Below are 121,081 nucleotides of genomic sequence, written 5' to 3'. Positions count from 1 at the left end.
GCGGGCTGCCGGCTTGCTGCGGGCCGGTTCTAATAATAAATCAAGATCATCCCAGGGGCCGTAAAAAACCTTCTTGCGGGCCGGATGTGGCCCGCGGGCCTTGACTCTGACATATGTGCTGTAGAGGAAAGGCTGTGCTCACTGAGCCTGTACTTTGTCAAGGTTTTTCTAAGGTTTTGATCAGTAACCATGGTCAAATAGTTAGCCACGGTGTACTGTCGAGCTAGGGCCAGATAGCACTGCATTTTGGGCCAGATATCACTGCAATATCGTTTTGCTTGGTCTGTGTTGTAATTTGGTTTATTCTGATTGATTGGTTGTTCTGGTCCTGATCCTTCAGTGTGTTAGTAGAACAGGTTTGTGAACTCAGCCCCATGAACAGCTGGATAATGGGACTCTTTTATTTATTTTAGATTATTTTTTGGCTCAGCTCTTGTCATTGCAGGGCTTGGTAAATGATATGAGAGGGGGTCACTGTATTTGAGATGTTTCCAAAACTTAATTGCTCTTTTTTGAGTTTTATTATTAGTGCATATTGGCCTAATTCTGCCCTGCATGCATTGTTTGTAGTTTTCCTCTGGACATGTAAGAGAATCTTACATAACTCTTCATGCAAGGTTTCAATGGGGGTGTTTGTCCCATTTGGTGAAATCTTGTCTTGCACTGCCATGAAGTGCAATTGGTTCAGGGCAATTGGTTCAATGACACAATTTTAATAGGTTTTTCAATTTGAATGAGTTTTTTAATGGCGTAGAATGCCCTGCATGCTTTCTCTCTCAGTTCATTCACTGCATCATTAAGGTGTCCAGTTGAACTTATTTTTAAACCTAAATAATTGTAGTGTGTGCAGTACTCCAATGCACCAATTGAAAACTTTGGTTTAATTCCCTGAGATTTGGATCTTCTCTGGAAAATCATTATTTTAGTCTTTTGGGGTTTTACTGCCAGGGCCCCAGGTCTGGCAGTACTGGTCTAGCAGGTCCAGGCTCTGCTGTAGGCCATGTGCTGTGGGTGACAGCAGGCATAGGTAATCTGCAAAGAGCAGGCATTTAACCTCTGAATTCTGGAGACTAACACCAGGGGCTGAGGATTTTCTAGAATAGTGGACAATTCGTTGATGTAAATACTGAAGAGTGCAGGGCTCAGATTGCAACCCTGGCGAAGGCTCCGCCCCTGGTTAAAGAATTCTGTTATTTTCTCTCTCTCTCTGTCTCTCTCATTCTGTTGGTCAGTGTACAGTTTCAGATTTAAAATCTACTTTTAGATTCACCGAACGGATACTGGAGAGAATGCTTTTTCAATAGAGTTGAATCAATATTAACCTTCTATTAAAAATGTATTACTGGAAATGTTAGGAGTTCTCCAAGGTTAAGTGTAATTTGTCAACCCATACCCCAGCGAGCAGGTTGGCCACAGAACTATTAATAAAAAATGATTGGCAGGAAACTCACATTATATTAGACAGGCCTTGAGTTGGAGGCCAGGGTCCACCCCCCCTGTACGGCTATCGGGGAAACACGCCCTGCAGTCGGTCAAGGCTCTGAATGTAATACAAATCTGATACTGACCCTCACAGCACCGCTCGGCAGCTAAAATAACACTGTCCTCGCCTGGTCCGACCTCGATTGGCCTCAGCCCTGTATTTCTATCATACCTGGAACACTGGCGTAGCGCAGTTTCTCTGCATCAATGCCAATAATAGTCAGTGCACCCTCAAAACACCAACTCACAAGGGATTGTTTCATTATGCTGTGTACTATCTGCAATGTATGTGCAATTTATAAACATTTTATGAAAATTACACATCAGCCTAACAATGAGGAAGAAAGTAGTAGGCTTGAGGACACATTCTGCCACTATTGTTGAACTCAGCGGGTTTTGTCTGGCTAGTATACACAAATGTGCTGCAATATTCAAGGTAAAATAATTTAGGCCTAAATCCAAATAAAATTTGGTCTAAATATATTTTTAATTTGGCCTAATTTAAATTAGCTTCACACAATTTAAACTCATTTTGATGCATGCAAAGATACACCAGAGATCAGGGACTGTTGATATTGCAACCACACAACTCAAACACCGGTTCACCAGTATGAACAAAGATCACTAACCTCTTTTTAGTGGTTAGAGCTTGGGGCCACTAACCAGAAGGTTGCTGGATTGAATCTCCGAGCTGACAAGGTGAAAATCTGTTGTTCTGCACCTGAGCAAGGCAGTTAATCCACTGTTCCCCGGGCGCCGAAGACATGGATGTCAATTAAGGCAGCACCCGCACCTCTTTGATTCAGAGGGGTTGGGTTAAATGTGGAAGACACGTTTCAGTTGAAGGCATTCAGTTGTACAACCCCTTTCCCTTTCTGTTCAAGCCCTCAAGAACTGTTGTCCGCTAAATAGTATCATCTGTTAGCATCTGGCAATTTATTGGTTGTCAAGTATCCTGACGACCTGTCCCCAGAGCTTCCTATACAGTTAATCTCTTTCCATAACGTGTTGTAGCCGGAAATGAAGGAGAATGAGAGGCTCAATTAAAGATGCTACAGAACTGCTGTATTTGATGCACCCCTCCCTTCTGCACAGTTTCCCTGACGTTGCTACGGCAACCAAGCTGTTTTTATCATCCCGGTAACTGTCACTTCTGCAAATAGATAGTGTTCTAAACTGAAACTCCAAAAAATAACTACATAAGAACAATTAGGCTCTCGGTCTGATAAGAGCTTTTGAACACCTGAGTAAGTTCCACTCATTCCTCTGGCTCCCTCCTAGCCTTGACCACAGGGTTTGTTAGTCGATATCCCCCTTATACTTTCAATCAGTTGACTTGTTTTATTTTTCAAGACCTGGGGCACTTTTTTTCAGTCACATTCCTGAAGCCCAAGAAACAAACACTTAGCTTTCTAGTGCATATAGAAATGAAAAAGGTTACTTTTTGGAGGGTTACTTTCAAAATGATTTATTACGTAAAAATGTTTTTACATCATGACCTGGAATGTGATCGTGCTGCAAGGCTAAACAAACTGACTCCTATTGCCGGATGCTCTGAAATCCAGGGAAACTTTTCTAGTCCTATCATGATTCCTTGTGGCCTCTCACCTGTGTGTGTAAACATTTTATGAGACATTTATTTATAGTCCTCCAATTATTGCCCTCTTTTGTTTCGTCCTACCCATAAAAACACTATTCTCTTGTTCCTTCCTTCCTCCTATACTAGAGATGAAAACTCCCCTGGAGAATAGTCAAACCCTCAAGGACTTTGTTTGTCTTTTTGTTTCTACTGCTTAATAAATCATCTAATATTTATATCGACTCCTTCTGCAATTTCAGGCCTGGCTTGGCAATTTGAGAGTGAGGCACATAGATGTGTGTCTGCATGGTCAGAGCATCACTGTGGCACGCTATATTGCGCAGTCCCTGGTTCTTATCAAAGCAGCTCAGATAGAAAACTAAGGCTACGTTCCAAATGTCACCCTATTCCCTATATATCGTCAACAGTAGTGCACTATATAGCGATCACAGTAGACCGATGCTGGCAGCAATGGAGAACAGCCACCTCCAACTGCTTGAGTACCTGTACCTGTGTGTCGGTGACTGATATAGTTCTACAGAGGTATTATTCTGAAGGAGTAGGAAGTTAGGAACCTGTCTGTCTGTCCGTCCGTCCGGAGGGCAGTGCGTGGGTGCCCTTGAAACAGTCAAACTCTGCTTCCAGTTTTGTTTTCTTTTTACTGTTACATTCTCCCCGCACATGGTAATTTGTTTAATTCATCAAGCATTATTATGGTTTGATGTTGAGAACGGAGTAAAGTGCTCTACTTGTTATTCACCAGAGAAGCGGGTAGGGTAGCTGACAGAGGAGGGTGGAGGGTTGTTTTGAGAGGGGAATTCAAGGTGAACGTGTCAGGGTCAGATTGCTATCAGACAGGCAGCAGGCCTCTCTCTCCCTCTGAGATATTCACTTATGCAGTACAGCAGACAGACAGGCAGACAGACAGGCTTCTCAAAACTGCAGCTCAGACAAGAATGGGAGAGAGAGACGGGCAGGGAGAAAGACGGCGGCAGTGTGGGAGAGATGGAGGTAGAGAGCGTTTTAAATGCTTAATCTCCTCATCTTTAGTCTGAAGTGAGTTTCTTATTCATTACAAACTCCTCTGTTTCTCTGAACTGTAGTGTGTCTCGCTACCTCCTCTTTCTCAAACACACACACACACACACACACACACACACACACACGCACACGCACACGCAGAGCAGAGTGTGTAAATCCTGTCCGTGACCCAGAAAGCTGTATTCTCAGGGGAACGGTGTCCTGTTTCAGAGACTCGGGGGGGTGAGAGGAGGTCAGGAGAGAAGAGATTAGGGGGGATGCTTATAGGCAGTCTGCTCAGTCTCACCCGGGGACCAGAATGGAATGATTTTGACCATAATAAAGAACTGTGCCTGTAAAGCCCAGGTGAGAACATAACAGGACATTCTGGGCCTGTGTCTGTTCTCCGTAGTCTGTAATGGGCCAAGTTATGTTCGGCCCACCGTGATAAAGATGTGTGTCTGTGTATAGGTTGAGGCTATGCACGGTATCTCAGGTCTCTGTAAGGGACCACCTCTCCTTCATTAGAGTGAATCTGCCCAAGACTACCAATGTGCACCGTCCAGGTCATACATTTTTACCATGTTAACATGCATCTGTGTAGGTTGTAATTCCCCTTCATTAGTTTTGTGTGTGTGTGTGTGTGTGTGTGTGTGTGTGTGTGTGTGTGTGTGTGTGTGTGTGTGTGTGTGCGCGCGCCATGACTCCTGGCACGAACACCACCACGCTGAGTCTCATTTGAGGAACAGGGAAATACAGACCCAGAGTTCAATTCCTTTTGAAATACACTGCTCAAAAAAACACCATGCAATTCCAAGTCAATCACACTTCTGTGAAATTAAACTGTCCACTTAGGAAGCAACACTGATTGACAATACATTTCACATGCTGTTGTGCAAATGGAATAGACAACAGGTGGAAATTATAGGCAATTAGCAAGACACCCCCAATAAAGGAGTGGTTCTGCAGGTGGTGACCACAGACCACTTCTCAGTTCCTATGCTTCCTGGCTGATGTTTTGGTCACTTTTGAATGCTGGCGGTGCTTTCACTCTAGTGGTAGCATGAGGCGGAGTCTACAATCCACACAAGTGGCTCAGGTAGTGCAGTTCATCCAGGATGGCACATCAATGCGAGCTGTGGCAAGAAGGTTTGCTGTGTCTGTCAGCGTAGTGTCCAGAGCATGGAGGCGCTACCAGGAGACAGGCCAGTACATCAGGAGACGTGGAGGAGGCTCTAGGAGGGCAACAACCCAGCAGCAGGACCTCTACCTCCGCCTTTGTGCAAGGAGGAGCACTGCCAGAGCCCTGCAAAATGACCTCCAGCAGGCCACAAATGTGCATGTGTCTGCTCAAACGGTCAGAAACAGACTCCATGAGGGTGGTATGAGGGCCCGACGTCCACAGGTGGGGGTTGTGCTTACAGCCCAACACTGTGCAGGACGTTTGGCATTTGCCAGAGAACACCAAGATTGGCAAATTCGCCACTGGCGCCCTGTGCTCTTCACAGATGAAAGCAGGTTCACACTGAGCACATGTGACAGACGTGACAGAGTCTGGAGACGCCGTGGAGAACGTTCTGCTGCCTGCAACATCCTCCAGCATGACCAGTTTGGCGTTGGGTCAGTCATGGTGTGGGGTGGCATTTCTTTGGGGGGCATTTCTTTGGGGGGGCCGCACAGCCCTCCATGTGCTCGCCAGAGGTAGCCTGACTGCCATTAGGTACCGAGATGAGATTCTCAGACCCCTTTGTGAGACCATATGCTGGTGCGGTTGGCCCTGGGTTCCTCCTAATGCAAGACAATGCTAGACCTCATGTGGCTGGAGTGTGTCAGCAGTTCCTGCAAGAGGAAGGCATTGATGCTATGGACTGGCCAGCCCGTTCCCCAGACCTGAATCCAATTGAGCACATCTGGGACATCATGTCTCGCTCCATCCACCAACACCACGTTGCACCACAGACTGTCCAGGAGTTGGTGGATGCTTTAGTCCAGGTCGGAGATCCCTCAGGAGACCATCCGCCACCTCATCAGGAGCATACCCAGGCGTTGTAGGGAGGTCATACAGGCACGTGGAGGCCACACACACTACTGAGCCTCATTTTGACTTGTTTTAAGGACATTACATCAAAGTTGGATCAGCCTGTAGTGTGGTTTTCCACTTTAGTTTTGAGTGTGACTCCAAATCCAGACCTCCATGGGTTGATAAATTTGATTTCCATTGATAATTTTTGTGTGATTTTGTTGTCAGCACATTCAACTATGTAAAGAAAAAAGTATTTCATAAGAATATTTCATTCATTCAGATCTAGGATGTGTTATTTTAGTGTTCCCTTTATTTTTTTGAGCAGTGTATAACTCCCCCCCACACACACACACACACACACACACACACACACACACACGATTACCTACCTACACTTTTAATAGTGTGTTGTCTAGATCAGAGCCTAATCATACTAGATGCTATTATATAGATGCACTATCGTTCAATCCCCATAGATGTATTATCATTGATTGCCCAGAGAGGCCCACTCACCTGGTGTCCCCAGTGCTGAATCAGGGGCCAGTTGAAAAACAGCAGAGCTGTGGTCCTGGAGGCCCAGTTGAATAGCCCTAATCTAAATCCATTGTGATGTTACTGAAGTGTCGTTGTCTGATGCTACAAATGGCCGTTGACTGTGTATCCCTCCAGCTAAACCTGAAGGAAATCAGTGTCAACTTGTTTCTCTCACTTAGCTCACTCAGAAAATACAACAACTAAAAAGGTGCTATTCTGCTTCTGTTGCCGTGGGTAAAGAATGGGGGGGGAAATAGGTTGGAAGAAGCGTTTATGTTCAGTCACCCCCCCCCCCCCCCTCCCCCAATTCTCTCCCTCATATTATTATGTGTCTATTTTGTTGCCTGTGGCTCAGCGCAGTACTCAACTTATTTATAGCTGTTATATAATCACCAGAAACCGAGAAGATGAAAGCTAGTTTCACGCTGGTTGCACCTTAATTCTGTCTTTCTGCTGTGGTTACACTGGGAACTGGTATGAAACCTCTGTATTAAAAGGCATAAACAAGTACACTGTCAGCACAACAGGAAGAAATGTGCTTGCAGCCCTCTCCCATTGTACCTGTAGACACAGTTTTATCCTCATTGGAGTTCATTAGCACAATCAAGAAATTGACATTTCATGAGCTTCTATCCAAACCCAGAGCCTGTTAATGGTCTAGAATTACAGTCCTGAAATGTCAGGCAGCCATTACCAGCATCATTCCTAGACCTGTCTCTTACTGACCTGAACTCTGAGAGAGAGCAGATGAGAGGATCTGGAGACACAGGAGGAGGACGGAGGGACGATGAGAGGGGAATAGGCGGAGAATTAAAGGATGGAGAGTGGGATAGACGTGATCAGAGGTGACTCGGGAGCAGATGGCCCCTCAGCCTGGGCGTGAGTGTGTGTCTGTGTGAGTCTATCTGACCGCCTGTGTCTGCGTGTGTCATGAGAACCACAGGAGACATGAAGACATGCAGAGAGAGAGTGAGAGAGCAAGGCAGGGAGGGAGGGATAGAAAAGGTGACAGGAACAGACAGAATGTGTGAAAAGGTGCTATTCTACAGCGCATGCTGTCTGTAGTGACAGCAGCTGTCACTACTCTGTGTCTTTCTCCTTTTTATTTTCTCTTCACACACGCTCTCTTGTTCCTTCTCTGCCTCCCTCCCTCTCCATGATCCTCTCCTTCTTTTGCAACCATCTCTCTCTCTCACCTTTCCCCTCTGTCATCTCTGGATGGATAGAGAGATGAACAGGAGAACTGTTATGTGATGGTGCAATCCCAGCTGGGTTTCTATGTTCTCCTCTCTTAATGGCAGCACCCCACTGCTCTGATTGGCCTGCAGCTAGATCAACAGAACACTTACCTAACACCCCGTCCTGCAATCACAACCAGGATATATTCCCGTTTGTGTCATACAGAAGACTGTGTGCAAATAGCAAATGACTGTATTCACTGTATAAGAAGTGGAGCACTGTATTGGAAATAGGGGATCATTTGAGGCGTGGCTTTCGCACACACACACACACACACACACACACACACACACACACACACACACCTATAACCTTTGCTTAACTTTGTCTTCGCTATCCTTCACCAGTTGACAAGTGATCGTCAGACACTTGGCTGAAAGTCTTGTCACCATGCATATACTGTATGCTTTAACATCTCCCTTAAACAGCTAAATGATCCTTCAGTGACGTTTTCTAGGAAATCATTAGCCTACACTGCAGTACCGTAGCCAGAAATTCATTGGTGGGTGGGTCTGCAGAAATGTGGGTAATTAACTTCACAATGTGGGTAATTAACTACACATTTTGCCATAGGGCAAAGAGAAACATTTTGCAGTTGTATAACTAATCTCATGCTATTCTACACATTTTGCCATGAGGCCGGAGAGAAAATGTTCTTTTTAAAGCTAATTACCTGCAACTCTAAACATTTTGTCATGGGGCAGAGAGCAAAATGACCAGTTGTATAGCTAATCTGATGCTATTCAACATTTCCATGATGCTGAGAGAGATGCTTTTATTTTTAAAGCTAATTAGAGCAAAAATATAGGTGTGCTGACTGTGACAACGGCATTGGATTATGAGCTGTCTTGTTTGCTAAATGAACAAACAAAGTAGGCAGTAGCATTGTGTGTGTGTGTGTGTGCGTGTGTGCGTGCGTGCGTGCGTGCGTGCGTGCGTGCGTGCGTGCGTGTAGCCATAGAAGCACAGTGACATATGCCTCTGTGTGGTAATAATGGGGCGTGTGGCTTTTCAGTTAGTCATTTTTGATCTCTCATCCCATGAGAGTGAATGTCATTCCCATGCACTGCTTGCTATTCAGTCCATCTGATGGTGTTTGCATGTTTAGATTAAAAAAAAATACATAGTGTCCCGTTTGGAACACTAACTAAAAAAACGAAAAAACATCCTCAATCTGATTGGGTGCTACACCCAGCTGATTGGTTAAGTAGAGACAGGACTCGAGAGAATGCGCTCACACATCTGTATTAGGCCGACTTGTATTCCTTGAAGGCACAAAGACCACACGAGGGAAAGTTCTGGTCAAAAGTATGGCCTTGTCTTTCAAAAAAGGTCACTGACTGAAACGACAACAAAGAAATCGGGAGTGACGATAATCGTGTGTGGACCGGCATAAACCTTACAACACTTCCTTTGACTGGTTATTTATGGCATGGTAATGACGGTTTCGTTATCATTATTGTGAGCTGACCTTTGAGGCACCATAAAGTAGAGACAGTGTGGTGGTGTATGTGTTTATAACTATTGCCCCAGAAGGACTGATTGGGTACTGTCTTTTTTTTTTATGGAACATTTTGCCAAGGTATTTTACTACCATACTGTGGTCTCTTCGCTAGTTCTCAGAAAGTTGGGGAGTCCGTCCTCCTACCGACATGCTACAGTCCCTTCATGATTTAATTGTTGAGACTTTGGGATTGTTCCTCATACAGACCGAGACAGAGCAGAGCTGTTCAAAGCTCCTAGTGTGGCCTGTCAGTAAATGAGGAGAGATCATCCCGGAATGAGCTCTTTAGCTCACCGTCTTCGCGTGTACATAACACGCATGCACATACGACAGAACACGCACACGCGGCAGAACGCACACATGCTCAAATGCTTGTACGCAACCACACACACACACACACACACACACTCTGTCAGCTACAGGCTATATCTGGCAGCGGGCCAAGTTGTCTGAAACAAAGCGATATTGTTTCCTCAGTGTAATTTGCTTTGATGTTGCTCAGTGTTCTGTGAGGACCAATTTGTCAGGATGTGGAAGCTGCTCCTTCTGTGTACCAGAGGGGAGACAAGTGTTCTGTGAGGACCAATTTGTCAGGATGTGGAAGCTGCTCCTTCTGTGTACCAGAGGGGAGACAAGTGTTCTGTGAGGACCAATTTGTCAGGATGTGGAAGCTGCTCCTTCTGTGTACCAGAGGGGAGACAAGTGTTCTGTGAGGACCAATTTGTCAGGATGTGGAAGCTGCTCCTTCTGTGTACCAGAGGGGAGACAAGTGTTCTGTGCTGGAAAAAACACTTTCACTCTCTGTTTTACATTACTAGGCCCACGAGTTAAAATGTGTTCTAGTTAGAGCTCTGGGTGGAAAGAGAGCAGAACAAGCCATTGTGCTTACCTGGTGATTGTCTCTACGGAGATGTATACTGATCCACAAGAAAAACCACTTTACACTTGTTTTGTGGAAGATGCACCGAGTCGGACACTTCTTCCTTCTATAATACTGTATATGATATATGCGATATAGCAGGTGGTTTTATCCAAAGCAACTTAGTCGTACGTGCGTTCATTTTCACATGGGTGGCCACAGTGGGAATCGACTCACGATCTTGGCATTGCAAGCACCATGCTCTTCCAACTGAGCAGCACAGGACCACTTCCTGTTATTTTGAGTTCTGGTTCATCGAGCAGAAAGACTGGTTGGTGGTAAATGTATGATAATTAATGGGCATCATTTGCTATTGTTACACATCTTGAATATTGAATAGCATTTCAGCATCTATTCAAATGTTGACCTTTTTTAGTTTGAATGTCAAATCAAGGGAAACTAATTGCCAGTGATGTTGGGGGAAACACAAGTTACCTCATGCTCAAGACATTAGCAGAGGGAAAGAGGTTTGTCATCTAACAACAACAGGAAGTTTAAGCTGCCATAAATATGACAGTACTGAGCTATCGTCTCCCCAAAGATTCATTAGTCTCTTTATTTCTCTCTCTCTGTGTGTGTGTGTGTGTGTGTGTGTGTGTGTGTGTGTGTGTGTGTGTGTGTGTGTGTGTGTGTGTGTGTGTGTGTGTGTGTGCGTGCGTGCGTGCGCTTCATGCACATTGATGAAGTCCTCATTTTATATCCATATTTGACGATATTACATCTCTCCCAACCTTGAAGAAATGAGCCAATTACCTACAGTGGGGCAAAAAAGTATTTAGTCAGCCACCAATAGTGCAAGTTCTCCCACTTAAAAAGATGAGAGAGGCCTGTAATTGTCATCATAGGTACACTTCAACTATGACAGACAAAATGAGAATAAAAAAATCCCGAAAATCACATTGTAGGATTTTTAATGAATTTATGTGCAAATTATGGTGGAAAATAAGTATTTGGTCAATAACAAAAGTTTATCTCAATACTTTGTTATATATCCTTTGTTGGCAATGACAGAGGTCAAACGTTTTCTGTAAGTCTTCACAAGGTTTTCACACACTGTTGCTGGTATTTTGGCCCATTCCTCCATGCAGATCCTATGATGTGTACCTATGATGAAAATTACAGGCCTCTCTCATCTTTTTAAGTGGGAGAACTTGCACAATTGGTGGCTGACTAAATACTTTTTTGCCCCACTGTAAAGTCTTCTGAGTGCAGTTTTGAGTCCGTACTGTGATGTCCAAATAGACACTAAATGGGTTGCTTGCCAAGTGATTTTTGTTTCTTACACTTCTCCAACGTGTCCTCTCTCATTGACTCACGTGTGACGCCGCTCTACATGCGACTGTTTGTCACCTTTTCCATTCCTCTGTCGTTTCCCCACCGTCTGTCTCCTTCCCATCCTCCTCTCCTAAAAAGTGTGTTCTTTCTCCTGGTCGTTTTGGGTCTGTCTGTTCAATGTACACAACCAGCCCTAAAAGACTTGAATAGGCCTTCCTGATGTTTGTTGTGGGGTTGCCTTGGTTACGCGGCAGAAGTCAGAATGTATTTCTCCCTTAATTCTGGCTCTGCTGCCCAACAGCCCTCTATTTTCTTCATCTCTCTTTTAGAAGCTCTACTTTCATGCCCTTTTTATTATCTCCTTTCCTCCTGAATGATTTAGTGCATTTAACCCTCTCGTTAACCTTAGTTAAAACAAATGTCCCGCTCAGCAACTTAGAAATACTACTTTGTGAGGAAATCTGACAGCTGTAGAGTCAAGTTAGGTCATAGGCTTGTTATTGTGTTGTTTGATATTGTTACCTCGAAGTAGATTGGACCTGTTGTCATCAAACAGACACACACACACAGACACAAACTTACAGGAACGCAAACATCAGAATGTACATAACCCACCAACGTGTGTGAACAGTCTCACCCATCCTCTTATCAGCGATTGGCTTGTTTGACAAATACACGGCGTGTGTGTGTGCGTGTGCATGCGTGTGTAAATGTCCACTCCGTGGTAAAAGCTATGGTTAGTGGGTAATGGTTCAGGCCAACAGGTGTCTCTAGGAAGGAACCAATGAAGTGGAAAGCAGAGGGTTGTCATATGTGTGACTCTGCCTCAGTCTCTCTGGCAGGTGATGTTACCTGGAAGCTGCTGTAGCTGTAACTACCCCCAGAACACACACACACCCACACACCACACACACACACACACACACACACACACACACACACACACACACACACACACACACACACACACACACACACACACACACACACACACACACAGCTACAGGAAGGAAAACATCAGAGCGTACCTAACCCACCAACATACAGGTAACTGCCAAAATAAAGGAAACACCAACATCGTGTCTTAATAGGGTGTTGGACCACCACAAACCAGAACAGCTTCAGTGCACCTTGGCATAGATTCTACATGTGTCTGGAACTCTATTGGAAGGATGCAACACCATTCTTCCATGAGAAATTCCATAATTTGGTGTTTTGTTGATTGTGATGGAAAATGCTGTGTTAAATTGGCTCGAGATCTGGTAACTGAGACAGCCATGGCAAGTGCTTTACATTGTTTTAATGCTCATCAAACCATTCAGTGACCACTTGTGCACTGTGGATGAAGGCATTGTCATTCTATGGGGACACAGCCATGGTAGGCAAAATAATGGGCAACTGGGCCTGCCCAGCATTTTTATAGATGACCCGAAACATGATGGGATGCTAATTGCTTAATTAACTCAGGAACCACACCTGTTTGGAAGCACCTGCTTTCAATATACTTTGTATCCCTCATTTACTCAAGTGTTCCCTTTATATGTCAAAGGCTTGTACTTGTGTTGTTTGATATTGTTACCTCAAAGCAGATTGGACATTTGTCATGAAACCGTGAGAGAGACAGAGAGACACTCACTCACTCACACACACACACACACACACACACACACACACACACACACACACACACACACACACACACACACACACACACACACACACACACACACACACACACACACACACACACACTTACAGGAAAGCAAACGTCAGAGGGTACATAACCCACCAGCATGTGTGTAAACCATCTCACCCATCCTCTTCTCAGCGATTTGCTTTGTTTGACCAATTTCTTGTCATACCCTTCAAGTGAGTGAGTGAGGTGAGTAAATGTCCACTCTCTGGTAAAAGCTAACAGGGCATATGGACAGTGAGTAGTGGTTCAGGCCAACAGGTCTGTCTGTAGGACGGAACCAATGAAGTAGAAAGCAGAGGGTTGTCACGGAAGCCACTGTAACTACTCCCAGAAGTGCCTTAAACCACTGACCTCAAATCCTCTGGAAAATGAAAGAGATCACTAGAGATGACTTATTCAATTATTCATTCTAGCAGAGGTACATGAAAGAGGAACGTTTCTGAGTTTGAGTCAGTCATGGTCATTGGTATGTATTCTGTATAATGAATTGTGTGTGTGAACGTATGTGTCTGGTTGCAAGGATTAATACTGTTGATGGCTAGGCCCTCTGTTGCTCACATTACTGCTCCTGTAAGCTGCTTTCACTCAAATACCAGTCAAACATTACACTTCCTATCAGGAAGAGACCCCCCAGCCCACCATCACACACACACACACTCACACACACATGCGTGCACACCAAAAAACAAACATTTAAACATGCCCGTAATGTTTTAGAGAGAACAAAACCGCAAACATGAAAACATGCCTCTCTCCGAAACGAAATAGAGACGCAGCATGCGAAGCCTCTTCTCCATGGTTGCCCACCTTCCTCTAGAGAAACACTTCTAATCCTGGAATCACCCAAATAAGCCTTTCTCCCTGCTGTGAATGTGAATATGCCTGCACATATGGCCAGGCCTGCTATCCTCCTCACTTCTAATGAGAAATTGTTGTTTTCTGTGTGATGATGTACCTTTTTTGGAAGTCTTGAATGAGTGTGTGGGATCCAGTTCACACCAAACCTTGTACAGCAGGCATATTTTAGTACTGCGGACCCAGCCCATCTGTAAAGAGGCAGGCACTGCCGGCTGAATATGTAACACTGAGTGAATTTAAATGCCCTTGGCTACACTCATGTGGTCAGAATGAACATCAGAATATTTGATTTAACCGAGATGTCTCTTGAAATTAGAAGTCCAGCAACCATGACAGCAGCCTCACAGTCATTGCATCACTTTCATGTCAAAGTATAGGCCTAGCAGTGAAGGAAGCCAAGAGCCTAGACAGGTGTTTGTGTTACACAGCATTGTGCATATTACATTCCCTTCCTGGTTTAATGAGGTTATCTGACAGGGTGTCCATAAGGATACAGGGTGTATGGGTCATAGTCTTGGCTTAGTGTTGCAGCTGCCTGCCTGACGACAACAATACAGTAATGGTCTGTGAAGGGTGGTTTCTTCCCCTGTACTGTATGGCTGTGTCCCAATTGGCACCCTACTCCCTACATAGAGCACTACTTTTGACCAGGGCCCATGTAGGAAATAAGATGCCATTTGGGACTTAGCCTGTGTATGCTGCCACATGCAGCACATGCTCGTTAAGACTGAGTGGGGGTGTTTTTAGACGGCTCCTCTCACCTCCCCACCGACAGAGAAGGTCTCACTACTCTGTGTGTGTGTGTGTGTGTGCGTGCGTGCGTGCGTGCGTGCGCGTGCCCAATCAAGACAAACCAATTAACCTGATTTTGTTTTGCCGAAAGAGAAAGATCCCCCTCGGTACCTTCTACACTGGGGACAAGTGTGTGTGTGTGCATATATACACTACCGTTCTAAAGTTTGGGATCAGTTAGAAATGTCCTTGTTTTTTAAAGAAAAGCACATTTTATGTCTAATAAAATAACATCAAATTGAAATACAGTGTTGAGATTGTTAATGTTGTAAATGACTATTGTAGCTGGAAACGGCAGATTTTTTTGTGGAATATCTACATAGGTGTACAGAGGCCCATTATCAGCAACCATCACTCCTGTGTTCCATTGGCACGTTGCGTAGCTAATCCAAGTTTATAATTTTAAAAGGCTAATTGATCATTAGAAAACCCTTTTGCAAATATGTTAGCACAGCTGAAAAATGTTGTTCTGATTAAAGAAGCAATAAAACTGGCCTTCTTTAGACTAGTTGAGTATCTGCAGCATCAGCATTTGTGGGTTTTATTACAGGCTCAAAATGGCCAGAAACAAAGACTTTCTTCTGAAACTCGTCAGTCTGTTCTTGTTCTGAGAAATGAAGGCTATTCCATGCGATAAATTGCCTAGAAACTGAAGAGCTCGTACAGCGTGGTGTACTACTCCCTTCACAGAACAGCTCAAACTGGCTCTAACCAGAATAGAAAGAGGAGTGGTAGGCCTCAGTACACAACTGAGCAAGAGGACAAGTACATTAGAGTGTCTAGTTTGAGAAACAGATGCCTCACAAGTCCTCAACTGGCAGCTTCAATAAATAAGACCCGCAAACACCAGTCTCAGCGTCCACAGTGAAGAGGCGACTCCGGGATGCTGGCCTTCTAGGCAAAGTTGCAAAGAAAAAGCCATATCTCAGACTGGCCAACAAAACGAAAAAATGAAGATGGGCCAAAGAACACAGACAGATGAAGAAAGGAAAAAGTGTTATGGACAGCCAATCTAAGTTTGAGGTCTTCAGATCAAAAAGAAGAACATTTGTGAAATGCAGAAAAAATGAAAAGATGCTGGAGGAGTGCTTGACGCCATCTGTCAAGCATGGTGGAGGCAATGTGATGGTCTGGGGGTGCTGGTAAAGTGGGAGATTTGTACAGGGTAAAAGGGATCTTGCTATCACTCCATTTTGCAACACCATGCCATACCCTATGGACGGCGCTTAATTGGAGCCAGTTTCCTCCTACAACAGGGCAATGACCCAAAGCACAGCTCCAAACTATGCAAGAACTATTTAGGGAAGAAGCAGTCAGCTGATATTCTGTTTATAATGGTGGCCAGCACTGTCACCGGATCTCAACCCTATTGAGCTGTTGTGGGAGCAGCTTGACCGTATGGTACGTAAGAAGTGCCCATCGAGCCAACCCAACTTGTGGGAGGTGCTTCAGGAAGCATGGGGGGAAATCTCTTCAGATTACCTCAACAAACAACTTGAATGCCAAAGGTTTGCAGGGCTGTAATTGCTGCAAATGGAGGATTCTTTGACGGAAGCAAAGTTTGAGGGACACAATTATTATTTCAATTAAAAATAATGATTTATCACCTTGTCAACATCTTGACTATATTTCCTATTCATTTTGCAACTCATTCCATGTGTGTTTTCATGGAAAACAAGGACTTTTGAACGGTAGTGTATATGTGTGTGTGTGTGTACATACACACTAACTTAAAGACTGTTGAAAAAGCATTCCAGTTAAAGTTGGTTGAGAGAATTCCAAGCGTGTGCAAAGCTGTCATCAAGGCAACGGGTGGCTATTTGTCAAAATCTCAAATGTAAAATATATTTTGATTTGTTGAACACTGTTTTGGTTACTACATGATTCCATGGGTTATTTAATTGTTTTGATGTCGTCACTATTATTCTACAATGAAGAAAATTGTACAAATAAAGAAAAACTCTTGAATGAGTAGGTGTGTCCAAACTTTTAACCGGTACTGTATATACACTACCGGTCGAAAGTTTTAGAACACCTGCACACCATCACATACTTCACGGTGGGAACCACACATACGGAGATCATCCGTTCACCCACTCTGCAGCTCACAAAGACACAGCTGTGGTTCAAAAGTATGTGGACATGCTTTCAAATGAGTGGATTCAGCTATTTCAGCCACACCCGTTGCTGACAGGTGTGTAAAATCTGACTTTCACGTGGCACCGTCATAGGACGACACCTTTCCAACAGTCAGTTTGTGAAATTTCGGCCCTGCTAGAGCTGGAAAAGTCTAGGAGCAACAACGGCTCAGCCACGAAGTGGTAAGCTACACCAGCTCACAGACCGGGACCATTGAGTGCTGAAGCGCGCAGCGTGTAAAAATCATATATCCTTGGTTGAAACACTCACTACTGAGTTCCAAACTGCCTCTGGAAGCAACGTCAGCACAAGAACTGTTTGTTGTGAGCTTCATGAAATGGGTTTCCATGGCCGAGCAGCCATGGAGTGGTGTAAAGCTCGCCGACATTGGACTCTGGAGCAGTGGAAATGCGTTTTCTGGAGTTATGAATCACTCTTCACCACCTGGCAGTCTGGCGGACAATTCTTTGGTGGATGCCAGGAGAACGCGACCTGCCTCTATGCATAATGCAAACTGTAAAGTTTGGTGGAGGAGGAATAATGGTCTGGGGCTGTTTTTCATGGTTCGGGCTAGGCCACTTAGTACCAGTGAATGGAAATCTTTACACAACCGCATACAATGACGTTCTAGACAACTCTGTGCTTCCAACTTTGGCAACATTTTGGGGAAGGGCCTTTCCTGTTCCCTGTGCACAAAGCGAGGTCCATACAGAAATGGTTTGTCGATCGGTGTGGGACAACTTGACTGGCCTGCAGAGAGCCCTGACCTCAACCCCATCGAACATCTTTGGAATGAATTGGAACGCCCACTGCAAGCCAGGCCTAATGCCCAACTTCAGTGCCTGGCCTCACTAATGCTCTTGTGGCTGAATGGAAGCAGGTCCCTACAGAAATGTTCCAACATCTAGTGGAAAGCCTTTGCAGAAGAGTGGATGGAGGCTGTTATAGCAGCAAAGGGGGGACCAACTCCATATTATTGCCCATGATTTTGGAATGAGATGTTTGACGAGCAGGTGTCCACATACTTTTGGTCATGTAGTGCATGACATACATACATACACACCCACCTGACCCGGAAGGATGCTGCACGCTCAAGCATGCAAAGAACTGATCAAAACTCGCCCCTCGGCAGTGTGTGTTTTTCTGTGTGCGTCATACACGGACGCGTCCTTTTTATCCACAGCAAACTCTGGCGTTAAAAGTACTGCATCATGGCTTTGGACATGAGAGCATCATGGTTAAGTCAACACCTGTGTCACCTCATTTGACTGATCCATGGACTGCAGACACGAGACTTATAGTGTCACGTCTTCCAGGCGGCTGGGGTCGAGGCTCCATGACAGGGTCTTGACAGTATCACATCCACCAGCTGACACTTCACTGGGCCGTGAGCTCTGGCGCTGGCTTCCTGATTATGACCCAGCTGGAGCTGACTTTAGGGGCAGTTTCCTAAATGGCCTTGAGTTAGGAATGGAGAGAGTTGTAACTGTGTTTCCAAGAACTCGTTAGGCCGGAGAAATGAGGTGGAGAGGGAGGGAGCTAGAAGATTGGGGTCTGACCTCAATCTCAGTTTCACGTGTGCAACAGCGAGGAGAGCGGGGAAGGAGAGACGGGGGGGGGGGGTTTGGAGAGAGGGGGGAGGGAAGGTGTGAGCGGTTTCTGGATGATAGTGAACAAAGCTCTGATTAGTCCTGAGTGCCGGTTCCTTAATAAGAGCTGCTATCAAACCCTGTTAGTAATTACTCACACACACACCCACACACATATTCACACTCGGACACACACCCAAAAATGTCAGAGTACTTGCGTATCCTGATCTTTTTTCCGTTAGCTAAGGAGAATTGTTGAAAATGACACATTTTTGGGGACCAGCCCCTCCCTTGCGTATAGTGACGTCAATCGTCTGAGCTTCGAGGTGTGTGTGTGTCAGTCTGTACGTGTGTTTCACTCTGTGCTATTCTAGAGTGTGAGGTACACTCCATTCTGTGTGTCTGTCCGGTTACTAGAACTGTCTGAAGTGTATTTAGTTGGTTGATTGGACTCAACTGTGCTCTGAGGCTGACTGTCTCAGACTAGACAGTGTTGGGGTTGACTGACTGAGACGGTCTCCTCTCTGTCCCCATGTAGAACCCACCCAGGTGGGCACGTCCCTCCAGGTGTTACGTAATCTGGGCAGTCTGAGGGAGACCATCAGTGTTGGTGGTAGAGGGCTACCGGACCACCATACAGGACAAACGTCACCACCGCCTTGGATATCAAGGGACTCACCCAGTCCGCTGACAACAGAGGTAGGTGGTGGGTGAGTGAGAGTTAGGGGTTGAGGAAAGTTGTGTTTCAGTTTAGGTACTCGTGTCTTGTGTAACTTTTTAACCCGTGTAGTTGTGTTTGTGTGTGTCAGGTGCGCCCGGCAGAGCCCCAGGCAACACGGCAGCGTTCCGAGCTGCTCTCTGGACCAACCTAGAGAAACTCATGGACCAGATCAGTGCCGCTTGCGGACAGGTATGCTTTTACCTTTACAGATACTTTACCCAAGCAAAGGTGCACTTTTACCTGCTGAAGTAGAGTAATGTACCTAGTCAGGGAGTACTGAGTTAACCTGTAATCTCTCTGTGTTTAGGTGCAACACCTCCAGAAGTTCTTGACGAAGATGAGAGACCCTGTCACTCACGTCTGCTTCATCAATGAGATCATGAAGGTGAGACGCCCAGTCCTCGTAAAAGGCCTGTGTGTCCTTGCCCCTGGACTGTCATCAGCACACCCTTCCACAACATCTATCCCTCTGCTCTTGGCAATATCTTTCTCTTCTCTTTTGCCTTCCCCTGCCAACCTCTTTCCCATCCCTTCCCTCTCCCTCTTCCATTCCCCTCTCTCCATACTGATCGGTCCATTACCTGGGCCTGTCCTGGACCAGACCTACCCAGGCTTTATTGACTCTGCTGGCATCAGCAGAATGCTGGGCTGTTAAGCAGAACAGCATGCAGGGACTTAAGTTCTCTAATACAAGCTGAAAGAGATTCAGCTGTGCCAATTTTCTTTCCTAGAGGAGCATGGACCTTTTCATTTGCTCCCTCCCTCCCTCTCTTTCTCTCGCTTTCGCTCTGTTTCTGTCCCCCTCTCTTTCCCTCCGTTGTCATGCTCTCTTCATCTGTCTCTCCATCTCTCTTCATTCTCTATAAAAGTCCACAGTCCTATAATTGGCCTTTTCTATTCAGGAGAGCAGTGGACCTATTATCAGCTTGCTCCAATTAAGGTCTAGTTCTGTCTGTGTGTGGTGCGTGCGTGTGTGTGTGTGTGTGTGTGTGGTGCGTGTCCATGCCTGTTTGCGTATGTTCAGAAGGAGGACATGGACATAGTGTGGTCTATTTTGTGTTGGTTTAACGTTATCAGGTTAGCATTGATCGACTGTGTGTGTGTGTCCTTTTTGTGTTAGGCCACAGGACAGTACACTATGTAGAACATGAAGCAGAGTAGGCCTAGTTTACTTTAGTTTCTGTAAGGTAAGCGGAAATCATCCAGTCTTTAGGCTCTGGGGAAGTTTACCTAGAAATGAAGCACATCTCACACAGCTGTCATCATCACCATTAAGATCATCATCATAACCATTAAGATCATCACCATCATCATCATCATCATTAAGATTATCACTATTAAGTTCACCATCAACATCATCACCATTAAGATCAGAACCATCATCATCACCATTAAGATCATCACTATCATCCCCATTAAGATCATCATCACCATTAAGATCATCGCCATCATCACCATTAAGATTATCACTATTAAGATCACCATCAACATCATCACCATTAAGATCATCACCATTAAGATCAGAACCATCATCATCACAATAAAGATCATCATCCCCATTAAGATCATCATCACCATCATCACATTAAGATCCTCATCATAATCATCACCATTAAGATCATAACCAGCAGCATCATCACCATTAAGATCATCACCATCAAGATCATCATCACCATTAAGATACTCACCATTAAGATCATCATCACATTAAGATCATTATCATCACCATTAAGATCATCGCCACCGTCATCATCACCATCTTCATCTCCATTAAGATCATCACCATCTTCATCCTCACCATTACGATCATCACCATCTTCATCATCACAGTCATTATCAGCATCACCATAACAAGCAGCATCATCACCATTAAGATCATCACCATCGCCATTAAGATCATCACCATCAGCATCACCATTAAGGTCATCACCATTAAGATCATCACTATCAAGATCATCATCATCACCACCAGTAAGATCATCACCATCATCATCCCCATTAAGATCATCGCCATTAAGATCATCACCATCATCACATTAAGATAATCACCATTAAGATCATCACCATCATCACATTAAGATCATCGCCATTAAGATCATTATTATCATCACCATTAAGAACATCACCATCATCACCATTAAGATCATCATACCGTTATCATCATCACCATCACCAAGAAGATCATCACCATTAAGATCATCACCATTAAAATCATCACACTGTCATCATCACCATTAAGATCATCACCATCTTCATCAACACAGTCATCATAACCAGCAGCATCATCATCACAATTAAGATCATCACCATCATCATCATTAAGATCATCACCATCATCATTAAGATCCCACCGTCACCACCATCACCACCATTAAGATCATCATCACCATTAATATCATTGTCAATACCATCAACATCAATACCATCATCACCACTATCATCACCACCATTAGAATCATCACACCGTCATCATCAATACAATCACACCATCATTATCAATACCATCACCACCATTAAGATCATCATCATAACCATCATCACCATTAAGATCATCATTACCATTAATATCATCACCATCGTCATCAAGATCCTCACCATCATCATCATCACCATTAAGATCATCACCATCATCATCATCATCATCATCACCGTTGAGAACATCAGCATTAAGATCATCACCATCATCAACATTAAGATCAACGCCATTAAGATCATCATCATCAACATTAAGATCATCACCATTAGGATCATCATCATCATCATCACCATTAAGACCATCACCATTAAGATCATCATCATCACTGTCTTCATCACCGTCATCACCATTAAGATCATAACCATCATCATCACCATTAAGATCATCACCATCACCCCCATTAAGATCATCACCTTTAAGATCATCACCATCATCACATTAAGAACATCACATTAAGATCATCATCATCACCATTAAGATCATCGCCATCACCATTAAGATCATCATCATTATCATCACCATTAAGATCATCACCATTAAGATCATCACCATCATCCCCATTAAGATCATCATCACCATTAAGATCATCACCATTAAGATTATCACTATTAAGATCACCATCAACATCATCACCATTAAGATCATCACCATTAAGATCAGAACCATCATCATCACAATAAAGATCATCATCCCCATTAAGATCATCATCACCATTAAGATCATCACCATCATCACATTAAGATCCTCATCATAATCATCACCATTAAGATCATAACCAGCAGCATCATCACCATTAAGATCATCACCATCACCACCATTAAGATCATCACCATTAAGATACTCACCATTAAGATCATCATCACATTAAGATCATTATCATCACCATTAAGATCATCGCCACCGTCATCATCACCATCTTCATCTCCATTAAGATCATCACCATCTTCATCCTCACCATTACGATCATCACCATCTTCATCATCACAGTCATTATCAGCATCACCATAACAAGCAGCATCATCACCATTAAGATCATCACCATCGCCATTAAGATCATCACCATCAGCATCACCATTAAGGTCATCACCATTAAGATCATCACTATCAAGATCATCATCATCACCACCAGTAAGATCATCACCATCATCATCCCCATTAAGATCATCGCCATTAAGATCATCACCATCATCACATTAAGATAATCACCATTAAGATCATCACCATCATCACATTAAGATCATCGCCATTAAGATCATCATTATCATCGCCATTAAGATCATCATCATCATCACCATTAAGATCATCACTATCATCCCCATTAAGATCATCATCACCATTAAGATCATCGCCATCATCACCATTAAGATTATCACTATTAAGATCACCATCAACATCATCACCATTAAGATCATCACCATTAAGATCAGAACCATCATCATCACAATAAAGATCATCATCCCCATTAAGATCATCATCACCATTAAGATCATCACCATCATCACATTAAGATCCTCATCATAATCATCACCATTAAGATCATAACCAGCAGCATCATCACCATTAAGATCATCACCATCAAGATCATCATCACCATTAAGATACTCACCATTAAGATCATCATCACATTAAGATCATTATCATCACCATTAAGATCATCGCCACCGTCATCATCACCATCTTCATCTCCATTAAGATCATCACCATCTTCATCCTCACCATTACAATCATCACCATCTTCATCATCACAGTCATTATCAGCATCACCATAACAAGCAGCATCATCACCATTAAGATCATCACCATCGCCATTAAGATCATCACCATCAGCATCACCATTAAGGTCATCACCATTAAGATCATCACTATCAAGATCATCATCATCACCACCAGTAAGATCATCACCATCATCATCCCCATTAAGATCATCGCCATTAAGATCATCACCATCATCACATTAAGATAATCACCATTAAGATCATCACCATCATCACATTAAGATCATCGCCATTAAGATCATCATTATCATCACCATTAAGAACATCACCATCATCACCATTAAGATCATCATACCGTTATCATCATCACCATCACCAAGAAGATCATCACCATTAAGATCATCACCATTAAAATCATCACACTGTCATCATCACCATTAAGATCATCACCATCTTCATCAACACAGTCATCATAACCAGCAGCATCATCATCACAATTAAGATCATCACCATCATCATCATTAAGATCATCACCATCATCATTAAGATCCCACCGTCACCACCATCACCACCATTAAGATCATCATCACCATTAATATCATTGTCAATACCATCAACATCAATACCATCATCACCACTATCATCACCACCATTAGAATCATCACACCGTCATCATCAATACAATCACACCATCATTATCAATACCATCACCACCATTAAGATCATCATCATAACCATCATCACCATTAAGATCATCATTACCATTAATATCATCACCATCGTCATCAAGATCCTCACCATCATCATCATCACCATTAAGATCATCACCATCATCATCATCATCATCATCACCGTTGAGAACATCAGCATTAAGATCATCACCATCATCAACATTAAGATCAACGCCATTAAGATCATCATCAACATTAAGATCATCACCATTAGGATCATCATCATCATCATCACCATTAAGACCATCACCATTAAGATCATCATCATCACTGTCTTCATCACCGTCATCACCATTAAGATCATAACCATCATCATCACCATTAAGATCATCACCATCACCCCCATTAAGATCATCACCATCATCACATTAAGAACATCACATTAAGATCATCATCATCACCATTAAGATCATCGCCATCACCATTAAGATCATCATCATTATCATCACCATTAAGATCATCACCATTAAGATCATCACCATCATCCCCATTAAGATCATCATCACCATTAAGATCATCACCATTAAGATTATCACTATTAAGATCACCATCAACATCATCACCATTAAGATCATCACCATTAAGATCAGAACCATCATCATCACAATAAAGATCATCATCCCCATTAAGATCATCATCACCATTAAGATCATCACCATCATCACATTAAGATCCTCATCATAATCATCACCATTAAGATCATAACCAGCAGCATCATCACCATTAAGATCATCACCATCAAGATCATCATCACCATTAAGATACTCACCATTAAGATCATCATCACATTAAGATCATTATCATCACCATTAAGATCATCGCCACCGTCATCATCACCATCTTCATCTCCATTAAGATCATCACCATCTTCATCCTCACCATTACGATCATCACCATCTTCATCATCACAGTCATTATCAGCATCACCATAACAAGCAGCATCATCACCATTAAGATCATCACCATCGCCATTAAGATCATCACCATCAGCATCACCATTAAGGTCATCACCATTAAGATCATCACTATCAAGATCATCATCATCACCACCAGTAAGATCATCACCATCATCATCCCCATTAAGATCATCGCCATTAAGATCATCACCATCATCACATTAAGATAATCACCATTAAGATCATCACCATCATCACATTAAGATCATCGCCATTAAGATCATCATTATCATCACCATTAAGAACATCACCATCATCACCATTAAGATCATCATACCGTTATCATCATCACCATCACCAAGAAGATCATCACCATTAAGATCATCACCATTAAAATCATCACACTGTCATCATCACCATTAAGATCATCACCATCTTCATCAACACAGTCATCATAACCAGCAGCATCATCATCACAATTAAGATCATCACCATCATCATCATTAAGATCATCACCATCATCATTAAGATCCCACCGTCACCACCATCACCACCATTAAGATCATCATCACCATTAATATCATTGTCAATACCATCAACATCAATACCATCATCACCACTATCATCACCACCATTAGAATCATCACACCGTCATCATCAATACAATCACACCATCATTATCAATACCATCACCACCATTAAGATCATCATCATAACCATCATCACCATTAAGATCATCATTACCATTAATATCATCACCATCGTCATCATTAAGATCCTCACCATCATCATCATCACCATTAAGATCATCACCATCATCATCATCATCATCATCACCGTTGAGAACATCAGCATTAAGATCATCACCATCATCAACATTAAGATCAACGCCATTAAGATCATCATCATCAACATTAAGATCATCACCATTAGGATCATCATCATCATCATCACCATTAAGACCATCACCATTAAGATCATCATCATCACTGTCTTCATCACCGTCATCACCATTAAGATCATAACCATCATCATCACCATTAAGATCATCACCATCACCCCCATTAAGATCATCACCTTTAAGATCATCACCATCATCACATTAAGAACATCACATTAAGATCATCATCATCACCATTAAGATCATCGCCATCACCATTAAGATCATCATCATTATCATCACCATTAAGATCATCACCATTAAGATCATCACCATCATCCCCATTAAGATCATCATCACCATTAAGATCATCACCATTAAGATTATCACTATTAAGATCACCATCAACATCATCACCATTAAGATCATCACCATTAAGATCAGAACCATCATCATCACAATAAAGATCATCATCCCCATTAAGATCATCATCACCATTAAGATCATCACCATCATCACATTAAGATCCTCATCATAATCATCACCATTAAGATCATAACCAGCAGCATCATCACCATTAAGATCATCACCATCACCACCATTAAGATCATCACCATTAAGATACTCACCATTAAGATCATCATCACATTAAGATCATTATCATCACCATTAAGATCATCGCCACCGTCATCATCACCATCTTCATCTCCATTAAGATCATCACCATCTTCATCCTCACCATTACGATCATCACCATCTTCATCATCACAGTCATTATCAGCATCACCATAACAAGCAGCATCATCACCATTAAGATCATCACCATCGCCATTAAGATCATCACCATCAGCATCACCATTAAGGTCATCACCATTAAGATCATCACTATCAAGATCATCATCATCACCACCAGTAAGATCATCACCATCATCATCCCCATTAAGATCATTGCCATTAAGATCATCACCATCATCACATTAAGATAATCACCATTAAGATCATCACCATCATCACATTAAGATCATCGCCATTAAGATCATCATTATCATCGCCATTAAGATCATCATCATCATCACCATTAAGATCATCACTATCATCCCCATTAAGATCATCATCACCATTAAGATCATCGCCATCATCACCATTAAGATTATCACTATTAAGATCACCATCAACATCATCACCATTAAGATCATCACCATTAAGATCAGAACCATCATCATCACAATAAAGATCATCATCCCCATTAAGATCATCATCACCATTAAGATCATCACCATCATCACATTAAGATCCTCATCATAATCATCACCATTAAGATCATAACCAGCAGCATCATCACCATTAAGATCATCACCATCAAGATCATCATCACCATTAAGATACTCACCATTAAGATCATCATCACATTAAGATCATTATCATCACCATTAAGATCATCGCCACCGTCATCATCACCATCTTCATCTCCATTAAGATCATCACCATCTTCATCCTCACCATTACGATCATCACCATCTTCATCATCACAGTCATTATCAGCATCACCATAACAAGCAGCATCATCACCATTAAGATCATCACCATCGCCATTAAGATCATCACCATCAGCATCACCATTAAGGTCATCACCATTAAGATCATCACTATCAAGATCATCATCATCACCACCAGTAAGATCATCACCATCATCATCCCCATTAAGATCATCGCCATTAAGATCATCACCATCATCACATTAAGATAATCACCATTAAGATCATCACCATCATCACATTAAGATCATCGCCATTAAGATCATCATTATCATCACCATTAAGAACATCACCATCATCACCATTAAGATCATCATACCGTTATCATCATCACCATCACCAAGAAGATCATCACCATTAAGATCATCACCATTAAAATCATCACACTGTCATCATCACCATTAAGATCATCACCATCTTCATCAACACAGTCATCATAACCAGCAGCATCATCATCACAATTAAGATCATCACCATCATCATCATTAAGATCATCACCATCATCATTAAGATCCCACCGTCACCACCATCACCACCATTAAGATCATCATCACCATTAATATCATTGTCAATACCATCAACATCAATACCATCATCACCACTATCATCACCACCATTAGAATCATCACACCGTCATCATCAATACAATCACACCATCATTATCAATACCATCACCACCATTAAGATCATCATCATAACCATCATCACCATTAAGATCATCATTACCATTAATATCATCACCATCGTCATCATTAAGATCCTCACCATCATCATCATCACCATTAAGATCATCACCATCATCATCATCATCATCATCACCGTTGAGAACATCAGCATTAAGATCATCACCATCATCAACATTAAGATCAACGCCATTAAGATCATCATCATCAACATTAAGATCATCACCATTAGGATCATCATCATCATCATCACCATTAAGACCATCACCATTAAGATCATCATCATCACTGTCTTCATCACCGTCATCACCATTAAGATCATAACCATCATCATCACCATTAAGATCATCACCATCACCCCCATTAAGATCATCACCTTTAAGATCATCACCATCATCACATTAAGAACATCACATTAAGATCATCATCATCACCATTAAGATCATCGCCATCACCATTAAGATCATCATCATTATCATCACCATTAAGATCATCACCATTAAGATCATCACCATCATCCCCATTAAGATCATCATCACCATTAAGATCATCACCATTAAGATTATCACTATTAAGATCACCATCAACATCATCACCATTAAGATCATCACCATTAAGATCAGAACCATCATCATCACAATAAAGATCATCATCCCCATTAAGATCATCATCACCATTAAGATCATCACCATCATCACATTAAGATCCTCATCATAATCATCACCATTAAGATCATAACCAGCAGCATCATCACCATTAAGATCATCACCATCAAGATCATCATCACCATTAAGATACTCACCATTAAGATCATCATCACATTAAGATCATTATCATCACCATTAAGATCATCCCCACCGTCATCATCACCATCTTCATCTCCATTAAGATCATCACCATCTTCATCCTCACCATTACGATCATCACCATCTTCATCATCACAGTCATTATCAGCATCACCATAACAAGCAGCATCATCACCATTAAGATCATCACCATCGCCATTAAGATCATCACCATCAGCATCACCATTAAGGTCATCACCATTAAGATCATCACTATCAAGATCATCATCATCACCACCAGTAAGATCATCACCATCATCATCCCCATTAAGATCATCGCCATTAAGATCATCACCATCATCACATTAAGATAATCACCATTAAGATCATCACCATCATCACATTAAGATCATCGCCATTAAGATCATCATTATCATCACCATTAAGAACATCACCATCATCACCATTAAGATCATCATACCGTTATCATCATCACCATCACCAAGAAGATCATCACCATTAAGATCATCACCATTAAAATCATCACACTGTCATCATCACCATTAAGATCATCACCATCTTCATCAACACAGTCATCATAACCAGCAGCATCATCATCACAATTAAGATCATCACCATCATCATCATTAAGATCATCACCATCATCATTAAGATCCCACCGTCACCACCATCACCACCATTAAGATCATCACCATTAATATCATTGTCAATACCATCAACATCAATACCATCATCACCACTATCATCACCACCATTAGAATCATCACACCGTCATCATCAATACAATCACACCATCATTATCAATACCATCACCACCATTAAGATCATCATCATAACCATCATCACCATTAAGATCATCATTACCATTAATATCATCACCATCGTCATCATTAAGATCCTCACCATCATCATCATCACCATTAAGATCATCACCATCATCATCATCATCATCATCATCACCGTTGAGAACATCAGCATTAAGATCATCACCATCATCAACATTAAGATCAACGCCATTAAGATCATCATCATCAACATTAAGATCATCACCATTAGGATCATCATCATCATCATCACCATTAAGACCATCACCATTAAGATCATCATCATCACTGTCTTCATCACCGTCATCACCATTAAGATCATAACCATCATCATCACCATTAAGATCATCACCATCACCCCCATTAAGATCATCACCTTTAAGATCATCACCATCATCACATTAAGAACATCACATTAAGATCATCATCATCACCATTAAGATCATCGCCATCACCATTAAGATCATCATCATTATCATCACCATTAAGATCATCACCATTAAGATCATCACCATCATCCCCATTAAGATCATCATCACCATTAAGATCATCACCATTAAGATTATCACTATTAAGATCACCATCAACATCATCACCATTAAGATCATCACCATTAAGATCAGAACCATCATCATCACAATAAAGATCATCATCCCCATTAAGATCATCATCACCATTAAGATCATCACCATCATCACATTAAGATCCTCATCATAATCATCACCATTAAGATCATAACCAGCAGCATCATCACCATTAAGATCATCACCATCACCACCATTAAGATCATCACCATTAAGATACTCACCATTAAGATCATCATCACATTAAGATCATTATCATCACCATTAAGATCATCGCCACCGTCATCATCACCATCTTCATCTCCATTAAGATCATCACCATCTTCATCCTCACCATTACGATCATCACCATCTTCATCATCACAGTCATTATCAGCATCACCATAACAAGCAGCATCATCACCATTAAGATCATCACCATCGCCATTAAGATCATCACCATCAGCATCACCATTAAGGTCATCACCATTAAGATCATCACTATCAAGATCATCATCATCACCACCAGTAAGATCATCACCATCATCATCCCCATTAAGATCATTGCCATTAAGATCATCACCATCATCACATTAAGATAATCACCATTAAGATCATCACCATCATCACATTAAGATCATCGCCATTAAGATCATCATTATCATCGCCATTAAGATCATCATCATCATCACCATTAAGATCATCACTATCATCCCCATTAAGATCATCATCACCATTAAGATCATCGCCATCATCACCATTAAGATTATCACTATTAAGATCACCATCAACATCATCACCATTAAGATCATCACCATTAAGATCAGAACCATCATCATCACAATAAAGATCATCATCCCCATTAAGATCATCATCACCATTAAGATCATCACCATCATCACATTAAGATCCTCATCATAATCATCACCATTAAGATCATAACCAGCAGCATCATCACCATTAAGATCATCACCATCAAGATCATCATCACCATTAAGATACTCACCATTAAGATCATCATCACATTAAGATCATTATCATCACCATTAAGATCATCGCCACCGTCATCATCACCATCTTCATCTCCATTAAGATCATCACCATCTTCATCCTCACCATTACGATCATCACCATCTTCATCATCACAGTCATTATCAGCATCACCATAACAAGCAGCATCATCACCATTAAGATCATCACCATCGCCATTAAGATCATCACCATCAGCATCACCATTAAGGTCATCACCATTAAGATCATCACTATCAAGATCATCATCATCACCACCAGTAAGATCATCACCATCATCATCCCCATTAAGATCATCGCCATTAAGATCATCACCATCATCACATTAAGATAATCACCATTAAGATCATCACCATCATCACATTAAGATCATCGCCATTAAGATCATCATTATCATCACCATTAAGAACATCACCATCATCACCATTAAGATCATCATACCGTTATCATCATCACCATCACCAAGAAGATCATCACCATTAAGATCATCACCATTAAAATCATCACACTGTCATCATCACCATTAAGATCATCACCATCTTCATCAACACAGTCATCATAACCAGCAGCATCATCATCACAATTAAGATCATCACCATCATCATCATTAAGATCATCACCATCATCATTAAGATCCCACCGTCACCACCATCACCACCATTAAGATCATCATCACCATTAATATCATTGTCAATACCATCAACATCAATGCCATCATCACCACTATCATCACCACCATTAGAATCATCACACCGTCATCATCAATACAATCACACCATCATTATCAATACCATCACCACCATTAAGATCATCATCATAACCATCATCACCATTAAGATCATCATTACCATTAATATCATCACCATCGTCATCATTAAGATCCTCACCATCATCATCATCACCATTAAGATCATCACCATCATCATCATCATCATCATCATCACCGTTGAGAACATCAGCATTAAGATCATCACCATCATCAACATTAAGATCAACGCCATTAAGATCATCATCATCAACATTAAGATCATCACCATTAGGATCATCATCATCATCATCACCATTAAGACCATCACCATTAAGATCATCATCATCACTGTCTTCATCACCGTCATCACCATTAAGATCATAACCATCATCATCACCATTAAGATCATCACCATCACCCCCATTAAGATCATCACCTTTAAGATCATCACCATCATCACATTAAGAACATCACATTAAGATCATCATCATCACCATTAAGATCATCGCCATCACCATTAAGATCATCATCATTATCATCACCATTAAGATCATCACCATTAAGATCATCACCATCATCCCCATTAAGATCATCATCACCATTAAGATCATCACCATTAAGATTATCACTATTAAGATCACCATCAACATCATCACCATTAAGATCATCACCATTAAGATCAGAACCATCATCATCACAATAAAGATCATCATCCCCATTAAGATCATCATCACCATTAAGATCATCACCATCATCACATTAAGATCCTCATCATAATCATCACCATTAAGATCATAACCAGCAGCATCATCACCATTAAGATCATCACCATCAAGATCATCATCACCATTAAGATACTCACCATTAAGATCATCATCACATTAAGATCATTATCATCACCATTAAGATCATCCCCACCGTCATCATCACCATCTTCATCTCCATTAAGATCATCACCATCTTCATCCTCACCATTACGATCATCACCATCTTCATCATCACAGTCATTATCAGCATCACCATAACAAGCAGCATCATCACCATTAAGATCATCACCATCGCCATTAAGATCATCACCATCAGCATCACCATTAAGGTCATCACCATTAAGATCATCACTATCAAGATCATCATCATCACCACCAGTAAGATCATCACCATCATCATCCCCATTAAGATCATCGCCATTAAGATCATCACCATCATCACATTAAGATAATCACCATTAAGATCATCACCATCATCACATTAAGATCATCGCCATTAAGATCATCATTATCATCACCATTAAGAACATCACCATCATCACCATTAAGATCATCATACCGTTATCATCATCACCATCACCAAGAAGATCATCACCATTAAGATCATCACCATTAAAATCATCACACTGTCATCATCACCATTAAGATCATCACCATCTTCATCAACACAGTCATCATAACCAGCAGCATCATCATCACAATTAAGATCATCACCATCATCATCATTAAGATCATCACCATCATCATTAAGATCCCACCGTCACCACCATCACCACCATTAAGATCATCATCACCATTAATATCATTGTCAATACCATCAACATCAATACCATCATCACCACTATCATCACCACCATTAGAATCATTACACCGTCATCATCAATACAATCACACCATCATTATCAATACCATCACCACCATTAAGATCATCATCATAACCATCATCACCATTAAGATCATCATTACCATTAATATCATCACCATCGTCATCATTAAGATCCTCACCATCATCATCATCACCATTAAGATCATCACCATCATCATCATCATCATCATCACCGTTGAGAACATCAGCATTAAGATCATCACCATCATCAACATTAAGATCAACGCCATTAAGATCATCATCATCAACATTAAGATCATCACCATTAGGATCATCATCATCATCATCACCATTAAGACCATCACCATTAAGATCATCATCATCACTGTCTTCATCACCGTCATCACCATTAAGATCATAACCATCATCATCACCATTAAGATCATCACCATCACCCCCATTAAGATCATCACCTTTAAGATCATCACCATCATCACATTAAGAACATCACATTAAGATCATCATCATCACCATTAAGATCATCGCCATCACCATTAAGATCATCATCATTATCATCACCATTAAGATCATCACCATTAAGATCATCACCATCATCCCCATTAAGATCATCATCACCATTAAGATCATCACCATTAAGATTATCACTATTAAGATCACCATCAACATCATCACCATTAAGATCATCACCATTAAGATCAGAACCATCATCATCACAATAAAGATCATCATCCCCATTAAGATCATCATCACCATTAAGATCATCACCATCATCACATTAAGATCCTCATCATAATCATCACCATTAAGATCATAACCAGCAGCATCATCACCATTAAGATCATCACCATCACCACCATTAAGATCATCACCATTAAGATACTCACCATTAAGATCATCATCACATTAAGATCATTATCATCACCATTAAGATCATCGCCACCGTCATCATCACCATCTTCATCTCCATTAAGATCATCACCATCTTCATCCTCACCATTACGATCATCACCATCTTCATCATCACAGTCATTATCAGCATCACCATAACAAGCAGCATCATCACCATTAAGATCATCACCATCGCCATTAAGATCATCACCATCAGCATCACCATTAAGGTCATCACCATTAAGATCATCACTATCAAGATCATCATCATCACCACCAGTAAGATCATCACCATCATCATCCCCATTAAGATCATCGCCATTAAGATCATCACCATCATCACATTAAGATAATCACCATTAAGATCATCACCATCATCACATTAAGATCATCGCCATTAAGATCATCATTATCATCACCATTAAGAACATCACCATCATCACCATTAAGATCATCATACCGTTATCATCATCACCATCACCAAGAAGATCATCACCATTAAGATCATCACCATTAAAATCATCACACTGTCATCATCACCATTAAGATCATCACCATCTTCATAATCACCATTAAAATCATCACCATCTTCATCAACACAGTCATCATAACCAGCAGCATCATCATCACAATTAAGATCATCACCATCATCATCATTAAGATCATCACCATCATCATTAAGATCCCACCGTCACCACCATCACCACCATTAAGATCATCATCACCATTAATATCATTGTCAATACCATCAACATCAATACCATCATCACCACTATCATCACCACCATTAGAATCATCACACCGTCATCATCAATACAATCACACCATCATTATCAATACCATCACCACCATTAAGATCATCATCATAACCATCATCACCATTAAGATCATCATTACCATTAATATCATCACCATCGTCATCATTAAGATCCTCACCATCATCATCACCATTAAGATCATCACCATCATCATCATCATCATCATCACCGTTGAGAACATCACCATTAAGATCATCACCATCATCAACATTAAGATCAACGCCATTAAGATCATCATCATCAACATTAAGATAATCACCATTAGGATCATCATCATCATCACCATTAAGACCATCACCATTAAGATCATCATCATCACTGTCTTCATCACCGTCATCACCATTAAGATCATCACCATTAAGATCATCACCATCACCCCCATTAAGATCATCACCTTTAAGATCATCACCATCATCACATTAAGAACATCACATTAAGATCATCATCATCACCATTAAGATCATCGCCATCACCATTAAGATCATCATCATCACCATTAAGATCATCACCATTAAGATCATCACCATCATCCCCATTAAGATCATCATCACCATTAAGATCATCGCCATCATCACCATTAAGATTAGCACTATTAAGATCACCATCAACATCATCACCATTAAGATCATCACCATTAAGATCAGAACCATCATCATCACAATAAAGATCATCATCCCCATTAAGATCATCATCACCATTAAGATCATCATCACATTAAGATCCTCATCATAATCATCACCATTAAGATCATAACCAGCAGCATCATCACCATTAAGATCATCACCATCACCACCATTAAGATCATCATCACCATTAAGATACTCACCATTAAGATCATCACCATCATCACATTAAGATCATTATCATCACCATTAAGATCATCGCCACCGTCATCATCACCATCTTCATCTCCATTAAGATCATCACCATCTTCATCCTCACCATTACGATCATCACCATCTTCATCATCACAGTCATTATCAGCATCACCATAACAAGCAGCATCATCACCATTAAGATCATCACCATCACCATTAAGATCATCACCATCAGCATCACCATTAAGGTCATCACCATTAAGATCATCACTATCAAGATCATCATCATCACCACCAGTAAGATCATCACCATCATCATCCCCATTAAGATCATCACCATTAAGATCATCACCATCATCACATTAAGATAATCACCATTAAGATCATCACCATCATCACATTAAGATCATCACCATTAAGATCATCATTATCATCACCATTAAGAACATCACCATCATCACCATTAAGATCATCATACCGTTATCATCATCACCATCACCAAGAAGATCATCACCATTAAGATCATCACCATTAAAATCATCACACTGTCATCATCACCATTAAGATCATCACTATCTTCATAATTACCATTAAAATCATCACCATCTTCATCAACACAGTCATCATAACCAGCAGCATCATCATCACAATTAAGATCATCACCATCATCATCATTAAGATCATCACCATCATCATTAAGATCCCACCGTCACCACCATCACCACCATTAAGATCATCATCACCATTAATATCATTGTCAATACCATCAACATCAATACCATCATCACCACTATCATCACCACCATTAGAATCATCACACCGTCATCATCAATACCATCACCACCATTAAGATCATCATCATAACCATCATCACCATTAAGATCATCATTACCATTAATATCATCACCATCGTCATCATTAAGATCCTCACCATCATCATCATCACCATTAAGATCATCACCATCATCATCATCATCACCGTTGAGAACATCACCATTAAGATCATCACCATCATCAACATTAAGATCAACGCCATTAAGATCATCATCATCAACATTAAGATCATCACCATTAGGATCATCATCATCACCATTAAGACCATCACCATTAAGATCATCATCATCACTGTCTTCATCACCGTCATCATCACCATTAAGATCATAACCATCATCATCACCATTAAGATCATCACCATCACCCCCATTAAGATCATCACCTTTAAGATCATCACCATCATCACATTAAGAACATCACATTAAGATCATCATCATCACCATTAAGATCATCGCCATCACCATTAAGATCATCATCATCACCATTAAGATCATCACCATTAAGATCATCACCATCATCATCACCATCTTCATCAACAACATTAAGATCATCACCATTAAGATCATCACCACTGTCATCATCACCATCTTCATCATCACCATTAAGATCAACACCATCTTCATTATCACCATTACAATCATCACCAGCTTCATCATCATAGTCATTATCAGCATCACCATAACCAGCAGCATCATCACCATTAAGATCATCACCATCATCATTAAGATCACATCGTCACCACCATCGCCACCATTAAGATCATCATCACCATTAAGATCATCACCATCATCATCCTCACTATTAAGATAATCGCCATTAAGATCACCATCATCACCAGTAAGATTATCATCACCATTAAGATCATCACCATCATCATCACCATTAACGTCACAATATCATCATCATCATCATCATCACCATTAAGATCATCACCATCATCACCATTAAGATCATCACCATCACCATTAAGATCACCACCATCATCACCATTAAGATCATCACCATCATCATCACCATTAAGATCATCACCGTCTTCATAATCACCATTAAGATCATCACCATCTTCCTAATCACCATTAAGATCATCACCATCTTCATCAACACAGTCATCATTACCATAACCACCAGCATCATCATCATTAAGATCACACCGTCACCACCATTAAGATCATCACCACCATCACCATTAAAATCATCATCATCACCATTAAGATCATCACACCTTCATCATTAAGATCATCATCATCATCATTAAGATCATCAAAATCATCATCATCACCATTAGATCATCACCGCCATCATCACCATTTCCTGTTCCACTGTACACACTACTCCTCCTGTCATCTTAGGACCAGATCAGAGCAGGTCATTAGTATGAGTGTAGGGTTAGCTCAGCTCTACAGACAAACAGCATGAGGAAATGCAGATCTATTAAACGGAGCCGAAAGACACATTAATCTGTAATCAAGATGTCAAGCAAGGAGACAGAATTTGTCTGATCTTATGTGTGTACTAGCTCTGCATGCTTCAGAGGAGTGGACACTCATTAGTGCACTAACCTCCTAAGACACCCAGCTATGACTTGTAACCATGGTGATGAGCTGTCATTGTTGTCCACGGCGACGGTTATGGCACAGCTTGGTGGACGCGCACTTGTGTGTGTGTGTGGGGTGGGGGTGGGGTTCTAGCTGATTTGCCATGAGATAAATGTGTGGGGCGATAGCAGCGTGTGGCATTATCTACCAGGATCACACTGGTAGATAATGATGTTAATGACAGTCACACTGCCCTTCTGCCTGTGGGGTGCAGACTGCACTCATCCCCCTCTGTTCAGTTGTTTCTCTCTCTCTTCTCTTTTTTGTTGTTGAATTTTTTACCCCTTTTTCTCCCCAATTTTGTGGCATCAAATTGTTTAGTAGCTACTATCCTGTCTCATCGCTACGGTCTCGGGAGAGACGAAGGTTGACGAAGGTCCTCCGATACACAACCCAACCAAGCCGCACTGCTTCTTAACACAGCGCTCATCCAACCTGGAAGCCAGCCGCACCAATGTGTCGGAGGAAACCTGTCAGCCCGCCACAGGAGTCGCTGGTGCGCCAAGTCAAGGATATCCCTACCGGCCAAGCCCTCCCTAACCCGGACGATGCTGGGCCAATTGTGCGTCGCCCCATGGACCTCCCGGTCGCGGCCGGTTGCGACAGAGCCTGGGCGCGAACCCAGAGTCTCCGGTGGCACAGCTGGCTCTGCAGTACAGCACCCTTAACCACTGTGCCACCCAGGAGGCCCCGTTTCTCTCTTCTCACTGCAGGACGGCCAGCCTGATATCCTCTACACGTTTTGGAGTGATGTCACACACACTCTCTCAGTGGAGTTGCAGAGAGCAACGGCTGGTGAGGCTACATAGTAATGTCTGTTTCACAGAGTAACGCTGATGCACCCTAATAGCAGTGTGTGTGTGTGTGCTTACTCTCTCTCTCTGTGTCTCTCTCTCTCTCTCCCTCATACATTTCTCTTCATCTTCTCTCTTTCAGGCATAGCGTCGCCTGCAAGTAATGCTGTACCTGCATTTCCGTGCGTTTGTGTGAGTGTATCAGTGGTACAGCACAGACGGTGGGGTCATCACTCTTCCCTTCTCCTATAAACCCTAAACGCTCGTCCCTGTCCCGTCCCAACCACTGCGGGGTATGATTACACCTCTCTGATGATATATACCCACCCTTCAGACAGGACAGGGTCTATAAACACATACACACTCGCACACACACCTTTCATTTATACCCCGCCATGGGCCCGGCCTTATATAAGGTGGAGATACAACCCAACAGCATCCCTCCACACACACCGCGGAGAAACGTTTCCGCCCCCTCCTTATCTTACAGTAAGTGTGCCATTTCAGCAGAAGGGATAAATGTCAGTAGATGTAGAGGTGAGTTAAAGAGAGGTGTGTTTGGCTCCTGTGGTGCTGTTAACTCTATTTTCACACTGCGATCTGTGGGCTGCCTATCTATAGGATCTTTTGACTGCATATGGAACTGTTTCTAAAAACTCTTATAGACGCCATTGTCTTTTCTCCTGCCGAGTTCTGCATCTAATTCCCTGGTGGTGAGAGACTCGAGAACATTGACTGATAGCAGATGTCATGAAAAAGATACGAAGGGAAAATGTGTGCAACACAACCTATACAAAGTGCTCCCTTGGCAGGGTAAAGAAAGAGAGCAGTCGAGCGATGATCCAGTCACCGTTGCACTAATTGTGTGTGTCTTTACCATTTCGTAAAGCCCCCAGTAGCCTGCCTTGGACAAATCGGTGTCTATTGATCCCTGCTCTAACACAGTTCAGTGTTATCACCTGTTAATGATGCTCCTCATTCACTCTCACTGGTCAATACAGAGTTCATCCGCACAGGCCCAGTATATCTCTTTTTCCTCCCTCTCTCTCTGTCTTTGTCTCCCTGGCTCACTCTCTCTCTATCCTTCCTCCCTCTGTCTCTGTGCCAGTGGCCCCCACCCCTCCAAATATTTTAATATTTTTTTATCTTTATTCTTTCTCTTATGGTGAAATATAACCTATGGTTCTATTAGCATATGGAAATATGATAATTAGAATACATATACTGAATGTCAAATGCTGTATGCACATTATCCTTTCTCCTCCTGTATACGAGAATATGAATTAGAGTAGTATATATGAATGCTATCTATGCACATTATCCTTTCTCCTCCTGCCTGCGCTGCTCCCTCCAGACCTCATTAGAGCCTGAAAGTACTTCAGTTCAAACCTGTATGAATCATTATAAAACGCTATATTATGCATTCACCAAATCAATCTACATTAAAACAATCTGCATATCATCCCTTAACGAGCAACTAATCACTCGCAAAGTCAGGGGATTAACATAATAATGAGCGGGAAAATGTCACCGTTTATTTTCTGTTCTTTTAATCAGGATAGTCTTTCTGTTTCAGTCTCATCCCTTCATCCATGCTCTAGTCTGGTACTCGGGGATAATGTGATGTTTCTAGTTCACGGGAGCAGAAAGACTGTTCGTGTGCATCAAAGCAGATGTTTACCTTGGCTGTCATTAAAACACAGAAGGTGACATTTTACGGCTCCACTCTCCTGCTCGTCCTCCTTCTCAATCTTTTTGTGACCTCCTTCTCACCCCCCCCACCCCTCTCTCTCTCGCCGTCTCTTTCTCTATCCAGCCTCATCCTTCCTCAAGCAGGCATTAGAGGGAGAGTACCCTAAAAGCTTCTCTGTCTTTATAACGACCTGCGGCGTCGGCTGCTGCAGTACAGCTCCAGCATCCAGGGGGTGATTTCGAGCAGCGCAGGGCTGGACATCGCCATGGACCTGCCCACCACAGAGACAGACAACCAGGACCTCTTCACACATGCCAAACACGACTACAAGTAAGTCTGAAGTGAACATACAGTGGAAGTCGGAAGTTTACATACACTTAGGTTGGAGTCATTAAAACTTGTTTTTCAACCACTCCACAAATGTCTTGTTAACAAACTATAGGTTTGGCAAGTCGGTTAGGACATCTACTTTGTGCATGACACGAGTCATTTTTACAACAATTGTTTACAGACAGATTATTTCACTTATAATTCACTGTATCACAATTCCAGTTGGTCAGAAGTTTACATACACTAAGTTGACTGTGCCTTTAAACAGCTTGGACAATTCCAGAAAATGATGTAATGGCTTTAGAAGCCTCTGATTAGGCTAATTGACATAATTTGAGTCAATTGTACCTGTGGATGTATTTCAAGGCCTCCACAACAATTGTAGACCTCCACAAGTCTGGTTCATCCTTGGGAGCAATTTCCAAACACCTGAAGGTACCACATTCATCTGTACAAACAATAGTATGCAAGTATAAACACCATGGGACCATGCAGCCGTCATACCACTCAGGAAGGAGACACGTTCTGTCTCCTAGAGATGAACGTACTTTGGTGCGAAAAGTGCAAATCAACCCCAGAACAACAGCAAAGGACTTTGTGAAGATGCTGGATGAAACAGGTACAAAAGTATCTATATCCACAGTAAAACAAGTCCTATATCGACATAACCTGAAAGGCTGCTCAGCAAGGAAGAAGCCACAGCTCCACAACTGCCATAAAAAAGCCAGACTACGGTTTGCAACTGTACATGGGGACAAAGAGCATACTTTTTGGAGAAATGTCCTCTGGTCTGATGAAACAAAAATAGAACTGTTTGGCTATAATGACCTTCTTTATGTTTGGAGGGAAAAGGGGGAGGCTTGCAAGCCGAAGAACACCATCCCAACCATGAAGCACTGTGGTGGCAGCATCATGTTGAGGGGGTGCTTTGCTGCAGAAGCGACTGGTGCACTTCACAAAATAGATGGCATCATGAGGATGGAAATGATGTAGATATATTGAAGCAACATCTCAAGATATCAGTCAGGAAAAGTTAAAGCTTGGTCGCAAATTGGTCTTCCAAATGGACAATGACCCCAAGCATACTTCCAAAGTTGTGGCAAAATGGCTTAAGGACAATAAAGTCAAGGTATTGGAGTGGCCATCACAAAGCCCTGACCTCGATCCTATATAAAATTTGTTGGCAGAACTGAAAAAGTGTGTCCGAGTAAGGAGGCCCACAAACCTGACTCCGTTACAAAAGCTCTGTCAGGAGGAATGGGCCAAAATTCACCCAACTTATTGTGGGAAGCTGTGTGGAAGGCTACCCAAAGCGTTTGACCCAAGTTAAACAATTTAAAGGCAATGCTTCTAAATACTAATTGAGTGTATTGTTCTTCTGACCCACTGGGAATGTGATGAAAGAAATAAAAGCTGAAATCAATCATTCTCTACTATTATTCTTACATTTCACATTCTTAAAATAAATAGGTGATCCTAACTGAACTAAGACAGGGATTTTTTACTAGGATTAATTGTAGTTTAAATATATTTGGCTAAGGTGTATGTAATCTTCCGAAACATTAGAGACTAGACTACTCTCTCGCCCCTTTCTCCTTCTTTCTCTCTATCTCTTTTTTTATCCCCCTCTCTCCATGTCTCTCTCTCTCTCAGCTAACTTGTTACAGTATGCAGTCTGCCTCTTCACATCCTACTCACAGTGATCGAATGGTTTGGGATGAGTCTCTCTCTCACACAGACAGATAGACAGACAGACAGACAGACAGACAGACAGACAGACAGACAGACAGACAGACAGACAGACAGAGAGACAGACACACAGACACACAGACACACAGACACACGGAGATAGAGAGAGCCTTATCTCACCTCAACCAACCCGTGTGGGATTGTACCCAGCTTGCTGTGATTGTCAGAAATAATTTCAGTATGAAGATTCTCATACACACACACCCACACACATTCCGTGATGCGTGGTTCATCTCAGAATGTAAAGTCTCTTTATATTCTGCTCCATCAGTACTAAAGCTGTAGGAGAATTTAAACACGGGAGACCACTAGCAATTAAAACAGGCCACAGAACCGGTCACAGCCAGCACACTGATTAGTATGCATGGATGGAGCAGAAAGTAAACGTTCATTAAACCTGCTATATTTTAGAGTGCTCGGAGGAGTGTGTGTGTGTGTGGGCGGAGTGCCAGAAATAGTGAAAGAAGGGAAAAAGATAAAGCTTTTCCAAAGGCCTCCAGTGTGAGTGTATAAGAAGTCTTTGAGTGCAGACATGGAGGACAGTAGCTATCTGACCCGAGAAAGCTATATAGCACCTCGCTGAGGAGAGACAGGGCTTTGTAGTGGAGAAAACAGAGAACGATTGAAGGACAGTTGAAGAAAACGATTGATAAAGGAACGTCAACATCAGCGTTTTCTCGAATCCTGCTAGACCAGACTCACCCTCCCATCGACCTGGTCAAAAGTAGTGCACTAAATAGGGAATAGGGTAGGGCTGACCTAATTTAGGCGACTGGTCGATAGGCTGTCGGCCGAGATTATTTTTTTTTTTGTCGAACAGTGGCATGTTTGGCACACGAGACGCCTGTCTGAGTGGACTAATCCATTTCAGAGGCTGCGGGGATGCCACACCAGTATCACCAGGAGTACATTTACCGCTAATTCCTATCATTTCTAATCTACAATGTTTATTTTGTTACGGTTATTTCTGTTGATGGATTCAAAATATTCTTCATATTGCAGTTTTACCATTGTCATTGTAGGAGTGCACAACCTAGGCTACACTTGTGAGGAAACGTTTGGGTTTATTTCATTCCATTTACAAGTTATTAATTGTCTTTTGTTTGGAGTGCTCACAGACACCAGATTACGCATAGAACTAGGCTACCTGGCCTGCGCGCAAATGTAGGCTTATAAATGTACCCATTTGTGAATCTGATACTCTTTCTGATACTGATACTGATACTCTTTCTTCGACTCAAAAAGCAAGTAAACAAAGTCTGTTTTTACATCCATTGAGAATGACAACAGTTCCTCAACGTAGCCTCTCTCTTTCGATAAACACTCCGCATGAAAGGGGAAAAAAAATGTCATGCACCGCTTGATCCGGTGGAAATGTCATAAAAAATACCTACCTTATAACTTCTTATGCAAATATCCTACAGCTGTGTCTGTCTCTCAAGAGTTCACATACTTTATGCAACGTTGCAAGTTTGCTAGTGTGAGCTTCAGGCTGGATCCAAGTTAGTAGCTGATACAATGTTTCAAGTTCCTTGCAGACAGGCCATGCATAGCCAATGTGATTCATAGGATATTTATTTTTAACAGGATGTGTTCTACCTGCAGGCTGCAATGTTTTTATATGTAGGCTATATACACATATTGGCAATAGAAGTTACTTTTGGATTTGTATCATTTTCATTTAGATATCATTTTGATGACCCACATGACATTGACTTTGAGATACAAAGACTTTATCAGAAATTAAATATAACCCACGAAAATGTGCATATGATAATCATAACTGGCATGCGGATCAGTAGAAATGGTACGATGACTTGGCACTCCAAATGGAAAAGGTTGCCGACCGCTGGTGTGGCCTATTACCGGCAACTTCAGGAACCTAATGGCAGAATCTGCGAACGTCAGCTGGCAGCGGGAGGAAGAGGGTCAGGAATGGGTATTTTTCTTCTCGTTAAGCTATATTGATCTCTTGTTCCCTCTTTAGTAATTTGTGTGTCTTGATTTTTAATTGCAGTGCTTAAAGTATCAGGCAAAGTATCCTGATTTTAGTATAGTTGATTTTATTCAAACATAGGGTGTCTATATTACACCTATGTGGGAATGCCGTTCATTGACTACAGCTCAGTGTTCAACATCATAGTGCCCACAAACTCATCACTAAGCTAAGGGCACTGGGACCAAATACCTCCCTCTGCAACTGGATCCTGAACTTCCTGACGGGTCACCCACGGGTGGTAAGGGTAGGCAACAACATCTGCCATGCTGATCCTCAAAACGAGGGCCCCTCAAGGGTGCGTGCTTAGTCCCCTCCTGTATTCCCTGTTCACCCATGACTGCGTGGCCAAGCACGACTCCAACACCATCATTAAGTTTGCTGACGACACACCGGTGGTAGGCCTGATAATGTCTACACCTGTTGGATTCAGCATTTCACTGTAATGTCTACTACACCTGTTGGATTCAGCATTTCACTGTAATGTCTACACCTGTAGGATTCAGCATTTCACTGTAATGTCTACACCTGTTGGATTCAGCATTTCACTGTAATGTGTACACCTGTCGGATTTGGCGCACGTGACTAATAACGTTGGATTTTATTTTATTTAATATGTGGAAAAATACACATTTAAAAATGTTGAAAAATCGATTGGTCAAAAGAACGGACCACTCCGTCAACCAAGATTTTTAGAATAGGGTGCCATTTAGGACCGAGACCCTCTCTACTGGGTAAACTTAGGTGTCTGGAATAAGCAACTATATTTGTGACAGATGCAACAACCTGAGTGTTTGTTTAAATTGCGTTGGTATGGCTAGGTGACCAGACAGGTGGAAATGGCTCCTGTCCACTCTAGCGTCTGTCTATAACTGCTGGAGCCTGATATGAGTCACACATTAACCCAAAGGTGTGGAGCTCCAGGCCAAGCCAGGGGCCCTTGCTGCTCCCTGTTTCCCAGTAGGAGATCATGTCCCTGGGTACTCAGGCTACGCTCCAGCGCCTGGCCCCGCTGGTTTTCCCTCTGGCACTCAGTCAAGCTGAGTCAGTGTTGATTAACCAAGAGTACATGAGAGCCAGGTTATCTCCCTGACTTCATTAAATCTCTCTCTCCCTCTCTCTAGTACTATTTTCTCTCTTGGGTCCCTCACTCCGTCCCACTCTCTACCTCTTTCATTTCCTTGCTTTGCCAGTCTCTCTCTACCCCCATACCCTCTTTCTCTCTCCGTCTCTCTGTTTGCTCTCTGATGTAGAGCTGTCAACCTGTGTGTTTTGTGTTGTCTCTCAGTGTTTAACCTTGTAATTACGGGCGCTGCTGTGGGCCAAATTACCTCTGTTACTCAAGGTGCCTGTTGCTGTAGTAGGGCACTGAAGAGAGAGGGGGATGGAGGGGGGGGGGGGAGAGGTGTGTGTGAAGAAAGGACAGAAGGTCCACTAACAAGCTGAAGGAGAACTGCACAGACGGATAAAGTGAGGGAGGAGGATGGAAGGAGGTAGTGTGAAGAAGCCCAGACGGAGAAGTGACGGGTGGGAAGAGATGGATGAATCGGCTGGTTGACACGGAGGGATAAGTCAGAGGAGAGGGTGATGAGATGGAGAACAAACATTGAATGCACATTTGCTCGTGTGCGAAAAATCACTCGTCGTCATTGTCATTATTCTCATTTAGTGACCTTTCAGTTAACGAGAGAGCACCATTAATCAATAGGCGCCCTGTCTGGTGAATTATGGTGCATAAATGACTGGCCAGATGAACCAATATTTGGAGCGCTGCTGGAGAAGTGCGTGTGTGTGCGTGCGCGTGTGCGCAACCCCATATCCAACCTTGTCCCTTGACGGCCCTACAGGCTGCTGTTTGTTTGGGTTTCTCTACCTCCTCCCCATTTCATCAGTGTGAGAGAAAAGAGAGAGGGCAAGGGAGAGAGAGAGTTGGAAGAGAGGGTAGCCGTGCCTGTCACTGCTGATGTCTTTATCTCGCTCCAGCGGCACAGACGAGTCCACTGTGCGCTCGCTGTGGGTCTAGATCAGTGTGTGTGAGACGTGTAAATAGACAGAGAATCTGGTCTCTAGGCATGTTCCCGAAATGTAGAACTTTGTTTATTAAACCAGGAAAATAATTAACCATCAATGTATATTGTATGTAAACACATATATGAGATAAATAACGTGTGTGTGTGTGTGTGTGTGTGTGTGTGTGTAGTCCAGAAAAGGCTTTGAAGGACTCTCTGCTGCCCTACGAGGCAGCGTACCTCTCCAAGTCTCCGTCTCGTCTGTTTGACCCCGTCAACCTGGTGTTCCCCATGGGGGGACGTAACCCCCGCCCTCCCACGACGAACCGGACAGCACCATCAAGACCATCACCAGGTACACACCCACACAAACACTGTTCTCCACTCAGACAACATTCTCCGAGAACTGAAATATGATTTCTTACATCTGTTGTTCATCGCACTTTCTTTTGCTGATCTTTCCGATGTCCTACATGTCATATTATTATGTGTGCGTCCTCCACAGCGAGCTGACCGTGGCGTCGGTAGACACAAGTCTGACTCTGGCGGTGGTCAAGAACGCTGCCAAGACCGTCCAGCTCTTCTGCGTCAAGTCTGAGCAGCTGGTAGGTCACCACAACAACCAATTGTCCATCAGTCAAACCCTGTTCTGTGGCTAAGTGGCAGCCCTATGTGTCAGTGGGTGCAAGGAGAGGAGATGGGAGGGGATGAGGAGAAGAGAACAGGAGAATAGAGGGGGGTAAAATAGTACAGACCGGTCAGAGAATGTCTCAGCCCATTGTCGTCAGTGCTCATTCAGAATTTCCCTGATGGTCATCATCAAGTGGGCTGCTTGGCTTGTCGGATGAGGAGGGTTACTGAGGAGGCTAGTGCCTGGGTTAGTGACCCATAGGGCTCTGGTCAAAAGTAGTGCACTAATAAATAGGGAATAGGGTTTCATTTGGGACACATTAACACACAGTGTCTGGGTGGTTCCTCCTGCCTACTAATGTAGTCTTCAAAAGGTAGAGTTAACCTGAACATTAAGAAATAACAAATGTGTCGAGACAATCTCTCCACCCTGGCTCTCACTCTTGATTATATAGTGGACTAGAAGTCAACCCTGCAACCCTAGGAGCCCTCCGTCGTCCAGCTCTTCACATATGTGGGAGCTGTATCTACTGCGCTTTGTTTCGGGACAAACTGGATAACTCAGCGTTCCATTGCGGTAATTGTTTGCTTGCCGAGGATTTAGGCTTGAGGTGGCTTCCTTGATCACGCAGGTCGCCAGCCTATGTCAGAAACTGGATCGAGTGGGGCTTCTCCATCTGTCGGAGGCCTGCGCCGGGAGCAACGGGCTCAGGTTATCCTGCCTCTCGGCCATCCATAAAGGGTTCTCCAAATCCTGTGACCCGTGGAATTGGGTTGATTTCCTTGTCCTTCTCGCCTGCTGTGATTTTGGGCAGCTCTATGGTAAGAACTTTGAGCGTACCTGGTGCAAAAACAATGTCCTGTCCCGGAGCTCTAGTAAATTACATTACTAAGCTGCTCCCGAATGTACTAAGTCAGGACATGGAAATCGATTGTATCGTCGTCCATGTGGGTTTTAATGACATTATGAAGGGCAGCTCGGAAGGATTGAAACTGGATTTTAAAGAGCTGATTGACTCTCTGCTAGACAATCATATCTGGCCCTGTGCCCTCTCTGAATCGTGGCATTGAACACTTTAGCAGGATTCTTTCTCTTCTGGCTACGTGATTATTGCAGCTGAATGGGTGTAACTTTTGTTGACAATTTCTATACCTTTTTTGAAAACAAGACACATTTTATAAGGAGGATGGGATCCACCCAAGTCATTTGGGTTTCATGATCCTTTCACGGCGTTATAAGGCTGGGTTGAGACAATGACTTATCAGTGACCCAAGCGCAGCTCAGTTAATCCCTACCATTGTGACTGAGTTGTCATAATGCTTCAGCAAATGTACATTATCCCAGCGTTGGTAGACACAATGTAAATAACCTGATTTATGTCCCTCTAACTGCCCTGAATGCCTCTGCTGATCCTGCAGCTATTGTATGCAGTAATCATGGGCCTATGAACCAGATTTATACTATTAACACTGAGGTGGTGTGTCCTAGCAGGAAGTCCACTGTGAGCAGCTCACCCTGCACTAACATAAATAACATGAGCACATCTGCTGCTGCTAAGCTTCCCATTAAAGCAATGAAGATAAATTAAGCATCCCAGACGAAAAGTGCTCAAAATTGCCCACATTAACGTATGTAATTTAAGAAACAAGTTCCTGAAATCAATACTTTGCTAGTAGCAGATGACATTCATATTTTGACTATCTCTGAAGCGCACTTCGATAATTCCTTTGATACCGTGGTAGCAATACACGGTTATAACACCTACAGAAAATACATAAAATGCTAATAGTGGAGGTGTTGCTGTTTATATTCAGAATCACATTCCTGTGAAGCTTAGAGAGGATCTCATGTTAAATACTGTTGACGTAACATGGCTACAGGTTCATCTGCCTCACCTAAAGCACATTCTAGTGGGAAGCTGCTATGGACCACCAAGTGCTAACAGTCGGTATCTGGATAACATGTGTGAAATGCTTGATAATGTATGTGATATCAACAGAGGTATATTTTCTGTGTGATTTCAAATATTGACTGGCTTTCATCAAGCTGCCCACTCAGGAAAATGCTTCAAACTGTAACCAGTGCAGGCATCTACCAGGGTAGGTCAACCTACCAGGGTAGTTACAAACAGCACAGGAATGAAATCATCAACATGTATTGATCACATCTTTACTAATGCTGCAGAAATTAGCTTGAAAGCAGTATCCAGATCCATAGGATGTAGTGATCACAATATAATAGCCATATCTAGGAAGACCAAAGTTCTTAAGGCTGGGACTGTATAAGAGGTCATACAATAAGTTTTGTAGTGATTCCTATGTTATTGATGTACAGAATATTTGTTGGTCTCTGCTGTGTAATGAGGAGCAAACAAACGCTGCACTTTGACACATTTATGAAATTGCTTATTTCAGTCACTAATAAACCCATTAAGAAAATGACTGTAAAAACGATTTAATCCCTGTTGATTGTTGAGGATTTGAAAAATTGTGTGGTTGAGAGGGATGAGGCGAAAGGAATTTTATTTTAATTTGTTTTATTTTAGTTCTCAACCAGTTCTCAACTAGTTCTCAACCAGGTAGACCAGTTGAGAACAAGTTCTCATTCACAACTGCGACCTGGCCAAGATAAGGCAAAGTAGTGTGACACAAACAACACAGAGTTACACATGGGATAAACAAACGTACAGTCAATAACAATAGAAAAATCTATATACTGGGCAATAAATAGGCCATAGTGGTGAAATAATTACAATTTAGCATTAACACTGGAGTGATAGATGTGCAGAAGATGATGTGCAAGTAGAGATACTGGGGTGCAAAGGAGAAAAAAATAATTATTACAATATGGGGATGAGGTAGTTGGGTGGGCTATTTACAGATAGGCTATGTACAGGTGCAGTGATCTGTGAGCTGCTCTGACAGCTGGTGCTTAAAGTTAGAGAGGGCGATATGAGTCTCCAGCTTCAGTGATTTCTGCAATTAGTTCCAGTCATTGGCAGCAGAGAACTGGAAGGAAAGGCGGCCAAATAAGGAATTGGCTTTGGGGATGACCAGCGAAATATACCTGCTGGAGTGTGTGCTCGGGTGGGTGTTGCTATGGCGACCAGTGACCAGAATGTCTGGCTGCCCAACCGATTGGCAAACGTATTGCAAATTGAGAAATCATGTTACTAAACTGAATAAAAAGAAGGAACTACACTATGAAACAAAGATAAATGACATAAAGAATGATAGTAAAAAAACTTTGGAGCACCTTAAATTACATTTTTGGGCAACTCAGCTCCATTATTCATTGAATCAGTTGGCTCATTCATCACAAAATATTGATTTTTCCAACTACTTTAATGATTTTTTTCATTGGCAAGATTAGCAAACTTAGGCATGACATGCCAGCAACAAACGCGGACACTACACATCCAATTATATCTGACCAAATGATGAAAGACAAGCGTGGAAGAGGTGAAAAAAGTATTGTTGTCAATCAACAATGACAAGCCACCGGGGTCTGACAACTTGGATGGAAAATTACTGAGGATAATTGTGGATGATATTGCCACACCTATTTGCCATGTTTTTTAAGCATACTAGAAAGTGTGAGCCCTCAGGCCTGGAGGGAAGCTGAAGTCATTCCGCTACCTAAGAATAATAAAGCCCCCTTTACTGGCTCAAACAGTCTGTTACCAAAAATGGGGTTTGACCAGATACAATGCTATTTTACAGTAAACAAATTGACAACAGATATTCAGGACACTTATAGGGAAGGACATTCAACAAGCACAGCACTTACACAAATGACTGATGATTGACTGAGAGAAATTGTTGATAAAAAGATTTGGCGGGTTGTTTTGTTAGACTTCAGTGCAGCTTTTGTCGATCATAGCCTGCTGCTGATTTTTCAATCTTTACTAACGACTTTGAGTAAAGCCAGTGTGTCTATATGTATGCGCATGACTCAACACTATGCACGTCAGCGACAACAACGACTGAAATGACTGCAACACTTAACAAAGAGCTGCAGAGTGGGTGGCAAGGAATAATATCTTTTTACTAAAAGCTTTGTATTTGGGACAAATCATTCACTAAACCCTCAAACCCCACCAAAATCTTGTATTTATTACAATGTGGAAAATAAGCAAGTTGAGTTGACTAAACTGCTTGGAGTAACCCTGAATTGTAAACTGTCAAAACATATTGATACAACAGTAGCTAAGATTGGGAGAAGTCTGTCCATAATAAAGCGCAGGTCTACATTCTTAACAGCACTATCAACAGGTCAGGTCCTACAGGCCCTAGTTTTGTGGCACCTGACGTACTCTTCAGTCGTGTGGTCAGGTGCCACAAAAAGTGACATAATAAAATTGCAATTGGCTCAGAACAGGGCAGCTCGGCTGGCCCTTGAATGTACACAGAGAGCTAACATTAATAATATGCATGTCAATTTCTCCTGGCTCAAAGTGGAGGAGCGATCATTACTTGTATTTGTGAGAGGTATTGACATGTTGAATGCATACCCCACAAGACATACGCCACATGCATACCCCACAAGACATGCCACAAGAGGTTTCTTCCCAGTCCCCAAGTCCAGAACAGACTATGGGAGGCGCACATTACTACATATAGCCATGTCTACATGGAACTCTATTCCACATCAGGTAACTGATGCAAGCAGTAGAATTAGGTTTAAAAAACAGATAAAAATACACCTTGTGAGGGGCCTCCCAAGTGGTGCAGCGGTCTAAGGCACTGCATGGCAGTGCTTGAGGCGTCACTACAGACCCAGTTTCAATCCCAAGCTGTGTCACAACCGGCCATGACTGGTAGTCCCATAGGGCGGTGCACAATTGGACCAGCGTCGTCTGGGTTAGGGGAGGGTTTGGCCCAGCGTCGTCTGGGTTAGTGGAGGGTTTGGCCCAGCGTCGTCTGGGTTAGAGGAGGGTTTGGCCCAGCGTCATCTGGGTTAGGGGAGGGTTTGGCCCAGCGTCGTCTGGATTAGGGGAGGGTTTGGCCCAGCGTCGTCTGGGTTAGGGGAGGGTTTGGCCCAGCGTCGTCCGGGTTAGGGGAGGGTTTGGCCCAGCGTCGTCCGGGTTAGGGGAGGGTTTGGACCAGCGTCGTCTGGGTTAGGGGAGGGTTTGGCCCAGCGTCGTCCGGGTTAGGGGAGGGTTTGGACCAGCGTCGTCTGGGTTAGGGGAGGGTTTGGCCCAGCGTCGTCCGGGTTAGGGGAGGGTTTGGCCCAGCGTCGTCTGGGTTAGGGGAGGGTTTGGCCCAGCGTCGTCCGGGTTAGGGGAGGGTTTGGCCCAGCGTCGTCTGGGTTAGAGGAGGGTTTGGCCAGGGGGCTTTACTTGGCTCATCGTGCTCAAGCAATATATATATATATATATATATATATATAAATAAATAATTCTCTCTACTATTATTCTTACATTTCACATTCTTAAAATAAAGTGGTGATCCTAACTGACCTCTGACACTGACTTTTTACTAGGATTAAATGTCAGGAATTGTGAAAAACTGTGTTTAAATGTATTTGGCTAAGGTGTATGTAAACTTCTGACTTGATATATATACAGTGCCTTGCGAAAGTATTCGGCCCCCTTGAACTTTGCGACCTTTTGCCACATTTCAGGCTTTAAACATAAAGATATAAAACTGTATTTTTTTTGTGAAGAATCAACAACAAGTGGGACACAATCATGAAGTGGAACGACATTTATTGGATATTTCAAACTTTTTGAACAAATCAAAAACTGAAAAATTGGGCGTGCAAAATGATTCAGCCCCTTTACTTTCAGTGCAGCAAACTCTCTCCAGAAGTTCAGTGAGGATCTCTGAATGATCCAATGTTGACCTAAATGACTAATGATGATAAATACAATCCACCTGTGTGTAATCAAGTCTCCGTATAAATGCACCTGCACTGTGATAGTCTCAGAGGTCCGTTAAAAGCGCAGAGCGCATCATGAAGAACAAGGAACACACCAGGCAGGTCCGAGATTCTGTTGTGAAGAAGTTTAAAGCCGGATTTGGATACAAAAAGATTTCCCAAGCTTTAAACATCCCAAGGAGCACTGTGCAAGCGATTATATTGAAATGGAAGGAGTATCAGACCACTGCAAATCTACCAAGACCTGGCCGTCCCTCTAAACTTTCAGCTCATACAAGGAGAAGACTGATCAGAGATGCAGCCAAGAGGCCCATGATCACTCTGGATGAACTGCAGTGATCTACAGCTGAGGTGGGAGACTCTGTCCATAGAACAACAATCAGTCGTATATTGCACAAATCTGGCCTTTATGGAAGAGTGGCAAGAAGAAAGCCATTTCTTAAAGATATCCATAAAAAGTGTTGTTTAAAGTTTGCCACAAGCCACCTGGGAGACACACCAAACATGTGGAAGAAGGTGCTCTAGTCAGATGAAACCAAAATTGAACTTTTTGGCAACAATGCAAAACGTTATGTTTGGCGTAAAAGCAACACAGCTGAACACACCATCCCCACTGTCAAACATGGTGGTGGCAGCATCATGGTTTGGGCCTGCTTTTCTTCAGCAGGGACAGGGAAGATGGTTAAAATTGATGGGAAGATGGATGGAGCCAAATACAGGACCATTCTGGAAGAAAATCTGATGGAGTCTGCAAAAGACCTGAGACTGGGACGGAGATTTGTCTTCCAACAAGACAATGATCCAAAACATAAAGCAAAATCTACAATGGAATGGTTCAAAAATAAACATATCCAGGTGTTAGAATGGCCAAGTCAAAGTCCAGACCTGAATCCAATCGAGAATCTGTGGAAAGAACTGAAAACTGCTGTTCACAAATGCTCTCCATCCAACCTCACTGAGCTCGAGCTGTTTTGCAAGGAGGAATGGGAAAAAAATTCAGTCTCTCGATGTGCAAAACTGATAGAGACATACCCCAAGCGACTTACAGCTGTAATCGCAGCAAAAGGTGGCGCTACAAAGTATTAACTTAAGGGGGCTGAATAATTTTGCACGCCCAATTTTTCAGTTTTTGATTTGTTAAAAAAGTTTGAAATATCCAATAAATGTCGTTCCACTTCATGATTGTGTCCCACTTGTTGTTGATTCTTCACAAAAAAATACAGTTTTATATATTTATGTTTGAAGCCTGAAATGTGTCAAAAGTCGCAAAGTTCAAGGGGGCCGAATACTTTCGCAAGGCACTGTATATATACAGTTGAGGTCAGAAGTTTACATACACCTTAGCCGAATACATTTAAACACAGTTTTTCACAATTCCTGACATTTAATCCTAGTAAAACTTCCCTGTCAGAGGTCAGTTAGGATCACCACTTTATTTTAAGAATGTGAAATGTCAGAATAATAGTAGAGAGAATGATTTATTTCAGCTTTTATTTTTTTTCATCACATTCCCAGTGGGTTCGAAGTTTATATACACCCAATTATTATTTGGTAGCATTGCCTTTAAATTGTTTAACTTGGGTCAAACATTTTGGGTAGCCTTCCACAAGCTTCCCACAATAAGTTGGGTGAATTTTGGCCCATTCCTCCAGACAGAGCTGGTGTAACTGAGTCAGGTTTGTAGGCCTCCTTGCTCGCACACGCCTTTTCAGTTCTGCCCACAAATTTTCAATAGAATTGAGGTCAGGGCTTTGTGATGGCCACTCCAATACCTTTGACTTTGTTGTCCTTAAGCCATTTTGCCACAACTTTGGAAGTGTCCTTGGGGGTCATTAATTCATTTGAAGACCCATTTGCGACCAAGCTTTAACTTCCTGACTGATATCTTGAGATGTTGCTTCAATATATCCACATAACTTTCCATCCTCATGATGCCATCTGTTTGTGAAGTGCACCAGTCCCTCCTGCAGCAAAGCACCCCCACAACATGATGCTGCCAACATGATGCTGCCTGTTCTTCGGCTTGCAAGCCTCACCCTTTTTCCTCCAAACATAACAATGGTCATTATGGACAAACAGTTATATTTTTGTTTCATCAGACCAGAGGACATTTCTCCAAAAAGTACGCTTTTTGGATGTACAGTTGCAAACTGTTGTCTGGCTTTTTTATGGCGTTTTGGAGCAGTGGCTTCTTCCTTGCTGAGCGGCCTTTCAGGTTATGTTGATATAGGACTCGTTTTACTGTGGATATAGATACTTTTGTACCTGTTTCATCCGGCATCTTCACAAGGTCCTTTGCTGTTGTTCTGGGATTGATTTGCACTTTTCACACCAAAGTACGTTAATCTCTAGGACACGGAATGCGTCTCCTTCCTGAGCGGTATGACGGCTGTGTGGTCCCATGGTGTTTATACATTCGTACTATTGTTTGTACAAATGAACGTGGTACCTTCAGGCATTTGGAAATTGCTCCCAAAGAAGAACCAGACTTGTGGAGGTCTACAATTGTTTATCTGAGGTCTGATTTCTTTTGATTTTCCCATAATGTCAAGCAAAGAGGCACTGAGTTTAAAAGTAGGCCTTGAAATACATCCACAGGTACACCTCCAATTGACTCAAATTATGTCAGTTTGCCTAGCAGAAGCTTCTAAAGCCATGATATAATTTTCTGGAATTTTCCAAGCTGTTTCAAGGCACAGTATTTGAGATTTGAGATTCTTCAGTAGTCAGCCTGGAATCCATTTCAATTAACAGGTTTGCCTTGTTAAAAGTGAATTTGTGGAATTTCTTTCCTTAAAGTGTGAGCCAATCAGTTGTGTTGTGACAAAGTAGGGGTGGTATACAGAAGATGGCCCTATTTGGTAAAAGACCAAGTCCATATTATGGCAAGAACAGCTCAAATAAGTAAAGAGAAACGACAGTCCATCATTATTTTAAGACATGAAGGTCAGTCAATACGGAAAATTTCAAGAACTTTAAAAGTTTCTTCAAGTGCAGTCGCAAAAACCATCAAGCACTATGATGAAACTGGGTCTCATGAGGACCTCCACAGGAAAGGAAGACCCAGAGTTACCTCTGCTGCAGAGGATAAGTTCATTAGAGTTACCAGCCTCAGAAATTGCAGCCCAAATAAATGCTTCACAGAGTTCAAGTAACAGACACATCTCAACATCAACTGTTCAGAGGAGACTGTGTGAGTCAGGTCTTCATGGTCGAATTGCTGCAAAGAAACCACTACTAAAGGACACCAATAATAATAAGTGACTTGCTTGGGCCAAGAAACACGAGCAATGGACATTAGACTGGTGTGTAAATCTGTCCTTTGTCTAAAGTCCAAATTTGAGATGTTTTGTTCCTATCACTGTGTCTTTGTGAGAAGTGGTGTGGGTCAATGGATGATCTCTGCATGTTTGTTTCCCATCGTAAAGCATGGAGGTGTTATGGTGTGGGGGTGCTTTGCTGTTGACACTGTCAGTGATTTATTTTGAATTCAATGCACACTTAACCAGCATGGCTACCACAGCATTCTGCAGCTATACGCCATCCCATCTGGTTTGTGCTTAGTGGGACAATCATTTCTTTTTCAACTGGACAATGACCCAACATACCTCCAGGCTATGTAAGGGCTATTTGACCAAGAAGGAGAGTGATGGAGTGCGACATCAGATGACCTGGCCTCCACAATCCCCTGACCTCAACCAACTTGAGATGGTTTGGGATGAGTCGGACCCCAGAGTGAAAGAAAAGCAGCCAACAAGTGCTCAGCACATGTGGGAACGCCTTCAAGGCTGTTGGAAAAGCATTCCAGGTGAAGCTGGTTGAGAGAATGCCAAGAGTGTGCAAGCTGTCATCAAGCCAAATGGGGCCTATTTGAAGAATCTCAAATAGGCCCCATTTGTTTAACACTTTTTTGGTTACTACATGATTTGATATGTGTGTTATTTCATAGTTTTGATGTCTTCACTATTATTCTACAGTGTAGAAATTAGTACAAATAAAGAAAACCCTTGAATGAGTAGGTGTTCTAAAACTTTTGACCGGTAGTATACATATTGCCTCAGTTACCTCAACTAAACGGTGCCCCTGCACATTGACTCTGTACCGGTACCCCCTCTATATAGCCTTGCTTGTTATTTTACTGCTGCTGTTTAATTATTTGTTACTTTTATTTTTTATCTTTTACTTAACACTTATTTCTTTTTTTATTCTTAACTTCTTAAAGCATTGTTGGTTAAGCTCTTGTCAGTAAGCATTTCACTGTAAGGTCTACCTACACCTGTTGTATTCGGTGCATGTGACAAATACGATTTGATTTGACAAACGCAGACATACTCAGGTGTGAACAGGAAGCGTCTTCAGGGCTGGTACCCTGACACCTTTCTGTGTGTGTGTGTGTGGGCACGTGCATGTCATGAATGCCAGTGTGTGCGTGTCTGCCATCCACACAACTACACTCTGAGGCAATAGTTAACTGTTGCTGTGCCCTTTTTAGACCGTTGCTATGGCACCACTTTGTTGTCTGAACTCTCGCTTTTTCTCTCTCTCTGTCTTCCTGAGATGGCCCTAATTCCTGTCTCTGTCTTCTTGAAATGGCCCTAATTCCTGTCTCTGTCTTCCTGAGATGGCCCTAATTCCTGTCTCTGTCTTCTTGAGAGAGCCCCAATTCCTCTCTCTCTGTCTTCCTGAGATGGCCCCAATTCCTCTCTCTCTGTCTTCCTGAGATGGCCCTAATTCCTCTCTCTGTCTTCTTGAAATGGCCCCAATTCCTCTCTCTCTGTCTTCCTGAGATGGCCTCAATTCCTCTCTCTCTGTCTTCCTGAGATGGCCTCAATTCCTCTCTTTCTGTCTTCCTGAGATGGCCCCAATTCCGCTCTCTCTGTCTTCTGTTATTTCTGTTATCCAATCAGCACTATGTCTACGGTGTGAAGGTTCAGATTGCTTCCAGATCATTCCACTCCCAATGTTATTTTCAGAGCTTGTCTATGACTTTTCCCTCCTATTTTCTCCTCTCCAATCATTTGATTAAGTCTAGTAGGTATGATGAGGATTAGATTGTGTGTGTGACCTGCTTGTCATCACCTCTGAGATGAGTGGTGGTGAGGTGTCCCCATCCGCCTGTGGAACATGGCCTGAAGACAGCAGCACAAACTGCTACTACAGCTGGATCCTGGTTCCTGCCCCATTTCTGTGTGGCCCCTCCTCGCTCTGCTATAGCAGTGGGAGCTGGCATCTGGCTCCTGTGGGCCCTTGCTCTCACTGATGCTGTGTGTCTGCTGAGTACTACAGGTGTCCTGACTTTTCTCTCTCTCTTCCCTCCACCTATTTCTCTTTCTCCCTCCTCTCCCTTTCTCTGTCTCTCTCGCTCTTCCGCTCTCTCTCTTCCTCTATTTCTCTTCCTCCATCCTTCCATTCTTCTCTCTCTCTTTTCTCTCCGGCTGTCTACCCAGGGGGATGCCAGTCAGGTGATGGGGCCTCTCACAGAAGGCCAGAGTAGGAACATGGCGGTGGTCAACTCCCTCTACAGACGACACCAAGATGTTGCTAAGGTAACACACCAATACGCTCACACACACGTATACACACACACCATCACACATATTACGCTTAGCTTGCACTGTGCTCTTTTTCCACGTCTACCTTGTTTTACACGTTCGCATTATGTTTTACATGTCTGCCTTGATTTACACGTTCACATTATGTTTTACATGTCTGCCTTGATTTACACGTCTGCATTATGTTTTACATGGCTGCCTTGATTTACACATTCACATTATGTTTTACATGTCTACCTTGATTTACACGTTCACATTATGTTTTACATGTCTGCCTTGATTTACACGTCTGCATTATGTTTTACATTATGTTTTACACATCTGCATTATGTTTTACATTATGTTTTACATTATGTTTTACATTATGTTTTACACATCTGCATTATGTTTTACATTATGTTTTACACGTCTGCATAATGTTTTACACGTCTGCATTATGTTTTACATTATGTTTTACACGTCTGCATAATGTTTTACACGTCTGCATTATGTTTTACACGTCTGCATTATGTTTAGCATTATGTTTTACACGTCTGCATTATGTTTTACATTATGTTTTACACGTCTGCATTATGTTTTACATTATGTTTTACATTATGTTTTACACGTCTGCATTATGTTTTACATTATGTTTTACACGTCCGCATTATGTTTTACACGTCTGCATTATGTTGTACACGTCTGCATTATGTTTTACACGTCTGCATTATGTTTTACACGTCTGCATAATGTTTTACACGTCTGCATTATGTTTTACACGTCTGCATTATGTTTTACATTATGTTTTACACGTCTGCATTATGTTTTACACGTCTGCATTATGTTTTACATTATGTTTTACACGTCTGCATTATGTTTTACATTATGTTTTACACGTCTGCATTATGTTTTACACATCTGCATAATGTTTTACACATCTACATTATGCTTTACACGTCTGCATTATGTTTTACACGTCTGCATTGTGTTTTACATTATGTTTTACACGTCTGCATTATGTTTTACATTATGTTTTACACGTCCGCATTATGTTTTACACATCTGCATAATGTTTTACACGTCTGCATTATGTTTTACATTATGTTTTACACGTCTGCATTATGTTTTACATTATGTTTTACACGTCCGCATTATGTTTTACACGCTGCATTATGTTTTACATTATGTTTTACACGTCTGCATTATGTTTTACATTATGTTTTACACGTCTGCATTATGTTTTACATTATGTTTTACACGTCCGCATTATGTTTTACACGTCTGCATTATGTTTTACACGTCTGCATTATGTTTTACACGTCTGCATTATGTTTTACACGTCTGCATTATGTTTTACACGTCTGCATTATGTTTTACACGTCTGCATTATGTTTTACATTATGTTTTACACGTCTGCATTATGTTTTACACGTCTGCATTATGTTTTACATTATGTTTTACACGTCTGCATTATGTTTTACATTATGTTTTACACGTCTGCATTATGTTTTACACATCTGCATAATGTTTTACACATCTACATTATGCTTTACACGTCTGCATTATGTTTTACACGTCTGCATTGTGTTTTACATTATGTTTTACACGTCTGCATTATGTTTTACATTATGTTTTACACGTCCGCATTATGTTTTACACATCTGCATAATGTTTTACACGTCTGCATTATGTTTTACATTATGTTTTACACGTCTGCATTATGTTTTACATTATGTTTTACACGTCCGCATTATGTTTTACACGCTGCATTATGTTTTACACGTCTGCATTATGTTTTACATTATGTTTTACACGTCTGCATTATGTTTTACATTATGTTTTACACGTCTGCATAATGTTTTACACGTCTGCATTATGTTTTACACGTCCGCATTATGTTTTACACGTCTGCATTATGTTTTACATTATGTTTTACACGTCTGCATTATGTTTTACACATCTGCATAATGTTTTACACATCTACATTATGCTTTACACGTCTGCATTATGTTTTACACGTCTGCATTGTGTTTTACATTATGTTTTACACGTCCGCATTATGCTTTACAAGTCTGCATTATGTTTTACACGTCTGCATTATGTTTTACATTATGTTTTACACGTCTGCATAATGTTTTACACGTCTGCATTATGTTTTACATTATGTTTTACACGTCTGCATTATGTTTTACATTATGTTTTACACGTCTGCATTATGTTTTACATTATGTTTTACACGTCTGCATAATGTTTTACACGTCTGCATTATGTTTTACATTATGTTTTACACGTCTGCATAATATTTTACACGTCTGCATTATGTTTTACACGTCTGCATTATGTTTTGCATTATGTTTTACACGTCTGCATTATGTTTTACGTTATGTTTTACATTATGTTTTACACGTCTGCATTATGTTTTACACGTCTGCATTATGTTTTACACGTCTGCATTATGTTTTACACGTCTGCATTATGTTTTACACGTCTGCATTATGTTTTACATTATGTTTTACACGTCTGCATTATGTTTTACACGTCTGCATTATGTTTTACATTATGTTTTACACCTCTGCATTATGTTTTACATTATGTTTTACACGTCTGCATTATGTCTTACATTATGTTTTAAAAGTCTGCATTATGTTTTACACGTCTGCATTATGTTTTACACGTCCGCATTATGTTTTACACGTCCGCATTATGTTTTACACGTCTGCATTATGTTTTACAGGTCTGCATTATGTTTTACACGTCCGCATTATGTTTTACACGTCTGCATTATGTTTTACATTATGTTTTACACATCTGCATTATGTTTTACACGTCTGCATTATGTTTTACACGTCTGCATTATGTTTTACACGTCTGCATTATGTTTTACATTATGTTTTACACGTCTGCATTATGTTTTACACGTCTGCATTATGTTTTACACGTCTGCATTATGTTTTGCACGTCTGCATTATGTTTTACACGTCTGCATTATGTTTTACACGTCTGCATTATGTTTTACACGTCCGCATTATGTTTTACACGTCTGCATTATGTTTTACATTATGTTTTACACGTCTGCATTATGTTTTACATTATGTTTTACACGTCTGCATTATGTTTTACACATCTGCATAATGTTTTACACATCTACATTATGCTTTACACGTCTGCATTATGTTTTACACATCTGCATTGTGTTTTACATTATGTTTTACACGTCTGCATTATGTTTTACATTATGTTTTACACGTCCGCATTATGTTTTACACATCTGCATAATGTTTTACACGTCTGCATTATGTTTTACATTATGTTTTACACGTCTGCATTATGTTTTACATTATGTTTTACACGTCTGCATAATGTTTTACACGTCTGCATTATGTTTTACATTATGTTTTACACGTCTGCATAATGTTTTACACGTCTGCATTATGTTTTACACGTCTGCATTATGTTTTGCATTATGTTTTACACGTCTGCATTATGTTTTACATTATGTTTTACACGTCTGCATTATGTTTTACATTATGTTTTACATTATGTTTTACACGTCTGCATTATGTTTTACATTATGTTTTACACGTCCGCATTATGTTTTACACGTCTGCATTATGTTTTACACGTCTGCATTATGTTTTACACGTCTGCATTATGTTTTACATTATGTTTTACATTATGTTTTACACGTCTGCATTATGTTTTACATTATGTTTTACACGTCTGCATTATGTTTTACACGTCTGCATTATGTTTTACACGTCTGCATTATGTTTTACATTATGTTTTACACGTCTGCATTATGTTTTACACGTCTGCATTATGTTTTACATTATGTTTTACACGTGTGCATTATGTTTTACATTATGTTTTAAAAGTCTGCATTATGTTTTACACCTCTGCATTATGTTTTACACGTCCGCATTATGTTTTACACGTCTGCATTATGTTTTACACGTCCGCATTATGTTTTACACGTCTGCATTATGTTTTACATTATGTTTTACACATCTGCATTATGTTTTACATTGTTTTACACGTCTGCATTATGTTTTACATTATGTTTTACACGTCTGCATTATGTTTTACATTATGTTTTACACGTCTGCATTATGTTTTACATGATGTTTTAAGTCTGCATTATGTTTTACACGTCTGCATTATGTTTTACACGTCCGCATTATGTTTTACACATCTGCATTATGTTTTACACGTCTGCATTATGTTTTACCCGTCTGCATTATTTTTTACACGTCTGCATTATGTTTTACACGTCTGCATTATGTTTTACACGTCTGCATTATGTTTTACACGTCTGCATTATGTTTTACACGTCTGCATTATGTTTTACACGTCTGCATTATGTTTTACATTATGTTTTACACATCTGCATTATGTTTTACACGTCTGCATTATGTTTTACACGTCTGCATTATGTTTTACACGTCTGCATTATGTTTTACATTATGTTTTACACGTCTGCATTATGTTTTACACGTCTGCATTATGTTTTACACGTCTGCATTATGTTTTACACGTCTGCATTATGTTTTACATTATGTTTTACACGTCTGCATTATGTTTTACACGTCTGCATTATGTTTTACATTATGTTTTACACGTCTGCATTATGTTTTACATTATGTTTTACACGTCTGCATTATGTTTTACACATCTGCATAATGTTTTACACATCTACATTATGCTTTACACGTCTGCATTATGTTTTACACGTCTGCATTGTGTTTTACATTATGTTTTACACGTCTGCATTATGTTTTACATTATGTTTTACACGTCCGCATTATGTTTTACACATCTGCATAATGTTTTACACGTCTGCATTATGTTTTACATTATGTTTTACACGTCTGCATTATGTTTTACATTATGTTTTACACGTCTGCATAATGTTTTACACGTCTGCATTATGTTTTACATTATGTTTTACACGTCTGCATAATGTTTTACACGTCTGCATTATGTTTTACACGTCTGCATTATGTTTTGCATTATGTTTTACACGTCTGCATTATGTTTTACATTATGTTTTACACGTCTGCATAATGTTTTACATTATGTTTTACATTATGTTTTACACGTCTGCATTATGTTTTACATTATGTTTTACACGTCCGCATTATGTTTTACACGTCTGCATTATGTTTTACACGTCTGCATTATGTTTTACATTATGTTTTACACGTCTGCATTATGTTTTACACGTCTGCATTATGTTTTACATTATGTTTTACACGTCTGCATTATGTTTTACACGTCCGCATTATGTTTTACACGTCTGCATTATGTTTTACACGTCTGCATTATGTTTTACACGTCTGCATTATGTTTTACATTATGTTTTACACGTCTGCATTATGTTTTACACGTCCGCATTATGTTTTACACGTCTGCATTATGTTTTACACGTCTGCATTATGTTTTACACGTCTGCATTATGTTTTACACGTCTGCATTATGTTTTACACGTCTGCATTATGTTTTACACGTCTGCATTATGTTTTACACGTCTGCATTATGTTTTACACATCTGCATTATGTTTTACACGTCTGCATTATGTTTTACACGTCTGCATTATGTTTTACATTATGTTTTACACGTCTGCATTATGTTTTACACGTCTGCATTGTGTTTTACATTGTTTTACACGTCTGCATTATGTTTTACATTATGTTTTACACGTCTGCATTATGTTTTACATTATCTTTTACACGTCTGCATTATGTTTTACACATCTGCATAATGTTTTACACGTCTGCATTATGTTTTACACGTCTACATTATGTTTTACATTATGTTTTACACGTCTGCATTATGTTTTACATTATGTTTTACACGTCTGCATTATGTTTTACATTATGTTTTACACGTCTGCATTATGTTTTACATTATGTTTTAAAAGTCTGCATTATGTTTTACACGTCTGCATTATGTTTTACATTATGTTTTACACGTCTGCATTATGTTTTACATTATGTTTTAAAAGTCTGCATTATGTTTTACACGTCTGCATTATGTTTTACACGTCTGCATTATGTTTTACATTATGTTTTAAAAGTCTGCATTATGTTTTACACGTCTACATTATGTTTTACACGTCTGCATTATGTTTTACCCGTCTGCATTATTTTTTACACGTCTGCATTATGTTTTACACGTCTGCATTATGTTTTACACGTCTGCATTATGTTTTACACGTCCGCATTATGTTTTACACGTCTGCATTATGTTTTACATTATCTTTTACACGTCTGCATTATGTTTTACACATCTGCATAATGTTTTACACGTCTGCATTATGTTTTACACGTCTACATTATGTTTTACATTATGTTTTACACGTCTGCATTATGTTTTACACGTCTGCATTATGTTTTACACGTCTGCATTATGTTTTACACGTCTGCATTATGTTTTACATTATGTTTTACACGTCTGCATTATGTTTTACACGTCTGCATTATGTTTTACATTATGTTTTACACGTCTGCATTATGTTTTACACGTCCGCATTATGTTTTACACGTCTGCATTATGTTTTACACGTCTGCATTATGTTTTACACGTCTGCATTATGTTTTACATTATGTTTTACACGTCTGCATTATGTTTTACACGTCTGCATTATGTTTTACACGTCTGCATTATGTTTTACATTATGTTTTACACGTCTGCATTGTTTTACACGTCTGCATTATGTTTTACACGTCTGCATTATGTTTTACACGTCTGCATTATGTTTTACACCTCTGCATTATGTTTTACACATCTGCATTATGTTTTACACGTCTGCATTATGTTTTACACGTCTGCATTATGTTTTACATTATGTTTTACACGTCTGCATTATGTTTTACACGTCTGCATTGTGTTTTACATTGTTTTACACGTCTGCATTATGTTTTACATTATGTTTTACACGTCTGCATTATGTTTTACATTATCTTTTACACGTCTGCATTATGTTTTACACATCTGCATAATGTTTTACACGTCTGCATTATGTTTTACACGTCTACATTATGTTTTACATTATGTTTTACACGTCTGCATTATGTTTTACATTATGTTTTACACGTCTGCATTATGTTTTACATTATGTTTTACACGTCTGCATTATGTTTTACATTATGTTTTAAAAGTCTGCATTATGTTTTACACGTCTGCATTATGTTTTACATTATGTTTTACACGTCTGCATTATGTTTTACATTATGTTTTAAAAGTCTGCATTATGTTTTACACGTCTGCATTATGTTTTACACGTCTGCATTATGTTTTACATTATGTTTTAAAAGTCTGCATTATGTTTTACACTTCTGCATTATGTTTTACACGTCTGCATTATGTTTTACCCGTCTGCATTATTTTTTACACGTCTGCATTATGTTTTACACGTCTGCATTATGTTTTACACGTCTGCATTATGTTTTACACGTCCGCATTATGTTTTACACGTCTGCATTATGTTTTACATTATGTTTTACACATCTGCATTATGTTTTACATTATGTTTTACACGTCTGCATTATGTTTTACATTATGTTTTACACATCTGCATTATGTTTTACATTATGTTTTACACGTCTGCATTATGTTTTACATTATCTTTTACACGTCTGCATTATGTTTTACACGTCTGCATTATGTTTTACACGTCTGCATTATGTTTTACACGTCTGCATTATGTTTTACATTATGTTTTACACGTCTGCATTATGTTTTACACGTCTGCATTATGTTTTACATTATGTTTTACACGTCTGCATTATGTTTTACACGTCCGCATTATGTTTTACACGTCTGCATTATGTTTTACACGTCTGCATTATGTTTTACATTATGTTTTACACGTCTGCATTATATTTTACACGTCCGCATTATGTTTTACACGTCTGCATTATGTTTTACATTATGTTTTACACGTCTGCATAATTTTTTACACGTCTGCATTATGTTTTACACGTCCGCATTATGTTTTACACGTCTGCATTATGTTTTACATTATGTTTTACACGTCTGCATTATGTTTTACACATCTGCATAATGTTTTACACATCTACATTATGCTTTACACGTCTGCATTATGTTTTACACGTCTGCATTGTGTTTTACATTATGTTTTACACGTCCGCATTATGCTTTACACGTCTGCATTATGTTTTACACGTCTGCATTATGTTTTACATTATGTTTTACACGTCTGCATAATGTTTTACACGTCTGCATTATGTTTTACATTATGTTTTACACGTCTGCATTATGTTTTACATTATGTTTTACACGTCTGCATTATGTTTTATATTATGTTTTACACGTCTGCATAATGTTTTACATGTCTGCATTATGTTTTACATTATGTTTTACACGTCTGCATTATCTTTTACATTATGTTTTACACGTCTGCATTATGTTTTACATTATGTTTTACACGTCTGCATAATGTTTTACACGTCTGCATTATGTTTTACATTGTTTTACACGTCTGCATTATGTTTTACATTATGTTTTACACGTCTGCATTATGTTTTACATTATGTTTTACACGTCTGCATTATGTTTTACATGATGTTTTAAAAGTCTGCATTATGTTTTACACGTCTGCATTATGTTTTACACGTCCGCATTATGTTTTACACATCTGCATAATGTTTTACACGTCTGCATTATGTTTTACATTATGTTTTACACGTCTGCATAATATTTTACACGTCTGCATTATGTTTTACACGTCTGCATTATGTTTTGCATTATGTTTTACACGTCTGCATTATGTTTTACATTATGTTTTACACGTCTGCATTATGTTTTACACGTCTGCATTATGTTTTACACGTCTGCATTATGTTTTACACGTCTGCATTATGTTTTACACGTCTGCATTATGTTTTACATTATGTTTTACACGTCTGCATTATGTTTTACACGTCTGCATTATGTTTTACATTATGTTTTACACGTCTGCATTATGTTTTACATTATGTTTTACACGTCTGCATTATGTCTTACATTATGTTTTAAAAGTCTGCATTATGTTTTACACGTCTGCATTATGTTTTACACGTCCGCATTATGTTTTACACGACCGCATTATGTTTTACACGTCTGCATTATGTTTTACAGGTCTGCATTATGTTTTACACGTCTGCATTATGTTTTACACGTCTGCATTATGTTTTACACGTCCGCATTATGTTTTACACGTCTGCATTATGTTTTACATTATGTTTTACACATCTGCATTATGTTTTACACGTCTGCATTATGTTTTACACGTCTGCATTATGTTTTACACGTCTGCATTATGTTTTACATTATGTTTTACACGTCTGCATTATGTTTTACACGTCTGCATTATGTTTTGCACGTCTGCATTATGTTTTGCACGTCTGCATTATGTTTTACACGTCTGCATTATGTTTTACACGTCCGCATTATGTTTTACACGTCTGCATTATGTTTTACATTATGTTTTACACGTCTGCATTATGTTTTACATTATGTTTTACATGTCTGCATTATGTTTTACACATCTGCATAATGTTTTACACATCTACATTATGCTTTACACGTCTGCATTATGTTTTACACATCTGCATTGTGTTTTACATTATGTTTTACACGTCTGCATTATGTTTTACATTATGTTTTACACGTCCGCATTATGTTTTACACATCTGCATAATGTTTTACACGTCTGCATTATGTTTTACATTATGTTTTACACGTCTGCATTATGTTTTACATTATGTTTTACACGTCTGCATAATGTTTTACACGTCTGCATTATGTTTTACATTATGTTTTACACGTCTGCATAATGTTTTACACGTCTGCATTATGTTTTACACGTCTGCATTATGTTTTGCATTATGTTTTACACGTCTGCATTATGTTTTACATTATGTTTTACACGTCTGCATTATGTTTTACATTATGTTTTACATTATGTTTTACACGTCTGCATTATGTTTTACATTATGTTTTACACGTCCGCATTATGTTTTACACGTCTGCATTATGTTTTACACGTCTGCATTATGTTTTACACGTCTGCATTATGTTTTACATTATGTTTTACATTATGTTTTACACGTCTGCATTATGTTTTACATTATGTTTTACACGTCTGCATTATGTTTTACACGTCTGCATTATGTTTTACACGTCTGCATTATGTTTTACATTATGTTTTACACGTCTGCATTATGTTTTACACGTCTGCATTATGTTTTACATTATGTTTTACACGTCTGCATTATGTTTTACATTATGTTTTAAAAGTCTGCATTATGTTTTACACGTCCGCATTATGTTTTACACGTCTGCATTATGTTTTACACGTCCGCATTATGTTTTACACGTCTGCATTATGTTTTACATTATGTTTTACACATCTGCATTATGTTTTACATTGTTTTACACGTCTGCATTATGTTTTACATTATGTTTTACACGTCTGCATTATGTTTTACATTATGTTTTACACGTCTGCATTATGTTTTACATGATGTTTTAAAAGTCTGCATTATGTTTTACACGTCTGCATTATGTTTTACACGTCTGCATTATGTTTTACACATCTGCATTATGTTTTACACGTCTGCATTATGTTTTACCCGTCTGCATTATTTTTTACACGTCTGCATTATGTTTTACACGTCTGCATTATGTTTTACACGTCTGCATTATGTTTTACACGTCTGCATTATGTTTTACACGTCCGCATTATGTTTTACACGTCTGCATTATGTTTTACATTATGTTTTACACATCTGCATTATGTTTTACACGTCTGCATTATGTTTTACACGTCTGCATTATGTTTTACACGTCTGCATTATGTTTTACATTATGTTTTACACGTCTGCATTATGTTTTACACGTCTGCATTATGTTTTACACGTCTGCATTATGTTTTACACGTCTGCATTATGTTTTACATTATGTTTTACACGTCTGCATTATGTTTTACACGTCTGCATTATGTTTTACATTATGTTTTACACGTCTGCATTATGTTTTACATTATGTTTTACACGTCTGCATTATGTTTTACACATCTGCATAATGTTTTACACATCTACATTATGCTTTACACGTCTGCATTATGTTTTACACGTCTGCATTGTGTTTTACATTATGTTTTACACGTCTGCATTATGTTTTACATTATGTTTTACACGTCCGCATTATGTTTTACACATCTGCATAATGTTTTACACGTCTGCATTATGTTTTACATTATGTGTTACACGTCTGCATTATGTTTTACATTATGTTTTACACGTCTGCATAATGTTTTACACGTCTGCATTATGTTTTACATTATGTTTTACACGTCTGCATAATGTTTTACACGTCTGCATTATGTTTTACACGTCTGCATTATGTTTTGCATTATGTTTTACACGTCTGCATTATGTTTTACATTATGTTTTACACGTCTGCATAATGTTTTACATTATGTTTTACATTATGTTTTACACGTCTGCATTATGTTTTACATTATGTTTTACACGTCCGCATTATGTTTTACACGTCTGCATTATGTTTTACACGTCTGCATTATGTTTTACACGTCTGCATTATGTTTTACATTATGTTTTACACGTCTGCATTATGTTTTACACGTCTGCATTATGTTTTACATTATGTTTTACACGTCTGCATTATGTTTTACACGTCCGCATTATGTTTTACACGTCTGCATTATGTTTTACACGTCTGCATTATGTTTTACACGTCTGCATTATGTTTTACATTATGTTTTACACGTCTGCATTATGTTTTACACGTCCGCATTATGTTTTACACGTCTGCATTATGTTTTACACGTCTGCATTATGTTTTACACGTCTGCATTATGTTTTACATTATGTTTTACACGTCTGCATTATGTTTTACACGTCTGCATTATGTTTTACACGTCTGCATTATGTTTTACACGTCTGCATTATGTTTTACACGTCTGCATTATGTTTTACACGTCTGCATTATGTTTTACACATCTGCATTATGTTTTACACGTCTGCATTATGTTTTACACGTCTGCATTATGTTTTACACGTCTGCATTATGTTTTACACGTCTGCATTATGTTTTACACGTCTGCATTGTGTTTTACATTGTGTTTTACACGTCTGCATTATGTTTTACATTATGTTTTAAAAGTCTGCATTATGTTTTACACGTCTGCATTATGTTTTACATTATGTTTTACACGTCTGCATTATGTTTTACATTATGTTTTAAAAGTCTGCATTATGTTTTACACGTCTGCATTATGTTTTACACGTCTGCATTATGTTTTACACGTCTGAATTATGTTTTACACGTCCGCATTATGTTTTACACGTCTGCATTATGTTTTACATTATGTTTTACACATCTGCATTATGTTTTACATTATGTTTTACACGTCTGCATTATGTTTTACATTATCTTTTACACGTCTGCATTATGTTTTACACATCTGCATAATGTTTTACACGTCTGCATTATGTTTTACACGTCTACATTATGTTTTACATTATGTTTTACACGTCTGCATTATGTTTTACACGTCTGCATTATGTTTTACACGTCTGCATTATGTTTTACATTATGTTTTACACGTCTGCATAATGTTTTACACGTCTGCATTATGTTTTACACGTCTGCATTATGTTTTGCATTATGTTTTACACGTCTGCATTATGTTTTACATTATGTTTTACACGTCTGCATAATGTTTTACATTATGTTTTACATTATGTTTTACACGTCTGCATTATGTTTTACATTATGTTTTACACGTCCGCATTATGTTTTACACGTCTGCATTATGTTTTACACGTCTGCATTATGTTTTACACGTCTGCATTATGTTTTACATTATGTTTTACACGTCTGCATTATGTTTTACACGTCTGCATTATGTTTTACATTATGTTTTACACGTCTGCATTATGTTTTACACGTCCGCATTATGTTTTACACGTCTGCATTATGTTTTACACGTCTGCATTATGTTTTACACGTCTGCATTATGTTTTACATTATGTTTTACACGTCTGCATTATGTTTTACACGTCCGCATTATGTTTTACACGTCTGCATTATGTTTTACACGTCTGCATTATGTTTTACACGTCTGCATTATGTTTTACATTATGTTTTACACGTCTGCATTATGTTTTACACGTCTGCATTATGTTTTACACGTCTGCATTATGTTTTACACGTCTGCATTATGTTTTACACGTCTGCATTATGTTTTACACGTCTGCATTATGTTTTACACATCTGCATTATGTTTTACACGTCTGCATTATGTTTTACACGTCTGCATTATGTTTTACACGTCTGCATTATGTTTTACACGTCTGCATTATGTTTTACACGTCTGCATTGTGTTTTACATTGTGTTTTACACGTCTGCATTATGTTTTACATTATGTTTTAAAAGTCTGCATTATGTTTTACACGTCTGCATTATGTTTTACATTATGTTTTACACGTCTGCATTATGTTTTACATTATGTTTTAAAAGTCTGCATTATGTTTTACACGTCTGCATTATGTTTTACACGTCTGCATTATGTTTTACACGTCTGAATTATGTTTTACACGTCCGCATTATGTTTTACACGTCTGCATTATGTTTTACATTATGTTTTACACATCTGCATTATGTTTTACATTATGTTTTACACGTCTGCATTATGTTTTACATTATCTTTTACACGTCTGCATTATGTTTTACACATCTGCATAATGTTTTACACGTCTGCATTATGTTTTACACGTCTACATTATGTTTTACATTATGTTTTACACGTCTGCATTATGTTTTACACGTCTGCATTATGTTTTACACGTCTGCATTATGTTTTACACGTCTGCATTATGTTTTACATTATGTTTTACACGTCTGCATTATGTTTTACACGTCTGCATTATGTTTTACATTATGTTTTACACGTCTGCATTATGTTTTACACGTCCGCATTATGTTTTACACGTCTGCATTATGTTTTACACGTCTGCATTATGTTTTACACGTCTGCATTATGTTTTACATTATGTTTTACACGTCTGCATTATGTTTTACACGTCCGCATTATGTTTTACACGTCTGCATTATGTTTTACACGTCTGCATTATGTTTTACACGTCTGCATTATGTTTTACATTATGTTTTACACGTCTGCATTATGTTTTACACGTCTGCATTATGTTTTACACGTCTGCATTATGTTTTACACGTCTGCATTATGTTTTACACGTCTGCATTATGTTTTACACATCTGCATTATGTTTTACACGTCTGCATTATGTTTTACAAGTCTGCATTATGTTTTACATTATGTTTTACACGTCTGCATTATGTTTTACACGTCTGCATTATGTTTTACACGTCTGCATTGTGTTTTACATTGTTTTACACGTCTGCATTATGTTTTACATTATGTTTTACACGTCTGCATTATGTTTTACATTATCTTTTACACGTCTGCATTATGTTTTACACATCTGCATAATGTTTTACACGTCTGCATTATGTTTTACACGTCTACATTATGTTTTACATTATGTTTTACACGTCTGCATTATGTTTTACATTATGTTTTACACGTCTGCATTATGTTTTACATTATGTTTTACACGTCTGCATTATGTTTTACATTATGTTTTAAAAGTCTGCATTATGTTTTACACGTCTGCATTATGTTTTACATTATGTTTTACACGTCTGCATTATGTTTTACATTATGTTTTAAAAGTCTGCATTATGTTTTACACGTCTGCATTATGTTTTACACGTCTGCATTATGTTTTACATTATGTTTTAAAAGTCTGCATTATGTTTTACACGTCTGCATTATGTTTTACACGTCTGCATTATGTTTTACACGTCTGCATTATTTTTTACACGTCTGCATTATGTTTTACACGTCTGCATTATGTTTTACACGTCTGCATTATGTTTTACACGTCCGCATTATGTTTTACACGTCTGCATTATGTTTTACATTATGTTTTACACATCTGCATTATGTTTTACATTATGTTTTACACGTCTGCATTATGTTTTACATTATCTTTTACACGTCTGCATTATGTTTTACACATCTGCATAATGTTTTACACGTCTGCATTATGTTTTACACGTCTACATTATGTTTTACATTATGTTTTACACGTCTGCATTATGTTTTACATTATGTTTTACACGTCTGCATTATGTTTTACATTATGTTTTACACGTCTGCATTATGTTTTACACGTCTGCATTATGTTTTACATTATGTTTTACACGTCTGCATTATGTTTTACACGTCTGCATTATGTTTTACATTATGTTTTACACGTCTGCATAATGTTTTACACGTCCGCATTATGTTTTACATTATGTTTTACACGTCTGCATTATGTTTTACACGTCTGCATTATGTTTTACATTATGTTTTACACGTCTGCATTATGTTTTACACGTCTGCATTATGTTTTACATTATGTTTTACACGTCTGCATTATGTTTTACACGTCTGCATTATGTTTTACACGTCTGCATTATGTTTTAAACGTCTACATTATGTTTTACACGTCTGCATTATGTTTTACATGATGTTTTACACGTCTGCATTATGTTTTACATGATGTTTTACACGTCTGCATTATGTTTTACACGTCTGCATTATGTTTTACACGTCTGCATTATGTTTTACACGTCTGCATTATGTTTTAAACGTCTACATTATGTTTTACACGTCTGCATTATGTTTTACATTATGTTTTACACGTCTGCATTATGTTTTACATTATGTTTTACACGTCTGCATTATGTTTTACACGTCTGCATTATGTTTTAAACGTCTACATTATGTTTTACACGTCTGCATTATGTTTTACATTATGTTTTAAACGTCTACATTATGTTTTACACGTCCGCATTATGTTTTACACGTCTGCATAATGTTTTACACGTCCGCATTATGTTTTACATTATGTTTTACACGTCTGCATTATGTTTTACATTATGTTTTACATTATGTTTTACATTGTTTTACACATCCAACCTTGTGTTTTACATTATGTTTTACATTATGTTTTACACGTCCACCTTGTGTTTTTCACGTCAACCTTGTGTTTTACACGTCCGTATTATGTTTTACACATTGTGAAAGGCCGTACCTATTCACTGACGAAATCCTAGGCGGGACAGCACGAAATGAGACGCAGAGACATGACTGTATTGGGAAACTGTTTTGGGAGTTTCAACTCTCCCCGGGGCCGTACAAAAAAAGTGGTACAAAACACACAACGTCAACATTGTATTTTACGAGAGATGCAGCGAGAGGGAGAGCGAGATATGCAGCAAGAGGGGGAGAAGCAGTGAGAGGGAGGGAGGGAGAGGAGCATGGAGAGGGGGAGAGAGGAGCAGTGGGAGGGGTCGAGAGGAGCAGTGGGAAGGGTGGAGAGGATCTGCAGTAGGGGGGGAGAGGAGCAGTGGGAGGGGTGGAGAGGAGCACTGGGAGGGGTGAAGAGGATCTGCGGTGGGGGGGGAGAGGAGCAGTGGGAGGGGTGGAGAGGAGCAGTGGGAGGGGTGGAGAGGATCTGCGGTAGGGGGGGGAGAGGAGCAGCGGGAGGGGGGAGGAGCAGCCAGACAGGGATGCAGCTTAAGCCCCACCCTCTTCAATATATATATATATATATATATATATATATATATATATATATATATATATATATATCAACGATTTGGTGAGGGCACTAGAACAGTCTGCAGCACCCGGCCTCACCCTACTAGAATCTGAAGTCAAATGTCTACTGTTTGCTGATGATCTGGTGCTTCTGTCACCAACCAAGGAGGGCCTACAGCAGCACCTAGATCTTCTGCACAGATTCTGCACAGATTCTGCACAGACCGGGGCCCTGACAGTAAATCTCAGTAAGACCAAAATAATGGTGTTCCAATAAAGGTCCTGTCGCAAGGACCACAAATACAAATTCCATCTAGACACCGTTGCCCTAGAGCACACAGAAAACTATACATAACTTGGCCTAAACATCAGCGCCACAGGTAACTTCCACAAAGCTGTGAACAATCTGAGAGACAAGGCAAGAAGGACCTTCTATGTCAGAAGGAAAATCCAGAAAAGAGACGTTTTAAAATTCTACAACCACCTAAAAGGAAGCGATTCCCAAACCTTCCATAACAAAGCCATCACCTACAGAGAGATGAACCTGGAGAAAAGTCCCCTAAGCAAGCTGGTCCTGGGGCTCTGTTCATAAACACAAACACACCCCACAGAGCCCCAGGACAGCTACACAATTAGATCCAACCAAATCATGAGAAAACAAAAAGATTAATTACTTGACACATTGGAAAGAATTAACAAAAAAACAGAGCAAACTAGAATGCTATTTGGCCCTAAACAGAGAGTACACAGTGGCAGAATAGCTGACCACTATGACTGACCCAAACTTAAGGAAAGCTTTGACTATGTACAGACTCAGTGAGCATAGCCTTGCTATTGAGAAAGGCCGCCGTAGGCAGACCTGGCTCTCAAGAGAAGACAGGCTATGTGCACACTGCCCACAAAATGAGGTGGAAACTGAGCTGCACTTCCTAACATCCTGCCCAATGTATGCCCATATTAGAGACACATTTCCCTCAGATTACACAGATCCACAAAGAATTTGAAAACACTTCCGATTTTGATAAACTCCCATATCTACTGGGTGAAATACCACGGTGTTCCATCACAGCAGCAAGATTTATGACCTGTTGCCACAAGAAAAGGGCAACCAGTAAAGACAAACACCATTGTAAATACAACCCATATTTATGTTTATTTATTTTCCCTTTTGTACTTTACACCATTTGTACATTGTTAAAACACTGTATATACATAACATGACATTTGTAATGCCTTTATTCTTTTGGAACTTCTGTGAGTGTAATGTTTACTGTTCATTTTTATTGTTTATTTCTCTTTGGGTTATTATCTACTCACTTGCTTTGGCGATGTTAACATGTGTTTCCCATGTCAATAAAGCCCCTTGAATTAAATTGAGAAACAGCGAGAGGGGGAGAGAGAGAAGCAGCGAGAGGGAGAGAGAGAGAAGCAGAGAGAGGGAGAGAGAGAGAAGCAGTGAGAGGGAGAGAGAGAGAAGCAGCGAGAGGGAGAGAGAGAGAGAAGCAGGGAGAGGGAGAGAGGGAGAAGCGGCGAGAGGGGGAGAGGGAGAAGCGGCGAGAGTGGGAGAGAGAGAGAAGCAGCGAGAGGGAGAGAGAGAGAAGCAGGGAGAGGGAGAGAAGCAGGGAGAGGGAGAGAGGGAGAAGCGGCGAGAGGGAGAGAGAGAGAAGCAGCGAGAGGGAGAGAGAGAGAGAAGCAGGAGAGGGAGAGAGAGAGAAGCAGGGAGAGGGAGAGAGGGAGAAGCGGCGAGAGGGGGAGAGAGAGAGAAGCAGGGAGAGGGAGAGAGGGAGAAGCGGCGAGAGGGAGAGAGAAGCAGCGAGAGGGAGAGAGAGAGAAGCAGCGAGAGGGAGAGAGCGAGAGAAGCAGGGAGAGGGAGAGAGGGAGAAGCGGCGAGAGGGGGAGAGGGAGAAGCGGCGAGAGGGGGAGAGGGAGAAGCGGCGAGAGTGGGAGAGAAGCGGGGAGAGTGGGAGAGGGAGAAGCGGCGAGAGTGGGAGAGAAGCGGGGAGATGGGGAGAGGGAGAAGCGGCAAGAGTGGGAGAAAGCGGGGAGAGTGGGAGAGGGAGAAGCGGCGAGTGGGAGAGAAGCGGGGAGATGGGGAGAGGGAGAAGCGGCGAGAGTGGGAGAGAAGCGGGGAGATGGGGAGAGGGAGAAGCGGCGAGAGTGGGAGAGAAGCGGGGAGATGGGGAGAGGGAGAAGCGGCGAGAGTGGGAGAGAAGCGGCGAGAGTGGGAAATAAGCAGCGAGAGGGGGGAGGGAGAGAAGCAGCGAGAGGGAGAGAAGCACGGAGAGAAGCAGGGCGAGAGGGAGAGATGCAGCTCGAGAGGGAGAGATGCGGCGAGAGGGAGAGAAGCACGGAGAGAAGCAGGGCGAGAGGGAGAGATGGGGCGCGAGAGGGAGAGATGGAGCGCGAGAGGGAGAGATGGGGCGCGAGAGGGAGAGATGGGGCGCGAGAGGGAGAGATGGGGAGGGAGAGATGGGGCGCGAGAGGGAGAGAGAGAAAAGCAGCGAGAGGGGGGGATAGAGAGAGAAGCAGCGAGAGGGAGAGAAGCGGCGAGAGGGGGAGAGGGAGAAGCGGTGAGATGGGGAGAGGGAGAAGCGGTGAGATGGGGAGAGGGAGAAGCGGTGAGATGGGGAGTTGGAGAAGCGGCGAGATGGGGAGAGGGAGAAGCGGCGAGATGGGGAGAGGGAGAAGCGGCGAGATGGGGAGAGGGAGAAGCGGCGAGATGGGGAGAGGGAGAAGCGGCGAGATGGGGAGAGGGAGAAGCGGCGAGATGGGGAGAGGGAGAAGCGGTGAGATGGGGAGTGGGAGAAGCGGCGAGAGGGGTTGAGGGAGAAGCGGCGAGATGGGGAGAGGGAGAAGCGCGAGATGGGGAGAGGGAGAAGCGGCGAGATGGGGAGAGGGAAAAGCGGCGAGAGGGGGAGAGGGAGAAGCGCGAGATGGGGAGAGGGAGAAGCGGCGAGATGTGGAGAGGGAAAAGCGGCGAGAGGGGGAGAGGGAGAAGCGGCGAGATGGGGAGAGGGAGAAGCGGCGAGATGGGGAGAGGGAGAAGCGGCGAGATGGGGAGAGGGAGAAGCGGCGAGAGGGTGAGAGGGAGAAGCGGCGAGAGTGGGAGAGAAGCGGGGAGAGTGGGAGAGGGAGAAGCGGCGAGAGTGGGAGAGAAGCGGGGAGAGGGAGAGGGGAGAGGGAGAAGCGGCGAGAGTGGGAGAGAAGCGGGGAGAGTGGGAGAGGGAGAAGCGGCGAGTGGGAGAGAAGCGGGGAGATGGGGAGAGGGAGAAGCGGCGAGAGTGGGAGAGAAGCGGGAGAGTGGGAGAGAAGCGGGGAGAGTGGGAGAGGGAGAAGCGGCGAGTGGGAGAGAAGCGGGGAGATGGGGAGAGGGAGAAGCGGCGAGAGTGGGAGAGAAGCGGGAAGAGTGGGAGAGAAGCGGGGAGATGGGGAGAGGGAGAAGCGGCGAGAGTGGGAGAGAAGCGGCAAGAGTGGGAAAGAATCAGCGAGAGGGGGGAGGGAGAGAAGCAGCGAGAGGGAGAGATGCAGTGCGAGAGGGAGAGAAGCAAGGAGCGAGGGAGAGATGCGGCGAGAGGGAGAGAAGCACAGAGAGAGGGAGAGAAGCACGGAGAGAAGCAGGGCGAGAGGGAGAGATGCAGCTCGAGAGGGAGAGATGCAAGGAGAGAGGGAGAGATGGGGCGCGAGAGGGAGAGATGGGGTGCGAGAGGGAGAGATGGGGTGCGAGAGGGAGAGATGGGGCGCGAGAGGGAGAGATGGGGCGCGAGAGGGAGAGATGGGGCGCGAGAGGGAGAGATGGGGTGCGAGAGGGAGAGATGGGGTGCGAGAGGGAGAGATGGGGTGCGAGAGGGAGAGATGGGGCGCGAGAGGGAGAGATGGGGCGCGAGAGGGAGAGATGGGGCGCGAGAGGGAGAGATGGGGAGGGAGAGATGGGGCGCGAGAGGGAGAGAGAGAAAAGCAGCGAGAGGGGGGGATAGAGAGAGAAGCAGCGAGAGGGAGAGAAGCGGCGAGAGGGGGAGAGGGAGAAGCGGTGAGATGGGGAGAGGGAGAAGCGGTGAGATGGGGAGAGGGAGAAGCGGTGAGATGGGGAGTTGGAGAAGCGGCGAGATGGGGAGAGGGAGAAGCGGCGAGATGGGGAGAGGGAGAAGCGGCGAGATGGGGAGAGGGAGAAGCGGCGAGATGGGGAGAGGGAGAAGCGGTGAGATGGGGAGAGGGAGAAGCGGTGAGATGGGGAGTGGGAGAAGCGGCGAGGGAGAAGCGGCGAGATGGGGAGAGGGAGAAGCGCGAGATGGGGAGAGGGAGAAGCGGCGAGATGGGGAGAGGGAAAAGCGGCGAGAGGGGGAGAGGGAGAAGCGCGAGATGGGGAGAGGGAGAAGCGGCGAGATGTGGAGAGGGAAAAGCGGCGAGAGGGGGAGAGGGAGAAGCGGCGAGATGGGGAGAGGGAGAAGCGGCGAGATGGGGAGAGGGAGAAGCGGCGAGATGGGGAGAGGGAGAAGCGGCGAGAGGGTGAGAGGGAGAAGCGGCGAGAGTGGGAGAGAAGCGGGGAGAGTGGGAGAGGGAGAAGCGGCGAGAGTGGGAGAGAAGCGGGGAGAGGGAGAGGGGAGAGGGAGAAGCGGCGAGAGTGGGAGAGAAGCGGGGAGAGTGGGAGAGGGAGAAGCGGCGAGTGGGAGAGAAGCGGGGAGATGGGGAGAGGGAGAAGCGGCGAGAGTGGGAGAGAAGCGGGAGAGTGGGAGAGAAGCGGGGAGAGTGGGAGAGGGAGAAGCGGCGAGTGGGAGAGAAGCGGGGAGATGGGGAGAGGGAGAAGCGGCGAGAGTGGGAGAGAAGCGGGAAGAGTGGGAGAGAAGCGGGGAGATGGGGAGAGGGAGAAGCGGCGAGAGTGGGAGAGAAGCGGCAAGAGTGGGAAAGAATCAGCGAGAGGGGGGAGGGAGAGAAGCAGCGAGAGGGAGAGATGCAGTGCGAGAGGGAGAGAAGCAAGGAGCGAGGGAGAGATGCGGCGAGAGGGAGAGAAGCACAGAGAGAGGGAGAGAAGCACGGAGAGAAGCAGGGCGAGAGGGAGAGATGCAGCTCGAGAGGGAGAGATGCAAGGAGAGAGGGAGAGATGGGGCGCGAGAGGGAGAGATGGGGTGCGAGAGGGAGAGATGGGGTGCGAGAGGGAGAGATGGGGCGCGAGAGGGAGAGATGGGGCGCGAGAGGGAGAGATGGGGCGCGAGAGGGAGAGATGGGGTGCGAGAGGGAGAGATGGGGTGCGAGAGGGAGAGATGGGGTGCGAGAGGGACGGATGGGGCGCGAGGTAGGGATGCGGCGAGAGGGAGAGATGGGGCGCGAGAGGGAGAGAAGCAAGGAGAGGGAGAGAAGCAAGGAGAGGGAGAGAAGCAAGGAGAGGGAGAGAAGCAAGGAGAGGGAGAGAAGCAGGGAGAGAGGAGAGAAGCAGGGAGAGAGGAGAGAAGCAGGGAGAGAGGAGAGAAGCAGGGAGAGAGGAGAGAAGCAGGGCGAGAGGCAGAGAAGCAGGGAGAGAGGGAGAGAAGCGGCGCGAGAGGGAGAGAGATGCTGTGAGAGGGGAGAGGAGAGGGGGAGAGGAGAGAACCAGGGAGAGAGGAGAGAAGCGGAGAGAGGAGAGAAGAGAGAAGCAGGGAGAGAGGAGAGAAGCAGGGAGAGAGGAGAGAAGCAGGAAGAGAGGGAGAGAAGCAGGGAGAGAAGCAGGGGGAGAGGAGAGAAGCAGGGCGAGAGGGAGAGAAGCAGGGAGAGAGGAGAGAAGAAGGGAGAGAGGAGAGAAGCAGGGAGAGGGAGAGAAGCAGGGAGAGAGGAGAGAAGCAGGGAGAGAGGAGAGAAGCAGGGAGAGGGGAGAGAAGCAGGGAGAGAGGAGAGAAGCAGGGAGAGGGGAGAGAAGCAGGGAGAGAGGAGAGAAGCAGGGAGAGAAGGAGAGAAGCAGGGGAGAGGGAGAGAAGCAGGGAGAGAGGGAGAGAAGCAGGGAGAGAGGAGAGAAGCAGGGAGAGAGGAGAGAAGCAGGGAGAGAGGAGAGAAGCAGGGAGAGAGGGAGAGAAGCAGGGAGAGAGGGAGAGAAGCGGCGAGAGAGGGAGAGAAGCGGCGCGAGAGGCAGAGAAGCGGCGCGAGAGGCAGAGAAGCGGCGCGTGAGGCAGAGAAGCTGCGCGAGGCAGAGAAGCTGCGCGAGAGGCAGAGAAGCGGCGCGAGAGGCAGAGAAGCGGCGCGAGAGGCAGAGAAGCGGTGGCGAAAGGGGGAGAGGAGAGGCGAGAAGGATGACGAAGGAAGGGACGGAGTCAGATGTAGAGAGAGAGCGAGAGAGTGGCAGAGAAAGAGAGATAGAGGGAGAGATGGGGAAACGTATTCCTTAATATGGCCCATTAAAGATGTATGATGTGTCCTAGTGCTGAGGCCTGCGTGATTAATAGTGGCATAAAAATAGATTACTCTGCCATCAAATATTTAGTGGCCTGGGAGATTGTCAAAATTGTACAATTTGAAAGCAGAGTGAGGCCGTTTCAGCAAGAACGCCTGGTTATTTTAAGAGGGAGGGAGGGAGGGAGGGGGAGAAAAGAAGGATGGGATGGAAGGAGGGACGTTGAGGATAGGAGAGGAAGGAGGGAGGATAAATGCTGTAATAACCCTTAGAGGAATACGGGAGGGATATGTGAGGAAAGAGACTATTATGGTTTGTCAGGTTTCACTGTAAGCTGACCTGTGTGTGTGTGTGCGTGCGTGCATGCGTGCGTGTTCTCAGGTGATATTGGGATTGGGGTCATGTCCTCCGGCTGCTGAACATGCTCTCACTGCTTCCCTAGAGGTAAGACACGCTCATCTCCTCCCATACTGATCTTCTCTTTTCCCCTCTCTACTCCTCCTCCTCTCATCTCTACCCTTCGTGTGTACAAGGAGTATATTGTACACGCGACTTTCACCCCCCTTCGTCCCCCAAAAGGAGGGGGAAAAGTCAGAATTGTGGAATCGAAAAAGGAAAATAAGGTTAAAAAGACGTGAAAACGTCTTCCGTTGTGGACACCGTACATCTTTTGAATTCAAAAAAAGAACTTCATCTTCTTTCTCCATTCTATCTGATGTGCAGATGGTTGTGGATTATGATTGGGCACTTTTGGAACTGAGTTATGGAAACTATTGGCATTACTGCTGCACCTCCCTCTGGGAGGTGAAAGGGTAAACACTGAGTGGAGTGTGTCCACTCTTCTTTGGCTATCACTCGCTTTTTCTCACAAAGTTATTTTGTGGTAACTGGGAAAACGGTCGGAGGCTTGTTTCTCTCTGCTTTCCGCCAATCCCACACGCACACAACGGAGGGGACATTGTTAACTTTAGAGAGGAGATCTGAACCGAGATCTGGTTATCTATTGTTGGCAGGGGCTTAGCTGACTAGCACACAAACACACACAAACAAACACACACACACTGGGTCAGGTCTATTGAGTTTAGATTGATCTAAAGATGGACGATAAACTGGCGGCACCACTCCGAAACCCCACGACCGACACACACACACATGCCCAAACACACAACCAGTCTCACACACACTTCTAGATTACACTGCAAATGTCCGCGTATCAGCAAATCACATTCAGCCAAGACGACCAGCAGCCCACCTGTCTGTTTGGGTTGCTTGGCAATGGCAGACTTAAGCCAGTCAGGTGTGTCCCTGTGGAGACGGTGTCCTTCAGCAACACACCTGGCCTGCAGATGCAAGCAGTTATGGTAATGTTTGTTCAGTTCATGTGTCCACTGATATTTGAGATGTCATTGTCTGACTGAGTTGTTTCAAAGTTATGACACAACCCTTTTGAACGCCTTATTAAATGATGCACTGCCTTGTGTGCATTTAGGGAGCACAGGCTCTGATGACCAGTGCAGTACAGCCTCTCCTGCTGTCGGTCAGTGACTTCATCAACATCACTATGCATCAGGAAGACTTCTCTGGGTCAGTATACACACACACTTTAAGACACCTCAAGCTAGTCGCCCCCTTTCTACGTTTGGGGTTTCTAGGAGTATGGTTGGGGTTTCTAGGAGTACGGTTGGGGTTTCTAGGAGTAAGGTTGGGGTTTCTAGGAGTAAGGTTGGGGTTTCTAGGAGTAAGGTTGGGGTTTCTAGGAGTAAGGTTGGGGTTTCTAGGAGTAAGGTTGGGGTTTCTAGGAGTAAGATTGGGGTTTCTAGGAGTAAGGTTGGGGTTTCTAGGAGTAAGATTGGGGTTTCTAGGAGTAAGGTTGGGGTTTCTAGGAGTACGGTTGGGGTTTCTAGGAGTAAGGTTGGGGTTTCTAGGAGTAAGGTTGGGGTTTCTAGGAGTACGGTTGGGGTTTCTAGGAGTAAGGTTGGGGTTTCTAGGAGTAAGGTTGGGGTTTCTAGGAGTAAGGTTGGGGTTTAAGTTGTTATAAAGGGTCATGTTTACAGGTGGGCTTGGTGACATACTGCTACAGAGCTTTATGTGTGACAATAAGTTATCTGTGAAGCTATTATCTGATTGTCTGTGTTCCACCTGGCTCTAAACAGCATCTGTTGCTAATTTACATTTACAGTGTTTCTCTCTTTCCCCTGAGCTTGTGTTGTAAGACAATAATGACATTTACACACTCATACACACATCCTCAGACTATCTATCTACTGTTCTACACACACCGCTCTGCTTTTGTATATTATCCTGTGTGTGTGTGTGTGTGTGTGTGTGTGTGTGTGTGTGTGTGTGTTGTCTCTTCAGCCCCCTGTCCAAATGGCCTTTCATGGTCAGATAAACACAATATGGCTAAGTGGATGAACTCACCCCTGCCCCCTTTCTCCCCAACAAATACACTTGCGCACACACACACACACCCGTCCTCTGAGTGAACTCTTGGTCTCGCCACCATCCCAGTCTCTCTGATCCATTGACCGTTTCCCAGATATAAAGCGTAGGGACACCCTCTAGCAGAGTAGCTGTTGCAGGATTTTAGTAACCGCGGCGATATTGACGTGTTAAAAAAAGACTGAGGGGTTTAATTTTGTAAAAAGGTCAAGTCTGAATCACCAAGCATCCATACAATGCCAGGCAAGGCAATAGCCCAGTGAAACCTAGCTGTGAGACCAGCAGCTCACTTGTATGTGTGTGTACACACAAGTAGAACCAGTCTAGACTATAGAATTAGCAATGAATTTAATACGATGTCTATGGTCTAGACCAGCGGTTCCCAAACTGTGGGGCGCGCCCTCTAGGTGGGGTGGCGGGGTCCGGCTTTCTACCTACTCCTGAAAGTTGTAATAGTAGAATGCACAAGGTGACATGTCTAAATTGGTTAGTGCATCATCAGTTCCTCTTGTCGTGTCAGTCATTACATACCTCAGAGAGCTCGTTACAAGCCCATGTCGGATAGCGTTTTCCAGCTGAGTCTTTTTAGCCCATAGACTTAAATTTTTTGTAATGTTCGAGACACTCAAATATCACGAGTACACATTAGACATGGCAAAATGTATAGAATTGCAGGAAATAATCTTTTAAACCTGCTAAATGTTCTCCCTGCTAACAAGAGGGGTGTGAACAGTGCTTGTGCCAATAGAAATAGACGTGGCCTGTGCGGAGGGGGGGGGGGGGGGGGGGGGGGTCCAAAGCTGGAAGGGGGGGCTGGGGTTCCAAAGCTGGAAGGGGGGCCTGAGTAAAAAAGTTTAGAAACCCTTGGTTTAGACCCTCTACAGTTGCATTCAGATATTCTCCCTCCATTCATATTAGCCAGACTCGTCTCTGTACAATAGAGAGGCTCCCAATGGACCTGTAGACTCCGTTAGTCTTGGGGCTTTGCAGTCACGACACAGACACAGACACACACACACACACAGCTAGCAGGGTCCCGTTAGACAGAGCCACACAAAGGGTCCCTGCGTCAGTACTGTAGCCTCCTGCCGCTGGCTAAATGTTATCGGCCCCTGGCACACGCTGGGTATTCTGTCACGGCCATACATACAGAGACCGAGAGCTCAGATTGACATTCAGCGCTCTGAATACAAACTAGCCTGCTCTGCGCTCTCTGATCTTGCACAGACAAGGCCCTGCTGGGACTTAGCCGACTCGCAGCACACACATACACACATTTGCATAAACAAACACATTCAGTAACACGCATAGGTCTAGTGTGTAGTCACTCAAGCATTGTGGGTCAATGGCCTGAGGTTCAAGGTTATGAGTCAGGCCCTTATACTATACTAACCATAGGGTGTGTGTGTGTTCTATATATGTCTCTGTGTCCAGGTCTATGTCCTCCTCCGGGGAAGACGGACGTGCCCTGCTTCCTGTACATGCGAGACCAACAGGGCTTCGTGGGCCGCGCGATGGTGGACGACTTCCGCCACTTCCAGTGTGTCGACTTCACATACGACAACACGGAGAGCATCGCCCGGCGCTGCATCACACTGTTCATCCTCCACGCCAGCCTGCTGCGCCCCCCCCCTAGGGGAGGGAGGCAAGATGAGACTGGCAGGCTGACTTCGCTCAGGTGAGGAGAAGGGCTGAATGTGAGGGTGTTATCAGTGTCTCTCTCCGTGTCTGCCTCCGGCTCTCCCTCGCTGTTTGCCAGTCTCTTGGGTGTTCTGTGCATCTTGAAGTTCACCCAGTAGCTCTCTATTCGTGTTCTCGCGGTGCTATTTCTTCTCTGTGTTTTTAGATGGACCTGGCCTGTCGCTCCTCTCTGTAGGAGAGTGTCTGAGCTGGGGGAAACCCTACCGCCTGCTGAGATCGTTCCGGTATGTTATTACATCTGTTATTATGTCACACCTACTCCTGTTACACCTTTGATGAGATGGGGATCACCTCAACAGCAGCGGTCGTTTCCAGAGTGGATCTTAATGAAGATGTTAGTCATTATTGGAGGGTTAGAGGGCTGTAATTCTCCCCGCCGTCTGACTCTGTCTCTACTTAGACGCTAGGAGAATGGTTTAAAGATAATGGGTAAAGGCTAATGGTGTAACAGAATGAACATGTTATTTCGGCTAGACACCTCAATGTAGACAAGACATTTTGTGTGTGTGTTGTTAGGGACCCGCTGTTCCAGAACAGTGAGCTGATAGCCAGCAGTCCAGCCGTGGGGGATCTGATTCCATACAGCACCCTGCTACACTTCCTTTTCATCTGAGCTCAGATCACCTCACCAGGTACACACACCGACACACACTATATATACAAAAGTATGTGGACACCCTTTTAAAATGAGTGGATTCAGCCATTTCAACCACACCTGTTGCTGACCGGTGTATAAAATCGAGCACACAGCCTTACAATCTCCATAGACAAACATTGGCAGTAGAATGGCCTTACTGAAGAGCTCAGTGACTTTCAATGTGGCACCGTCATAGGATGCCACCGTTCCCACAAGTCAGTTCGTCAACTTTCTGCCCTGCTAGAGCTGCCCCGGTCAACTGTAAGTGCTGTTGTGAAGTGGAAACGTCTAGGAGCGGCAATGGCTCAGCCGCAAAGTGGTAGGCCACACAAGCTCACAGAATGGGACTGCCGAGTGATGAAGTGCATAGCGTGTAAAAATCTTCTGTCCTCGGTTGCAACACTGACTACCGAGTTCCAAACTGCCTCTGGAAGAAAGGTCGGCACAAGACCTGTTCGTTGGAAGCTTCATGAAATGGGCTTCCATGGCCGACCAGCACCACACAAGCCTAAGATCACCATGCGCAATGCCAAGCGCCGGCTGGAGTGGTGTAAAGCTCGCCGCCATTGGACTCTGGAGCAGTGGAAACACGTTCTCTGGAGTGATGAATCACGGTTCACCATCTGGCAGTCTGACAAACTAATCTGGGTTTGGCGGATGCCAGGAGAAAGTTTGGCGGAGGAGGAATAATGGTCTGGGGCTGTTTTTCATGATTCGGGGTAGGCCATTTAGCTCCAGTGAAGAGAAATCAACGCTACAGCATACAATTACATTCTAGACGATTCTTTGCTTCCAAATTTATGGCAAGTTTGGGGTAGGCTCTTTGCTGTTTCAGCATTGCAATGCCCCTGTACACAAAACGAGGTCCATACAGAAATGGTTTGTCGAGATCGGTGTTGAAGAACTTTACTGGCCTGCACAGAGCCCTGACCTCAACCCCATTGAACATCTTCGGGATGAATTGGAACGCCCACTGCAAGCCAGGCCTAATCGCCCAACTTCAGTGCCTGGCCACACTAATTCTCTTGTGGCTGAATGGAAGCAGGTCCCTACAAAAATGTTCCAACATCTAGTGAAAAGCCTTTCCAGAAGAGTGGAGGCTGTTATAGCAGCAAAAGGGGGACCAACTCCATATTAATGCCCATGATTTTGGAATGAGATGTTCGACGAGCAGGTGTCCACATACTTTTGGTCATGTAGTGTACCTACACACACTCCTATACACACTTATCTATTCTGCTTCCAACCATCATTATCTTAACTTTGTATTAATTCTTCCTCTTCTACAGAGAGCAGAGTGGTCCATCGCTCGCTACTCCCAGTGGCTGGATGACCACCCTTCAGAGAGAGACCGCCTTACACTCATTAGGTTACTGCAGGAGAACGACAAAAGTCTTACAGCCTTTGAGACAGCTTTGTTGGGTTGTTTGGTATCACTCAGAGGAGTGAGTGAGCACCCTCTTGTGGTAAAATTATGAAATTCCTATCAGTTCTATTGGGTAGTGTGTCTTTAGTAATTCTATCTCCTTCTTCTTCTGTGTGTGCAAGGGGTGCTCTGGAGGCCTACATGCAGAGTGTGAGGGCTCGTCAGGGGAAGGAGTTTGCCCCTGTCTACCCCATCATGGTCCAGCTGCTGCAGAGGGCCACCAGCGGAGCCCAAGACTCCAGGACCTGAGGGAACTACAGCTCCCATGATGCAACTGTCTGCACTTCACATGGGCATGGAGAACGGCTCAGTGAAGAACACATCCCAATATTATGAATGTTATGACTATAGAATTAGTAGAATGGACATGGCTATGAAAATCCTTTGGCTTTTTTTATGGGCCACCCAACAGGAGTTTCCATTATTGAAATGACTTCAGTGTTGCTCGTTTCTATGGATGTGATGAGCAGCAATTCAAACGGAAAACTACCCACAATAGTGTATGAAAAAGTCTGTTCTGCTAATTCTATGGCTATGCCACAGTGAATGGGAAATACACGCTAGCTAGTTATGGTTAACCTAATTTTGTACTATTAAATGCTTCATGGTGAACAATACTTATTATAAGGAATGATTGATGGTAGGGCTCTATCAAAGTGTAATTTTAATTTAAAGGAAATGTTCCTGCCGTGTTAGTGGAGGCTGCATTCACGGTAAACGATGTCGGTTCAGAGTGTGCTATCTGGGTTGAATAAAGCCCTTACTCTATTACACATAGCTGATTCAGCTCTTTCCCCTGTCTGGTCTATAGAACTGTTCATATGAGGTCTTGTCGATGTAAAGCTCTAAGGTTGTGGTTATAATAAAACAAGTTGTGCCTGAGGTGAAGGCTTGTATCTTGAGCCCTGTTTATACTTGGTAACATGCAGCATGTTTTGATGATTAAAATGACTGATCTTCCTGACCTCCAGAAGAAGTCCAGTATAAAATAACAGCCTTACAGGTGGGTATTATATGCATGTTGCAACCCACATGGGTGCCAGTTCAGACTTTTGTCCACTCTTACATTTAAGTGATCTTTAAATATGTGAGGTGCACTAGGATAGGTTACACCTTGCATTAATTAAATGTGTTTTTCTTGATCTGTTCAAGGTTTACACATGGTGTATTCATTAATGCAAACCGTTTGCAACAAATGAGCACAAACTCTTGCTATTTAACATCCATTCATTCTCCTTGGTTTGGCTGAGTGTTTTTATGGAACTGTCATCACTCAGTACCCACAAGGCAAAAAGGTACAAGATTAGTTTTACAAGGATAGGGAAAATATTTCCACAGCTTTATTTGTACATGCTTCATTGGGAATGAAGTAATTACACTGACACAAACAGACAAATACAGCAAGTAGTCTTTAAACGGGCCACTTCCATTGGTTGACAGGAGGCTCTTCAATCAGTGGTTCCCATGGTTTCCACTCTGCCATCTTCCTGGATAGAGCCAACTCGCACTCCGCCTGGAGGGAAGAGGAAATGAGTGGGTCAGATATGATAAATGAGGAAGAGGAGGGAGATAGTATGTGAGAGGTTTATGTAGCCGTGGTTACAACTTCCATTAACATGGCTGTCGTCATCCGATCGAGATTTGTTGTGTCTACACACGGTAATAAAATGGGATTCTTATCTGCCCACTTCGTATTGTGACCAGATTCCCTGGTCCCTCCCTGGTGGCAAATTAATTCGACCTACCGTTATGACAGAAAACAGCACGCTTTTATAGTCAATAGTTTTATACTCATCATTACAGCCTACTTTTGTTATCCAATGATTTAAGACTGGGCGTAACAGACTACTGTTTCGATAACCTCGACTTGTCCAATATTCAGAGAATCTCTCCAATCCCTAAAAACGTCACCACACAAACGATTTGAATATCTGGATGTGTGTACAAAATACTATTATTGCACAGTAAGTTAGAGTAGGCTACAAAGTGCATCTCTGAATGGCACAACGCATTATCCAAATAAGTCAGGATAGGGTTGTTCATTACGCATCGATGTTTACATACATATTGTAAATAACCTTTAGTATAGGCCTAAACAGTATTAAAGGAATAAAAAAGCAACATGCTGGGAGAATGACCGTGGTTCAGTTTCCTCCAAATCATTGATAATTCGCTAACGGTACCTCAAAATGATAACCTATAGCAAGACGTGTGGTCAAATTATGAAAATGCATGGATAAAAGCAGCAAGCATGTAAAGCAAAGGCTTTATAAAGGAACAGAGTCAATCTAAAAGTAGCCTGAAGAGTCCTTCGTAATTGAAGCCTACACTAGCCTATTGGACAGTAGCCTCGCTCACGCTTAGGCTACAGAAAGCTATGCGCCTCGACGCATCAGTTTGGAAATCTTCTGCACTTTATTGACATCCGAAAAGGACTGCATTATAACATCACTGTATTATGTTCATATCTGATACAGCAACTGAAATGGACTATTCACCACCTGCCTACCTGGTTAGGTACAGGGGGAACATTAGGCCTATCTATACACTGCTCTCTTCTGCTCCATCATAGTCCATCCCTGCATGCATCCCCAACACGTTTCAATTCTGCTATTACAGTCCTTGGCCTTTCTGTAGCCTATGATGTTTTCAAATATTTTATTTTGGCCTGGCATTAGATGTGAGAACCGTTTTTCTCTCATTCGGGACAATATCTCTTAAACATATTTTTCTATATGCCAATTTTAAGCAGAGCTGGACGCGGTATTGGACTGTGGCATATCCGACCACAGTGCCAGTTGGCATTTGGTTTCTAAAGACCATGATCTTAATTCAACTGTTTGCTATTTTTTGAGAGGGCGGGACAACCATAACGTTGGCCAAATTTATACGCTTTTGTTATCCGGATTTGTTTACACTTCAAGGATATCCGCACAAGATGCGTCTTCAACTACCTCCGGAGGTGGTCAGGAAGATATAATCACAATCAGATCACAATGTGTCTACACCGGTCAACTTATGTGGGCACAACCAGAATTTGGACATGATCAGGACAACGGACGCATGTAGAAACCAGGTGCAACTTTAGGAGGAAGATGCAATGAAAAGAGTGTGAGGCTCCTCTCTGTACCTGGTGAATGACCTCCTCGATCTGACCACAGTTGATTTTCTTCTCTAGTTTCTCCACATCAGGCTCCTTTCAATTGAAATGAAGAAAGACAATGAAATGATCTATATGGATTGAAACACAGATGCCATTCCAAACAATGTCTCGTAACATGACATCATAAATATAAAAGTCAACAAGGGGGAGCTGGTAGGAAGAGTTCTCCTCTGTTAAACTTCACCTGACCCTAGATGTGAGGATGGTTGGAGTGTAAACTTACGGCTTTGATAAGGTCAAAACGGTCATTGACAAGCTGTTCTGTGTACTTTCTGTAGGCTGCGTCCTGAGGGATGACCTGGAGAGACGCCAGGATCTTACTGTACAAGATCCTCAGGCGCTGAGGGGACACACGCACAGACCGTTACATTATCATACCAAAGTAGGCGTGGTCCACTACTGCGGTTTATGGCCATTACTGGAGACTCACCTCATGAGGGTTGTGGGACACGGCCAGTCCCACCAAACCTGTTGTCTGGGGGAAATATGACACAATGAGCATAATAGCTAGCTGGCACGCGAGACTACATAGTTAACGTTAGTAATCTCCTGGGTAAAATAGCCATACGGCATTCAGAAGGAAGGTGGAACATTACAGAACATATGGATAAAACGTCATGTACCTTTGGGTTCGTATCGTGTCAGCCATCTAAATTGGCTATATTTACTTCACAACGGACAAGCCCTTGGCCTAGGTAACTAACCCTGACATAGCAGATCAAAGTATATATCCACGAACCCTCCAGCAAATGAGCAAGCTAGCTAGTAGACGAGCCAGCCTAGCAGCTATCTGACACGCATGCTTGTCAATAGGAAGCGACACAAGCTCATATCGATTGTAAAGTGACAGTAATCTAACTGAATAAACAAAAGCACATTACATTTTCACAAAAGCATCATCATAATATGACCTCGACTCGTACCTTTTTCAGAACGCCAGCCATGATTATGGGCGCTACGGATTCTGGGTCACTTCTGTCGAATAAAAATGACGTCAACACGTCCTCGTTTTTTCAAAATAAAAGCTCAGCATGTCTGATTGTGTAGTAAGTACAGTAATGGGCAAACATTTTGAGAATGACACAAATATTGCTGCTTCCGTGTCTTTAGATATTTTTGTCAGATGTTAGTATGGAATACTGAAGTATAATTACAAGTATTTCATACGTGTCAAAGGCTTTTATTGACAATTACATGAAGTTGATGCAAAGTGTCAATATTTGCAGTGTTGACCCTTCTTTTTCAAGACCTCTGCAATCTGCCCAGACATGTTGTCAATTAACTTCTGGGCCACATCCCATGATGGCAGCCCATTCTTGCATAATCAATGCTTGAAGTTTGTTAGAATTTGTGAGTCTTGAGGATTGACCACAAGTTCTCAATGGGATTAAGGTCTGTGGAGCTTCCTGGCCATGGACCCAAAATATCGATGTTTTGTTCCCGGAGCCACTTATGCCTTATGGCAAGGAGCTCCATCACGCTGGAAAAGGCATTGTTCGTCACCAAACTGTTCATGGATGGTTGGGAGGAGTTGCTCTCGGAGGATGTGTTGGTACCATTGGTACCATTCATGGCTGTGTTCTTAGGAAAAATTGTGAGTGATCCCACTCCCTTGGCTGAGAAGCAACCCCACACATGAATGGTCTCAGGATGCTTTACTGTTGGCATGACACAGGACTGATGGTAGCGCTCATCTTGTCTTCTTGGGACAAGCTTTTTTCCAGATGCCCCAAACAATCGGAAAGGGGATTCATCAGAGAAAATGACGTTACCCCAGTCCTCAGCAGTCCAATCCCTGTACCTTTTGCAGAATATCAGTCTGTCACTGATGTTTTTCCTGGAGAGAATTTGCTTCTTTGCTGCCCTTCTTGACACCAGGCCATCCTCCAAACGTCTTCGACTCACTGTGCGTGCAGATGCACTCACACCTGCCTGCTGCCATTCCTGAGCAAGCTCTGTACTGGTGGTGCCCCAATCCCGCAGCTGAATCAACTTTAGGAGATGGTCCTGGCGCTTGCTGGACTTTCTTGGGCGCCCTGAAGCATTCTTCACAACAATTGAACCGCTGTCCTTGAAATTCTTGATGATCTGATAAATGGTTGATTTAGGTGCAATCTTACTGGCAGCAATATTCTTGCCTGTGATGCCCTTTTGTGCAAAGCAATGACGACGGCACGTGTTTCCTTGCAGGTAACCATGATTGACAGAGGAAGAACAATGATTCCAAGCACCACCCTCCTTTTGAAGCTTCCAGTCTGTTATTCGAACTCAATCAGCATGACAGAGTGATCTCCAGCCTTGTCCTCATCAACACTCACACCTGTGTTAACGAGAGAATCACTGACATGATGTCAGCTGGTCCTTTTGTGGCAGGGCTGAAATGCAGTGGAAATGTTTTTGGGGGATTCAGTTCATTTGCATGGCAAAGAGGGACTTTGCAATTAATTGCAATTCATCTGATCACTCTTCATAACATTCTGGAGTATATGCAAATTGCCATCATACAAACTGAGGGAGCAGACTTTGTGAAAATTAATATTTGTGTCATTCTCAAAACTTTTGGCCACGACTGTAGACATGAGTCCTCTTATTCAGTAACCTAAATACATGTTATTTATTAATGGATCCTACAATACATGTTCAATGATTAGATTGGAAAAATAAGTATTACAAATGGTAATTTAAAATAATTCGAAGTGGGTACACTACACATACTAGCAATATCAAAATAATGTAGGACTTGTGTGCTGTAAGCCGGACAGCCTGTCTATACTGTATGGCTCCTATAGTCAATTAAATCTCATTATGATAAACTGTGTTTAGTGTGATAGCGAAACACTGCATGTGACAGTGTGACAGGCATTCTCAGAGTGTGTGGGGCTGATATTATAGGCATGTCAAGTCTAAAAATATCCCATTACTCCTGCAAACACCAACATAAAAGTTAGTTTGCAGCCAACAAACCTTCGAAGACTGGGACTTTCACTGGAGATTTTACAGGTAAGACTGGAGTTGCCCGTTCATTCAGATATTTGATAGCGACGAAGGTGCTTTAAAACCTTTCAATTTGTCATTGCAATGACATTCCTGACTGCATGCCTATAGTTTAGGATGTGTCTGTTGATCTATGCAGACTGCAGTGACATGAGTCATTTGGGGGAGACTGGTAGCCTAGTGGTTAGAGCGTTGGGCCAGTTAACCCAAAGGTTGCTAGATCGAGGGGGCAGCAGGTAGCCTAGTGGGTAGATTGCTAGATCGAATCCCCGAGCTGAAGGTAAAAATCTGTCTTTCTACCTCTGAACAAGGCAGGTAACCCACTGTTCCCCGGTAGGCTGACATTGGAAATAAGAATTTGTTCTTAACTGACTTGCCTAGTTAAAATCAATAAAATAGTATTGAGGGTCATGGTAACCTTTTGGTTCCTCTTTTTGATTTCTCTGTAGGAATGGAGGACGTTGATAGATGTGAGGAGGAGCTTATTGAGTATGCCATTCGAGAGAGTATTCGAGACTTATCAATAGACAGGTATTCAGAAAATGGAGAGGATTACGTTCATGTATTATTCGCACATCCCGCAGTACGTTTGTCACCGCTCCCTGACTTTGTTTACCCATATCTCAACAGCATGCCAACAGCCAGCGGTGACTATCTGAGGATAGTGACTGCCATTGAGCAAGGTAGGACTACCCCTCACCAACCGTGCCTTTCAAACTGCCTAGCCCAACCCTTGCCCTAAAGCTATTAACCCTAACCCTAGCTTTATGTCCACATCAGGGTTCAACCCTAACCCTAGCTTTATGTCGACATCAGGGTTCAACCCTAACCCTATATTTATGTCCACATCAGGGTTCAACCCTAACCCTAGCTTTATGTCCACATCAGGGTTCAACCCTAACCCTAGCTTTATGTCCACATCAGGGTTCAACCCTAACCCTAGCTTTATGTCCACATCAGGGTTCAACCCTAACCCTAGCTTTATGTCCACATCAGGGTTCAACCCTAACCCTAGCTTTATGTCCACATCAGGGTTCAACCCTGACCCTATCTTTATGTCCACATCAGGGTTCAACCCTAACCCTAGCCATAACGCTAGCCATAATCCTAACGTAGGGTTCTGTGTGGTGTCTCTCCCTAGGTAATGTGTATACCCTGCAGGAGCTGTCTGGGTTGCAGGCTTTCACAGAGAGGGACAGCAGAGGGTGGCTTCCCCTACACAGAGCCGCCGTGCAGTCCCAGGAACAGGTCTTGGATCAGGTCCTGCTGGGTGAGAGGCCCACATACCACCAGCAGTACCTCACAACTAGTACCTGAAATACCCGTAGCCACTTACAGTACTGCTTCTATAACACGTGTTTAATTCCCATTACTTTTGTGTGTGTGATCCTGCAGCTTCCTGTGATGGGACTGTGGATGATGTGACTGCAGGCGGGGACACAGCGTTGATTCTGGCTGCTCAGGAGGGTCTGCTGGAAAATGTCAGGACTCTACTGCGGCATGGAGCATCTCCACACAAAACCAACAGCCTGAATGAGTCCCCACTGCTGCTTGGTACACGCACAGTCATATATATATATATATATATATATATATATATATATATATATATAGATAGATAGATACACACACACACACACACACACACACACACACACACACACACACACACACACACAATACTGTATTCAAGCACTGTTCTATGTCGTCAATCAAGCATGCAAGTTCTGTTTTGTTATGTGTCGTCCTGTGTTGATGTGTGTTAGCGGTGAGACAGGGATCATATGACATGGTGTCCACTCTGATCAATTGTGGGGCCTTCGTGGAACAGGTGTGTCTGAAGAAGTGGATGGCCATTCACGAGGCAGCCAAGGTGAGTTTGAGTTACACCTGTAGTCTTGTTTATATTTCTTCTTCAGCCGTATACCATATCATCAAGGCCCAGGAATGCCAAAACATGTAATAAAAAACAATGTTTTATTGTAGTTCCCTTCTCCTTAAAAAGTGTGTGTGTTATCTTGCCAGGTGGGCTGCAGTGCCATCCTGGTGCTTCTGCTGAGGCATGGGGCCAAGGTGACAGCTGTAGATGGGCACAATGTCACCCCGCTGGGTATCGCAGCAGAGTATGCCCATGCCGAGGTCCTGGATATACTCATAAAGAACGGTACGAGCCAATCAGAGGCCTTAGATTGTCCTTGATGAATAATGTAAACATTTTAAACGTATTGTCATACCAAAAGGCAAATAAACATTCTCGAAGAACAGCCAAAAATACATTTACAAGGAACTGAAAAGTAGTTGATATCAACTGATTGTTCATATCAGTTTACATAAATGTTTGGCTTGAACACAAGTCCACAGGACTACAGTAGGGTTAATCGTCCTTCTTTCCCACCAGGTGGCGACGTGAACGCCCAGGCGTATAACGGAGACAGTGTCCTGTACGATGCAGCCGGCTCAGGGAACCTGGACTGCATATACCTCCTCCTGCAAGCTGGAGCCAACCCTAACATAGCCAGTCTGGCATGCCAGCTGCCCATACACAGAGCCGCCTATGAGGGACACATCCTGTGAGTGGCTGACTCTTACTACGCGGTCCTCTGTAGCTCAGCTGGTAGAGCATGGCGCTTGCAACGCCAGAACTGTGTTTCGATTCCCAGGACGTAGATGATCCCATATGTAAAATGTATGCACATAATGACTTGCTTTGTGTGAAAGCGTCTGCTAAATGGCATATATTACTAACAGTCTAGAACAGGGATGCCAAGAACAACTACTGGAAAGCATGCTGGTCTTTGTGGAAATCAATTGATCAAGACATCGGCTAGAGAGTTATCTGATGATCCAGTTCTTGGAAAGTGTTACCCCTGAGGAATTATCCATCCCTGGGTCTAGAAGCAGTTGTTCAGGTCATAGTCTAGATCCTGTTTCAACAACATAATCAATAGTGCTGGTATAATCAACAATCTGATCTATGATGCTGTGTTTGTCCCAGTGCTCTGAGGACCTTCATCCCCATCACCACTAAGAGGGCCATCCGTCTGTCAGGCCAGAGCCCAGTCCACTCTGCAGCAGATGGCGGCCATGTTGACTGTCTGGAGCTGCTCATAGAGAAAGGTTTCGATGTCAACGCTCAGCTGGACGTACACATCTCAGGTACAATCCATGGACACACACAACCCAGGTAGTACAATTGGGCAAACACATGGACACATAATCTATTTCATAAGGGAGCCCTGCTCAAGAGGAAGGTGCTTGTAACTTCAGAGTTGTGAGGTTGATTCCTGTGTGGGCCAATGGGGGCCCTCTGGAGGTCAAGGCCCCTGGGTACGTGCCCTTAACTTACATGCTGTCTAGACTATCTACAAAATGTTAGTTGACATGGGCTAATTGAGTGACTGACATTACAAGAGAAAAACTGCCGATGTACAACCACATTTCAAAATGGCACATTGTGTTTTCTACTATTCTAACTCTCAACCCCAACTGAGTTCCTAGGATGTTTTGGATAATTGAGCATGTTGTTATTACTGTGTTACCAGAGAGCTACGGGGACATGAGGCGGAGTCCACTCTACTTCGCCGTATCCAACAGTGATATCACCTGCACAGAGATGCTGCTGGCCGCCGGGGCCAAAACTGACCTGGACCCGCTACGCTGCTTCCTTGTGGCTGTACGCGCTGGGAGGTATGAGACTGTATCTGTGTGGGTAACTCAACTCTAACCGTGTTAGACCACTGAACTAAGCCTACAGTAGGTGTTAGCTTTGGGATAACGCAATTATTAATGTCTCCCTCGGGGAAGGTTATTCCTCACTTGAGAGTAGTCCGTGTTTTACCAACTACCTCTGCAATAGCTACAGTGTATTCGGAAAATATTCAGAACCCTTGACTTTTTCCAAATTTTGTTACATTACGGCCTTATTCTAAAATGGATTCAATTGTCCCCCCCCCCCCCCTTAATCTACACACAATACCCCATAATGACAAAGCACAAACACTTTTTTAGACATTTTTGCAAATGTATTAAAAATAAAAAACTGAAATGTCAAATTTACAAAAGTATTCAGACCCTTTACTTAGTATTTTGTTGAAGCACCTTTGGTGCGATTATAGCCTTAAGTGTTCTTGGGTATGACGCTAAAAACTTGGCACACCTGTATTTGGGGAGTTTCTCCCATTCTTCTCTGCATATCCCCTCAAGCTCTGTCAGGTTAGATGGGGAGTGTCGCTGTACAGCTATTTTCAGGTCTCTCCAGAGATGTTCGATCGGGTTCAAGCCCAGGCTCAGGCTGGGCCACTCAAGGAAATTCAGAGACTTGTCCTGAAGCCACTCCTGCGTTGACTTGGCTGAGTGTTTAGGGTCGTTGTCCCCTTGGAAGATGAACATTTGCCCCAGTCTGAGGTCCTTAGCGCTCTGGAGCAGGTTTTCATCAAGTATCTCTCTATACTTGGCTCCGTTCATATTTCTGCCAACCCTGACTAGTCTCCCAGTCCCTTCCGCTGAAAAACATCCCCACAGCATGATGCTGCCACCACCATGCTTCACCATAGGGATGGTGTCAGGTTTTCTCCAGACATGATGCTTGGCATTCAGGCCATAGAGTTCAATCTTGGTTTCATCAGACCAGATAATCTTGTTTCTCATGGTCTTTTGGCAAATTCCAAGCGGGATGTCAGGTGCCTTTTACTGAGAAGTGGCTTCTGTCTGGTCACTCTACCATAAATACCTGATTGGTGGAGTGCTGCAGAGATAGTTTTCCTTCTGGAAGGTTCTCCCATCCCCACAGAGGAACTCTGGAGCTCTGTCAGAGTGACCATTGAGTTCATGGTCACCTCTCCAAGGCCCTTCTCCAAGGCCTACTGATTGCTCAGTTTGGCTGGGCGGCCAGCTCTAGGAAGAGTCTTGGTGGTTCCAAACTTCTTCCATTTAAGAACGATGGAGGCCACTGTGTTCTTGGGGTCCTTCAATGCTGCAGAATTGTTTTGGTGTGTTGACACAATCCTGTCTCGGAGCTCTATGGACAATTCCTTCGACCTTATGACTTGATTTTTGCTCTGACATGCACTGTCAACTGTGGGACTTATATAGACAGGTGTTTGCCTCTCCAAATCATGTCCAATCAATTGAATTTACCACAGGTGGACTCCAATCAAGTTGTAGAAACATCTCAAGGATGATCATTGGAAACAGGTTGCACCTGAGCTCAATTTCGAGTCTCATAGCAAAGGTTCTGAATACTTACAGTATGTAAATAAAGTATTTTACAGTTTCTGCTTTGTCATTATGGGGTATTGTGATGTCATTATGGAGTATTGTGATGTCATTATGGGGTATTGTGATGTCATTATGGAGTATTGTGTGTTGATTGATGAGGGGGGGGAACATTTTAATACATTTTAGAATAAGGCTGTAACGTAACAAAATGTGGAAAAAGTCAAGGAGTCTGAATACTTTTCAGATGCACTGTATAAATGAAACTGAATGGAACACAGCAGTGACGTCACCAACTTCTATATATTGGAACAGTTTGTTGGCTCCCATGCTAGGTCCGATGAATTTGTTTATTTTTTTAAGCTTCCTTTTGTAATTATGACGTTGTCTTAACCTTTTATCATCAACCCAGCTCCCATATATTTCCTACTTCCTGGTCTCTTCTATGACATCACCTGTCTAACCCTATCCCTTCCCACCCCAGGTATGAGCTGGTGCGTCTGCTATTGTCCAGGGGTGCCGAAGTCAACTGCTACTTCAGAATGATCAGTGACACACTGTTTCCCACCGCGTTGCAGTACTGTCTCAGAGATCACATGATTCTGCGCCTGCTGCTCAACAACGGCTACGACATAGAGAAGTGCTTCCTGTGTAACCACGGCAACGGACAGGATATGGACTGCGACTCCAGGGTCGACTACCAACATAACCATAGAAGAACTTTATTTTATAACCAGGACTACAGAGCCTCGGTAAGTCATGTAGACTTATTCCTGGCCTATTCCAGTACAACAGGATTAGGCCCCCAATCTTTGATTTAGAATACAGGAAGTAGGCAAGTCCTGGTTCTGGAGGAAGACAGGTTCTGTGTTTTTGTTCTCGGCTGGAACTAAAGCCTGCACACACTGTGGTCCTCTATGACCAGGGTTGGCCGACACTGATGTAGAATGTGTTGGTCTAAATTAGAAGATAACAGCAAGTGCAGCTAATACCTTGTCCAGTTCCACTGCATGTCCTTCTGATGTCAGTCTCGCTGTCCTGTTCGCTCTCTGCTCCAGTTCTGTGAAATCATCTCCCTGTCGGCGGTGGTCAACCTGGCGGGGAGTGTGGTACGGATGCTTCTGGACTACGTCAGACACCCACGTATCTGCCCCAACCTCCTACGGGTGCTGGAGAAACAGAAAGAGTGGCCAGACATCTGTGACATTCTGGGTAAGGCAGCATCATTGCTAATAAACAATAGTAGTGGACAGAAAACAGTGGGAATGCAAAGACTGAAATATCTTACAGATCAACTTTCCATCATCATGAACAGAATAATCTGACTTTTTGTGTGTGTGTGTGTGTGTGTGTGTGCCCGTCCATGTGTGTGTATCCCCAGACAACCCTCGGTCCCTGCAGCACCAATGTCGTTTGGTCATTAGGAGACAGATGACCCCTAGAAGACTGAATGACCCACAGGTCATGGCTACCGTCCCGTTTCCCCCGACACTCAAACACTACCTCACCTACAGGGAGTACGACGAGTATGGTGGGTTGGAAGCCTCACACTCATAACTGGACTATATCAATGAAAACATATTTAGAAGAACAAAAAGTGATCCTGTTCTGTGCATAACTGATCAATCACATTACGCTCTTTCTCGTGAATAATGCATCAGCTCATATACTTATGCTTATATGAAGTATGGCAAGTGTTCTTGTGATGTAATGTTTGTAATAACTACAATTCTTTTCACACTGATTCATGTTCTCTGAATAGTGTCAATTGTCCTTATCATAGTACTTCTACTTCTACTAGACTTCATACATTAGACAGCACAGCTGTGCAGCATGGTACAGTGCATGTAGTGTGATGTACTCTTCAAGATCTCCCCATGGGAAGAGCAGGTCAGGTCGAAAAAATAACTCTGAGAGCTCATTCAGTTTATAAGTAGGGCTAAACACTCACGGTCTGGTCTGAATGACTCTGCTGCAATGGACTGTTGACTTTTACAGTGACCCTGACACCTACCTGACTCATAAGACCAGGGTTTAAATCTAGAGAGACCTAGATCTAGACAACAGCTCATCCATATTATACCCTCAAAGTTCTGGGAGCTAGTTGTGTTGTCACTAGCCCCGTGACTGGTGCTAACATGCATTCTTTGTCCTGATCTTGTCCACATTCTGATTGTGACCACATTTTTAGACAGGTGTAGAAGATTAAAAGACGCATTGTGATCTGATTGTGATCTTATTTCCCTGACAACCTCCGGAGGTAGTCAGGCTTGCAAGTGTAGACAGATCTGGACAGTGAAACCAGTTAAATCATCATTATCCAGCACTCAAACATCCTTGACAAGTTGGAGCATTGACTTATGGCATCAATATGAGTCTTAAAATAAATAAAAACACATTATTTTGAAAGAATGTCTGAAAATGTGACTGTTGACAAGATCAGGACAGGATGCATGTTTACAGCAGGTTACTGAGACCTGTTGGGTGTACAACAAACCAGAATCAATGAGTTAGCCAGCTAACTTTGATAAACAACCACAAATAACTATTAATTTTCAAGCTTATTTCAAGCTTTTTTTTTTTTTTAAGAAATTTAAAAAATAAGTTATTTCAGAATATTTAGGAGTTAGCTGGCTAACTCAATGATCCTGCTTTGAAGTACAACCCTCAGCTCAACTCTTCCTGGAACACAGAGAGTTTATGAGGCAAATCTCGTAACATTCCCCAAATACATGTTAGGATTTCAGCCATTTTCCCAAAGCATAGTTGAGTAACCCTAAAACACCATTGGGTGGCAATGTTACAATCGGCATCCACGCATACAACTATAGTCCTATGCACTGTGTAGTGCCTGTTATCCTCCACTCCAACCAAGCCTTGGGCCTTTACAGTAGTGGAACAACAATTGCTGTATTCAGATCATATCATGAAATGTTTAAACTGAAGAACACCCCAGTTAACTGACTGAACCAAACGTGGGTTTTGCTGTTGTGAAGGCACAGCTAGCAGAGGGTAGACTAGAGTAGCATGGTCCAATGTAGAATTATGTTGAGAGAGTTCTATCGTTGCCAGACTGTTGTTGTTAACTGAACAGCAGCATTCCTGTCCTGTCAACACCAGCCTACCGCTCATCGAGACACAGTGGAGTGGACACTGTATTCCTACCCACTAGTCATACCATAGACCAGGGCTCTCCAACCCTATTCCTGGAGAGCTAACTTCCTGGAGGCTTTTGCTCTAATCCCCGTTTTATCTAAAGATAACTTCCTGGAGGATTTTGCTCTAATCCCTGTTTTATCTAAAGCTAACTTCCTAGAGGATTTTGCTCTAATCCCTGTTTTATCTAAAGCTAATTTCCTGGAGGCTTTTGCTCTAATCCCTGTTTTATCTAAAGCTAACGTCCTGGAGGCTTTTGCTCTAATCCCTGTATTATCTAAAGCTAACTTCCTGGAGGCTTTTGCTCTAATCCCTGTTTTATCTAAATCTAACTTCCTGGAGGATTTTGCTCTAATCCCTGTTTTATCAAAGCTGACTTCCTGGAGGATTTTGCTCTAATCCCTGTTTTATCTAAAGCTAACTTCCTGGAGGATTTTGCTCTAATCCCTGTTTTATATAAAGCTAACTTCCTGGAGGCTCTTGCTCTAATCCCTGTTTTATCTAAAACTAACTTCCTGAATGATTTTGCTCTAATCCCCATTTTATCTAACCTGATTCACCAGCTGATTATTAGAATCATGTGAGCTAGATTTGCTATTTGTTATTTTATTAGGATCCCAATAGCTGTTGTGAAAGCAGCAGCTACTCCTCCTGGGGTCTACACAAAACATGAAACATGACATAACATTAATAAACAGCTCAAGGTCAGAACTACATGCATTTTAAAAATGGCAAACATACTGTAGCCTACACATCAATACATACACACAAAATATCTAGGTCAAATAGGGGAGAGGCGTTGTGCCGTGAGGTGTTGCTTTATCTGTTTTTTGAAACCAGGTTTGCTGTTCATTTGAGCAATATGAGATGGAAAGCAGTTCAGTGCAAAAATGGTTCCCTATAAAACTGTACGCTTTCTTGAATTTGTTCTGGATTTGGGGACTGTGAAAAGACCCCTGGTGGCATGTCTGTTGGGGTAAGTGTGTGTGTCAGAGCTGTGTGTAAGTTGACTACGCAAACAATTTGGAATTTTCAACAATGTTTCTTATAAAAACAAGTGATGCAGTCAGTCTCTCCTCAACTCTTAGCCAAGAGAGACTGGCATACATACTATTTATATTATCCCTCTGATGAAGAGCAAAATGAAGAGCAAGATGTGCCGCTCTGTTCAGGGCCAAATACAGCTTATTAACTAGGTATTTTGCAGCACTTGACCACATGACTGGACAATAATCAAGAGAAGACAAAACTTGACTCTGCAGGACTTGCTTTTTGGAATATGGTGTCAAAAAAGCAGAGCATCACTTTATTAATGCCAGACCTCTCCCCGTCGTTACAACCATTGAATCTACATGTTTTGACCATGCCAGTGTACAATTTAAGGTAACACCAAGTAATTTAGTCTCCTCAACTTGTTCAACAGCCACACAATTCATTACCAGATTCAGCTGATGTCTAGAGTTTAGGGAATGATTTGTGCCTAATACAATGCTCTTAGTTTTAGAGATGTTCAGGACCAGTTTATTACTGGCCACCCATAACAAAACTGACTGCAACTCTTTGTTAAAGGTTTAAGTGACTTTATTAGCTGTGGTTGCTGACACGTACACTACCGTTCTAAAGTTTGGGGTCACTTAGAAATGTCCTTGTTTTTGAAAGAAAAGCTATTTTTTTGTCCATTAAAATAAAATTGATCAGAAATACAGTGTAGACATTGTTAATGTTGTAAATGACTATTGTAGCTGGAAACTGCTGATTTTTATTGGAATATCTACATAGACGTACAGAGGCCCATTATCAGAAACCGTCCCTCCTGTGTTCCAATGGCACGTTGTGTTAGCTAATCCAAGTTTATCATTTTAAAAGGCTAATTGACCACTAGAAAATAATTTTGCAATTATGTTAGCACAGCTGAAAACTGTTGTGCTGATTAAAGAAGCAAAAAAACTGGCCTTCTTTAGACTAGTTGAATATCTGGAGCATCAGCATTTGTGGGTTCAATTACAGGCTCAAAATGGCCAGAAACAAAGAGCTTTCTTCTGAAACTTGTCAGTCTATTCTTGTTCTGAGAAATTAAGGCTATTCCATGTGAGAAATTGCCAAGAAACTGAAGATCTCGTACAATGCTGTGTAGTACTCCCTTCACAGAACAGCGCAAACTGACTCTAACCAGAATAGAAAGAGCAGTGAGAGGCCCCGGTGCACAACTGAGCAAGAGGACAAGTACATTAGAGTGTCTAGTTTGAGAAACAGATGCCTCACAAGTCATCAACTGGCAGCTTCATTAAATAGTACCTGCAAAACACCAGTCTCAACATCAACAGTGAAGAGGCGATACTGGAATGATGGCCTTCTACGCAAAGTTGCAAAGAAAAATACATATCTCAGACTGGCAGAGGAAGATTAGAAAAAGTGTTATGGACAGACGAATCCAAGTTTGTGGTGTTCGGATCACAAAGAAGAACATTCGTGAGATGCAGAGAAAATGAAAAGATGCCGGAAGAGTACTTGTCGCCATCTGTCAAGCGTGGTGGAGGTAATGTGATGGTCTGGGGGTGCTTTGGTGGTGGTAAAGTGGGAGATTTGTACAGGGTAAAAGGGATCTTGAAGAAGGAAGGCTATCACTCCATTTTGCAATGCCATTCCATACCCTGTGGACAGAGCTTAATTGGAGCACAGTCACCGGATCTCAACCCTATTGAGCTGTTGTGGGAGCAGCTTGACCGTATGGTACGTAAGAAGTGCCCATCAAGCCAATCTAACTAGGTGTTTCAGGAAGCATGGGGTGAAATCTCTTCAGAGTACCTCAATAAATTGACAACTAAAATGCCAAATGTCTGCAGGGCTGTAATTGCTGCAAATGGAGGATTCTTTGACGAAAGCAAAGTTTGAAGGACACAATTATTACTTCAATTAAAAATCATTATTTATAACCTCGTCAACGTCTTGACTATATTTCCTATTCATTTTGCAACTAATTTCATGTATGTTTTCATTCAAAACAAGGACATTTCTAAGTGACCCCAAACTTTTGAACGGTAGTGTATATGGTTGAATCATCAGCATACATGGACACACAGGCTTTATTTAATGCCAGTGGCAGGTCATTGGTAAAAATAGAAAATAATAGAGGGCCTAGAGAGTTGCCCTGTGGTACACCACACCCTACATGTTTGACATTAGAAAGACTGCCATTGAAGAAAACCCTCTGAGTTCTATTAGATAGATAGCTCTGAATAAATTATACGGCAGAGGTTGAAAAGCCATAAAGCATAAGTTTTGTCAACAACAGGTTATGGTCAATAATATCAAAGGCTTCACTGAAATCTAACAGTACAGTTCCCACAATTTCTTTCAACCAATCATCAGTCATTTGTGTCAGTGCCATCCATACATTTTGAATGTCCTTCTCTATAAGCATGCTGAAAGTCTGTTGTCAATTTGTTTACAGAGAAATAGCATTGTATTTGGTCAAACACAATTTTTTCCAACTGTTTGCTAAGAGCTGGCATCAAGCTGATAGGTCTGCTGTTAGAACCAGTAAAAGCCGCTCTACCACTCTTGGGTAGCGGAATGACCTTGGCTTCCCTCCAGGCCTGAGGACAAACACCTTCCTCTAGACTCAAATGAAATGTATTACAGATAGGTGTGGCCATAGAGTCAGCTACCATCCTCAGTAGCTTTCCATCTAAGTTGTCAATGCCAGGTTTGTCATTATTGATCGATATCAATTTTTCCACCATTCCCACACTAACTTTACAAAATTCAAATTTACAATGCTTTTCTTTCAATATTTGAAGCATGAATATGATGTTTCTCTGTTCGTTGTTGGCATTTCTTGCTGAAGTTTGCCCACTTTGCCAATGAAGTATTCATTAAAATAATTGCCAACATCAAATGGTTTTGTGATGAATAAGCCATCTAGATTAGGTTTGAAGTGAAAACCTACAGGACGGTAGCTCTCCAGGAACCGGGTTGGAAAACTCTGCCATAGACCTCGCTGGTCACACTAAAGAGAGTACTACGAGTACTATGAGTACTACGAGTCTTTGGTCATCTACCTAAACAGCCTGGCCTCAGAGCCATACAAAACATACTTACGCATTTTTTAGCACCTCCAAGACGTATGATACCTACTAATGGTCTAGTTACTTGAGACAGAAATAAAAGTAGAGAAGTTGTTCAAGGAGGATGGGGGAGAGTAATCCGCAACCATCTAGCATTCCAAAGGTTGCACATTCGAGTTAACTCAGAGACAACTGTAGGATTTTAGCTAATCATTCCCCTAACCCTTATTCTTAACTTAACCCAATTCACCTAACCTGCAACGTAACTTGCCCAACCTTTGTCATTTTAGTTCCCCTAACCTTTCACATAAATGATCCTAACCTTTATCATTAGTTCACCTAACCACCAACTTAAATTCTCCCCATAATTCTCCTCTGTTGTTAAGACGCAACAAGCAGCCTGGTCTCAGAGAAAGAAGTATTATAAGATAATCATTATCATCCAATTCGTAACCGGGTAAGACATATCCCACGGGGCACAGACTGGTTAAATCAATGTTGTTTCGATGTAATTGTCGACGTGTTGTGACGTGGAATGTGGTGGAAAATACATTGGATTTGAAAAAAGAAAGTCAATTGTTGTTTTGAGGGTGAGATTTCAACCACAGGATTATGTCATCATGGTAACCAAAGAAGAAAAGACATGCTGGGCAGCACCTCCTACTGGAGAATTGATCTATCTACAGGTACCCTTTGGTCTCCCATCTCTGGGCTTTAACCAAGCCCAGCTCTGCTTAGCTATTTGTCACTGACTATTACCAATGTGCTATCGTGAGAGTGATTGTTGCGAGACCTCCACTTAAAAAATGAAATACTGTAGATTCACTGTTGCTATCGAAGTCATTCCAAAGGGTAGGTTTAACAGAGCAAATTAAACGTGACCATACTTTATCACTCATAGATCATTAGTGATGCTTTTCATTGACATTTGTTCGGTCAAAACAGTAGAATAATAGACGGTCCTTTTTTCCCCTCCTCCTTTTCTTTCAAGAGCTTTGTCACAACGTCAGTCAAATCCCCCTCAGGGGTTATGGATTATGCAGTGTTACTTAAAAATAACATTCTAATAGTAAATGGAAGCTAGTAGCTATTTAGACCTGCATAGCATTTGCAGTCATCAAAAGCTATTGTTTCAATTTAACCCAGAATTCAACAACAAATAGACAATTCAATAGGCCTAGCATTTCAAGCTCTGGTTGATTTTAGATGTAAATTATATTTAGTGATATTGAATTGTGTTTGGCTGTCAACGGATCCAAATATCAACATTTGAAGGAGATGTTTATTTTGCTTGAATAGTTCCATATGTGCCACTGAATTAGTCAGGTTTTAATTGTAGTTTGTCTACAATTTGAATATTTGATATGTTGGATTCACATTTCCATTTCAACCAAAAATCGAAGGAAAAAAAATAGGACCAAATCCATATTTAAAGTGCATTTATTTTAAAGTATAATATGATTTGATTTATTCCCATTTTTTAAACTGTAATTTTCGGTTGAGGTGTAGATGTGAATCCAAAATGTATATTATTAATTTGTAGACAAACTGGAATTAAAGCCAGAGTCAGTGGCACTGATGGAACTATCCAAGCAGAAAATATTTGGTTGCATTGCCAACCAAACACAATTAAATTTTACTTAAAAAAAAAAAGTTGTTTATTTATTTCACCTTTATCTGACCAGGTAGGCCAGTTGAGAACAAGTTCTCATTTACAACTGCGACCTGGCCAAGATAGGGCATAGCAGTGTGACACAAACAACACAGAGTTACACATGGGATAAACAAACATTCAGTCAATAACACAATAGAAACGTCTATATACAGTGTGTGCAAATGTAGTAAGATTAGGGAGGTAACGCAATAAATAGGCCATAGTGGCAAAATAATTACAATTTAGCAATTAAACACTGGAGTGATAGATGTGCAGAAGAGTTTTCAGCTATACTTTTCGTGGCTGTTTTTTTACCACCACAGACAGATGCTGGCACTAAGACCGCACTCAGTCAGCTGTATAAGGAAATAAGCAAACAGGAAACCACTCACCCAGAGGTGGCACTCCTAGTGGCCGGAGACTTTAATGCAGGGAAACTTAAATCAGTTCTACCAAATTTCTATCAACATGTTAAATGTGCAACCAGAGGGAAAACAATTCTACAGGAAAAGGAGGACCGAGCACGCCCCCATTCTCATCGACGGGGCTGTAGTGGAGCAGGTTGAGAGCTTCAAGTTCCTTGGTGTCCACATTAACAACAAACTAGAATGGTCCAAACACACCAAGACAGTCGTGAAGAGAGAACGACAAAGCCTATTCCCCCTCAGGAAACTAAAAAAATGTGGCATGGGTTCTGAGATCCTCAAAAGGTTCTACAGCTGCAACATCGAGAGCATCCTGACTGGTTGCATCACTGCCTGGTATGGCAACTGCTCAGCCTCCGACCGCAAGGAGCTACTACAGAGGGTAGTGCCTATGGCCCAGAACATCACTGGGGCTAAGCTGCCTGCCATCCAGGACCTCTTTACCAGGCGGTGTCAGAGGAAGGCCCTAAAAATTGTCAAGGACTACAGCCCCCCCAGTCATAGACTGTTCTCTCTACTACCGCATGGCAGGTGGTACTGGAGTGCCAAGTCTAGGACAAAAAGGCTTCTCAACAGTTTATTCCCCCAAGCCATAAGAGTCCTGAACAAGTAATCAAATGGCTACCCGGACTATTTGCATTGTGTGCCCCCAACCCTTCTTTTTACGCTGCTGCTACTCTCTGTTCATCATATATGCATATTCACTTTAACCATATCTACATGTACATACTACCTCAATCAGCCTGACTAACCGGTGTCTGTATGTAGCCTCGCTACTTGTATAGCCTCGCTACGGTATATAGCCTGTCTTTTTACTGTTGTTTTATTTCTTTACTTACCTATTGTTCACCTAACACCTTTTTTGCACTATTGGTTAGAGCCTGTAAGTAAGCATTTCACTGTAAGGTTGTATTCGGCGCACGTGACAAATAAACTTTGATTTGATTTGATTGGCAGCAGAGAACTGGAAGGAAAGGCGGCCAAAGAAGGAGTTGGTTTTGGGCGTGGCCAGTGTAAAATACTTGCTGGAGCGCATGCTACGGGTGGGTGCTGCTATGGTGACCAGTGAGCTAAGATAAGGTGGGGCTTTACCTAGCAAAGACTGGAGCCAGTGGGGTTGGTGATGAATATGAAGCGAGGGCTAGCCCTCGGGTAGTATATGGGGCTTTGGTGACAAAACAGATGGCACTGTGGTAGACTACATCCGATTTTCTGAGTAGAGTGTTGGAGGCTATTTTGTAAATGATTTCGCTGAAGTAAAGGATCGGTGGGATATTCAAAATAGAGTAAATAGCCTAAAGTTAAGACTATCTTACAAACTAACGTAACATTCAACCTTAAAATGAGTAACACATCCATGGCCAGATTTTGAGGTTCCTGTTACTATAAATGTCTACTTATGTAATCATATAGAGTGTGCATGTTCAAGATACTGTAGCATGCATGGGTTGTCGCAGGACTGTGGAGATCTTCAAAACTGCTGTATTAATCGAAGCAGAATCTTGAACAGCATTGATGACTTGCACCATGTACTTTTAATGTAATTTCAACTGCAATCCAGGTCATTTGGTTCTGCTATTAGATGAAGCACAGTGATAATATGTTGTATAAATAAACAAAATATCTGACATTATATTCCCATTTGAACTATGCTGTTCCTTAAAAAATCTGTCATTGTTTTTTCATTGGAATTTGGTTGTGTTTTTGATGGTTGAAAGCATAGTGGTAACACATTGGACATTCAACTAACTTTTAGCTGTCTTTTTGATTGGGTCAACATAAATTGTAATCTCATTGATCTTCTCAACCAAATATTACCCAATTATCCATGTTGAAAAGACATTGTGTGCCCAGTGGGATGATACTATACATCCTCTAATTTCTAAGATATGTACGACCGCTATTCCATTCATAATGTACTGTAACCTAATGTTATGTAACACATCATACTAAATGGATTGTCACAGATTTACATACAGAATAATATTAATTGCCCTGAGACCACATTGACCTAAAGCCCATCCTCCATCCTCCTCACTCACAGTAGCCCCTCTCTGGGTGTCATTACACAATACAATACACTTTATTGTCCCCAAGGGAAAAATGTATTGGACCCACATTTCTTTTTTACATTTTAATTATTATTTTTGACCCCTTTTTCGTGGGATCCAATTGGTAGCTAGTCTTGTCTCATCGCTTCAACTGGCGAACGGACTCGGGAGAAGCGAAGGTCGAGAGCCATGCGTCCTCCGAAACACATCCCAAACAAGCCGCACTGCTTCTTGACACAATGCCCACTTAACCCGGAAGCCAGCTTCACCAATGTGTCAGAGAAAGCACCGTACACCTGGTGACCGTGTCAGCGGCCCGCCACAGGAGTCGCTAGTGCGTGATGGGACAAGGACATCCCTGCCGGCCAAACCCTCCCCTAACCCGGAAGACTCTGGGCCAATTGTGCGCCGCCCCATGGGTCTCCCGGTCACGGCCAGCTGCGACAGAGCCTGGACTCAAACAGAATCTCTAGACAACTGCACCACTCGGGAGGCCTTGGACACACAATTCTGTTGTACGTAGAAATACATGTACAGAAAAGTCTCATAGGCTCCACATCATTGCCCATTGCCTGAAACAGTATGCACACATCATACATCTACACACGTCAAACCCATTTTGGATTTCTGGAATTAGGCACCTACAACAACAAGCCCTTTACCAAAAGAGAGTTATTACCCTAGCCTGGCTGACGCGACCCACGTGACCCAGAGCAGGGAGAGCTGTGACACACTAGTCTGCAAAGGAGGCCGTTTGTTAATGCAGTATTCGCTCCGAAATTGAGCGACGGGTTTGATTGGTTCTCTCAAATGTTTTTTCCCCCTCTGGGATTAAGACTGCTTTGTTTGGATTTGAAAATCCAACTGTTGTAATGGAAGGGGGGCGGCGCTCTGGGCCTGTGTATGACTGTGCCTACGGGTGTTTGAGTGAGAAAGACAGAGAGATGAACCAATCAGTAAAAGCACAGCCCCCTTCATTATCGACGCATTGTGCCCACAACTTCAAAGAGCCATTCCTGACTTTGAAGTCAGGAGGACTTTGAGAGTTAGGTGTTAGCCAGACTATTATCACCCAGAGTCATTAGAATATTTAGAGTGACTGAACGGGAGAGCTTCTTCAAAGCTCCGCAAATCAAATCAAATCAAATCTTATTGGTCACATACACATGGTTAGCAGATGTTAATGCGAGTGTAGCGAAATGCTTGTGCTTCTAGTTCCGACCATGCGGTAATATCCAACAAGTAAATCTTAACAATTTCACAACAACTACCTTTTACGCACAACTGTAAAGGAATGAATAAGAATATGTACATATAAATATATGGATGAGCGATGGCCCGAGCGGCATAGGCAAGATGCAGTAGATGGTATAGAGTACAGTATATACATATGAGATGAGTAATGTAAGGTACGTAAACATTATATAAAGTGGCATTGTTTAAAGTGACTAGATAAAAAGACCGTTTTTGGTCTCCAACCAAATACTATTTTTCATTAATTAAGCCAGACAGAGTGGTGATGTATAAAGAGGTCAGATTAAAAGCCCAAAGCCAGCAGTGTATAGAAGAGATAGAGAACATCCCACTGCCTTGTCTGCCAGCTCTCATAGAAGCTCCTCCACTCTACTCTGACAAGCCTAAAATGATAACATAACCCTCTTTTAAAAAAGCCCACTTAACGCAATCGTCTACTGTTATTCCCAGTATTTCAGGAACCATTTGACTAAATCAAAGCCCACTAAAAGATACAGCTCTACTTTCACATTGTTGCTCTATTAGTCTGCTCCATAGAAACATGTTACCACAGAAACCTTGTTATCTGTAGTAGTTAATCCCACGGGATGGCCAGTGGTGTCACACAACAATGTTGATTGGTGATAAAGCCACTTGAAAAGTAACAATTTCAATACAGCCTAATTCACTCTGTCCCTTATGGGATAACCAACCTCTCTGGTCTTTACTAGAGGCACATCTGAAATTACACCACATTCCTTATGTAGTGCACTACATTTGAACAGAGCCACCTAGGGAAATTGTACTATTTGAGACATATTTACTTCATGGTGTGTGTCTCTGTGGGTCTCTGAGTCTGAATGTCTTTCTATGTCTGTGGGTTTCTCTATGTGTGATGTGATGTCCCTATGTGTGTAAATATGTGTTCTCGTGTTGCTATGTGTCTCTGTGTTTCTGCTTGTCGTTATGTGCCTCGATGACTCGCTGTCTGTCTCTCTTGGGTCCGGTTGGGCATTTTTTGGCCATGAACAATGTGGCCGCTGCTGGGATCCGCTGACAGGCCTGACCAGGGCCGCTCTGCTCTCTGAGCTCACATGCTTTTTGTGGCTCTAGTCTACCGCTCTGAGCAGCGCCTCCCAAAAAAGCACTGTGCATCATGGCCTGACGCTTTGTTGCACCCCACTGATCCCTCTCTTAAGACCTCTGCAGCAGCTGGAGAGATTAGAAGAGAAGAGAACAGGACACACACTCAACACACACACCACCGACACAGACACCCCAGCTAGGCCCCTTGCCTTGCACACACACCACTGGTACTGTTCTCACTGAAGCAGTAGAGGACAAACAGAACTGGCTGAGACTGAACTTGACCCACACCTCCAGAAAGACTCCACTCTGACCGGAAACCTATCCCAGAAAGATCCCATCCTGATCGGACTCGTACGGCACACAGAGCCCCATCTACCTGGAGCTCAGCCAAGGGGCCAACCTCTTCAGCGATGAACGGTTTTGGGTACCGTCGGGAGTTGAGTAAGTATGAGGATGTGGATGAGGATGAACTACTGGCTTCTCTCAGCCCAGAGGAGCTAGCAGAGCTGGAGATGGAGCTGGCAGACATTGACCCTGATGCCAACGTGCCCATCGGTCTGAGACAGAGGGACCAGACGGAGAAGACCCCCACTGGCACCTTCAGTAGAGACTCTCTGTTGAAGTACTGGGAGAAGGAGACCAAGAGGATACTGGAGGATGAGAGAGGGGAAGCCAGCAGTCCCAAACAGGTCAGTGATCAGGAGAGTCTGAACTCCGCTAGCTTGCTACTCTCAGATCTATATAACCTTAAATTCTGTTTGACCAATTAAGAAGCTTCAATATTCAATAATGATCACTTTATTGTACAACAGAGAACCAGTTAGGACCTTCACACAAAAAAAATGCAAATCATCCAGTCTAACTTTACATAATATAAGAGAACATGACCATGTGTCTGAGTCAGATTAATGAGAGATTTACACCTTATGTCTAAACAGGATGACGATGACGATGCTGAAAAGAGCGAGGAAGAATGTGTGACAGAAAGCAACAGCGAAGCAGAGGAGGATGACGAGAACAAGAAAGAAAATAAAGATTATGAAGAGGAAGAGGAGGAGGAGAGTGAGGAAGAGGAAGCTGAAACAGAGGATGAGGAGGATAAAGAGGAGCCAGAAGAGGAAAGGCCTGAAGCAGCGCCCCCAAAGGATCCTGGTCCTCCATCACCGCTGTCAGTGGTCATCTCCTCCCCTAGCCTCCTGAGACCCCCAAGGGTGGAGCCTATGAGACTAACCCCGCCCCCACCTCCACTTGACCCCAACGCCGATGGCAACCCAACAGTTGTCGACGAGGCCCTGGAAAGAGTCCTTAATAACGACCCTGAGCTCAAAGAGGTCAACCTCAACAACATCGAGGACATCTCACAGGACACTCTAATCCAGTTCGCTGAGGCACTGCGCTCCAACACACACGTGTGTGTCTTTAGCCTGGCCAACACGCATGCTGATGACCCAGTGGCGCTGGCCATTGCCAAGACGCTGTGCGAAAACACCTCCATCGTCAGCCTGAACATCGAGTCCAACTATGTGACAGGGAAAGGGGTTCTGGCTATGGTTCAGGCTCTGCCTAGCAATAGCACCCTGACTGAGCTACGCTTCCACAACCAGAGACACATGTGTGGAGGACAGGTCAGTCAGTCTGGACGTGGTATTAGATCTTGATGCAGCTGCTCAACACACAACAGTATGTAAGTAAGGCAATAGTAAAAGCACAAACTCACGATCCCTCTCTCTCTCACGCTCTCTCTCTCTCTCTCTCTCTCTCTCTCTCTCTCTGTCAGGTGGAGATGGAGATGGTGAAGGTTCTGAGGGAGAACCACGCCCTGATCAAGCTGGGTTACCAGTTCCACCTTCCAGGCCCCCGGATGAGCATGACAGGCATCCTGACCCGTAACATGGACCGTCAGAGACAGAAACGCCTGCAAGAGCAGAGACAGAACCAGCAGGCGGGGCCAGAGGGGGCCATTAACCCCCGTACCACTGCTCTGTTGAAGGCCACTCCGGGTTCTTCGCCCTACGGTTCCCCGCGGGTGTCTCCTTGGCAATCCCCCAAACTCCCCAAAAAACAGACCCCTCCTGCTCCCCCGCCGCCTCCCCCGCCGCCTCCCCCACCTCCTCCTCCACCCCCTTCACTGCCCTGCCAGCCCCCGGCAGAGAAGAAGAAGCCGACTAGGAAGATAGCGGAGGTGATCAGGCTCCACGAGGAGGTCGTTAAGAAGCAAGGGAAAGGGAAGGGGAAGAAGGGGAAGAAAGGACTGAAAGAGACCAACAGTATCTTGAAGGAGCTGAAGAACGCTCTGCGGCCAGTGGCAGAGAACAGAGACCAGGAGCACAGCAGGCCACCCACTCCACTGCGCTCCTCACACGACCAGCTCATGGACTCCATCCGCAATGCCAGTGTCCGCTCCCTCAGAAAGGTGAGATTGTGTGTGTGAGTACATGCACAGCCAATAAGAGTTAACAAGGGTTTAAGGGTTAAAGATGGTCAGCTGGTGAGACAAAACCTATGAGAGTTCCTAGTCTCATACATCATCATTAGGGCCCAGAGTCATTTTCTGGTCAGGTCACATGGCCAGGAAAAACGATAGCCCTTACCAACATGGAGGCTATTCTATCTGTATCCTGGGCTCGGTATTCTTGGACTAATTCACATGTTTCCACATGTTTCCATCTGGAAAAGTGTCTATTTCTGTGACAAAGCCAACAGACTGAGACACTATGTCATCTTGGAAAATGTCAAAGACAACTCATATAAAATGGTTGAGAGAAAGTATCTGGTCTAAATGGTCTAAGATAAATAAGGTTGTGCTTTGAGAACCTTAGGGTGGATTCCTACAGTCAAAGGGAACACATACCTCAGAGGTCAGTGTGATTTAGACAGGTGACAGAGGAACATCGCTGTCGGAGTCATCTCCTGTGGTTGACATGTTATTTTACGATGGACGTCGATCATATGACACTTTTCCATCATCAAGCGCTGTGGTATGTCTGAACAAAGCCAAACACAACACAAGCCTTGGTTGAAGTCCCTAACACAGAGAGAGAGAGAGAGAGAGAGAGAGAGAGGGATAAAAAAAAGAGAGGGAGAGAGGGGGATAAAAAGAGAGAGAGAGAGAGAGAGAGAGCGAGAAGGAGTAAGGAGTGAGAGAAGAGTAGTCTAGTCTCTAGTGTTTCTGTGGGCCCATTAATGTGTGGTAACTGCTTGTTATGTTGTTACTGTGGAAAATCCTGGTTGCCCTCAGAAGGCTGGGGTCTAGAGGATGTGAATGCCTGCCACTTAACTAGAGTTAAAAATAGGACTGTTGTACAGCTGCTATGATAAGGGAAACGGAGAGGCCTCACAGTACCAGAACGAACTTTGACAACAAACAGTAAATAAGGAAAGTGCAGAGGGATTTTTGTTATAGTTGCGAGCAAAAATGTTAGATATTTCTGACATTTTGTGATGAGTTTTGAGTTTTGTGATGAATTTCTCACGAAAATGCGCTGACGGGGAAAACATTTGTTGACCTGTGGCTTGATTGAACCACTTTATGCGGTAAAAGTATGGTGATTGGTTTTCAATTGTGAGCCCTCTTTTTGTAGTGTGATAATCGGACAGTTTTATGCAGTAATATTGCAGTGATTTGACTATTAGATGCGGTAATAGTGCGGTGGAGGATAAAATTTGCAAGCCCTTGCATAATATGTAGGGGATTGTTGATTTAACAAAAAATGCTGGACTGGACTGGACAATATTAGGCTACGGAATATATGTTTTTTTTCTGCTCACATGTATTTCTCTCTGAAATAGCTCTAGCTTTCATGGAATCTTTTGTTTTCGAGGGAACCTGGCATAAGAAAAAAATATCCTATTTTATATAACAGAAATCGTTGTCTTTTTAATTGCAGGTGGAAGTTCCACAGAGGAAGTTTGTCTTTGTCCCTGATGAAGAGACTAGCTGATCTGAAGACACAGGGAACCCCCTGAGACTACTGAGGACACAAACAATACGTTCAGATTGAACTGGACTTTTCCTCAGAGAAGATACTGGAAATTACCACTGCAATAACACCTTTACTATTGGAGAAAAAAATAAATATGAAATTCATATCTTTTTTAAATGTATTTATGCTGTATGCTTTTGCAGAAAGGCATTTGGTTGTCTACATTTTTGTGATGATAAATGTATACATTGTTGTCTAAATTGTTTACTGAGGTAACCTTTTTTTGTATAATTGTAAATATTGTATTTGGTGTGTGAGGAATATACTATATGAATTGAACATGAAGATAAAAGTAACAACACAATGAAGTGTTATGGTATTTTATTGCTGATTAAACCATGGTACAGTTGAAAAGGTACTGTGACTGTCCAAAAGATTCTCTACAAAATGTCATGTTCTAAAGTTACTGTCCTATGGCTCCTGTCCAAAATGGTTTTGGCAAAAAGATTCTGCCCAAAAGCCAAAAAGTTATATCCATCTTCCTGTCGGACAGCATCCCCCCTCCCGCTGCCCTCAGAACAGCCTCCATTCGTTGGGATGGACTCTACAAGGTGTCGAAAGCGTTCCACAGGGATGCTGGCCCATGTTGACCCCGATGCTTCCCACAGTTATGTCAAGTTGGCTGGATGTCCTTTAGGTGGTAGACCATGCGTGATACACACATGAAACTGTTGAGCTTGAAAAGCCCAGCAGCGTTGCAGTTCTTGACACAAACCGGTGTGCCTGGCGTATACTACCAAAACCTGTTGAAAGGCACCTAAATATATATTTATCTTGGCCATTCACCCTCTGAATGGCACACATACACAGTCTGTGTCTCAATTGTCTCAAGACTTAAAAATCCATCTTTAACCTGTCTCCTTCTCTTCATCTACACTGACTGAAGTGGATTTAATAAGGGTGACATTAATGGGTCAAAGCTTTCACCTGGATTCACCTGGTCAGTCTGTCATGGAAAGAGCAGGTGTCCTTAATGTGGTTTACACTCATTGTATGTAGCAGAGGAACACCTAATACTCCCCCTGAGCATTTGTGTGTCTTGGAAGAGTTTTCTGGAATGGTCCTAAATCCACCCCACAGCTGTTAAAAGCAAACACAACACTGAAATGCTTTTGGCAGCAGCCACAACTGTCCTTGAATAACCATCCTAGCTTCCCACATGGAATTGGAAAGGACATCAAACTCAGCAAAAACACGGTTTACCTCAGTTCCACTAAAGAACTGACTTGGAGGAAAACAATATTCACCACTTAGACAACACAACGATCTTGACGAGCAATTTCAGCACAGTTTTCGGTATCATCCGGTATTATCATCAGGTACTGTATATCTGATCTTTCCCTAATGTGTAAACCGTAGAAAAAAAATCATGGAATCTGATCTTTTGAGTTTAGATGTACACCATATGCATACGTGGATCTAAATCCTGATAAAATTGTAATGCTCCATATGAGACCTGTCCTCGACCATGGAATTAAAATAATAGGATCTCTATGATTTGGACTCAGGTTTTTTGCCTCTTGTGTTTCTGTCTTTTTACATGACCAGCCATTACAACGAAAACTACCCAGGAACACTTGTTTCCATCCAGTTTTCATGAGTGAAGTCATACTATAAAAAAATAAAAAATAAACTAAATTACAGGTGTGATGGAAACAGGACGTTTTGGAACAATTTTATAAATGCAGATATTTGTGTCGGGAAAATTAATTGTGAAATAAATGGCGGTGGAAAAGCCTACATGTGCAAAAAATATTGATATATTAACGATTTTATCCAAGTACTCACGGGATGATATGGCGTGTGGACCTCCCACTATGATTTGCAAAACCATGCACGTTATTAGGCTACAGATTAAATAATTGATGATGAACTTCACAGGGTGGAGTGCACGTACGGTGGTCGAGAGTCTTATTCTGGTGACATGATGATTGACTTCTGTTTCACTAATACAAATATTCTCGCTTTTACCTATAATCCATCATGGGGCGGCAGGTAACCTAGTGGTTAGAGCGTTGGGCCAGCGAGGTTGCTGGATCGAATCCCCGAGCTGACAAGGTAAAAATCTGTCGTTCTGCCATTGAACAAGGCATTTAACCTGCTGGTCCCCGGTAGGCCGTCATTGTAAATAAGAATTTGTTCATAACTGGTTTGCCTAGTTAATTAAATAAAATCTAGCCTATCCGTGCTGTTGGCTAGAGATTTTTATTTAGTGCGAAAAGGTACATTGTGTGCAAAATGTCATCACGCACTGATTTTTATCCGCGACTAGGCTGTTTGGTGGAAACTGCGCATATTTTGTTATCCGGATTTTACTATATTCGCATGAAAATATGTCGCCAATTGGATGGAAAACGAGCTAGTGACAGAAAATGAGCATTGCATCGGTGTGCTACTTCAGAGGCTAAATCAGTGTGAATGTGCAAATCTGACATGGGTCACATATAAAACGGTGTGGACAGTCAGAAAAATAGATTGTGTAAACAGCCAATAAGAGGATGTGGAGAGAATTGGTAACTCTTAACACTTGACCCTAACGCAGCTGGCAGATTGGTAAAATAACAATTAATAAAGTGTCTACTGAAAGGTCATTTGAGTTATTTTTCTAATCCCACGGCCTGGCAAACTGTATTTTCATACATAAAACAAAAATAATTGCTCTCTTTCTCTCTATTTCCATCCCTCTATTCAATCATTCCAGCTTAATATCTTCTACATACACACTACAAATAGTCCATGAGTTATGTCATGTGGACTCAGTTCGACCTCACAGTTTCATGTGTGGGTTTAGCCAACATGATGAGTACTGGGAACTGAGACACAATGACCATAGGCCACACTGAAACCAACGTTAACAGCTGTTAATACGGTCTTTTCTCACTACTTGGTCCAACTCTCCCATCACGCTTCTACAGGCCTGCAGCTAGCATTCCAGTACTCAGATTTAGTGGCTGTCATGGACTTCTGCCATATGTCCATGTGTTCCCATTAAGCAGTCGTTCCCTTGTTGCCATGCCACCTGTCCTACAGTAAGTCCCGTTGTTGCTATGTCCATGCTCTGTCCCCAGTGTATTGTCACTAGGGGTGCCAAGCTCACTGCTCAGGTGTAATTCCCAGTGCTAGGAGCCTGGAACTGTGACATACCCACTATAACCCCTTTCGTAAACCATTCATAGGGGACGCTGGTCCTACAGGCCTACCAAAGTGCACAAGGGAGAGGACAAAGGACACGCTCTACCCTGCTGCCCCCACTCTATCATTGGCATAGCTACACAGGCATCACCTGGAACGGATTGAAATAACACCCAACTACTATTAAATATAAATATCAACAATGCAGGCAATCTT

At 42.3% G+C, this 121,081-nt stretch overlaps 3 protein-coding genes and 1 pseudogene across 5 annotated transcripts; 3 read left to right on the top strand and 1 right to left on the bottom strand.

Moving 5' to 3' along the window:
* Window positions 1-18,851: 18,851 nt before the first annotated feature.
* Window positions 18,852-89,698, top strand: LOC118938894 (annotated as a pseudogene).
* Window positions 89,699-90,007: 309 nt separating this feature from the next.
* Window positions 90,008-92,892, bottom strand: LOC110490280 (NADH dehydrogenase [ubiquinone] 1 alpha subcomplex subunit 5). Its single transcript, XM_021563579.2, has 5 exons — window positions 92,791-92,892; window positions 92,298-92,342; window positions 92,091-92,207; window positions 91,835-91,900; window positions 90,008-90,217 (listed from the first exon to the last, which is right to left on the bottom strand). Exons 1-5 carry the CDS (start codon window positions 92,809-92,811, stop codon window positions 90,116-90,118), a joined length of 351 nt encoding a protein of 116 aa, XP_021419254.1. The 5' UTR covers window positions 92,812-92,892; the 3' UTR covers window positions 90,008-90,115.
* A 1,728-nt stretch (window positions 92,893-94,620) lies between these two features.
* LOC110490278 (ankyrin repeat and SOCS box protein 15) lies at window positions 94,621-104,655 on the top strand. Of its 3 annotated transcripts, XM_021563576.2 has the most exons (13): window positions 94,626-94,867; window positions 95,311-95,392; window positions 95,492-95,544; window positions 96,003-96,131; window positions 96,257-96,415; window positions 96,628-96,734; window positions 96,887-97,025; window positions 97,260-97,431; window positions 97,857-98,017; window positions 98,404-98,548; window positions 100,560-100,827; window positions 101,134-101,287; window positions 101,457-104,655. In XM_021563576.2, exons 2-13 carry the CDS (start codon window positions 95,313-95,315, stop codon window positions 101,630-101,632), a joined length of 1,743 nt encoding a protein of 580 aa, XP_021419251.2. In that variant the 5' UTR covers window positions 94,626-94,867; window positions 95,311-95,312; the 3' UTR covers window positions 101,633-104,655. The 3 variants fall into 3 exon arrangements, with proteins under 3 accessions (XP_021419249.2, XP_021419252.2, XP_021419251.2); XM_021563574.2 differs by having other exon boundaries at window positions 94,621-94,867; window positions 95,311-95,544; XM_021563577.2 differs by lacking the exon at window positions 95,311-95,392 and having other exon boundaries at window positions 94,624-94,867.
* A 9,157-nt stretch (window positions 104,656-113,812) lies between these two features.
* Window positions 113,813-118,298, top strand: LOC110490277 (leiomodin-2). The gene is made up of 4 exons (XM_036944577.1): window positions 113,813-114,439; window positions 114,689-115,375; window positions 115,528-116,163; window positions 117,638-118,298. Exons 1-4 carry the CDS (start codon window positions 114,161-114,163, stop codon window positions 117,689-117,691), a joined length of 1,656 nt encoding a protein of 551 aa, XP_036800472.1. The 5' UTR covers window positions 113,813-114,160; the 3' UTR covers window positions 117,692-118,298.
* Window positions 118,299-121,081: the final 2,783 nt, after the last annotated feature.

This window comes from Oncorhynchus mykiss, chromosome 15 (genome assembly GCF_013265735.2).
Source record: "Oncorhynchus mykiss isolate Arlee chromosome 15, USDA_OmykA_1.1, whole genome shotgun sequence".
Classification (NCBI taxonomy): domain Eukaryota; kingdom Metazoa; phylum Chordata; class Actinopteri; order Salmoniformes; family Salmonidae; genus Oncorhynchus; species Oncorhynchus mykiss.
This window is presented reverse-complemented; position numbering and strand designations above follow the sequence as displayed.

Coding starts and splice junctions, on each gene's coding strand:
- LOC110490280 (XM_021563579.2), bottom strand. CDS start 92,811: ATGGCTGGCGTTCTGAAAAAG. Junction 91,901..92,090: donor GTTTTGACCTTATCAAAGCC/GTAAGTTTACAC, acceptor TTCAATTGAAAG/GAGCCTGATGTGGAGAAACT. Junction 90,218..91,834: donor TCGAGGAGGTCATTCACCAG/GTACAGAGAGGA, acceptor TCTTCCCTCCAG/GCGGAGTGCGAGTTGGCTCT.
- LOC110490278 (XM_021563574.2), top strand. CDS start 95,313: ATGGAGGACGTTGATAGATGTGAGGAGGAGCTTATTGAGTATGCCATT. Junction 95,545..96,002: donor AGTGACTGCCATTGAGCAAG/GTAGGACTACCC, acceptor GTCTCTCCCTAG/GTAATGTGTATACCCTGCAG. Junction 98,018..98,403: donor GCTGGACGTACACATCTCAG/GTACAATCCATG, acceptor CTGTGTTACCAG/AGAGCTACGGGGACATGAGG.
- LOC110490277 (XM_036944577.1), top strand. CDS start 114,161: ATGAACGGTTTTGGGTACCGTCGGGAGTTGAGTAAGTATGAGGATGTG. Junction 115,376..115,527: donor GACACATGTGTGGAGGACAG/GTCAGTCAGTCT, acceptor TCTCTCTGTCAG/GTGGAGATGGAGATGGTGAA. Junction 116,164..117,637: donor GTGTCCGCTCCCTCAGAAAG/GTGAGATTGTGT, acceptor TTTTAATTGCAG/GTGGAAGTTCCACAGAGGAA.